Source organism: Conger conger, chromosome 12 (assembly GCF_963514075.1).
Source record: "Conger conger chromosome 12, fConCon1.1, whole genome shotgun sequence".
NCBI lineage: Eukaryota > Metazoa > Chordata > Actinopteri > Anguilliformes > Congridae > Conger > Conger conger.
Genome location: NC_083771.1, coordinates 7022404 through 7157403, shown reverse-complemented (window position 1 = coordinate 7157403; position 135000 = coordinate 7022404). Strand labels below are relative to the sequence as shown.

The window sequence follows — 135000 nt, the reverse complement described above, 5'->3', positions numbered from 1 at the left end:
AACCAATCAAAATGACTTGTTTTGAGCCCCTATTAAAACCGTACTATTTTTTTTTTCTTTTTCTTTTCTTTTTTCACTTTCTCAATTTTCTCAACCAAAGCCAAAACCCTATTGCGCTTGGGACCGAAAGGGTTAAAGACGAGTCGAAACGCAAGTTTAGCGGCACTAGATTCCGTGATCTGACATACGCGAGTTACAGATCTTTCAAAGGAATTATTTGAACGTCAAATGTGGAGGGGGATGTCAATTCAGGATGCACGCTGCTGTGTGAAAAGGATATTGACTGGAGGGAAATTGGCAGACATTTGATCGACATACATGTACACATACATGTCAAATCTCATAAAATATTGTTTTTATGAGTGGATTAAAAGAAACTTTGTTCTGGAAATACAATTGCAATGTTATCATTTGTTTGGTATATATATTTTATGACATGTTTGTATGGTTATGAAGAATTAGTTTCAGGTTCAGTTTCAGTTTGATTTCAGCTTGTCTTTAAATCTTAATAATCCATTATAATAAAACTATGTGTCGGTTTGGGTATGACATGGATAATTAAAACAATTAATCATGTACAAGTAAATAGGATAATAACACATTTGTGTTGACAGGCATTGTGGCGTTAAGTTGTTAATTACGATGTCGTTGTGGCCCTTGCGTGCTAAAATGTTCCACGTTAATTTATTAATGTGTCCAAGAACGTACTCTGTCTGTGAACATTATTTACTCTGCCAGAGTAAAATTAGCACAAAAATAAACATTCTTCACTGTATAATGAACTGTGAGGCTACGTCTACAGAGTGCTGGTGAGAAAGCCATCCTCATCTCCTAAAGTTAATGAGATGGGCGCTTCCATGTGACTCGCCAATATGGTGTGTAAATGTCTCAAACACGCGACGGCTGTTTTTAATGCACGTGTGACATGCATCAGGAATGGAGCTTTTATTGCCCTGCGCTTGGCATGCAAATCAGGCCTGAATGAAAGGAATTTATTATCATCAGAATAGATGCATTAGTCAGAACGCAGAATCTCATGATTAAAGAGCTAGAGAGTGGCAGATTAGATCCTCTGTGTTTATTTTGGGGACTGTGGGGAGGGGGGTTGTACGTCGAGCCTTTGCACTGGTGGGGGGGTGTAAAGAAGTAATGATTTTACCCAGGTCCTGTGATCCAGGGGCTGTGATTTAGGACTCTCTCTAAATCACCAGCTGTCACCTTCTACAGAGCAATTAACGGAATGAACACACACACACACACACACACGCACAGACACACGCATGCACACACGGACACATAAACACAAGCACATCCGTCATACCTTCATGCTACTTACGCTCAGATTGGTCTTAGGTATCATCCTGAGCCTGATATAACCCTACTATTATTGTGTTATTAACATGCTCCATTTGGTACCCTCTTGAGCCTGATATAACCCTACTATTATTGTGTTATTAACATGCTCCATTTGGTACCCTCCTGAGCCTGATATAACCCAGTTATTATTGTGTTATTAACATGCTCCATTAGGTACCCTCCTGAGTTATTACCATGTTATTAACCCAATCGGCAAGTGCAGAAAGTCACGTACACACATACACACGCACACCCCACACACACAAATATACACTCAGTGAGTACTTTATTCGGTATTAAAAACTTTTTTAGACTTATTAAGTCTTATGTTGCTGCAGCCTATCCACTATCCACCAATCCACTAACGCGCTGTGTGTTCAGAGATGCTCTTCTGCATACCACCGCAGTAATGCATGCTTATTTCCATTACTGTCATCTTCCTGTCAGCTTCGACCCGTCTGGCCATTCTCCTCTGACCTCTCTCATGAACAACGAGTTTCTACCTGCAGAACTACTGCTCACTGGATGTTTTTGGCTTTTCACACCATTCTCTGCAAACTCTAGAGACTGTTGTGCATGAAAATCCCAGGAGATCAGCAGTTTCTGAGATACTCAAAACATCCTGTCTGGCACCAACAATCATTCCACGGTCAAAGTCACTTAGCTCACGTTTCTTCCCAATTCTGACATTAGGTCTGAAAAACAGCTGAACCTCTTGACCACGTCTGCATGCTTTTATGCATTTAGTTGCTGCCATATGATTGGCTGATGAAATAGTTGCATTAACAAGCCGGTGTACGGGTCTACCTAATGAAGCGCTCGGTGAGTGTATTACATGTGGCAGGTGGGGCTCACCTGTGACGGTGGGTTCAGGTGTGACCCCCAGCAGTAGTCTCAGCCTCTTAGCGTGGATCTTGCCCTGATAGTGCGACTCCGCAACCACCGCAGAGGTGAAGGACATGTTGCACAGAGTGCAGCACTTATTCCTGTCCACATCTGTGTCTTCACTGGCCTGCAACACGCACACAAACATACACACACACACGCAGCCAGACGCACGCACGCACACACACACAAGCACACATACGCACACACACAAACACACATCAACTAAGGACAATGGCCACAAAGCGCCCTTATAATGTCAAATTAAAGTCCTCATTAACCTAGGCAGTCAGGTAAATATTATATAAACCTTTATCCGACTAGGAAGTCACATTGAGAACAAACCTCTTTTACAAATGAGACCTAGGCCATATTATTATATTATATTATGCTCAGATTTCGCTGTAAGATCAGGCAGAAATGTTTTCCAATGAAAAATAAAAGAGATATTGAATTACCCCCCTCTGGACCTGACCCCCTCCCCTCGCAGGACATCACATCAAAAGGCCATACATCAATAATGGAGCAAAATCTGGTGTGACGGCACGCGCGTCGAAGCGCAACATTCACGCGGTTTCATGGTTCTGTCATTCAACACATGAAACTGTGTTTCTCTGAGCGACACACCTGCTGTGTACTCACCGCACCAGTAAAACCGCTCACCTTTAAGGTTTACTGAATATTTAATGAGAGCCAGTCAGAATAATGAGTGTAATTCCTAGTAGGGGGTCAGGATGAACACGCAGTTCTGTTGTCACTTGTTCAGACCTGGGTCAAATACGTAACTGTTTTGGATTCAGGTACTTTTCTACACTTCACTGAGCTTGGCTGGTGTATTGGAACCTTAGAAAACAGTGCAAGCCCCACCTGGTAATCTTGGTTGGCTCAATTGCACCAGGCAAGGCCAGTCAAGCACAGAAAAGTATTAGAATCCCAAACTACTATGCATATGATACAGGTCTGCCCTTGTTGAAAAGTTACTGAATTTTTTTTGTGTGGTGTTCACTGTTATCCTCAGATATTGACTTGACACCAGTTCTCCTCTGATTGTGGAATCTTTGTTGGTAATTCTGTGACATTACGTGTAAGAGTGTTGCACGTACCTAGCCGGATCTAGCATGTATTGTGGCTGCATGCATATTTCATATAGGGATTAACACGCCAGGGTAGCAGCAGCAGTTACCCAGAGGCGAGAGATGAGGTTTGCTTACACCTTCTGTGCACAGTTTCTTGGCAGGGCAGCCACCATCTTTGGGATGCAGCATGTTGTATAGCCGCACTTTGTTAGCATGTTTCCGGCTCTGATAGGAGGGAAAGAACACAGATATCAAACAACACATTTCTGGGGGGTATTTTACAAAGCAGTATCAGTTAGCTGGATAACTACTCTAAGTAAAACCTGGAACATGAACTGAAGTAAAAATCAGCTGTTCCGGGTAATTATTATTATTATAGTAATCCTGCTTTGTAAAACACTCCCCTGGACTTTGGGCATGTTCTTAGAGGTTTGTCAGTAAGAAAATAAGACCCTTTGGATAACGAACAGCTGCCCCTTACTTGAGCTGTTGAACTAACTCTTAGTGTTTAATATTTCTAGTTTTTACTATTTACAGCTTAAAACAAGATAGCAGTGGCCTGCCACACATATAAAAACAGAGACACTCACTCACATGCATACACACATGCACACACACTCACACACACGTTCATGATATTATTACATTATATTAAATTATATTTTTATGACTGTCATCTGCTATCCCTCTATGAATTAAACATTCATATTAATTATTTTCACAGCTGATGACTGCGTTTCATGGGTGACAGGTTCTGTGAGTTACTACATATATGAGTGGTAGATGAGAACTGCACAATGCATTAGCCCCAAGTGTTCAGAGATATTATGGAAACATAAATCTCACAAGCGCACACATACACGTAGACTCACACACATACTCAAGACTCACACATGCCCTCGACGCATATCCACACCTTTGATGAAGATGAGCAAAAAAGTATTTAATAAAGAATCAGTCATGAGCTCAAAAAAGAAAGAAAAAAATGTATACACTGGTAGAAGATTCTGTTTAAACAGAATATTTTTTGTTTCACAAACAAGGATCTTTTCAAACAGATGTGTGCCAAAATTATTTACATAAATTACTTTGAATAAAAACCCAACAGAAATAAATCAGGTCCAACAGAAACAATACAGTCCTTGGCAGCAGGCATTGACTTCTGTAGAGGAACAGTACCTGTTTGAAAACCTCCTTAAAAACAGATGTTCCTGTAAACCAAGCACCCCTGGCCTGGTTCAACCTTTACTACAACAGTACATGTGCTACTGCATAGTAATTAGCTGTCAGTTACAAATATTTTATTAAATGGGTAATATAGACATTGCAAGCAAGGGAGTGGTAAACAGCTTGTAAGCTTTCCATTGTATTCTGTAAAACTGACAAATCGCTCAGACAAGACATGTAAGACATGCTGTGATTGGTCACATATTCAAAAATGGATGAAATGTTCTGATTGGCTTGACAGCTACACACTGAGGCCAATCTATGTATGATCATCCAGCTGGCCTGAATAAGAACAGGGTGTAGTTGGTCAGACAGGCCTGAATGGAAGCCTACTTCTGAATGGTGGTTGGACGGGCTAAATGGGGGACAGGATCTGATTGGTGGTGCAGGATGTCTGACCTGGTAGTGGGCGAATCTCTGGGACTGTGAGATGAGCTGAGCGCTGCAGACTCGGCAGTAGCTGTCCGTGAAAAGGCCCCGCTGCCCCTCACTGGCCTTCATCTGCGCGAGACAGAGCACACGCTTCAGCTAAACAAGAGAGGGTGTGACAGGGGGAAGAGAGAGAACGGCACAGATAGGAAAAGAGATAGAAGTGAAAAAAGAGCGAGAAGGAAAGAGACAGGTGTGTAGACGGATAAATGTTGGCACTTATGTACACCTTTATCCAATGCACTGTACAATTGATGCTTCTCATTCACTCATTCACACACATACTCACACACCAATGGCAATTGGCTGCCATGCAAGGCATCAACCAGCTCGTCAGGTGCATTTGGGGGTTAGGTGTCTTGCTCAGGGACACTTCAACACACCAATCGAACCAGCAACCCTCCGAGTACCAGGCAACTGTCTGTCACTTTGATCAAGTATGAAGAGCTGCCCTGCATTTCAGTTTTGCTGTGTTAAGATGTGAAAGCTTTGAAGCTCAATATCTCAAAACTACTCAGACCTCAGATCGAACCTTCTAATTCCAATGTCATGGTGTGGTGAGTATTCTGGCGTAAAATGGCTGCCGTTGCATCACCCAGGTGGGTGCTGCACAGTGGTGGTGGTTGAGGCAAGTTTTCCCATCACTGTAAAGCACTGAGTGTGAGAAAAGTGTACAGTGGGAGCAATAATTAAAATTCAATTAAAAAATTCAGATTAAAATTCTACACAGTTCCATTCTTTGTAAGTGGGCAAACCTACAAAATCAGCAAGGGATCAAATAATTATTGCTCCCACTGTATGTATGACATTTTTATTAATATAATTAATATAATAAAATTCTAAATTCTAAAAGGCTCCTCTGTGTCTCCATTATTGGAAATTAGATATTTGTCACTTTTCACACCTACCATAGGGTTCCATGAAGAAATAAGAAGGGTTCTCGTGGAGACAAGCCAAAGAACCCTTTTTTCTGAAAGTGTAGGGGGAGAGAAAGAGAACGGGATAGTGAAAGATGGGTAAATTCACAGAGGGACAAAGGGAGACTTAATAATTTATCAGCAAACACTCTTCCACCTCCAGTAGAAATAAAATAACTAGAGGTCATAAAGGTATGTTCTGAGTATTAATAGCACTAAAGGAGGCCATGAATGTGGGAGAAAAGCTAGCCCAGGTACACTGGCACACTGGCAGTGTGATGTCATCGCTAGACCTGGCAGATTGGGTCCACTGCCCAGGCAACGCTCAGAACTCAGAACACCAGTTAACGTGCCTGGCCAATTTATATTGTTATAACATACTTTATTTAAACTCGATAACATCATAGGTTAAGACATTAAAAGGAAAGCCCTCTTTTCGTGATGGTCGAGTATGGTCGGTGGTCGTAATGAATCGATGACAAGCCATACAGAAAGTCAGCACCCCAAAAAAGACTGCTCTGTGTGTGTGTGTGTGTGTGTGTGTATGCAATGCATAGGTCAGACTATGCACTGCAAATCCTTTCTTACCCATTCAATTTTGATAATAGCAGTGACACTATTTGGTTGGAATACCAAGCACTCACATGTTTACCTCCACGTAGAGGGACTTACTAAACAGATGGTAATTTTCTATTACACAAATGTCCTGATGATTTCTTTCCTGGATTAAATGAGCGGTAAAACGCACACAAAACCTAAAGCCGTGACAGCCACCACTGGGCTCTTTTTCCTGTTTCTTAAAACCTCGAAAACCCCTTGATTGTGGTGTGTTCTTCTTAATGTCTGGCATTTAGCAATTTATAGCTGTTTTGTAACGATAATTAAATGTTAGGAGTACAAACCTAGTTAACTATTATCAGTTATATATCTTTTTTATTCTACTGCAGTTCTCACTTTAACCTTTACAATAGGTCAAGTCTGAAAAATGTGTTACAATGTGTCTAAGGAAAAATATAATACTGAAAAAAATGATTCTATTCCATTTGCTATTCCCCCTTTTCTGTTGCGCTCAATAAATGAACATGTAATGCATATTACAATTCAACGTGTGTTCAATGTGACTTAGGTGCTTGTCTCTTGACTTAGGTGCTTGTCTCAATGAAAATGTAAAAATGCATTATAACATTTATTAGCTTAGCAGACTCCATAATCCACAGAGTCTCCCCAGCCTTATTACATTTAACTTATTTTACCTACATGAGAGGTGTACATTTCTTTTAATATTTTACAATACTGCAATGTTCCCAAGAGCTGTAATTTGAAAAGAAAAGTGCCTCACTTTCCTCAGGCTCATTATTATAACCTCCATCTCTTTGTTAGGCCTGAAGTCCCTAACACAGTTCATGCAGGACTATTAATAACGCTAATGAACTATCCTCCAATTCACACTGGTTCCCCACACCGCCCTTTATAAATATTGATGAGACATATGAATTTTACATTAAACTAATGCCTTTGAATATTAATCCAAGAAATCAATCTTCATGCTGCAGTTTCCCAATGCCTAGTCTCTGACAAATATTGTAATGATATTTCACCCGCATTTATACTACTGACATTGCCATCATCATTGTTTCTGGAAAAGCATTTTAGGAAGGTTTGTAAGTGGGACAATCAGCCCAGCAATGTCGCCTTTTCCTACCACTAAAGTGTACCTACTGCTTAGTTCACATTCATTCATTCATCATTCATTCATTATCCTAGCCCGCTTATGCTGAACAGGGTCGCAGGGGGGCTGGAGCCTATCCCAGCAGACATTGGGCGAAAGGCAGGAACACACCCTGGACAGGTCGCCAGTCCATCACAGGGCACACACACCATTCACTTACACACTCATACCCATGGGCAATTTAGACTCTCCAATCAGCCTAACCTGCATGTCTTTGGACTGTGGGAGGAAACAGGACACGGGGAGAACATGCAAACTCCGTACAGAGAGGCCCCGGCCGACGGGGATTAGAACCCAGGACTTCCTTGCTGTGAGGCGGCAGTACGAATGAATGAATGAATGAATGTTATAACTACATAAATAATAAATAAAACAGGTTTGTGTGGCACCCAGACCAGGGATAAACATGTCAGACCTAAGGCTTCCTAAGATGACCCCCGCCTCTGTGGTTTTTACACATTCCTCACTCTATAAAGAGCTCTCTCTATATGAATGTCCTCATTTTTTATGTGACATTATATCACATGTAATACTTAACTTTTTACTGTATTTCATGAGAATACAGTACATCCCATTACATTATTGTAATCTCTGTCTCTCTCTCTCTCTCTCTCTCTCTAAATATTTGATATGACGCATTGCTTATCTTAAAACTTAATCTGCCATTTAATGTGCCCCTATCCTTCCCATCCTAGAGGTCTGCGTGGGAGGAGCCAGAACAGCAGAAATCAATAATCAATTACAGCTGACCCAGCTGACCCCCAGGGACAGACACATACCCTGCATTAAGTATATGGGTCAAACAAACATGATCAGAAGGAGACCAGCCAAAGCCCAGTCACTTTACAGCCTCCACAATCCAGACCTTACAATCCTTACAGAGTCTACAACCCAGACACTACAATCCTTCCAGCCTTCACAATCCACACTAGACACTAGAATCCCATGAAGCAACAGCACAATCAGTGCAGCTAATGTATCCTCCAACAGCATCTGTCCTGAAAAACAAACAGGGCTTAATTATGTACATGCATTTCAGCACCAAATTCAGAAATGCCGATTGGAAAATGAACTCTTATGTTGCTACATATTGTAAGCCACTTATCAGTTCAGCATTGGGCAATTTCATTTGAATGATCTCATCATTAAATCGTGTATTTGAGTGTGCAAATGCATGCGGAGGTTGAATAAGGGAGTTTGTTTAGAGACCAGGCAACTCTGTTGTGTATTCTCTGTAACAAACTAGCACTAACCCCAAGGTTAACGCACTGGTGGCCGCTAAAAAATGTTTTCAAGGAATCAATATTGAACAGGATTATATGTGGAATCATTTGTGGGCAGTTCATGGAGGGAGAGAGCTGTGGGGGGAGGGGATGTTTATCAGACAACCTCCCGCCAATAAAAGATAATTGAGTTGTAAGAAAGAAGGAAGATATGCGCACACGACCAGTTCGTCTCCGTGCCTTAATAAGATCAGACAGTCTGTAGGCTGACTATCTCAGGAAAAAAGGGTGGTCGTGCGCAGAGAGCAAATCTGGTACAGACAGGAGCACCTATCCCTGCTTTGTGATGGAGCCCATTTTCAGCTCGGCTTTTGGACACAGCAGAGCGGGGAACAGGGCTTTGTGCGAACCAGCCACTTGCTTTATGGCCCTTTGCTGTATAATATTAGAGAAGATGCACAATAATAATAATAATAGTAATAGTAAATATAGCTGAAAGCAACAACAATGGGTGAACTCTACCATTATGCCACACTATGGCACAAGAGCTCGCACTCAATAGAATTCAGAAAACTACTTCCCTTTTAGAGTGAGGGCTTCGCTTCCAGAGTTCAGTCTCTCGACCATATTCATTTCACTTTTTCAACATTCTTTTGATAATTCTAGAGATTCGGTCTTCACAGAATCCGACATAGGAAGTAAAATTGGACAAAAACTCATCAACAAGTTGTGTGATGAACTGCCATTGCTAAGTTTGTCACATGCCCATTGACAACTGATTGGCTGATTGCAGAAATATTTCTTTAGATACTGCAATTGGAGATAATTGTTATGTTCCTGTGTTCTGTGTGTTAGTGTATCATTGTTTAGTATTATTTATTCTTGTAATTTATTATTTTTCATATTTCATGTCTGGTTCTGTTTATATTCGTTAGTCTTTGCACTCGTCTTCCCCTGTGATGTCTGAGTCTGAATGTTTTCTAGCCCAGTCACTACCCTGTCTGCGTGCCCCACTATTCGGGTGTTTACGGTAGTTCCGGGGTTCAGTCTTCCTTCCAATCTTACATTACTTACTTCCTGCTTTCTCTCCATTTCATGTTTGTACTAATATACTAATCCCAACTAACATAGAATTTGTACAGTACTAATTATACTAACACACTAATATGTTTGTCAAACTAACATTCGCTAGTTTTGGGTATTTGTAATTTAAAGCACTTAACTAACTTACTAATGCATCTCCAGTTTCAATTCTGTTCTGTAACTCCACCTCCCTATTCTATCACTGATTACTTGCTTAGTTTCAGCGAAGTATTCGCACCTGTCTCTCTGTATCTCTGCATCTCCTGATTCTCTGCAAATTGTCTACTCCCTAGTCCGGAGCCGTTTGTATTACATGTGTGTCTTTGTGATTCCAGTCCGCGTTTTTTTTCCCCCCTCGTTATTGTCCCATTACCCTTTCATGTGTCTCACCTGATGTTTATTTGTTAGACCGCCCTCACTCCCATGCCCCGCCTAGTTTGTCTCATTCCCCTGTGTATTTATACCTGTCCTTTTCAGTTGCACGCTGCTAGTTCGTCTTGTCCTGTTTCTGTTCCCGAGCTCTTGATTCCGTCACCCAGTTCTAGCCTCCTTGTTGCCTTGTTGCCTTGTTGCCTTGTTGCCTTGTTGCCTTGTTGCCTTGTTGCCTTGCCCTTGTTCCTGAGTCCTTGCCCTAGTTAATTTGGTTTTCTGGTTTTGACCCCTGCCTGCTTCCCTGAACTCTTCTTTGCCTTTTGGATTTTTGTACCTCTGCCTTTTTGGACGGACCCCCTGGTTTTGACCCTGGCATGTTTTTCAACTCTGCTCTGTCTGCCCCTTTTGATATTAAAACCTGCCATTTTTCTGCACCCCTGTCTGCTACTGGTTCCTCTGTTCCACCGGCATAACAATAATTCAATTGGAGACTGACACAGAGACATAGCAAGGTTTCAACATAATTGGATGAATGATTGAAAGGAGAGGTACTGTATTTACACTGTTTTACTTCTCACAATGCCACCTATTGGCAGATAAATAATTGTAAAAAAAACATGTGTGCGCTCACACAGATTAAAAACAAAAGAGAATTATTCTTTATTATTGTGTGGCGCTCTCTCCTGTTTTGTTTGTGTTTGTGTTATATATATATATATATCGCTCTCTCTCTCTCACACACACACACACACACACACACACACTTATTTGCTCCATAGTGGAAGACTGGACTGCTGTCACAGATATTCTCCAATGAAAACCAATTTCTGTACATCCTTTGTACTGTTCAAACAATCCTAGAACACAATAACAATAACTGAATTCAACACTGGACCACTTTTAGCTTGTCAAATACATTAACTGGTAGCCTCTATGCCTTTTCCAATAATGTGACCAGATATTCACTGGAGATCATCATAACCCAGATTCTTGTACATGGACATTGACATGTAAATAATGACTAATATTTGTAATCTAACGATCACAATGTAAAAACAATGCGCACTTAAAGGGCACTACATTCCTGCGTCGCCGTTGTTTGTAGAGTAGTACACTAAATTGTTGGTTCTGATGGACCGTGATATAAATTATTTCACATTTGCAAACCAAAGCCTGCAATCAGTGCGGCAAGCTAAGATGTATCATACCACGCAAAGTTTACATGGAAAGCAATGGCAACAATAACAAGTGACTCGATTACAATAGCGTAATGAATCTATTTTAATAGCCTGTCAGTTCTGTCATATTTTCTAGGTTAAACTTCTTGGCGCAGCTTGTAGTCGTGTCTTTACTTCTGCGATAAATGATGATCAAAAAACGAGCATGTGCGCGAGGAACTATGAAATACACATAAAAAACAAAACACTTGACACTTTGCGACCACTTGATACTCTGTAAAATGCCATACAACTGTGACAGTGCTCGAGAGGTGTTAGTCACAATAAATTCAATCAACAGGATAATGATCACGACCACGTATTTAAACGTGTTCAGTCACTCTGCTCCTTTGGAAAGCCTATGCCGACTTGCGCGCAACACAACCCGTTTCTTTATAAACTTAACGGCTGAAGGCTCAGCGTGGGTTTCTAGAATCAATGACCTCTCATTGCTGCAGGTAAGTTCGAGCTTTACAGGTGATGTAACTTCGGTTTACAGCATCGTCAAAACTGCTGCAAATGTCAAGCATGCCACGCCATGATCTGCCATGCCAACTGATGGCTTGTTAAACGTACCTGCAATTCTTCCGTGTGCGTGGGGAATACCGTTAGCTGTTGTTGAACTTGGAAAGACACGCTGTATTCCATTGATGGTGCTGGGTGTAATGAATGCGAGGCGCTGCCACACACCCCCGCGGTACGTTGTTCCCCACCCCGCTTCCAGCGCGCATTGGCTGTCGGATTGTACAGTAGTAGCCGTAGTAGTAGGCGGGAGCCTACCAGCTGGTTCAACCCATGTGCGTCGTGGACAAAGGATCCCAAGAGCCGTTCCATAGTAACCATCGTGATTATTTTGTATAGTCTGGTAAAACAGGTATTTCATCAGAAATACCTAAAAACACATGGTTTTAATTTGTTTCTTCAGATTTATCATATGTATACTATTCTTCATCCAGGTTAACAATAAAAACATATACTTAATTTTTCACTTTTTGGACGAAAGACGAGCTTACGTATTCTTTCAATTTATTTTTGGGCAAAACAGGTTTTTTATCTGAATTATCTGAAAACACAAATATTTTTCCCTGTATTTCTTCATATTTATCGAATATGTCTTATACTTTGTCCATGTCAACAATAAAAACACACCTTTTCCCGCTTTGTTACATCCCAGTGTTTCCTGCTTGTGTATTATGGGACTTTGTGTGCTGCTGCGCTTGTTTCTGTCTTCCCTGCAGATGGAGAAGATGACGTCATGGCCCCGTTCGGGAGTTCTAAGGTTGTTAGGGCAATAAAAATGGTAAATGGCAGGCATTTACAAGGCAAATGATGCTTCTCCATTCACCCATTCACACACCAACAGCATTTGGCTGCCATGCAAGGCCCCGACCAGCTCGTCAGGAGCATTTGGGGGTTAGGTGTCTTGCTCAGGGACACTTCAACACAGCCCGTACGGGGGATCGAACCGGCAACCCTCCGACTGCCGGACGACTGCTCTTACTGCCTGAGCCATGTCACCCCCAATTCCAACATGGGCCATCTACTAGGCATTGGAGGCGGGCTTTTAAACCAAGGGCCATTTCAATCTCTCCTTTCCATCTCACAATGATTACCTGCTGAGACGCTGAAACCTGTGCTGACCTTGTACATATGCTTAGACAGCTTATAACATTGACTTCTAAAACTAACTGCTTTCGTTTTTTAATACATCACTTTTGGCTCAACTGGGTGTTCTGTCGGTTTGTGGTTATTGTGTTACGGTCACTAGTATACACCTTGTTACTGTTGAGTCATAACTTTTTGGACAAAAGACTTGTGTATTTTTCACCAGTAGTATCTCAAAATACAATTTATTGAATCTTTATTTCTACGGGTTCCTGGTCTCTGCCGCCTACTGTGGAAGGAAGCACACCTTATAAACTCCTGGACTGATTCATAACGTAGTCCAGGTGTGTGTCTGTCTACTTAACCAGTAGGCGTGGTCCTCAGATTGCGCTGCTTCCTTCCCACACACCGAGCCACACTAACCACAATACTTATTTCACACTCACATACGTATTTTATTCACTTTTTGGACAAAACACCCTTTTTGGATAATTTCATGTATTTTTTCTGGTTTCTGGTAAAATAGGTTTTTCATCATAAATATCTCAAAACACAGTATTTAATTTATTTCTTTGTATTTGCCATATGTCTCCTATTCGGCATCCATTTCAACAATAAAAACATACTTCATCGGATAGAAATCTATTCTGTATATATTTCGTATATGATAAATAGATATGAGAAGAAATCAATGGAAAACCATGTCTTTTGAGATATTTATGATGAAAAAATCGATATACCAAAAATTGTCTTTTGTCCAGAAAGTGCAAAAAAAAGAAGAAATTCTTGTTGAAATGGACAAAGAAATACATTGAAAACCATGTGTTTTGGGATTTCTATGATGAAAAACCTCTTGGTTGTTTACTTCTACCAACTATGATGAGGGCAAGGTGGGTGGTTCGACCCTCAGTGTAGCCACAATAAGATCCGCACAGCCGTTGAACCCTTGAGCAAGGCCCTTAACCCTGCATTGCTCCAGGGGAGGATTGTCGCTTGCTTAGTCTAATCAACTGTACGTCACTCTGGATAAGAGGGTCTGCCAAATGGCAATAATGTAATGTAATGTAATAATGAATAAGCTACAACCCTGCTGAAAAAAACAGCTCAAGCTTGGTTTTGAAACAGCTAGTAGCAGGTATTTCAAGCTGGTCATAGCTGGATTTTACACCAGGGAAGTTAAGTGCATTTCATGGCAATCCTCATGTTAATGGAAATAAATGTGGAAAAGTATTTCAGTATAATTGTCAATGCCATTGTTCTTTATAGTACTCAATACTAATACAAATTGACAGTTGAATCAACCTGCCTCTTACACAATATAACAGTATTTTCACACCTGAGGATACCACTTGTGTGAAAGCAGCTGGTATTGCTTTTTGTGCTACGAGGTGTATTGATTTTTACATAACTCGACACCCATTTTACTGCTTTGCTGTGTCATTTATATTCTTTGTATTGTAATTTATGTTGGATGCAGTCTAGTCGTACATCTCTAGTCTGTACTCCATTGCAAAAAAAATTTAATAATTTCAGTAAAACCTTTTGCTGAAATGACGGTTAACTAAATATCATTGCAAAAGGTACTTTTCTGCAAGAAACCTAAGAATCTTAATCCTGAATGATCTCATGTCATAAAAGAGGCAGAATGTGCCAGTCTTTTTCAACAGGGAAAATTAATTTGACCACAACCTGAGTGACAGCCCATATTAAACAAGCAAAATGGTAAACGTTGTACAAGTAGGCTACATTGCTACAACACTTTGCGCGCCCCAAAATAGCCATATCGCCGCTGCTGGGAGATCCCACCCTCTAGTGGACATTTATTGCAATTACAACAAAGGGAGCATTACAGAACTACTGCGTTGATACGCTATGGTTATTTTTGATTGCCAACAGTTACACGAAAACCCACGATATTTAAAGATAAGAAAGAAAACTGTGTCAAACAGGTTGCAGACACTTTGATTCTGGTAAGCTGCGCTCACTCTTTCTGTGTATGTAAATATCTAAGAAATGTTAAAATACAGAAGTAAACAGAAGGGATCTGATTTAATGAGTAACAGTGCTTAACGTTGATGTAATACAATTCCAACTTACACTGTTTATCCAGCACAAACTGTCCAGCCCAAACATGAATGTAAAAAAAAAAAAAAGCGAAAGTTTGCAGCTTCAGCCAAGTGAAATCTTGCTGATTCAGTGTTTTGGTCCTGAAATCTGATGAAAATGTACATTATGTGCTGACCTGTGATTTACACATAAGTTGTGTCAATGGCAAGAGTTCATTGACTGTCCTATTAGCTATTAACTATATGGTAGATATGTTATTCTGTGCGATATGAGATACGATTTAATGCTCTTCATTTCGTAATATCTGTATAGTTGATGCTTGTTGCACAGTTAATTAATACATCAGTATAAAACAACAAACATAAAATCAAAACTGAATGAATGAAAGAAAACCAGGTTCTCCCTGTTTTTTGAAAGACCATTGTTTCTATCATAACAAACTGAAAAGTGGTTACACATTGAGTAAAAGCTGATAAATGATCTTTATAGAAAGAAAAGAACGATAAAACAGCAGCGAAAGGCTGCTGACTGGTTCGCTGACCTCAGGAGCTGTTGGTCTGGATCTGTCAGTTACAAGTGCTTTGTTTTCTTCACAAAGGTAGTATTCCAAGTTTATCAATCAACATTACTGAAAAACAACGTGCATTGGAAAAACTCTTGGAAAAAAGTTACGTCAAATTTGATTGAATGTGAGCCATTTCAATAGTTCAAACCAAACCCATATAAAAACATATACATGAATATTTCATAATAATAATTAATAGTAACCATGAAATCAATTCTTACACATTTTTCATACTGCTCACACTTAGGTTGTTGCGCTTACTCATATACCCATAAAACACATCTTCTCTCTCTATATTTTGTCAATTTATTTAGTAAAACATAACATGTGCAGAGACAGGTATGCATACGTTTGTTTAGATAGGACCAGAGAAGCGCCTACTCCCATTGGTCACAGGTCTGTCCAATGGCTGGCCTGCACTGTTAAAGATTCTGACACTATTGGTGGGACCAGTCCAGTGTGCAACCCACCTGCAAAACACCTCACAACAGAAACCATCAAAGAATGTGCAACTTAGGACGGACACAACATGACCAATCACACAGAGGTGGAAAAAAGAGGGCAAAAATGCACTGCCACCGTGCAACCTGCTCATTTCATACCTTTATGTGTGTTTACTTTTTTATTCTTTCTTTATCATTTTTTTAAATGCAGCCTGTAGCCTAGTGGCTAAAAAGGTACATGACAGGGACAAGGTTAGCGGTTCAAGCCCAGGTGTAGCCACAATAAGATCCGCACAGCTGTTGGGCCCTTGAGCAAGGCTCTTCATTGCTCCAAGGGGGATTGTCCCCGGCTTTTCTAATCAACTATAACTGGCTTTGGCTATAAGCGTCAGCTAAATAACGAATGTCCTGTAATGGCGGTGCTGGGTGAGATGATTTTGTGTGAGTCCTTGCGAGGCCCGGGCGGTTATTTGGAGCCGGTTTGGGACGGGGGGCACTGGTTACGGCGGTAAGCCCTCAGGGCCCTCCTGAACGGTGCGCTGGTCCTGTCCCAGGCGTGGATGCCGGTGAGCAGGGGCTGCTGGCCCCCCCGGACCCCCGTGAGCAGGTAGGGCAGGCCCAGGCGCTCCAGCTGGGGGCAGGGGCAGTGGGCCCCCTCCTGCAGGAGCAGCTCCAGCCTCTTCAGGTCCCGCTTCCTCAGGCTGCCCTTCCTCAGCAGCCTCCTCCTCTTCTCCAGGAGCACCCTGAGGCCCGAGCCCTCCCTCCTCACCTCCTTCACCTGGGCCTTCAGAGCTGCGGGGAGAGGGAGAGAGAGGGGGAGAGAGGGAGGGAGGGAGAGAAGGGGGGAGGGGGTGAGGAAGAGAGAGAGGGAGAGAAGGAGGGAGGGAGAGAAAGGGGGAGGGGAGAGGAAGAGAGAGAGGGAGAGAAGGAGAGAGGGAGTGAGAGAGGGAGAGAGACAGGCAGAGAGGGAGGGAAAGAGAGGGAGAGGGGGAGAGGGAGGGAGAGAGAGGAAGGGAGAGGGGGTGTGAGAGAGGGAGAGAGAGGGAGAGAGAGGGAGCGAGACACATAAATATATGATCTGGAGTTAATGGATTAATAGCCTAAAGAGAGTGATATACACTCTAAACTATAGAATATATACTCTAATGCAGGATGTATAAATTCATTACACAAGTTATGCTACTTACAGTTTCTAGACAAGCTCTGCTGAAAGCATGATACAAGTTATGTAGTCCCAAACAGGACACATGGGCAAATTAAGCATGCTTTATAAAACTGCAAAATTTGTAAGCATATTGGCTCTGGCTTCAATATCCAAAATTGCCCATACACTTTACAGAGCACTACCCTACGAGTATGAATTAAACTTTGAGAGAAAGTTTGAATGTTAAGCAATTTGCCCAATGGTGAGTACATCTTATTTGTAGCCCAGTAGACATACTGAGCTGTAGCATGTTGTCAGAGGTCTGTGCAGATACCGTGATGGGGAGCAGGCTGATGTTTGCACTGGGCCTGATCGGTTTAATTTCCTGTCTTTTGAGCCTTTTGGCAAACATTTCTCTGAAAATGTGTGTTTTTTTGTGATTAGTTGTTATATTTCTGTGAAACCATGCCTCCATTTCCCCTTACATGATTAGAAATTCCCAAAAACATTACAAATAATCAATCAACGCTGGTGAAGTGAAATGAAATGATAGCTGGAAGGCCCAAGTTCCTCTCGGACACATTTCCTTGAGTCCTGCCAGGATAAAACAGGATGAAATATCTGCTTTTTTATCTGCAGCCAACAAACACATCAAAAACAGCACAGCTGAACCCAGAGCTGAAAAAGCTATAAGGTTTGCCTGACTTAAGCCTAGCACATTCTTGTGTAATTAAAGCCAGATAGCTGTACTCTGACAATCACATTCTACTGACCAGTAGAAGACACCCCAACCAAAAAACTGGATCTTTCTTGTTGGATTATGATAAAGCCTACTGTCCACCTGTGGAGACCATGTTGTTGCGTGACCCGGGACGTGGATACTTACAGTATGTGCTAAATCCCAACCACAACTGATGCCAAACCACATAGTCAGTACGCTACATATATCTGTGTCCAATTGCTTTGGATTTAAATACTTTTCGATGCTCGATTGATCTTGTCTGGTGCAATTGAGCCAAGTAAGAGGACCAGAAGGTGGGGTTCTGAGAGTATTTCATAGGTTCCAGTGCACCAGAAAAGCTTGGTAAAGTGTAGAAAAATATTTTAATCCAAAATGATTACGTATTTGACCCAGGTCAGATCTGTGTGAGGATCATTTCAGAAACACTGTCAAGCTGTCCCCAGTGTGGGTAAGGGGAACAGGTCGGATGGGTGAAGTTGAAAAACCTCAAAACATGTAGGTATTTCAGAATGTACAACCTTGACACCCTCAGTCTGGGGATTTCCCACAGTAAAGAAACTTTAGTCATCCATGAAGGAATGAACCCAACATGGTGCAAATTTAGGAAACACCTACCGAAATCGCTGGCACACAAGTGCTCCAGAATCACCTCCATTTTGTTTTCAGTGTCACAGGAGGGACAGATAGGGGAGGGGCCTGCAGGGGAAAGAGGAGGAAGCAGATACAGTAGAAGTCTAATTCACTTCTAGGTCCCTCCATTTCCACAAGACAGTGGTGTATACATAACATTTTAAAGGTCCCATATTGTACACCTTTCCAGTGTCCTGATGTCCATACCAAGATGATTGTGTGGTTTAAAGTACCAAAAACAATCTCTATCCAGTTTTACATTTCCATTCTTCCATCTTCCATTCTCTCATGCGCTTTACCAAGAACAGGCTGTTTTAGTGACTGTGTCTTTAAGGCTCAGTGCAGTGATGTCAATGAACCTCTGTTCTGATTGGCTGGCTGGCTCCAACTAACTGAACGCTGTCTGTGCCAAGGGCTTGGATTTGTTCCAAAAACAAGGGGGCTGCACTGAAGCAAATGAGCATATCGTTATGTTGTCATAGTTTCACTGAAGTCCAAATGGCTCATTTGAATACACATTCTTATCCAGCTGTGTATACATTACCCTCAAACATGAACACTACTACATTTCCCACAATGCACAATATATGTGCAAGGTAAATAAATCATGCAATGCAATAATGTACATGTGGGTAAATAGTGCATTAGTAGCAGCTGTAGTATAAGTAGCCCCCCTGGTCAGACCAACCTAGGGAAAAACAAAAAAGTTAATAAATGAATAATACTGAATGACAAACAGAAGAAAAACCTCTACATACATACATACAGTAAGCATCAATCAGGGGTGGTGGTGGTGCGTGTGGTGCATTGCACTGCATAGTAAAAATCATACTTTTCTTTTCATAGAGATTCATTTTTTAAATTTCCCTGGTAAATCTTAAAAGTATATGAAAAACAAAAATCCTAACATGCACCGTTGTTTCACCACTGAGTTATCCCTGTGAATAATGTGTGGCTTGTGCGTCCTGGCCTCATTAAAGCCAGTTGTTCTTCATCAGCGGAGTCGGCCCGTATTGGTGCTGAAGTGGTTGTGTGTTGGAAGCGGTGTGGAAATTACACAAGAGAAGAGAAAGAACATGTACGAGTTGAAAGGCTGCAGTTTCCAAACATGCATATTTTCAGGCTGAAACAAACTACCACATTTCAGCAGGATTCACTTCACACAGAAACTGGATCCTAATGGCGTATCCCCTGAGTTCTGATTGGCTGGCTTCGTGTGTGAAGGGTCTTCTGCACCGGCTGTAAAAGTTTCTGCATCTCTCAAAGGACACAACACTGCACGTTAAACCCTGAGGTGCATAGAGAGACATTCTGTGCTGATCTCTGAGTCTGCTGAATGTGTGATACTATTTACAGTGCAGGGTTTATTCAAATCCCATCTTTCTGGATGATATTCTTACATTATTGGAATTTGGCAGATGCTCTTATCCAGAGTGACGCACAGCAAAGTGCATACCCATAAACAGGAACAAGTGCTCTGAAAGACCCTAGAGGGAAGTACAGTTTCAAGTGAATGAAAGTGCCTGGTAAAGGAAGGTGATGGAAGGCAAGGCTGGAGAGAGATTTCTCCACATCCATATCACGGAGACTGCACTCTCAAAAATAAGGGTACAAAAAGTGTAATATCCTGTATTCTGTCTGTTAGTTTATTCTGTGTTTTTGTAACTTTATTATTTTTCATATTTCATGTCCGGTTTCCATTTACTTTCATTGTTCATTGCACTCATCTTCCCCTGTGATGTCTGTGTCTTTATGTAGTTCTGAGCCCGAGTCACTACCCTGTCTGCGTGATTCACTATTCGGGTGCTTTCGGAATTTTCCGGTTTCCCATGATACCTTCTCCGTTTCACTTTACTTGCTACCCGCTTTCTCTCCATTCATGTTTGTAGAAAGCAGTAATCTACTAATAACTACTAACATAGAATTTGTACAGTACTAATTATATTAACAGACTAATATGTTCATCTAATTAACTAACATTCACTATTTTTAGGTATTTATAGTTTAATCACGTAACTGACATATTAACATTCTCCCTATTTCTGCACTTCTCTGTAGCTCCTCCTCCCTGTTCTATCTCTAAATTTCCTGCCTTAATTCCGTGAGGTGTTCGCACCTGTTCTCTAACTATCACTGCATTGCTTAAGTCTGTGCAATTGTCTACTCCCTAATCCGGAGCCGTTTGTATTACATGTTAGTCTATGTGAATCCAGTCCTGCGTCTTCATTCCTCCCACAATTATTGTATGATTGCCCTTTCATGTGTCTCACCTGATGTCTATTTGTTAGACCGCCCTCACTCCCATGCCCCACCTAGGTTGTCTCACTCCCCTGTGTATATAAGCCCCAGTCTGAGTCTCTACATTTGTCAGAACGTTGGTCATAAGTTCAGAGCCGATTTTGTGTAAGCCTGTAATTTTTGAGATTGCTGAGACACCCTTTTGCCTGACATCGAGTTTTGCTTATTGCCTTCTGTTTTGGTTGCCTGTGATTTTTGGTTTTTGATCCTCACTTTGTTTACGACTCTGTACCTCTGCCTTTCTGATCTCCTGGATTTTGACCTATGGACTGTTTTTGTGATTTCCCTTCTGCTTCTCGATTTGGCACTGGGTCTATCTGATTACCTGGCTTTGACCCTTGGACTGAATGAAGACAAAGTTTTTTGGAATACTCTGGTCTGCGTTTGGGTTGCTGGCCACAAGTGTTACAAAATGTGCCTAAAAAGGTACAAATTCTTGCCACTGGCACCTAAAATGTACCCCTAGCCCTAGCCAGCGATTTATAATTAATTTGTACCTTTTTTACCGTTTTTCTGGGTCTTTTTTACCCAGAGAAAACATAACTGTACTTTTAATGTGATCATTGAAGAATGAAAATGTACCTCCACTGTCACTTTATTTCTGAGAGTGTGGGGGAGAGGAGGAAGAGGGGGGGGAAGTGAAGGATGAGGAGGATGAGGAGGAAGAGCTCACCGGTGAAGCTGGTCTGGGTGCCGTTGCCTGTGGTGTTGAGGATGCAGACGTCGTCCTGGGGGAACTTGTCGCAGGCGAGCATGTCGGGCCAGGGGTACCCGAAGCCCTCCAGCACGGGCAGGCATCCGTCCCTCACGGCCTCGCACAGCCAGCGGCAGGGCGGCACGGGCCTCTCCAGGCACACAGGGGCGAACAGGGAGCACAGCAGGACCTGGGTGCCCGGGTGGCAGCCCTTCAGCACCAGGGGCACCCAGCTGCCCGCCTGCAGCCGCACCTCTGCCAGGCTCTCCTGCTCCAGCAGGTTGGGCAGCAGCATCTGGCTGTAGCCCACGCCCTGGCACAGCTGCAGGTCCTTCGGGATGTCCACGCACTCCAGGGGCCTGGCGTAGTCGCGCCCGCTGCTGTACCCGTCCAGTTTCCAGCCCGGGGTCCCGTACCCCGAAGCCTGGCTGTGCGCGGTGACCAGAGACAAGACCAAAGCCAGGGATTCGAGCCTCCACATGCGCAGCAGGGGAAAACGCTTCATTTCTGCAGAAGGAGAGAGATCGCCTGGCGCAAAATCACAAAAAAAAGCGGAGCAGTCCGCAGAGAACGAACAGGAATGCCGGTTGAGTCGGTATCAGCGCCCTGGGCTGAGCCTGCGGCAGTTTTTCTGGGTAAATGCGCAGGTTTCTCCGGGGTTATTCACACAGCGACCCCGTCCCACTCCGCTGGCTCCAATAAACTTGCAACTTCGCGCACACGAAGAGCTGCGTGAAGGAGAGAAGGCTGCAGCCAATCAGAGAGAGCGTCTACTCGTATGTCAATCATTTATTCAGTCGGTTAAAATATCTTCGTTCACTTGCCACTTCAAATATTGTTATACACATTTTTAATAATGTTTGAATAATATAGTGGTTTCTACATTTATTTTGTGCGAATAAGTATTACCATAGTTGTGGTAAAACAGAACTTTCGTCTTGTAAGCGGGTTGGAATACCTAATACGCTTCGCCTATTTTCATCTTAACAGAAATAACGGGTTCTTCGCTTGAAAGAAGTGACCTGCTGTTGCGCAAAAAACACTGTACTGTACATCCTAGAACGTCATTCGACAGATATATAATAATAATATATCAAAATAAACAAGCTACATATATCGTTACCCAAAATTCGAATTTCATCTTTAAATTGCGTCAAGCATAAAGAAAATAGTAGGCTACTGACAAATGAAAGTTGCGGAAAATAATTAATGGACGGTTCATTCGTTTTTCTTTTTATTCATATTGGGATATGTCTCCTGTGCTGGCAATGAAGACCACTCCAACCAGAACACCTTCTCTAGCTTAATTAATTTTCTTTGTGCACTAAACTCGCAAATCATTAAAGTTTCATGGCGTGGAGTCTCCGGCACGAAACAGACACATCTATACGGAACTTTACAGCGGGCGATCCCGTCTCGCCTTAACTTCAAGTCCAGATCTCAACCCTCTGCCTGGATCTCCGGGACCTTTCCCTGGCCAGAAGCGTTGGTTTGATTACTCAAGGAGAAAAAAACTGTATTCAAACAGTACACAGAATACTAATGCAAATATAGGCTACTAAAAAGCCATTGCAGGTTTTTTATAGTCACCCATGCCACCCAATAATTATATATTATATACCTACAGAAGTATCTGATGACCATCAACAATTACAGCCACTGGTATAGGGGCATGCACTCAGGGAAAATCTAGCCAATGCAAATCTATCCAATGCAACAGTGAGGCATTCCTGTGACATTCCACCAGTTCATCATAATCTGACAGTCCCCCAAACACCTCAAATCTACAAAAACCCCCCCAAAAAAACAGCCAATTCCAGGAATGAGGTGAGCTGGGGCGAGCTATGCTGTGCTCTTAGAAATTTTCCTTTTGTTCAAGGATCAAATTTCCGAAATATACCCTGAATGTACAGTAATGTTCTCTTTGCATACAAATGAGTGTGCTTTCAGAACAAAAAAAAATACAAATTAATGATATATTTCTGGCTTGGGGTACAATTTTATGTACCTATGGTACCGCCCCAGCAACAAGCATTTGTACCGTTTTAGGCACTTTTTATTTCTGATAATCCATGATAATGGACATAAGGATAAGGACAGATTCTTCATAATAAATAATGTCATGTTTTTTTAAAAGGAATAAAACATTGTGTTGCATTCATAAAAATGTTGATTTCAATATTGAGAAGCTTTCATTGGATTTCCCTAGACAATAACAGGACAGATTTGCTGTAGCCTTGACAATGGAACAAATATTTTAAAGATTTTCCTAGTTTTTCTCTGAATTGTCTTGATTCTGACAGGACATTGTGTATCACCTGATTATCTGAAGTTACGTATCCAAAGGAATATGATAAAATGTGCACTGCACAATTTAAAGTTAATTGTCTGTGTAAAAAAAAAAGAAAAAAAAGAAATAAAAAGTACTTTTCTGAGTCTAACCACAGAAACAGAAAAACAATCCCAGAGTCCAGTGCATTCCACAAGTACTTGGAAGTGGTTCTCAGCCAGCAGAGATGTTTTGAATTTTGGAATGGTTTGATTTGTGGTGGTTTGGAGGAGAATAAACAGATTTCCACCGTGTGGTTTGAGCAGGACTTTGATATTAACGGCAATTCAAGATGTTTCTTCTCAGGTGTGAGATTTCAGCACAGGAAGCAGAGAGAGAAATGAGGAGTGTGTGTGTGTGTGTGTGTGTGTGTGTGTGTGTGTGTGTGTGTGTGTGAGGAGGTCCTGTTGATTAAACACACACACTGTGGGGTGCATAGCAGGAGGAAGCACTGAGGTAACCCTCTATGTCCAGGAATGCAAAAGATGAAAAAGCAAAAAATCCTATGAAAATCTTTGTACAATATTTGATCCATTGTCAAGGCTACAGCAAAACTGCTCTGTTATTGTCTAGGAAATCCCACGAAAGCTTCTTCGATATTGAAAGCAACATTTTTTTAATGAATACAACACATTGTTATAGTGACTCATGGCATTGACTGTAGGGGAACCTGTCTGCCAGAGAATGCACTGGGTGACCCCATTACCCCCCACCCCCCCTCCCAAAGAATGATGACTCATGAACCTCACTGCATGCTTTTTGGGGCTCAGGTGTGGTTCTTGCTCAATTCTCCTTCTGTTACTCTGTAAAGCGTGTTTGTGACAGATCTCTGTAAAAAGCACGGTGCACTCTTAGAAAAAAGGTTCTGAAAGGGCTTTTCGGCTTGATTCCATAGGGGAACCCTCTGACATAGGCGTGAATTGTGAAAAACCCATTTTGCCCAACAAAGAACCCTTTAACTAGGGACGCTTCTTCTATGGAATCGCAGGCTTTTTATTGGAATATACAAATTAAATTGATTTGATTTAATAAATGTATATTTATTCATCATATATGCCAAATACATCACAAGTCCGCACTCAGAGCCTTCCGAGGTGTTGTCAACAAAATTTGTATCATTTTGTCCTTAAATTCAGGGCCTACCTTTAGTTGTAATCCTCATTACACCCTTAACTACATCAAACTTTAAAAAAATACATCCTCAAGACTTCTTGTCTTGTATGGAAAAAAACCCTTTCAGCATTTAGGGTAGGATTCAGGACATCAGATCGATTCAGGATTTCAAATCGATCCGATGAGTTTTTGCCTTGAAAATCGGACTAATCTGAGGTTCTGAATTTACATCAACTTACATTTTGTTACCTCGGCAGTGATTGGTGTTCTTTCAAGTCAAAACACCTGAGCAATAATGGTTGAATAGATACAATCCCTCTTGGCAAGTAACACATTTTTCTGGACAATGTCCTCATAGCTGAGTAGATAAATAAACACCAGAGTAGTGAAGAAGGTGCAGGGGCCCACAAAAAGAATTTAAAGGCCCGCAGAGGGGACAAAAGGGTCTGATGCCCCCCACCCCTTGAGAACTTGTTGCACCTGCTATGCACTGGTGACTGGCTGGGGGGTGTCGGGTTTAGGGTACAATCATGAGACTCCAGCACTGCTAAAGCACTGAAAAGCAAAAAATTACAAAACTGATTAAAGGCATTCTGAAGGGGAAATTAAACCACTAATTAAAAAGGAATAAAACAAAGAACACTTTGGGGTACAAAATACGCCTCCTTAAATCACTGCCAGGACTTGCCCTGTGTAGACAGTGGGTGTTCGAGTTTTCAAAGTGGTTTTCTCTGAAGGCACGCAGGAACAACGTTTGATATGTAGTCCTTCACAGTCAGGAGCAGACACGCCTTAATCTGAGGTTAGTGAGCAGCCAGGTTCGGCATTCCCAAGCATTCTCAGACTTTTGCCCTGACCACAGACGCTTTGGCTGAGGCCGGCACTGACGATTCCCACAATAACACTCCTAGTCACATTTCATATACAGCTTTCATTATCTCTGCTTTTCCCACTGCATTTCCCAGCAGAGATGACAGAGCCTGTCAGCGCAGGGAGTGAGGGAGAGGAAGACGGACCCGTTTACGCCACATTGTTTTGGTGCCTGCCATTTTGAGCTGGAAACTCAGAGCCAAGTGAAGACCAAACATTGTGTGTGTGGCGGGTGTAAGAGAGCTCACAGCTTAGACCCCAAGCACATTAAAATGGCGGCTTGTGCTCAATGTATTGCTTTACGCCTCAATATTTAGGGTGAGCATGATGCTGCCATTGTTTCTGCCTTAACCCCACGTCCCGGTAGCTACGCCCCACACACCTGGTTTGAAAGGCCCTCAACCCTGGCATCACTGCCACACCCTCATTGTGTCATAGTCCCACATTCTACGTTTCAGAGATATCCGCCATAACAGAGATATCCGCCATAATAATCTACCCAGGCTCTTCCGTTTCAGGTTTTTAACAAGGCTGTTACACAGAGGGGAAACGGCGGTCGAAAACGTGAAATTCCACAGCGGCTGCTTGCCGGCTGGCGCCTCTCCCCGTTTTCTTGGGAGAAGCGTGCAGGACGGGAAAGCAGGACCACAAGTGTTTAAGTGAAGCCAGGCTACATTCACAGTCGGGCAGTTGAGTTCACGGGTTGATAGATACATTAACAGAAAAACAAGCTGCCAAAAATGAGATGTACTGTACAATGTACCACTCAGAGCAGCCACGTTATGTTCCGTCTCTGAGCTCAACGTGTGGAGTCCAGATGGATCCCAACATGCTCCTGCTCCTGCTATGATTCGCTCTCCCTCCAACGCCCTGTTCGTGGGACCAGCTATGGGAAAATCACAGGTGTGTCGCAGTATCTGCAGTCCCCACTGACTGCCGTTTCCCCTCCCTGTAAGAGCCTAGTACATTTCCAGTACATTTAGGAAATGTACCCTGAAAGCGCAGTATAGTGTTTGAGTATGTTTCCCAAGCAAAAAAGGTACAAATTATATGCTGCTGGCTAGGGGTACCATTTTATTTATCTATAGGGTACTGCCCCAGCGACAAGCATTTGTATCCTTTTAGGCACTTTTCATAGCTATATTTCTGAGAGTGTAGCTGCTTAATTATTAATTTATTACACACCTGCTGTTGTCCAGAGATACATATGCGCCTCACATTTTGCATAATTATAAGGCTGAGTATTCATATATTATACATTTATACAGCTGTTTCTAAAGCAATTCACTTTCTAGTAACAGTGACATATTAGATAATAACGGGGGTGTGGCACTTGCTAAATAAAAAAATGAAACAAAAGGAAAAATCTAAAACATTGTGAGTGAAGTGAGACAGAAATGATCAATATGACAAGTGAATGCAGAAGAAAAACAGCTATTTATAAACTTTGTCAAATGATGCACATAAAAATGTATCTTCCACACAGATTTTTGGTGAGGTAAAGAGATTAAGAGCTTTGGCCAGCCCCAGGGTATGGGACTGATGGAGCAGATCTCAGTGAGACGTGCCTCTCAGACAATTTGACCAGACTTGCAGGTCACTGGCAGGAACCATCGTGGTTACACAAATACCTTTATTTTTCCTGGTATTTGCATTTTAGTTCCTTTGTTGGAAAAATGCTGACCCCAGGGGGCTACTAAAGAACACCATTTGGATTTCTCATCCACATGCAATGTTGGTTAGCCAAGGCCTTCATCCTTTCTGAACAAAGCCAATATCCTAATAATACTACCCACCTTTAATGGAAATTATGCATAAATTTACACCAGGATGAACCCAGCTGCAATGCAGAGGGAAGCTGGATGAGTCAACCTTTAATTTTTTGGATGAGCTCACTTTGTTCCTGGGATATGTATGACGACGTTGGATGCGTGACAAAATTCCGGGTAAAGTGCTTTAGCGTGTTACCATGGTTTGGTTTCTGAACTTGTACAGTTGATTTATGTGCGCTACACTTTCTTTCAACACTATAGCATGCCAATCCAGCGTGTCTGCACGTAGCCTATTTCATTCTTCCGTGGAACAACTTCATAATAGTCGTAGTTTCATAGGGACATCCTATGCGTGCTGCACTATCCAAGGCGGAAGCAGGAAGGGACTTCAACATGGCGGAGGTAATTGAAGATTTATCGTAAACAGAACATTAAATTATCATCCACCAGAAGAAGTTGACGATTCTTAGGATTGAACAAGCTGTTAATATAGCTAGTGGATTTATACGTGTGTTCTTTACAAATTTCACACTATGTTCGCGCAGATGTCCCGTAACGTTATTTGGAATCAGCTCAGCCTTCTACGGGGTGGTGGCTATTATTTATTTAACACGTTAACATTACCTTACTAACTAACTAACTAGCTGCCGTTTGTAAATTTTGTCATTTCATAAACTATTTTTTTTATAATTTCACAGATTCGACATGTTTAAAGGCTTAACTATGTTGATGAAATGTCTTGGCAGCTAGCTCGGATTCGTCCATATTTTTGTATCTGGATTGGTAGTAACCAATGATCGGTGTAAACTAACATCTCCAATGGATTTGTTACGCAATCCCAGAATTTTATCAAGCTGTTATTTTATTTTTTATTTTATAATTGTTTTTCATAATTTCCTCATTTTTCATTTAGCATGAGGGATCATTAACCCTCTTATGGTTTTAAGTAATATGAAAATAGCAAATTATGACATGTTACTTAGGCTACATTACATTACATTTAGCAAACGCTCTTATCCAGAGCGAGGTACAATGAAGTGCAGATCAAACATAGTACAAGTGTGAAGAGGACCCGAGAGGACAGTATGGTTCCGAGTCCTAGCGTGACCATACAGATACAATCGGAACCCTTGAAGAATACATCAACTTACAAACTAGCATACCACGGTTGGCAGCTAGAATACCCCGAGTACAGCAATACAATAGCTCATACAAAACACAACAATATCTATATATAACAATATAAGTGCCATTATAGTCTATGGTGCCATAACATACTTAAGACATCAAAGTTATATTTTTCAAAACCATCATCATGACTTTCTTTCTCCCAGAAAAAATCCTATGAATGACACGGTCTTTTAAACCAGGGTCACGAGAATACTATGGCAGGCAGTGCTTTAGTTAGTGTACAAATAGCTGCTTCTTCAGTTTTCAGTGCTAGTGTCAAATACCGATGCTAATGTCTTGTTAAGAATTTCCCTACAACAGTACACCAGATAAATGTCCCTTTATTGCCTATGAATGATTTCATGTAGTGTCTGTAGTTACAGTATAATTAAAATCAGAGAGGTCTGTTGCAGTTGGGGCCTTTTCCACATTGTGGTCACTGTAGTTATAGTTGTGGCTTGCTGACCCCACACGCGCCCCTCTCCCTCCCCCTCCTCCCCCCTCCTCAGACCCACAGTCTGCAGGACATGCGGCAGCAGGCAGCCATCGCCTCCAAAGTGTTCATCCAGAGAGACTACTCCACCGGCACCGTCTGCCAGTTCCAGACCAAGTTCCCGTCGGAGCTGGAGAGCCGGGTACACTCGGGCTCATTGGATATGTTGTCATTTAATAATAATGATTTCTTATTTGTCTGACACTTTTATCCAAAGCGACTTACAGTTGATTAGACGAAGCAGGGGACAATCCCACCTGGAGCACTGTGAGGTTAAGGGCTTTCTTCAAGGAAGGATCTTATTTTAGCTATACTGGGGCTTGAACCACCAACCTTCCGGGTCCCAGTTGTGTACCTTAGCCACTGTCCTCGTGGGATGGGTATAGATGTGGCCTATACACCAGTCCTAGCATTGACCTCTTTGATGAACTCATTTGACCGGGCGAACTGTGCGGTTACATATAGACTTGTGTAGCATGTGTCTCAACCGGTGGTGGTGGTCTCTGAGATCTGCGAAAGGCACTGAATGGCTTGGGCTTCATTGCGCCTTTTGTTTTCGTTACAGAGCTGAGGTTGCATGGCTCGTTGGAGCCCAGCTCGCTGGTGTCTCATGTGCTTTTCAGTTCTGCTTTGTTTTTCCAGCTCCCACTGGCTACACAGCACTAGCTTTCTGGGTTTTGTTCTTGTTTAGTTTTTTTGGTAGAAAGCTGATTTTTAAAAATGTATTTATTGAGAAATGCTTTGCTCTGGGAATGTGTGTGTGAGCGTGTGTGCACGTGTGTGTGTGTGAGCATGGGCGTGTGCGTGTGTGTGTGACCTCTTTGCAGTTTCATTTTTTTTTTGTGAGGACAGGCGTAAATCTCCCTGGAGCCTCAGTAGTGAGTTCTCCGGTTTTAAAGTGTGTGGTGTGGAGTTCAGCCAGAGCGGAGCTTCAGCGGTCCTCCGCGGACATTCCCACAATCCCCAGCGCCCACGTCTCCTCTATGCGCCAGCAGGAGGGTCTGTTAGGCTCATATTATCGGCCTTGACTTTCCAAACTGTCTCCGCATTCAACAGGAAGTCGTTTGTGCTAAGTATCTTCTACATCCAACTATGCCGTTTCTGTATCCTTCAGAATGATAACTTGTGGCTTAATGGCATCTTTTGGAATTTGTGAAAAATTTGGCATCTACAAACATAACAATGTACTCAAATTGGACAGAATTCTTCCATTTTTTTTTAAGAACTGGTGCTGTTTGTGTCCACATCTGTTAGTTACACTGTACGTTCTATTTTTCTAATGTACTAAATCACATTTGAATCAAGTCAATATCTCAGAAAGTTATATTTTTGCTCAGTCTTTTGATCAGTCTGCTTCTCTGTAGTTTCTGCTGCTACAATGAGCCTTGATGTGCTATGGGTCAGTTGGGCCTGCATCTCAGCTACAGCACGCAGCACTACATGATCTGTACAGTAGCTGTTTGTTGTGGACCGTGACTGAGGGCTGACCTTTAAGGCTCCATCTCTTCACCCTGCAAATGTTGTCCTATAGCAGTGCCGGCTGTGGTTGTGTAGTATACAGTACTGTGCAAAGGTTTTAGGCAAGTGTGGGGAAAAAATTCTGTAAAGTAAGAATGCTTTAAAAAATAGAAATGTTAATAGTTTATTTTTATCAATTAACAAAATGCACATGAGTGAACGGAAGAAAAATCTAAATCAAATCAATATTTGGTGTGACCACCCTTTGCCTTCAAACAAGCATCAATTCTTCTAGGTACGCTTGCATAAAGTCAGGGATTTAGTAGGCATATAGTCAAGTGTGTGATTAACCAATTATACCAAACAGGAGCTAGCTAATGATCATCAATTTAATATGTAGGTTGAACATAATCATTAACTGAAACAGAAACAGCTGTGTTGGAGGGTTAAAACTGGGTGATGAACAGCCAAACTCTGCTTCCAAGGTGATGTTGCTGAAGACAGTTTAATGTCAGAAGTCATACACCATGGCAAGACTGAGCACAGTAACAAGACACAAGGTAGTTATGCTGCATCAGCAAGGTCTCTCCCAGGCAGAAATTTCAAGGCAGACAGGGGTTTCCAGATGTGCTGTCCAAGCTCTGTTGAAGAAGCACAAAGAAACGGGTTGAGGACCGTAGACGCAGTGGTCGGCCAAGGAAACTGCCTTTCAGGCATCACTGAGGCAGATGAAAGACACATCATGCTTACTTGCCTTCACAATCGGAAGATGTCCAGCAGTGCCATCAGCTCAGAACTGGCAGAAACCAGTGGGACCCAGGTACACCCATCTACTGTGCGGAGAAGTGGTTTTCATGGAATAATTGCGGCCAAAATGCCATACCTCCGACGTGGAAACAAGGCCAAGTGACTCAACTATGCACAAAAACACAGGAACTGGGGTACAGAAAAATGGCAGCAGGTTCTTTGGACTGATGAGTCAAAATGTGAAATATTTGGCTGAAGCAGAAGGCAGTTTGTTCACCAAAGGGCTGGAGAGTGGTACAAGAATCAGTGTCTGCAGGCAACAGTAAAGCATGGTGGAGGTTCCTTGCAAGTTTGGGGATGAAGTTGGGGATTTGGTCCAAATTAATGGTCACCTCAATGCTGAGAAGTACAGGCAGATACTCATCCATCATGCAATACCATCAGGGAGGCATCTGATTGGCCACAAATTTATTCTGCAGCAGGACAAGGACCCCAAACATACAGCCAATGTCATTAAGAACTATCTTCAGCGTAAAGAAGAACAAGGAGTCTTGGAAGTGATGGTATGGCCCCCACGGAGCCCTGATCTCAACATCATCGAGTCTGTCTGGGATTACATGAAGAGACCAAAGCATTTGAGGCTGCCTAAATCCACAGAAGAACTGTGGCTAGTTCTCCAAGATGTTTGGAACAACCTACCTGCCGAGTTCCTTCAAAAACTGTGTGCAAGTATACCTAGAAGAATTGATGCTGTTTTAAAGGCAAAGGGTGGTCACACCGAGTATTGATTTGATTTCGATTTTTCTTCTGTTCATTCACTTCTTCTGTTCACGCATTTTGTTAATTGATAAAAATAAACTATTAACATTTCTATTATTATTTTACTGCATTTTTTCACACCTGCCTAAAACGTTTGCACAGTACTGTACATCGTAGTGCACTGGCCTACATGAGCTAGTTATTGTAAACAATAATAATTACATATTAACCTCATATTGATGGAATAGCATACAAACTCATAATTCTTTTGAAGTTGGAAATCAACCCCATATTTTACCTTCTTCCATGAGTTATCCTGGATAGAAGCATCTGGTAACTTTGTTTCTTAACCCTTTTAAGGTGTAAGAAATAATTCTTAACTGAACATTTTAGATGCTGATGTTACGGGTATCTGGAAGCAATGACGTTCTAGAACACTGACTTAGAATTTTCAAAAGAAACCTACATTTTGGTCAAACATAATTATAATTGTAAGAGTAACAGGAATAATCAGGTTCACGTTGGTGAGAATAAAACTGCGCTTCAGATTGACAGGCAGCAGTTTGAGGAGACGATCCGGTCCCTGAACATGCTGTACGCGGAGGCGGAGAAGCTCGGGGGGAAGTCGTATCTGGAGGGCTGCTTGGCCTGCCTCACGGCCTACACCGTCTTCCTCTGCATGGAGACGCACTACGAGAAGGTAGAGCCCCGGTCCTCTCCCTGCCCCCGCGCCCTCTCCCTGCCCCGTCACAATCTTCAATAAACAACAAAGATTGAGACTCCTGCTGGGTTTCTATGAGCCAGGCTCATTGCAAATAACATTACACATTGCCTTATGTTACATTTAATTACATGACATTACGTTACATTACATATTACATTACATTACACGACATTATGTTGCATTTCATTATGTTACATTATGTTACAGACACTCTTATCCAGAGCCCTATTCCCCCTATATTTATAGGGGGAGGCAGAGTAATGTACCTCACTACCAGAGAACGTCTGTAATTTTAGTCCCGTCTGGATACACCATCTCAGTCATTTTTACCTACTTGTGCGTGCCCATGCTGGGAAATTCTGGCCTCTTTTACCTGCTGTATTTTGCCCATGAAGAACAATCCCTAAAAAAATAAATTTTGTTGACATTTTGTTTTGTTTAAGTCCCTGCGTCCGTTACGAAACGTTCTTTACATTTAGTTACATTGCGGGTGTATCCCGAGCTTCTTAAGCAGCTTTGCATTTAAATTTCTTTGTACACATTATTCATTCATATAGCACGATATTATACTGAAGCAATGCAGGTTAACACCTGAAGGCCGCAGGTTTTCATTTTTATTATTATTTTTTTTTTTATGTTTTACTTCCTCCACCGGGAACTAGTCCTGCCATAAACTATGTGAAACAGCAGGAATTACCAGCACCGTTGGTTTAGATAACTCCTCCCCCTCGTCCTGCCAGGTTCTGAAGAGGATTGGCCAGTTCATCCAGGAACAGAACGACAAGGTGTACGCCCCTCGAGGCCTGCTCCTGACGGACCCCATCGAAAGAGGCCTGCGGGTCGTATCCTTTTCCCCAAACCTCAGACCCCTTCCCGTCAGTACCTGCTGGGCCTTGCCTGTCCCACCCAGGCCCTGTTCTCTCTAGGGGTAGAGCCCCATGCTCCAGAAACCTTCCTTAACTCCTCCTCCTCCAGGTGGAAATTGCCGTTTTCGAGGACCGAAGCTCTTGAGCTGGAAGGCAGAGGCCCAAGCCCAAGGTGAGCATCAGTAAATGCACACGCACACGCACATACACGCATGCGCACACACACACACACACACACCTGTGTTTTCATGCTCCAATACGCGCGCACTTACATGCACTCCCACACACACTTTCACACACACTTTCTTGTATGCATACACACTCCACCACATGCACACTCACTGTCGTTATGATATATACCAGGTCTGTAGAAGTAAAGTATTTGGTTGGTTGTTTCGTAGAAGTAAAGAGCTTGGTTGTTTCATTTTTGCTCTTTCAAAAGCAGATGTTCTCAGGTGTGGTTATGGGATTTCATGGGGGTTTCATGGCTCTGCCCACACCTCACAGTTCTGGCTGATTGACCAGCATGCTCTGCTATGGCCTGGTTTAGTATCCCATCAGGCACTGCAGCAACAGACTCATCCTTCAGCCATTCTGAAATGGACACACACACACACTTTAAAAAGGGGAACAGTTGACCGCAATGTCCTTTTCTCTGCACATTCATTGGGCGTAGCGAAATGTGATACTGAGACATTTTCCATTTTCTTCTCGTTCTTTTTTCAGTTTCTCTTGTTCTGTCGGTGATGTCATCAACAGGGGACCTGACTTCCTGTAGCCTTGCAGTCTGGCCCAAGGTACTTTCCTTCCCTCAGTGAAGCCTGGAAGGTGGCAGCTTGTAGAACTAGAAAACTAATCCCGATGGGTTTAGCTCGCTAGCTAGCTCAGTAACATTATACAGATAGCTTTGATAATACATTAAAGAAAAGCTGCCTGTGAAGTAGTATGTACACATCATCTGTGGTTGGCTGAGCTGAACCTGCTGCCTTTCAGGCATCACTGAGGCTAGGAAAATATTATGGGCCTCTCTGCCCTTGCCATCCTGCAGTGTGAATAATGTGTGTGTTCCTTTTCTCCATCTCCTCTTCTTCATGGGTTTTATGCCGCAGGTAGAGGGTGGGAGGATATGACCTTTCAGTGGGCTGACCAAAGGCCCCTATTTATCATTTCCCTGCTTGTTGAACATTAAAGTACATATACAATTTATTACTTTGTCACTTAAATCAAGATCTTATTTCTGTCTGTAAATTTACACTGTACCATGTTATTTTAAAATAATTGTTATTCTATTTAATCGCGCCTTTTTTTATGTAAATGTCTTTTTGTATATAAATGCTTCTCTGGAAGTGAACGGTCAGACCGTCCTGCGGTTTGCGTGTGCTGTTGTCTGTTGGGTGGGATTCTGTATCCTGTGGACACGGATAGTCATGGAAGGAGAACGACGAGCATTTCCTGCATTCTGTCAATCACGGCCGCTTGTGATGTCATTCCCATCACAAACTCAGGTGACCCGGGCGAAAGGTTTTCACATATCACAGCCGCAGGGGAGAGCCTGGGCTGGAAGCATGTTTTTATACCAATTCCTCCTCGATTATTGAGTATGTCAAACATTTTATGACGCCAGTTGTGTTTTCAGTGTGCCATACAATGGCAAAAACCGGAAAGTAAAGGTTGGAAATGACTTGTCTGAAGTTATAACTCTAAGCTGTGCGTATGTGTGATTTGTAAATATGAATGATTTGCATCCAGGGGTTCTTGAATAACAGTAATATTATGTAACATTAATAAATTGACTTCCAAAGAAACCAGAATGCACCCTTGGGATTTAGTGTCTTGGCTTTCTGTTCATTTTCAATGTGATGTAATGGATATGATGTTATTTTCAGTTTTTCAGATGTACAATCTTTGTTGAAATTGTTTACTGTACCAAAATTAAACTGGTCTTTTCTTGGAGAATTTTGTTGCTGCCTCCATTTTGTTCACCTTCAGGATCTAAGCATAACTGAGAGGTCAGGCTACCCGCACTGACATTTTACTTTTAAGCCATAGTTTCCCAACATTGTGGTTGGGACCCCCACATGGGGTCACTTGACAAGAAAATAGCTAAAAAGAGAAATATATACTGTATATATTTAAATTAGTTTTGGTTTAGTGCAAGAGGGGATTACCCAGAAGTGGCACTATGTACTTAAAAACCTTTGCTTCCTTTCACAAGCACTTATTTGTGCGAAGCTGGATTTAGTGCTCTTGTTGAAATCAAATTAACGGTCCACGCTAGACATGAAAGAGGAAATGAGATGCACACCTATCTACTACACCCCCCTCACAACCATCCCATTAGGCATGGTGATTTCAAATGAACAATGTCAACATAAAGTGCTTTGATCGATTCTTAAGTGGCAGTAGTGATCCATCCATCCATCCATCCATTATCTGAACCCGCTTATCCTGAACAGGGTCGCAGGGGGGCTGGAGCCTATTCCAGCATACATTGGGCGAAAGGCAGGAATACACCCTGGACAGGTCGCCAGTCCATCGCAGTGCTACCCACTGCACCATCCGTGCCGCCTACAGTAGTGATTGTAAACTAAAATGTTCTAAAAATGTAATGTGGTGTACTAAAATGTCGCGAAGATTTTCAGACCTTAAACTGGGGTCCTGAGCCAAAAAAGATTGGGAACCCCTGTGTTCTGTGTGTAGCTATGCTGATACTGACCACTGACCAGGGTCTGTACATTCACACACAAAAATAATCCATCCGCCTGTACACTAGTCGGCGCTGCATAGCACCAAAAAAACAATTCTGAAACGAACTGCTGTTCATGGTTTTAGCCTGGTGGTAGTTTTGAAGCGTCCCATTTCTGTATTCTTCCAAACTGCTAGGTTGGTAGTTGAGTAACATTTTTAAACATTTAATTTAATATCAACGCATTATTTTCTTCCTTCGAACAATCAGGTAAGGTTTAAATTAGGTATTTTGAGCGTATTTGATTAGGAAAAGCACGTGGTAAATGCAACAAATTGCTAGCAACAGCTTGCTAGCTAACGCTAAGTGCATCTTTGTGTTCAGGTTTGAATGCTGGTATTTGACACATCTCCGATGACGTTACAGGGCGAGGGTGTTCATATCGATTGTTTATTTTGGTTCATAGCTATATTAGATTATTTGTATTTACGTGCAGCTCGCATCTTGATTGCGCAATAGTTGCACGACAAACAATAAGTTACATTTATTTTTCTTGAGGACTGTTAACCGGGCATCCCGCTTGTTACCTGCTGAATATCGGGGACCAACTGCCAAAATAATCGCCTGCCGTATACCGTTTGTTTTAATCGGTGAATAACATTAAAATCTCACTTGCAGACTGTAGTTAGCAATAACTGCTAGTTTCGCTCTTTTTAGAGCTAAGCATACGTGTTCGTTTGTTTACACTACATTGTCAATTAAAATAATTACATTTCTGAAGTGGATAACCAAGTCAAACTTTCCTTTCTCTTCCTGTGTCTGTTCCTACTTTCAATCGATCTGTTCGCATGCAGATTTTATGTCGATTGTAGTTTTGAACTTCGTTGAATTCTATAATCACATGTATTATGTCAGTATTGTGAATTGAGAGCATGTCATTGACCCCCTCTTGTTAAACCATTACGTTAAACTGAGGCTGTGACCTTTGACCCTGGCAGGGCAAGCCGAGGCCTGTGCGGTCACCCTGGCGTTTCCTTGCGTTGATGGCTGTTACCTCCCCAAGCAAGAGAATGATTTTGTTCAGACAGTCGTTGAGGAGCTGGAAGCTTTCATACAGAGAGACCAACAGAGAAGGTGAGTCTACCTGCAGCTGTCTGCAGGCCGAGTTTAGAAGTACTTTTCTACTTCTGCTTATTATTGTTATCCTATCCCATCTTGTAAGTTCTATTTTATTTGTTTGATTATTGTGTATTGAGAGCGATACAAATGGGAACAACAAATCTCACTGCCACGTCCATCATGTGTAGGTGGTCAATTAAACGATCGATTGACCGATGAAGCAACTGCATTTTATTGTGGACAGCATGACATATTACAGAAGACTGCACTTTCCTGGAGATGCCAAAAATGTCACAGGAATATGTCATAGGTCTCAGAATTCCGAGATAAAGAGGCTTACTCCCAGTTACAAAAAATACAGTTTTTCTTTTATATATCCTGAGCTGCTCATTAATATCTGTAAAGTGATAAAACATAATATATGCATGTCAGTACCATGAGATAAAAGCTCATTGTCTGGACATTTGTGTCATATTCATGTTTCTGAAATCTGAAAGGAATATTTCACTTTCGTATAACACACTTTATTTTCAGAACACTTTTTGCACACTTTATTTATATAACGCTACCCTATTTTATTTGCAGAGTGAATACAAGCATCATCAGCTATCCTTGCTAACCGAAATCTTTCCCCGTGATTCCCAGCATTCTGCTGTTCCCTCCTCTGCCCAGCCGACTCCGGTACCTGACTCACAGAACCGCGGAGAGCCACCCCTGCCTCAGCACCTTCTCTGTGGGGCGGACCGGGTGGAGCCGCAGGGTGGTGGTGTGCTTCTCCCACCTCAGGTACAGAATAAACACCCCCCCTAACCACAACACCAACCTCCCCTTACCCTTACCCTTACCCTTACCCTTACCCTTACCCTTACCCTAACTCTAAATCTAACCCTAACCTGAGCCCTAACCCCAACCCCCCACAGGACGACTTAACCCTCTGGTTTTTTTGCAATGTCTTTTTTTTTTTTAAGGTACTAAGTCACTGTTCTAGAAAGCCGTTGCTTTCAATTACCAGTACTGATCGTTACATCAGCATTAGTAGGTTCAGTTGAGAACATTCTAATAGCATATTTCATGGTGGGGTGTGAGACTGCGTTGGAGAAAAAAAATGAAATTTTAAAAACCAGGCTTGATATGGTGCTAGATACTATTTAGCTTTTAGGCAAAGTAAGCCGTAGGTTCAATTTAGGTGTTAGAAAAGGTGAGCATTGCTGAGCTCACCATTATGTTATGTTTTATATTATATTCTTTGAGAGAACTAGTTTTCAGTGCAGACACCCTAAATGGTTACATGTATGAGGGCTTTTTGAAGCAGTTGTCCAGTGACTTCCAGCTGACCCTGATGTGCGTTCAGACATTAGTTAACGGTTGGCAACATATTCAGACTTTTTTCTGTTCACCACGATGTAAGCTAACAGTTAGAAAAGGTAGTGCGCTGCGAACAAAAATGGCTGCCGATGGAAATATTTGTGGTAACATCACCTTTAAAAATAAACCACAGATAAATCAGTGAGACGGAGTGACTGTGCTTCGGGCCGGAGTGTGAGTTACGCTCCGTCCCCCCCAGGTTAGCCCCGGAGGACGGCAGTGATGCGGAGGGCGGGGTTTGCGAGCGGTCCCGGGTTCGAGGCGGAGGGATGGAGAGTGTTGAGGTCGAGCGAACGTCCGAGAGCAGGCAGACTCGCTGCCGCAGCCACCGGCGCCCCGACAAGGCCATCTACATCCCGCGGGCCATGAGGGAGAGAGCCCCGCTCCCAACACAGGCCCTGCCCGCCACGCCCGCTCCCACCCAGCCGACTCCACCCTCAACTGCCTTGCCCAGCCAGTTAGCCACACCCACCCAACCTACTCCACCCCCAACTGCCTTGCCCAGCCAGTTAGCCACACCCACCCAACCTACTCCACCCCCAACTGCCTTGCCCAGCCAGGTAGCCACGCCCACCCAACCGACTCCACCCCCAACTGCCTTGCCCAGCCAGTTAGCCACACCCACCCAACCTACTCCACCCCCAACTGCCTTGCCCAGCCAGGTAGCCACGCCCACCCAACCGACTCCACCCCCAACTGCCTTGTCCAGCCAGTTAGCCACGCCCACAACAGTCTCGCCCACCCAATTGGGCCCCTCCCACCCCAGCCTCGGTGTCTCTGAGGAGTCCTGTCCAGCCCCCTTGGCCAATCATCAGCCAGCGTCCGACGCGTTGCTAGGCGACCCTGCGGACTCGGCCATCCCAGCCCACTCCGACCTCGGCCCCTGGGAGCAGACCATGTCCTACTTCGTCGCCATGACGCTGGACGACGAATCGGACAATGCCGGTGGGAGCTTTGGCTCCGCCCAACCCGAAGCGCAGCTGCAGACAGAGGGAGCTAAGGATTCTGGGGATTATCTTCAAGAGGTGTGGGGGAGTGCCTTTAGTGAAGCTGGCCTTTTACATTACATTACATTTTACATTTTATTTAGCAACTGCAGCCATGAACATTAAGGACACATGGCAAATGGGCCTCAGTAAGGAATTAGTAACTACAGGATGAATAAAGATGCAAATACAATACATAGACAACTGCAACAGTCCTAGATTAGACAACAAAGTACTGCGAGGGCTAAAAATTCAGACAGGTCAAACAAGTGGCAATAGATCTCGCCTTCTGTTGTTATATGGCATGGGGTAGCTCGCTCATTAATTCATTTTCCTCAGTTGAATGATGCCAGTAAAATATATCAAAATCACCGTAAAACACAATTGCACAGGTAGAGTATCTGTGCCAATAACACAATAATACGCAAAGGTAAAGACCTCGTATGACTTCATTTTGATCAGACCTGGGTGAAATATGTAATTCAAATATTTTGTACAGTTTACTGAGCTTTTCTGATGTATTGGAACCTGTGAAATACTCTCAAGAACTGCAGGCACAGAAAAGTATTTGAATCCAAAACAATAACGTATATGACCCAGGTCTGATCAAAATCAGTGTATTATTGTGTTATTGGCACAGATACTCCACTCCAGACCGTGCGATTATGTTACGGTCAGTGACAGTGCTGTTGAACAGGACCGTGCGGTTGAGCCCTGTTCAGCATGTTCCCCTCACCTCCCGCCAGATCTCGGGGCAGCTGACGGAGGCGGACTTCACCATCGAGAATGTCCACAGCGACTACTCCGGGTACGAGACCCTGTGGATCAGCCCCGGAGAGTTCGCCCACGTCATCGAGATCTACGACTTCCCCGCCGCCTTCAAAACCGACGACCTGCTCGACGCCTTCACCCAATTCAGGTGACCTGAGGCGCCACCGCTAACCAACCCCCCCCCCCCCCCCCCCCCCAATTTTTGCTTGCCTTTTCCTTCACCACTAAAGTGTACCTACTGCTTAGTTTGACTAAAACTAGTTTCTAGCCATTCCACACATTGACCACTCTCTGTGAGAAAATATGCTTCCTAATATCTGCGGAATTTATCCTGTACCAATTTCCATTCATGCCCTTTACTGGCTATAACTCCCTCCCTCACAGTGAGGGCGGTCTGAAGATCAAGTGGGTGGACAACACTCATGCCCTGGGAGTGTTCTCCAGTGAGTCTGCAGGTATGACCTCTGACCTTTAACGTGGGGGTTGTGAGGGAACTAATTCCTCATTCAGTTTGGCCATGGGAAACTTCAAAGGGCCAGCTTGCAGTGGTCTGCAGATAAGAACAGGAGCAGGAACTGGGGGTGTTAACGTGTGTGTGTGTGTGTGTGTGTGTGTGTGTGTGTGTGTGTTTCTCTCAATGGGAGTGGACTAGCAAACATTTCTCAGGGCTGTTGTGGGTTGTTGTTTATTTTGGGCTGCAGTGATTCTCAGGGCTGTTTTGGGTTGTTGTTTAGTTTGGGGTGCAGTGATTCTCAGGGCTGTTGTGGTTTGTTGTTTAGTTTGGGATGCAGTCATTCTTGGGGATGTTGTTGGTTAGTTTGGGATGCAGTGATTCTCAGGGCTGTTGTGTTTTGTTCCTGCAGCACTCCAGGCTCTCTGTATGCAGCACCCCCTGGTGAAAGTGCGCTCTCTCTATGAGGCCAGCAAGAAGTCAAAAGGGAAAGCACTCCGGCGGGCAGGTACATAGAATTATGCACTTACTACTCACATGGACGCATGTACTTAATACTCACTGCTAGTACTGTACTGTGGAAGTATGAATTTAATAATCACTTATAGTGCTGTAGTGTGGAGGTACAAATGTAATACTCAGATATAGCGCTGTAGTGTGGAATTACACACTTAATACTCACTTATAGCACTGTATTATGAAAATACATACTTCATACTCACTTATAGCACTGAATTGTGAAAGTACATACTTACTACTGTCCTATATTTTGATGTTTGTTGTAGAGTTTCTCCAGCCAGTGAAGGAGCGGCCGCGCACAGATACGGCGGTTGCTAGGCGAATGGTGACCCGGGCGCTGGGCCTGCCAAAGCCTGTCCTGCGTGGTAAACGGTGCTGACCAAAAAAACTACTGCTCAGACCTCTGCCCTACTGCAGGTGAGTCTAATAACACCTCTGTACTGCTGACCACTGCTCAGACCTCTGCCCTACTGCAGGTGAATCTAACACCTCTCTACTGCTCAGACCTCTGCTCTACTACAGGTGAGTCTAATAACACCTCTGTACTGCTGACCACTGCTCAGACCTCTGCCCTACTGCAGGTGAATCTAACACCTCTCTACTGCTCAGACCTCTGCACTACTACAGGTGAGTCTAACACCTCTACTGCTCGGATCTCTGCCCTACTGCAGGTGAGTCTAACACCTCTCCACTGCTTCAATCTCTGCCCTACTGCAGGTGAGTCTAACACCTCTACTGCTCAGAACCCTGCCTTACTACAGGTGAGTCTTAACACCTCTCTACTGCTCAGATCTCTGCCCTACTTACTGCAGGTGAGTCTAAAACCACTCTACTGCTCAGACCTCTGCCCTACTGCAGGTGAGTCTAACACCCATCTCATTATACTGAAGTGCAATAACCGTGATAAGCAAAGAGATTTTTATCGTTCAAAATGGTAAAAAGATGTGCATGGGGGGCCTGCATTTGTGACGCAATATACGCAGATTATGTGGAAGGCTTTAGTTTAGAATTAGAGAATCTTTCAGAAATGTGGAGTGGATTCGGCTAGGCTCATCACCAACTGAACTTTCACATCATCTCCAAAGGCACGCAATTCTGCTCACAGATAACTATTCAGTCAAAAGATGAATTTTATTATTTTAATGTCTGCTGCCCGACAATGTTCTTTTTTCCCTTGAATCCAAAGCCGACTTGATGATAGCTACACAAAAGCTACACATTTCAGCTCAGCTGAATTCGGGACAAGAAAGAAAGAAAAGCCCAGGGTCTGCTTGATTGCATACTTTAATTACAGCAAACAGGCTTCCAAAGCACACTGTGGGTATTACTGTCAGCCTCCCCAGTCAAGTACAGGCATCCCAGAGTGCCGTTGGGCCTGCAGAGTGCACCCTCAAATAAACAGAGAGTAGCAGCAAGGTAGCACCATGACACAAACACAAAGTACGACATCTCTCATTCACAGACGGGAGAACGAGATAAAAAAAATATATATATATATAAAAAAAAAAAACTGCCCTCCCTGACATTCAATAAGTTACATATGCAAAAATGGAGAAAGCTGGAGAAAATGAAACCATTTACAAAAGGTTTTTTTTTTTTAAAGAATAAAAAAAAAAGCAAAGAAGCGGTCGCACATTTCTACACACTTGGGGAGTTCCCCTTGTTTGCAGTCTCACAGTAAGGCTTTGTGGATTTCAGCGTTTACGCGCGTGTTTAAACTGCTTAATGTTTAACAAGCTTTTCCGCTGTCGTGCGCTTTCACTCTACTTACCCGCTGCACGTTTTTTAAACATTCGAAGCTGAATACAGGCAAAAGTAAAGCGCGGTAAAGTTTCTCAGAGTGGGTTCCGTAGCTATTTTCTCGTGAATTTGCTGTGAGGGGAAAAAGGGAGGTGAGACTTCACATCGGGCTACATAAGTCGGTCTCTCTGTTTCTCATTTCTTTGCATAATGGGTAAAAATGTAGCAAAAAAAGTAGTGTAAGAAAAGAATGAAAGATAGGGTTGCGATGCCTGCCTATTCCGATGTGTTGGGGTGGCTGTCCTGCACATTGAACAGTACAAATGGATGAGTATGATGATGAATTATTATAATTATGAAGCTGAGCAGTGGCCTTTCCCAGTATTAGCCCTCTGGAAACCTGTCACTATGAGGTATGTGCATGTGTCCCTGATATGAAAAGGGTTCGCATACTGTAGTATGAGAATATTTAAGCCACACTGTAGTAAGTGAATATTTAAGCCATACTGAATATTTAAGACGTCCCAAAGTACATCATTTCAGCAGGGACAGAGTTTTTCTGTTCCAGGAACAGCGAGTCTGCTTCTACTGTTAAAGTTCAGATTTCTTTGGGAAAAACAGAATTCAGGTGCTAACAACACTTCCAGGAGTACCATCCAGAGACGATCTCAACGTTATCAGAAGCAGGAAAACCGTATCTGTATCTCCGCCCAGCAAGGTCTGAATGTGGTGTAATTGCATTGTGTGAGTTTGTGTTCGTGTGTATGTATATATATTTAATGTCTGTGTGTGTGTGTGTGTGTGTGTGTGTGTGTGTGTGTGTGTGTATATATATATGTATGTTCAATGTGTGGGTGTGTGTGTAGAGGTCCAATTCACTTGACTTGAGCTAAGCGTGGAGCTCAAACCCACTCTTAACTTAAAGTGCATTCAGAGTTCCCTTTTTCCGATTGAAGATAACAGGTAGTATTCTCCTTGAGCATCTCAGCTTGAAGGCAGGAGCCGTTACCCTGCTCGGCCACTATGGGGCGCTGTAGAACAGCATCAGTCTTTCACACCGGAGTGCTGGTGTCGCTGCAGGCCTCTGGAAGGACAGGGCGGGGTGTGGGGGCAGGGTTTTGGGCAGGGGGGCGGGGCTAGTGGAGCAGGTGGGTGGTCCTGAGACTGAGTGCTGGAAGGAGGAGTCCAGCAGCACTCAGGAAAGGGGGATGAGGAGAGGGGGAGAGAGAGAGAGAGAAAGAGAGAGAATGTGAAAGAGAGAGACGCTCTAGTGGTCGGTGGTTCTGGGGACTCCAGGGGCCTGTTGGTCGGGTTGAGCCGCGCATTCCAGAACCTTCTCCCAGTCGGTCTTCCTGTCTGCCTCGGGCCGTTTTACCTGAAGGTCACCTGGTTGGTCACGAGGCCGGGGAACGTGTCCTCGGCCTCCGAGCTCAAGGACCCTCCTGAACATGAGAGAGGGGAAAAAAAGAGGGAGAAAACATTTTAAAAATCCTGTTACCTTTCAGTGGGTTTTGGCTTTGGTTGAGAAAATTGAGAATTTAGTTTTTATAGGGGCTCAATAGTAAAATAATTAGCATAGCAGTCATTCTGATTGGTTGAAAAGGTATGGCACTGTTGGGATTTCATCGTAGTTATGCTCGTGTGATATGGCACTCTTGGTATCATTTCAGATAATGCAAATGGTATTTTAACCGATTTATCTGTTCATGCCCTCCTATCATCTTTCCATTCCTCTGTCTCTAGCTAAATCTTCCTTCTTTCACTTGAAAATTAACGCGGCCGCCTCTAATCCCTGCAAACTGTTTTCAACCTTCTCTCTTCTGGCCCCCCCTCCCCCCCTCCCCCCCACCTCCCTCATCACTCACACCTGATGACTTTGTCTCCCTCTTTGAAAAGGTTGACGCCATTCGCAATTCCTTTTCCCAACCCTCTCCCCCTGCTGACCCTCCTACCTTCCCCAACTCCCTAGCCTCCTTTTCTCCCCTCTCTGACTCCGACACTTTCAAACTCCTTACATCCCACCGCCCGACCACCTGTCCTCTTGATCCCATCCCCTCTCCCCTTCTACAATCTATCTCTAATGACATTCTCCCTTTTCTCTCTTCTCTAATCAACACCTCCCTCTCTTCTGGCACCAGAGTCACTCCCCTGCTCAAAAAACCTACTCTTGACCCCTCTGCTCTGAACAACTACCGGCCCGTCTCTCTTCTTCCCTTTCTATCTAAAACTGTGGAATGGGGGGTCGGCTCCCAACTGTCCACTTATCTTCTTCACAACAATCTCCATGATCCCAACCAGTCCGGCGTCAAGAGTGGCCACTCCACTGAGACTGCCCTGCTTGCGGTCACTGAGGCACTCCACTCTGCTAAAGCCAAATCCCTCTCCTCTGTCCTCATCTTCCTCGACCTGTCGGCCGCCTTCGATACAGTCATCCATGAGATTCTGCTCTCATCGCTGTCTGGGATGGGTGTCACAGGGTCTGAACTTGCTTGGTTTTCCTCCTACCTCTCTGGTCGTTCCTGCCAGGTGACTTGGAGGGGCTCAGTCTCTGACCCTCACCCCCTACAAACTGAGTCCAGCAGGGCTCAGTTCTTGGTCCTCTCCTCTTCTCGCTATACACCATGTCTCTTGGTTCTGTTATCTCTTACCATGGCTTTTCTTACCACTCTTACGCCGATGACACCCAACTCTTTATTTCCTTCCCCCCCGATACCCAGGTCACCACACAGATCTCTGCCTGCTTAGCTGATATCTCTGCGTGGATGACTTCCCACCACCTGAAGCTTAACCTTGCCAAAACTGAGCTTCTCTACATCCCTGCTAAGTCCTCTCCGTCAATCGACCTCTCACTCACTGTTGAGGACTTTGTAGTTTCCTCCTCCCGTACGGCAAAGAATCTTGGGGTGACTCTTGATAACTGCCTCACCCTGGCTCCACAAGTATCCTCCACTGCCAGAACCTGCAGGTTCTTTCTCTACAATATACGCCGTATCCGTCATCTCCTGACAGAGAAAGCCACCCAGCTCCTAGTCCAGGCGCTCGTCATTTCCCGCCTGGATTACTGCAACTCCCTCCTAGCCGGTCTCCCAGCTTGTGCCATCAAGCCCCTCCAGCTGGTCCAGAATGCTGCAGCCCGCCTGATCACCGGTCAGCCTAGGTCGGCTCATGTCACCCCGCTCCTCATTGGCCTCCACTGGCTTCCTATTGCCGCACGCATCCGATTCAAGGCCCTAGTATTGGCATTTCAGGCTGCTAAGGGAACTGCCCCACCTTATATACAATCCTTAATCACTCCCTACTGCCCAGCTAGACCACTCCGGTCTGCTAGCTCTGGTCGCCTTATGGTTCCCTCTCTACGTGCACCTGGCGGTCGAGCTGCACGTTCACGCCTGTTTTCCGCTCTGGTTCCTCAGTGGTGGAATGACTTGCTTACCACTGTCAGGACAGCAGAATCCCTCCCCCTATTTCGACGCAAACTAAAAACACACCTTTTCAAACTATACCTTAGTCCTCCCTCCTGATTTCCCCCGACCCCCTTTCTGATATCCCTATCCCTCTTGTCTAACCCCCCCCGAAAAAAAAAAATTGTACTTATGATGACTATATGTTTAGAACAACACTTCATGTGTATTTTACGAGCTATGGATGTGATGCTTTAACTTGTGGAAGAACCTATGCACTTGTAAGTCGCTTTGGATTAAAAGCGTCTGCTAAATGACAAAAATGTAAATGTAAAATCTGAACTGAAAGATGTGTCCTGTATCCTCTTCAGGGAGAGCGCAGGACCGGCTGGATGTGGAGTGTGCTTCCCCCATTTCCGCCTGACCGCAGCCTGCCGCCCTGCGTGGTCAGCCAGGCAAGCCACCTCCCCTCCCTACCCCACTGCCCGCTCGTTTCAGCATTCAGCCAATCAAGCAAGGGAACCGACTGAGTGACGGATGTGGAGGCGGGGCTATGAAAGGGGCGGAGCGAGTGGGTGTGGCTAACAAACAGGAAGAACATGGATGTGTCATTTTCTCCCTGTTTCCGCAGTTCGGGGTCGGGGGGGGGGGGGGGGGGGGGGGGCGGGGGGTCTGTTCTATAGAGGTCAGTGTGGAGTGAGGGGGATAGGTGTGATGGGGCGGGGCAGGTAGGCAGTGGGGTATTATGGGGTACATTCCCAATCTCCACTTCTACGGCATTGAGACAGCAGTGTAAAAATGTGTACATCACTGCGGACTGCTGTGTGCATAGCTCTTCAAATGTATAAATGTGCAGTCACTTATTTCCCACTGTTACCTACCATTTGGAAAGTGGGATTGTTTCTCAATGCCTAACACTGGTTCAGTGCACCAGTTTTAATGCCTAACACTGGTTCAGTGCACTCTCCAGATGAAATGATTTCATATCCATGCCAACACTTTTTGAGTTGCACATCATACGATGCAACATTCTGTTTTCTCCTGTCAGTTAGCTACCAGTATACGTCTGAGAATAAAAATCTGACAAATACTGAGCGGGGAAGAAGTACGCTTCTCTTTTATTGATGACATTTAAGTGCTGTTTTTAAAGCAAGGTTCAAGACTGTGTGGATGAAGAATCGGAATTGTAGATTCACCTGCAGTGTGACAAGGTCACGTTTTAGTCCTAAAGCCTTCATGACACAGGAAGTGTTGTCAGAGGGTTGACTAGATGTCAAGTGATATTGTGCGTACAGACCAGTTTCAGAAGAGCATTTGTATTAAGTGTGAAATTGACGTTGGGACGTGTCACCGAAGGCAATCTGCGGACTTCAAGAAGATGCACGTTGTCTAAAGTTCTAACTGGAGAAGCTGAACAGTGGTATTTACAGGTCAATGATGTTTAGGAATTACTGTACATTCAAAAGTGGGTTTTTAAGCCATTCTTTTTTTTTTTTCTAAATTAAACCAACATTTTATTTTAATTGCAGAATAAGTATTTTGTATGTACAGTGTATTCAAATTATGTGTGGTTCTTGAGTATTGCTTGTTTCTGGGGATTGTATTTCCCCAGTATGTTAAAGTCAGTCTTCCTGTAGAAGCGTTCCTGTTCCTAGGAGAGAATTGAGTGTGATTTGTGTTCTAGAATGTTGTTGCCAGGAGACATGTACAGTATTGATGCAGGCTATAATGCTGATTCCAATAACCTCTGTCCAGAATTTAGTGTTCAGTCAATAAATATGTTATTTGGAATGTGTTATCAATTGTGCTGAGTATGTCGGTTGTATTTTTGGTATATTTTTTCTAAGCCCATTCACCTTAAAATGGCATTTTCTGCTATTCACACACTATTCGCTATTATGAATATACTTTTTAAAATCATTTACATATTTTCAAACGATTTTAGGTTAGTCAATATCTTAGTCAGTTAGGTTAGTCAATATCTTGATCCTACTGAATTTCTTTACCCCTAATTTGTGTTATTCTCATGACATAATTTGACTTTGCAAAACAAAAAATGTCATCATATAAACTGTAAATTTTGAAACTATGTAATCCAACTTCATGCAGATTTCATGTCTTTGTGCAGATTAAGTAAAATGTGAGCAGTATGTTAGAGGGTGATTGTCTCACCTATATGGCAGTTATACGACCACACACGGTAGCCATCATATCGACACCGGCACTTCATGACATTGTTGGAGTAATCCGACTCTGCCACCTCGTAATTTGGGTTGATGACGACCTGTATGAGAAGGGAGGGGAGATTTTTGGAGTTTAGGACCAAATAGCTCTCCGGACAGTGCATAGAAGCTACCCCAAAACTAAACGTTTAGTTCCATCTGCTCATGTGCTGCTGATGCCCAATCACAGTGCAGTACTGGCAGAGTGATGTTTCAGGTGCCCCAAAGTGGGTGGAGCTATGATGCCCTGACTGGATCACAGTGTTGCGCTGTGGAAAGCAAAGGCCAGATTGGTTGGTGGAAAAGTCGGTCATTGGCTACATATGAGAGTCCACTGTAGAATTAATATTGTAAATTCTCACAGAAATTTTGTGAATTTGTAATTCTCACAAAAGAATGCATTATTACAATTTTTACATAAAACAACAAGCGAGCAAGACACTTGTGTTCAGACCTGGGTCAAATATGTGTTTTGGATTCAAATACTTTTCTGCATTTTACTGATCCTGCCTGGTGCTATGAAATACTCTCAAAAAGTCAAACCTCGCCTTCTGGTTCTCTTGCTTGCTCAGTTGCACAGAAAACTATTTGAATTCAATGCGATTACTTATTTGATCCAAGTCTGCTTGTGTTACTGCCACTGAAGATCACAGACATAACCACAGTTTATACATGAACCAAAACCGTTAGAAGAGACCTGAAGGATGTAGTCTCCGGGCTTGACGTCCGTGACATCGATCCACTGACAGTCGATGTCATGTCTGTAGGTATCCCAGCATCCCACAGTGACGCCTTGTGGGCCGAAGTTGGCGCAGGCGTACCTCTTGTAGATGCCTGTTGGGCCAAGGGAAACGGAACACTGTGAGCACCTTTCCGGGAACGAAAGAGCCGTGTCCATTTAGGGTGGGTTAGGAGTTTAACGGTTTGGATTGGATTAGCATTAGGTTATGGTCAGATTAACTCCAGGCTAACGCTGTGTACTGTTGGTGGTTGGTGTTAGCGCCATGTTAGCAGTGTCCCCAGGTCCATCTGCGTACCTTCGTCACACTGCGAGTCCTCCAGGCAGAAGCTGGCCTTGTGTCCCTCGGCAACCTTGGAGCCATTGAGACTCAGCAGGTCATAGTGAGTGAACACCTCCATGCTGTGGTAGTGCCTGGAGAGGGGAAATCACCGTTAATACTGCCATATCACTGCCCTGCACATTTAAACAAACCTCACGTTCCCCTGTTCAATTTGTTGGGTCTATAGAATTGGGGGGTATCATTAGGATGCTATATCTCAACATGTGTCAGTGTGAGTGATATCATAATTAGGTGCCACTGGTTGAGGCTGGGCGGCACGGATGGTGCAGTGGGTAGCACTGCCGCCTCACAGCAAGGAGGTCCTGGGTTCTAATCCCCGTCGGCCAGGGCCTCTCTGTGCGGAGTTTGCATGTTCTCCCCGTGTCTGCGTGGGTTTCCTCCGGGTACTCCGGTTTCCTCCCACAGTCCAAAGACATGCAGGTTAGGCTGATTGGAGAGTCTAAATTGCCCATAGGTATGTGTGTGTGTATGTTTGTGTGTATGTTTGTGTGTGTGTGTGTGTGTGTGATTGAGGCTGTCAGTGACGTCATAATTAGGCGCCACTGGTTGAGGCTGTCAGTGACGTCATAATTAGGCGCCACTGGTTGAGGCTGTCAGTGACATCATAATTAGGCACCACTTGCCTGTGGCACTCGTGCCAGACCCAGCCATCCTGCCCGACCTTGGGGCGGAAGTCGGCTTTGCCGTTGTTGTGGATCTGGGAGGAGAATCGGAGCAGCCGTCTGTAGGAGTCAGTGCGTGTGGGGTCGGCCGAGCTGGAGAGGCAGTTCTCCTCGTGGGCGCACAGCAGCATGAACATGGGCCGGTCCTCCAGATACGTGGTGGCCTCTACTATCTGGGGGTTCAGGACCAAGTCCGGGGCAGCTGCAGGGTGGGAACGAATATCAGGAATATGAATATCAGGTTTGAGGTTGGTCCGGTGTGAGAGTGAGCGTTGGTTTGAGGTTGTTCCAGTGGGGGGGTCTCACCGTGGGTGCAGGACACCCCCGCAGCGTATCGACCGCCCCCCTTGGGACAGTCCAGATGCTGGCCGTGGTGCAGACAGTGGGCCAGCGACATCTCCGTCCCTGAACACCGCACTCCACTCATCACCACGTCGTCCGCTGACACGTCCCCCGACCAGTAGTACGTCTCCTATAGGGGGTGCCAGAGAGAGCAACACAAATAGATCACTAAAGTTCCTCTCCCTACCAGCACCATGTCTCCTCCAGGGGGCGCCAGAGCGAACATTGGAACCTAAGAAATACTCTCAAAATTGCTAACCCTGCCTGTGGGTCCTGTTGGTCTAGCTCAAATGTACCAGGCAAGATCAAGTACAGAAAAGTATTTGAATCCAATACAATTACGTATTTGAACCAGGTCTGGATTCAATCATAGGAGGGACATTTTCTTCTTAATACAGTACATTAATTAATTTAGTTAAACTATCATTCATCTCTCCACATGTTTTAAAGAATAATCAATTTCTGCTTAATCTGCCAAGCACTGATCAAACACATTATCCAATGAACTAGAAGCATGTAAGTCTGCTGCCAGGTGCCACTACTGCTAGTTCCATAATTCTACCACAAGACGGTGCAATCCCAAAGCATACACTGGAAGGGCTACAGTGGTTTTGTTGAAAACATACTTGGGGTGCCAGATCATCTCTCTTTATGAAGGCTTAGAGATGTGGTTTTACCATTGTACAGCACTGTGTGTCCTTGAGTGTGTGTGCTTGTGTGTGAGTGTGTGTATGCATGCCTGGTGTCTGTGTGTGTGTGTGTGTGTGTGTGTGTGTGTGTGTGTGTGTGTATAATGTGGGAGATTAGGAAAGAGACAATGGCAAGCCATTGTTTCACAGCTAATAGTGTGCTTGTGTTTACCCATCTCAGGATCATAATAAAAAGTAGGATCCAGGTCTGAAAAGCAGAAATAACAACATAATTGGCATATTCTCGAAGGGACGCAGTGTGAATGGGACTGCCATGTGCTGCTGTGGTTAACCGTGTTTAATGGGCCCATTATCCAGCGGCCCTGCCCAATTACCCCGTTAGCATCTCTGTTTCCATGTTTTAGCACTCTCTCAGTGACCTCAGATGACTGAAATCATTCCTTCCGCTCAGTCTTTCCCTGGGACTTTCCAGCCCTGCAGGGCTGAAGGGCTCTGCAGTTAAGCCACACCCCCAAAATCATCTTTTTTTTATCAAATGAAAACACTGATGAATAAGGCTATGTGAATATCCAGCATGTAATTGCTGGCATATGTATACACTCACATGCACAAACAAAACTTGTGTTCATATTTAGCATAAAAAGCAACTTCAAGAGTGAAAACCAGACCTGGGTCAAATACATATTTGCTTTGGATTCAAATACTTCACTGGGCTTGGCTGGTGAATCGGCGTGGTTAGCGTAGCCCAGGTGTAAGGTTAACTCACCTGGAAGGCGTGGTTAGCGTAGCCCAGGTGTAAGGTTAACTCACCTGGAAGGCATGGTTAGCATAGCCCAGGTGTAAGGTTAACTCCCCTGGAAGGCGTGGTTAGCGTAGCCCAGGTATAAGGTCAACTCACCTGGAAGGCGTGGTTAGCGTAGCCCAGGTGTAAGGTCAACTCACCTGGAAGGCGTGGTTAGCATAGGCCAGGTGTAAGGTCAACTCACCTGGAAGGCGTGGTTAGCGTAGCCCAGGTGTAAGGTCAACTCACCTGGAAGGCGTGGTTAGCATAGCCCAGGTGTAAGGTCAACTCACCTGGAAGGCGTGGTTAGCATAGGCCAGGTGTAAGGTCAACTCACCTGGAAGGCATGGTTAGCGTAGCCCAGGTGTAAGGTCAACTCACCTGGAAGGCGTGGTTAGCGTAGCCCAGGTGTAAGGTCAACTCACCTGGAAGGCGTGGTTAGCGTAGCCCAGGCCCAGCTGCCTGCACACCACCATGGCCTCTGTGGTTCCCCAGCTGTCGCTGCACACCGTGCCCCAGACTAGGGACCCGTTCCTCTCCGCCAGCACCTCCACCCGCCCCTCGGACGGGGTCCGGCCTCCGCTCAACCGCAGCTGTAGACCCACACGTTACACAGTGCAGTTATTTAGCTGACACTTTTATCCAAAGCCACTTGATTAGACTAAGCAGGGGACAATCCCCCTGGAGCAATTAAGGGCGTTAAGGGCTTTGCTCAAGGACCCAACAGCGGTGTGGATCTTATCATGGCTACAATGAGGATTGAACCACCAATCTTCCGGGTCCCAATCATGTACCTTAGCCACTAAGTGTGTGTGTGCGTGTGTCTGTGTGTGTGTGTGTGTGTGTGTGTGTGTGTGTGTGCAGCCGCTCACATGGAGCTTGGACCCAGCAACAGGGGCTTATTACCCACTGTGTCGGTTTTGGGTCTCATTAAAATGAAGCAGCTTGTTCTCGTTCATCTTAATTAGGTCCAGTTTGGCAGCACGGCGGCCATAATCTCTGCAAACGTTTTAATTGCAGTTTGAGAGAAGACTTCCATGAAGCCAAGGCAAAAATAATCTTTCTGTTGAAGTCAAGACGGGATTCAATCAGTTCATCATCATCACGGGATTTGAAAGACAGCTGTAGGCCAACACTGAATACAAGCAAGTAACAGATGTTTACATACAAAGATGCACCAATATGGGAATAGATAACTCAAGAGATGGGAATGTGTTGATTAACTCAGTGATGGGAATGTGTAGATTAACTCTGGGATAGGAATGTGAAGATTAATTCAGTGATGGTTAAATGTAGATTAACCCAGGGATGGGACAGTGTAGATCAGTGGTCTCCAACCCTGGTCCTGGAGAGCTACTGCTGGTTTTCGTTCTTACCCTGCAATTAACTATAATCAACTGCTCTAATTTAATTAATGAACTCACCTCACCTGGTTACCTGGGTCTCAACAGCTGCTGATTTTAGTAGCTCTCCAGGACCAGGGTTGGAGACCCCTGGTGTAGATTAACTCAGCAATGAGAACATGTAGACTAACTCAGCGATGGGAACGTGAAGATTAAGATGGGAAATCTTATTGGCGGGGAAGTGCCGCAGGGCTGCTGAAATCAGACTGATGCAAGAAGCAGACGTGATGTTTCCCTGTCTGTGGTTTAAATAAATGGAGCAGCTGGCAGCTGGCCTCTGTAAAAACACGCCGCTGTTTTTGGGAAACCTTACAGCGGGATTCACCGCTCCACGTGCGTTCACGGGTGAGCAGAACTACAAACCGCAAAGTCAACAGATTGAGCTCTGCTCTGACTCATAAAACCACCGCCCTTACACTGCCGTGCCAATAGAAGAGCACATTTAGCTCCAGGGAATGTAACTGGTCCCTTGCTGGACATCCTGGCGGTGGATATAGGGTGAAATGGTTATTCCATGGCAAAGAGGGCACTGCATGGTAGTGTGGTAACTGGTGTAACGGTCACAATAAGATGAAGCAATCTGTGTACGGAAGGGATGAGCAACACCCAGTCCTTGAGGGCTGAGAACTGCTGGTTGTGCACCCTCCCTTTACCTGGGAGTCAAGTGTGCAGACAATCTGGCCAATCAGTAGCACTAATTAACAAAGAGAAAAGAAAACCAGAGCTGGATGTGGATTCGGGGGCCAGAGTTGATTATCCCTGATGTAAGGCTGAGTAGTCTGTGTGTAGCAAGCATGTAGTGATCTTTTGGGTGGTCTGTAGGGCAGGGCTGCCCAACCCTGTTCCTGGAGATTAGGAGAATCAGAATTTGGAACAAAAACAGGAACAGGGTTGAGCAGCCCAGCTTTAGCTGTTGAATGAGGTGTGCTTCGTTAAGGTTGGAGCAAAGACCTTCAGGACAGTAGATCTCCAGGAACAGGGTTGAGCTGCCCTGCTCTAGCTGTTGAATGAGGTGTGCTTTGTTAAGCTTGAAGTAAAGACCTATATGACTGTAGATCACCAGGGCAGCCCAGTTGTAGGGTGTAGCAGTCTGTTGCGTGGCACAGTCGCCATGGCTACCGCAGCGCTCTCTCACCCGCTCGTGGAAGCCCATGGCGGGGACGTTGCACTTGACGCCCGCGTCCTCTTCGTGGCTGCAGCCCACAGATTCCCTGTTGAAGAAGCACTCGGTGAGCGACTTCTCGAACCCGGAGCACTCCACCTCGTTCATGTGGACCGGGCCCATACCTGCAGGGGGAACAGGAAGAGCATGTATCAACCACGTCGTACGAAGTCAGTCCTCTCTACACGACATTGTCCTGCCATGGGTCTGATTATTTGGAGCAGAACTGGTGGTGTGGGTGACTGCTGGAGCAAATGCATGCACGCAAGCAAATACATGCATTTGCTCTCCTGCTTGCACTTTCATGCTCAGTGCATGCACTGTGATTAGTTTTTAATGACTATATAAATTGGATGTTCTTTACTTTGTTTACCCTGACTCAATGTTGTCCATCCATCTGTTCAATTTATAAACACAGCAGGTGGGCAGGTTTATCTTATTTTTGTATTACTGCCTTTACAAAGTCAATCACAAATGAAAAGACACCACTGCAGTTTGGTTTGATAATTATACATTTTACTAGCTTAAATGAAGGAAGAGACTTGAAGCAGTAACAACAGTTTGCAATTATGTGTAAGGATGATACTAGCTCGAAGGAATGTGAAAGTGCAAGTGTGCTTGGTGCTGCTGAGATGCCCTGTGTTTCTGTTTCCCACAGGATGGCACGCAGTTCAGCATAGGTGAACCAGGGGTTTAAATCCACATTAAGGGTGACAAAGGCGTTCACATCCACAGCAAAGGAGTTCAGACTGTCGGGGTTCAGACTGTCAAACACTCAAGACCGTGGCTGCTGTGCGTGTTGAAGGTTCTCCTGGCACGGACACTGAGACGTAAACGGAGAACAGCTGCGTGGGCCTCACAGGAAGAGCTTTAACAGCCTGTTCTCCCAGTACGTGTTCCTCTGGAAGCTCTGACGGCTGCGCAATTCACATGCTTTCCGAGTTCATTTGGGGTTTCAGTACAGGGAGCACTCTGTTTGTGAGGATAAACATGTTGTTTTTCTCACTCGGGTTTGGAGTTTATCCTTCTGTAATGTCTGAGGAGATCTGAAAGGTCTGAGCAAAGGCCTACAAGGTCAAATCAAAATGGATTAAGTGGCTGATTGATTGATTGACTGATTGAAAGATTAACGAGGGGAATAATGTAACTGCTACCAACCCTGTACTAGTGTGTGTTCTCAGATATCATAGACTGCAACATCAAAAAGGAGCATGATGTATCGTATATGCCAAAAAGACAATATGGGGGATTCATTGTAAAGAGAGACTACACCAAGGCCACTGTTGAGTCTGCTGTAACAAGCCTGAAAGGAGCTGTCAGTCACAGTGTACTTTCACCCACAGACAGGGAGACCAGGCAGCTGCACTGAAATGGAAGCGTGCTGCAAAGGACGCCTCGGGGAAAGGTGTGGGATGGAGGAGGGGATCTGACAGTGAATAAAGGAGCGCACACACACACACACACACACACAGATGCACTCACAGAGATGCACACACACACATACACACACATGGATGCACTCACAGAGATGCACACACACACACAGACACAGACACACACACGCACATGCACACACACACAGATGCACACACACACACACAGACACACACAAATGTACACACACACAGATGCACACACACACACACACAGACACACGCACACACACATACTCACTCACCCATCACAGTCAGACCCACAGCTTCATGCTCAGTATCCTGCGGCCCATGCTAGCCTGTGCTAGCCCACACAGCTCACAGGTGCTGCTCATATGGCTTGCAGGTGTGGCTTGGCCTCTCCAGGAGGCTGCTGGCTCACTGAGGCCAGAATGTATACTCTATTCTCCCTCCCTGACTGACTGACAGGGCATAAATGCAGGGACTGCTGCTAAGTGATGCATAACAACTGATATCAGGATGCTGTCTATTCTGACCACAGAACCCCAGCACCACTGAACTTCACACCCACAGAACCCCGCAACCATTCAACCCCATACCCACAGAACCCCAGTACTACAGAAGCCGTGGCCTGGCCCCTCCCACCACAGCGCCTCTGCTCCTGGTCTGCACATCATTATAATCATGGTCTAAATGTCACTGTTCTTTTCTCACTGTTCACACAAAGTTTTTAATAGGGGCATAAAACAATAAGCAGTCATTTTTATTGGATGAAAATGTGTAAGTTTGAGAGTGCCGAATGGCACTCCTGGGACTGAAAGGGTTAATTAATTAAACTCTTCCAGCCTGCACTCCCAAGAGGGACATGTCAGAGCAGGTGGAGGGGTGATAAGAGAGGGGGAGGGGGGGGGTATTACCTTGTCCGAGCCGGCCCCCAGTCAGCGCCTCCTGGGCCGTCCCGAAGCCCAGCTCCCTGCACACCACGGTGGCGGCCTGCAGCCCCCAGTTGTCGTCGCAGACCGTGCCCCACTCGCCGTTCTTCAGCACCTCCACGCGCCCCTCCCCCACCAGGGCCCCTCCCTTCAGACGCACCAGCGGTTGCTGTGGAAACCCAAGGAACAAGAGCGACGGGGTTAGGTCTGCTGCACGCTATACGCCAGCAGTCTTCAGAGTTACAAAGTCTGCTGGTTTCACCTTAAACTCAGCACCCATTTGGGACCAAAGTAACCAGGTGAACTGTAATGAACTGCTTTCATTGAACAATTAAGTGCTGCGTAACAGCAAAAACCAGCACACCCTGTAGCTCTCCAGGACCAGGGATGGGGACCCCAGCACACCCTGTAGCTCTCCAGGACCAGGGTTGGGGACCCCAGCACACCCTGTAGCTCTCCAGGACCAGGGTTGGAGACTACTTATCTACACCAGGGATACTCAATCTTTCCCATGAATGGTGCAGGCTTTTTTTGTGTATGTGGGTGTATGTTTGTGCCGACCTAGCAGTTACACACCCGATTCTGCTAATCAACCACAAGAGCCTGTGCCAAGGACCTTGATTAGTAGAATGAGAGTGTAACTGATTGGTCGGCCCAAAAGCCTGCACCTACACTGGCCATTTGTGGGTAAGATTGAGTATCCCTACTCTATCCAAGTGCAACCACAGTCTTGGGACATACCAAGCTCTTTGCTTTATATACCGTACATGAGTTTACCTGCTTCTTTCAGCTCTATCTGAGGTTATATACTGCCAATCCACAAGGTGGCAGCCCAAGCTAATCTGGTTGGAGTGAGTAACCTTGGAGCGGAAAGGATTACTTCTTCATTTGTAGTTGTTTACATCCTGTTTACATTTAGCGCCTCTAATGGAAAGGCGTGGAACTGCAGCACACGTTTGTTATCGCGTGACAGAATTTGTACTGCACGTTTTGCTACGCGGGGTTTTACATTTACATTTAGTCAGTATCAATGCCTTTTGCATTTAAAAAGGGGGGGGGGGGGGGGGTCTCAGTAGGAGTCAGAAATGTGAGGTTGGACACCTTAGGGGGGGGGGGGGTTGGAAACCCTTGTCCTGGAGAGCCGCAGGTCGTGCTGGTTTTAGTCTTCACCTTTAAATCAGCAACTGATTTAGATCCAAGAAACAAGCTGAGTCAAGTTAATTAAACAGTTAACTGCTTTCATTGATCAAATAAGTGCTGAGTAACAATGAAAGCTAGCACATGCTGCGGCTCTCCAAGATCTGACCCCCTGCCATAAGTGGAGTTAATGTGTTCCAAGTTTATGGGAATTCTGAATGTAAGCACGGTGTTATGAGGTGTTTTAAAGGCCAGTCGTACTTGTGAAAGATGAGCGGATGTGGGCGATTAGGAATGAGGTGAGCTCATGGTGAACACATCAGAAATGTTTCCACTGTGGTCATCATCACCAACGCACACATAGTTTGAGTCTGTTGCCATGACCGTTCTTAGGGCTATTCATTTTGTTCAAATATTTAGTTGTGACTTATATAAACATTTATTTATACTTAGCAGACACTCTTATCCACAGCAGCTTACATAAACGCTTACATCAGTGGTGTACAGTCTTATCCGAAATGGGGCCGGGTTGGGGTAGGTTTTTGTTTTAGCCCAGCACTAAAACACCTGATTTAACTATTTAACTAATCAATCAAGACCTTGATAAACAGAATCGGGTCACCATCGTGTTGGACTACAACAAAAACCTGCACCCACCGGCCATTTCCAGATATGACTGGACACCCCCAACATACATAATGGTTTGGCCAAGGAGTAGAACTGATTAGTAGCTCAGAATTACAACTGAAAGTAGTAGTAAAAACATAATTTTACAACATACAGTTAAGTTCCTAGAGGGAAATTCAGCATGTAACACTTTAAGTAGCGAATGGCTTTTATATGGCTTTCATATGGGCACAGTGTAGCACAGGCAAGGCTGTGCAAAACAAAACTCTTTTGTCTGTGAATGGACCAATGGACCAGTCACAGAGCATGAATGAATGAGGAGGGGTGGACAGTAAAAACTATGGCCTTTGACCTCTGAGGCTTTCTGAGGTCACGGCAGTTGCAGCTTTGGCATCCATTACCAAATCACTGGAATGCTTTTAACTGTTCGAGGTACAGATATGCTACCAATTCACCGGATTGCTTATAACTGTTAGAGAGAGCTTACCAAGAGACACGCTTTATGGATGAATGCTACCGATCAATGTATTTTACACTCACTATGTTTCACCCATCAGTTTATCAGCTGGCCAAAGGTAACCTCCAAATGAATCCTTCAAATTTACATGTGATGCTCATACTGTATGTTTACAAACACAAGGTAAGGTGTATAGTACATTTTACACCTCAGCACATTAAACGGTAAACCACTGATGAGTGTCAAATGTGGCCAATTCTAAAAATAAGGTAAGGCCATGTTTCTAACAATAAATTTGAATGTGAACTAAACAATCTAACAGCTCTGAATATTGAGTATATATGCAGTCCTATCCTCCCTTCTGCTATAATGAGAGTAAGAGGTGGTGAAATCTCTCTGTGCAGGGAACAGATCTGGGAGAATGGCACGGGATGGCCATCAGACCTGGGTCAAATTCACAATACTAGTATTCAAAGTATTCAAATACTTTTCTTCTTGCCTGATGCAATTGAGACAAACATGAGGACTAGAAGATAGGGTTTGTACTTGTAGAAAGGTATTTGAATCCAAAACAATTTCATATTTAACCCAGGCCTGCTGGTCACCTGACTGGAGTTGTGGAATATCAGAAACCAAACATTTCATCACAGTAAATGTGTAATAGAATGTAGATTATAATGTGTAAATATTCATCAGTCACTAAAATCTCATGCAAATCTTTTGGGACAGGTGTTAAAAGGAAATAAGCAGTTCTGGTTTACCTTGCTTTATTTTTAAAATGTTCACTGTCATGGTTTTGGGTTAACTGCAAGTACCAGTTAATGCAAAGGACCAGTTATTGAAGGCTCTATAGTGCTTCCATTTTAGGAGCACTAAAAATTGATGTGTGGAAAAACAATTTAAGGGAACATCTACCAAATGTTTTCAGCTTAGGCGCACGTGCACTCCTCAGAGTCCTGGGAGGGGTTAGGCAACACTGTGTGGTGCACACTGTTTTGGTCTTTCTTCCAAAATAGGCTTTTAAGCCAACACAAGTTGGCTTCAGAAGAGCATTATTGCAAGGGAAACTGCTTGGCCAGACTGAGCACCAAGAATATATAAATCTGCCTGGATTTTAAGAGCCACTGACTTGGCCTGCAAATCATCCACCTTACACTGAACACATCGTGTTTCAAATATTTGTTCCCAAAAAACCTGGAGCTCCAACTGAAAGCTGAGAGGTCACCCAAAGAGACATTAAAATGGTGTTAGCACTCTAGTTTTGAAGAGAGCATGCAGAAGATTGCATTCCTAGGGCAAACTTAAGGGAAACCCCATTCCCCTTCTGGTCTGGGGGGTATATCAAGAAGAGTTAGCTGAGGTATATCATGAATGAAACCTGGAAACAGCCATTTTTACTTCACACTGTAAATAATGACTGTCTTAAGGGTTTTAGTCTGACTTCACTTGAGATCACTCAAGTCGAAGATAATAGTGTAATAGATAACTCTTTGACTGACAAACCAATTGGCAAATCTTGAAATGAGCCAAATCGTCTTACCTCATTGCATTGCCAATATTTCTGTCTTATTAGCAAAAAAGTAAGTAAGAAAAAAATAAGTTCTAAGTCTCAACATAACACCAAAATACTTGTTCAGATGGACTCATTTTTTGTTTTTTGCAGTGCAGCCAATGTTCAGTTTTGCAAGGGTTCCAGGTGCTAGCTCCATAATCCTGCACCATGATATAACCCCCTGGAGAGATGTACATGTCTGCCACACAAAGCCACCAGACCCCAGAGCAGTAAATCAGTGTAGAGTCTACCCTGCGAGGGATTTCACCATTCTACATTCTGTATTATTCCGGCTTCTTAAAAAAAAAAAGCAGATTCTTTTGGATTGTTCTGGAATTGTTCTGTAATAATAAGGATCGTTTCAAATTGTTAGGGAATTTCAGAGCAGTCTAAGTACTATGTTTTGGCTCAGTACTCCAGCACATCAGATTTGACATATAAGAATGAATATGAGGTTAGTGCAGACTGTCACAGATTAAATTTTAGGGTATTTACGAGACATAGCTGGCCAAGAAACAGCTGAGCGCCCAATAGTCCAATTACTTTAGGTTTCCTAAAATGGGAGGATTATGTAAAAAAAGGGCTGCAATTCCTGGTTCTCCCTATATGTATGTAAATACCCACAAATTAAAGATGAGTCTGTATATCATATTGTTTCATTTTAAACTGAAAGTGCTGGACTACAGAACTGAAACAACTATACTTGCGTCACAGTCCAAGTATGAACAGATTGTACTGTATATGGATTGGTCCTGATTGATCTGATCTGATTGTGATTGCTGGATATCTTCACTTTATTATCCATGAATATGTTAGACGAATATTTGTTCATGTTAAGTACACTGCTAAAAATTAACAAGTATCTTGGTCTTATATTTAGACTTACAATCTTATTTCTATTACTGCCAATGGGGTCAGAAAGTTTGACTCATTTCAAGATTTGCCAATGGGGTGAGAATTTCACTTGTCAAGCAAACAAGTGAACTTAAAACAAGGTAATATTTTCTACTTGAGAGGAAAAACTAACATCCCAAGTCTTATTACAAGACTAAAAACGCTTGTTTAAGACAGCCATTTTTTTGCAGTGTAAATACATTCATTAAGCAGTCATATTACATTAGTGAGTCGGTGAAAAAGACTTCCTCTATTAAAGGCACATCAGCCAGAAGAAGCTGCGATTGGCTACTTGTGTAAACAGTAATGGTGGAAATTACGTCAGTGGTGAATTCCTTAGCTCCGAGTCTCCTTAAAATGTTTACATGAACAGAAAACAGCATGAGTCTCCCTCAGGGTAGAGAGGCAATTCATCCTGCGAGAGTAAACTCTACATATCAGCAGCTGGGCTGGAGACGGAGAATTAATGACAGCGATACACAAATCATAACTTCAACAAGAACTCTATCAACATATGTGCAACCAAATGGGATATTTACAAAAGCTGATTGAGCAGGCATTTGATATGCAGAGAGGTTTTTATTCCTGAGTGAAGGGTAGGAATGCTTAAATAATGCACATGGAAAAATCTGGGATCAAAATGTTCAGATAATCCAGGAGGAACATATGTTCTCCTCCCTGTTCCCACTGGCGAGAGAATCCTGAGCCATATAAATCACATGACTTTCAGTGTGTGTGTGTGTGTGAGAGTGAGTGTGTGCGTGTGTGCATGTTAGAGAGAGAGTATGTGAGATTATGTGCATGTGAGAGTGAGTGTGTGTGTGTCTGCATGTGCTTAGGTTGATAGGCGTGTGTAAATGTGTGGGTTCTTGCATGCATTTTAGTAAGTGTATGCCTGTGTTTGAGTGTGTATTGTGAATGTATTGCTGTGTTTGAGTGTGTACACGTGTGTGTGCGTGTCTGTGTGTGAGTGTGTGTGTATTTATGTGAGTATGTGTTTGTATGAGTATAGTGTATGTGTGCGTGTATGTGAGTGTGTGTTTGCATGTGTATAGTGTGTGTGTGTGTGAGAGTGTGTGTTTGCATGTGTATAATGTGTGTGTGTGTGTGATAGAGAGTGTGTGTTTGCATGTGTGTGTGTATGTGTGTGTTAGAGTGTGTGTTTGCATGTGTATAGTGTGTGTGTGTATAGTGTGAGTGTGTGTATTAGTGTGAGTGAGTGTGTGAGTGAGCGAGTGTGTGTGCGTGTGGCTGTGTGTGAGTGTGTGTGTGTGAGTGAGTGTGTGTGTGAGTGTGTGTGTGAGTGTGAGTGAGTGTGTGAGTGAGTGAGTGTGTGTGTGAGTGAGTGTGTGAGTGAGTGTGTGTGTGAGTGTGTGTGAGTGTGTGTGTGAGTGTGAGTGAGTGTGTGAGTGAGTGAGTGTGTGTGAGTATGTGTGTGAGTGTGAGTGAGTGAGTGAGTGAGTGAGTGAGCGAGTGTGTGTGCGAGTGTGAGTGTGAGTGTGTGTGAGTGTGAGTGAGTGAGTGAGTGAGTGAGTGAGCGAGTGTGAGTGTGAGTGTGTGTGTGAGTGTGAGTGAGTGAGTGAGTGAGTGAGTGAGTGAGCGAGTGTGTGTGCGAGTGTGAGTGTGAGTGTGTGTGAGTGTGAGTGAGTGAGTGAGTGAGTGAGTGAGTGAGTGAGCGAGTGTGTGAGTGAGTGAGTGTGAGTGTGAGTGTGTGTGAGTGAGTGAGTGAGTGAGTGAGTGAGTGAGTGAGTGAGTGTGTGTGTGAGTGTGTGTGAGTGAGTGAGTGAGTGAGTGAGTGAGTGAGTGAGTGAGTGTGTGTGTGAGTGTGTGTGAGTGTGTGTGTGTGAGTGTGTGTGTGTGTGTGAGTGTGTGTGTGAGTGTGAGTGAGTGTGAGTGTGAGTGAGTGAGTGAGTGAGTGAGTGAGTGAGTGAGTGAGTGAGTGAGTGAGTGTGTGTGCGAGTGTGAGTGTGCATACCTCTGGCCTGTATGCCTTCCTGAAGCCGGTCATGGGTGTGGGGGCGAAGGCCCTCCCTGGCACACAGCTGGCCACCACCGGAGTCCCAGTGCAGGAGCTGTTCCCCTTCAGAGTGAGCGGGGCCCCCAGCCTACATATAGAGAGGTGCGACTCGTTCCCCGTGCAGTTCACCGAGTGACCCCAGTAACTGATCTTCCTGCGGCGCGCGTACACCCTGAAACACACACACACACACACTGCGTCACAGCAGCTCTCTCTCAGTATGTCTGTCCATATAACTGCCTATAGACTGGAAACATGGGCTTAGGTGTGGATGAGAGGGCACAGTGCATTTGGTTGGTTGATGTTTTTGTCCTTACAGTTCGTGTTGCTAATCTTAGTGCCATTGTTCAGGGGCCTGTTCCACAAAGCAGGGTTATCGAGTTAGCCGGATAACTGCACTGAGGAAAACCCGGACCCCGCCCAAAATCTGGAACGTGGACTGAAGTCGTTTAGCAGACGGTTTTAATGTGACTTACAAGTGCAATTGAACTGAACTGAACTGAATTGAAAAATCTGGCTGTACCCACACAATTACTCCGGAGTTATAATTTGAGGGATGCACTGTAGCTGCCTGACCCCGCTATACCAACAAACCAGCCTTCAGTCTGTTACGATAAACATCAGTTTACAAGAGAGCGGTTTTTCCTGGCCAGGAAGATGAACGGCTGTACGGGATTGGCTGTACAGGACACAAAACTAAGTTTGCTTGCAGCATTTGCTAAAAAAACGTAAAATAATAAAAACATATTTATTCTGGAATTCAGCGTGGGGTTACATAGCAGTGTTTTCACGGTTGATGTGAAACGAGAAAGAAGAGCACGTCGTGCCCCGTTGATTTAGACAGCAGCTGCTTCTCTCAGAAAGCGTTTGATGGGAAGCAGGCCTCTCTGGATCGAGCGCTGGAAAGTGAGCTTGGCTCCACTGAACTCGGACAGAACAGGATAACGCAGGGAATCCGGCTCGATTCTTCACAGATAGGACTCTGTCATGAGAGAGAAGCATTGTCTTCTTTTCTGGAGGCAGAAGGCAAGCGACCCACATGCTTTTGTACTCATTTTGAGTTGTGGACCGAAGAAGGCTTTTCTTTTTGCGGGAGCTTTTTTTCTTTTTTTGCTGCTGATTATTTTGAGGCCTGAGAATTATACAGTTCTAAGTAACATGAGTTGGTGCCATAAATATGTCGTTTATAGGGCAATCTGATTTTGATATCATACATTCAGAATACTTTTAGGGTGTCTGTTATTTTGATCTATGAAGAACTGCCCTGCCTTTCAGTTTTGCTATGTTAGGATGTGAAAGATTTGAAGATCAATATCTCAAAACCACCCAGAAAACCATTAAACTCATTGAAACTAATTGAGGACAGAAATGGCTGGTGCTCAGATTGAACAGAGCACAGTGTTTCTCAGGCCAGAGTGACAACTTCCCCTGTGTCTCAGCCTAAAAAGCCACCCCTCACACAGAAACCGGCTTTAGCGGCAAACACTGAGCGTTTCACTTTTGACAAGGTGTTTTAAAACCCACCCGCTTCTATATCTGTACCGGCTGTCGCAGATTGTACCTGCTCGTATGCGTCTCTGTGACCGAAACGGCTGTGTTTGAACTGCGTTTGCTCATACCCTTTTTATAGAACTGTACCAGGCCTGTTTTAAAATTGTATTTACCCATAAACAACTTGTGAGCCTAAGAAAACTCCATTAGAAGCAGGGATTGGGGAGAACTTGTACAAAAAACTAAAGAGGGGGACAGGCCATAATACATTTCAGGCCCCTGTGAGACGCATTCACTTCACTCTCTACAGTCTCTTTCATGGGTCTGTGGGGCGGCCATTTTGATTCCATCTCTCCTGAATCTGAACATATGCGGCCAGTCATAAGAGATCTAAACTCTGGACAGTTTCCCGAGGAGCTGAATGCTCCAGCATGACGACTGCCTTGTGGAATGCGGGGGCTCGAAGCCTGAAAACACACGGCTAGAGACCCAGGCTCTCATTAAGCCCAGGAATAGATACCATAAATACGATCAAAGATCAGCGCTTATTAAAAAGTGACTGTCCAAGGGACGACAGGGAGAGCTTGGAGCCATGCATGCGCATGGATCATTTTCTAACTTGGTGTAAAACATTTATAATCTCAGTTGTCATCTTTTGCAGATAAGTGGCTTGAAAGCATTGTGGACAATTCACAAAAAAAAAAAAAAAATCTTTCATGTATTAGTTGTGTTGTACCCTTACAGTGGGGTACAATGAATCTGTATGTGATCAAAAGCAAACCTAAAGTCTAAATGGAGTTAAACATGAGACCTTTCTGCAAAATAAAATAAAAATAAAAGGTTTGGGAACCCTTTTGGGTTATTCCCTTTTCTGGTTATTACTTTTTAAAAAGATTATTACTAAGGCCCAGACCCAGGTGATTTACTTGTTAGGGCTTCATTGAGTCAGGTGAGTATAATTCCAGGGCTGACCTTTTTATTCTTCTTCTAAAGTATCCAACTGCAGAGGCTGTTCTGTCTGGTGCTAACAACCATGGGTTGACCTCTAAACAGTAAAAGGAAGAATGAAGATGGTCCATTTCCACCAAGAAGGAGAAGGCTACAAAAACTCTCAATGTTTCATACTACCTGGAGTGACAGTGGTGCACAGCTGAAGTAATGGACCTTGATGCTGGTATCAGTTCCTTACGGTTGCACACCGAAAACTGCGGTTGGCCGGCACACGTGGAGTGGCATAACTGGCTCGCTCCGAGGGTGGGGGGAGGGACTCGGCAGGGGTTAGTAGGGGTTAGTAGGATTGCCGCATAGACCAAAAGTCTTGTTAAATTAAACGTTTTTAAGTATTTAAATATTTGCTATAAAGAGTTAAAAACTAAATAAATATTATATTTTTGTGACCACCCTTCACCTTTAAAACGGCATCAGTTCTCTTTACATTGTCCCGCAGTTTTATGAGAAAATGAGCTGGTTGGTTGTTCCAAACATATTGCAGAACTTTCCACAGTTTGCAGACTTTGGCTGTCTCGCTTGCTTCTGGCTCTCCAGATAATCCCAGACAGTTTTGATCAAGTGTTTAACCAAAAAGTGACCTTTTACTTAAAATGATACATTAACATTTGTTATTTATCTGTAATATTTTTGGAAATCTTAAATTTGCACTGACGTGGTGATAAAAAAACTAAAAAAAACTGAAATCAATTATATTTCAAAAATAAATCTAGGGTGACTTCTGCACAGTACTGTACAAGCTTTCAGTGGCACAGTTTAAGTGGCCTAATCCTGGCCAGCAAGAAAAGAAATGAGGGTCAGAGCCCTGACTTCTTAAATGGCAAGACTGCAGTATTTTGTCTGTAACCAAGGTCACGAATAGTTACGAATCTTCCTTTGAAAGAGTGCAGTTCATGACTGGTGAACAACAGAGCACAGGAATGCTTCATTATCATCCATCTGGGTGGTCCATTAACAGGGCCTTGCATGCTCAGTTAAACCTACCCTGTATGAATAAAGCCTGATAAATGAATACATTTTCTCCTCTTTTTCTCTCCGTGACGTCAACACTCACTTGTAGGCGCGGGGGTTGTGCCTCTTCTCGCCCGGGAAGCCGAACATGCCGCAGATGACCCGGCTGTTCATCAGGGTCCAGCTCTCGTCGCAGAGCTGCTTCCACTTCCCCCCGACCTTCACCTCCACGTAGCCCTCCGTCACCGGGATGCGCTTCCGCTGCCCCCCCAGGATGGCCCGGAGACGCACGTCCTCCACCTGCACGTTCGCCGTCTGCCGGGAGGCACATATTCAGGTTAAATCCTTTTTTTATTTTAATGTCACATTTTCTTATTAAAATAGTGCTGCGTCATACTGCCATCCTGCCTCACTAAGAGGCCTTTTGGTGAAGACATCCTGCCTCACGAAGAGGTCTTTTCGTGATGTGGTGATAATATCACCAGGGCTCACCTCCGACCAGACCTGGGTCAAATTCTTTGGAGATTCAAATGCTTTTCTGTGCTCGATTGATCTTGCCTGGTGCAACTGAGCCAACCAAGAGGACCAGAAGGCAGACGAGCTCAGTAAAATTTAGAAAAGAATCCCAAACAATGGCACATTTGAACAAGAGCTGGTGTACAACTGTAGTCATACACCCTCATTTTCACACCATTCCCACTGGCATTAGCAGCGCACCCCAAGAGTAACGCTACCCTGGATAATGCAGATGAAGCACCAGGTCACGACCTACAGGGGGAATGTCACGCCCTCTCACTTTGGGTCGAGGGTCAGAGCTTTGGGATGATCAGGCACTGCATGGGTTCTAGGAATTCGGACCCGCCCAAGTCATGAGAGGTCTGAACAGGTGAAGGTCCTATCTTACTGAAGACAGCAGTCCATTGGGATGTTTGTTCCAAAACAATACATGACAGTCGTAGATATTAGCTCCTTATTGTTTTTCCAAATTGGGTGATTTATTCCATTTTCAGACTTACACAAATCATAAATAACATGTTTCCTGAAGGATTTGGGGTAAATGTGTAACACTAATTAGCACCCCCTGCCCCCCACCACACGCACTCACGCCCACACACACACACCCACCCCACACCCACGTGCAGCCCCCACCTTCCCAAACCACTACACCTCTCTGTGAACTCAAAACAAAGGGATTGCTCATAGCTCCCCAGCCTTTCGGGGGCTGTTCCTGAATTCCTGGAGCCCCAGGTTAGCTCTCAAAGGCCTGCTTTAAAGGGCCCTGGGTACTGAAGCTCTATCAGGAGTGAGGAGTCAGGTTTGAGTGGGCTCCGCTCATTAATCACAGTCTAATGAAAGGAACAAAGGGGAAGACATTCTCAGAATGCAACACACAAATGTCTATGTGTAGATAACCTTTCCCACCCCTGCAGTGTCCCTCAGTTACACTGCCATCTGCATAACTTTGAGGATTTGAGTTTCCCAGGAAACACAAGCTCCAGATAGGTTTGGCAGTCCTGGCATCGCTCAGCCTAAATCTATTTCCGATGTTTGCATGCAAACAGATTAGTGGCAGATTTTAAAATGGTGCTCCACGTGCTTTGAAAAAAATATCTTGTTTCACAGCACTGATGGTGATTTGTGCAACAAGCATTCCCACTAAATAAAGATGTGAGATACAAACAGTGACCCCAGAGTCTGGGATACTGTAGTTCCAACTAAGAGGTCAGTTCATTCATGGGAACAGTACACCATAACTAAAAGGAACATGAGAGTCTGATATGAGGTCTAATCATATTAAGAGCTTTCTTGTAGCTCCAGTTATAAAAACAGGAACAACAACCCGAGAAGTCCTATTCCTGGCCCCACCCCACAGCGCCAAACAATGGCTGCAGTTAAATAAGGACCCAGTCATCCCGAGGTCAGAGGTCACAGTGTTCCTCCACGTGATTAAAACCATAGACATCCCTCGAGCTACGCTGGAGTTAGCAGCTGGCTCAGCTAGCCTGTCCTTAGAGAAACCCCCCCTCCGCACTGTCCGGCCCTGCCAGGATTCAATGGAGAAACCCCCCCCCCCCCATTAACCAGTTACTTCCCTGTCACACTTCCATCTCGAACCCAAAACCAACAGTCCCGCAGTACCGGCCATGAAAAACCACGACCGTCGAAAAGGCAGCAGTACTGAACTTCCCTCTTCCACTGAAAGAAAAAAATCAGCCACTAACTCATCAAGAAAGGATAGATGATATCAGCTCCCAGGAATCATGCTGGTTTGACGCCACCGAGCCAAAACGCAGCACGACTCCCTCCACTATTAATTTCTCTTATTTCAAACTGCCTTGCGGCCCCAAGCTGGGGAGGCCAGCAACTGCCATTAAAACAGAGGGATGTGGTGGGAGATGGAGGGAGGGTAGCCCAATGTAGCTCAGTGTTTTTAAAAATAGCATTGTCACAAAGCAGCTTTACAGAGACAGAAGAGCTTGTTTAAGAGCAGCACTAGGGTGACCATGATCGGGAGAACAGGAAGAACAGAACCTGACTATCTGCCACTAGGAGGTAGAGAGGAAGGAATGTGGGTGTGAGAGTGGAGGAGACGCAAGGCAGGACTCTTTAATATAAATAAGGAAAGGACAGGGAGTTTGAGTTCGGGGGGGGGGGGGGGGGGGTTGCCACACATTGTTTGGATTGGCTGCGGACTTGCGGAGAAACTGCCAAACCATCTGAATTCTCAGAATCTCGGAGAGTGAGAGGGTGTTGTGAAGCTCACAGCTGTAATCGTCATGCATTGCATCCTTTACGCTCTGACCACCGTAGAACTACATCAACACACACCACACACACACACACACACACACACACACAAATCTGTCCCTGTTTACTTTTCACCGTAAGGAATCACATCTACAGGCCCAATCCTGCAAATATCTCACATAATTAATACAAAACAGCCTGAATTAGAATTGAAATGAATGCTGATTACCGCTGAGGAAATATGTCCAACTGAAAAGCCTAACCAACGGCTCAGGTTGAATATCAGTCCTCTGACTGCAGAAAGCTGGCGCCCGACCTCTGACCTCCAACCCTGTGAGATATGGTGAACCCTCACTAAACCCGAGGATGGGTGGGCACAAACACAGAGGAAGCTGATGAGTATGACGGTTTTTCGCTTATTCAAAGGGAGGGGGCAGAACTGGACAGCCTTGCCAGTGCCAGCATCACCATAGCTCTATGTGACTCCCAACGGTCCCACATCAGCACACTACAGCAGGGATCAGCAAACCACCATCCTCAAGGGCTGAGAACTGCTGCTTTTACACACTCCCTATATCAGGGAGTCAGGTGTGTAGACAGGCTGGTCAATCAGTGGCACCCAGGAGAAAAGAAAAGCAGGGCTGGATTTGGTTTTGAGGGCTTCAATTTCATGCTAGGAATGGAGTCACCTAATCCAGAGTCTGATTGGCTAATTGTATGTTTCCTCTAAAAAATGGGCTGTTTTAAAATGGAGTATGAGAACTATAACTGGAGTTAATTATCAGCAGTGGAGTTCAGTAGAAATCTCCAAACCTACAGGACACCGGCATTCATTTTGAATCTCCTCTCAGGGAAATGCGAAAGGAACAGCTGAATTCTGGGACATCTGAGGAAACCCAGTTTTTATTTCTGTTTGAACAGAATATAGTCAGACTGAGATCTCACTCATATACAAACAGAATAAACCCAGACAACAATTTTGCTGGCATACAGACAAAACAAACTCGGATGAGTCTTTCACTCATGTAAAGAGAACCCAGAAAACTCGTACTTGTGTGTACACAGAATGTTTTTTACTTGGAACAGGTGGCGGTTAGTTATGTCTCCATCATTTCGAACCTTCCACCAGGAATGCATTCATAGGGTGGCAAAAATGCAGGGTCGTACTCTAGAGGGTGTTGATTTTCCGAAAATAAAATCCCACCAAAGTTAAAACAGGAAATGGAGGAAAGACCAGCTTTACTCAGGGGAGAAGACAGAGAGCGAGGGAGGGAAGGAGTGAGGGAAGGAGTGAGGGAGAGAGACAGAATGGGAAGGAAGAAGGGAGAGAGACTTTAACTTCTTATTTTGACCTTTTCACCCTAACTGAATGAAATACTATGGTATAATGTACGATTTAAAACCCTTCAGTTAATGCCACTGTTGAAGAATAACAATCTAACACGCAATACACTGTTCACTTCTTTGCTCAGGATTTGGACAAAAGCCGCAACACCGGCTAGAATCTTACGCCATTTTAGAGAACATTAAAAACATATGCTGCAGTGAATTCCCTCTACAATGGCCTTCAGGTTTTGAATAAATTTACAATATTTTATTTATTTATGCGCTTTGAAATGCCGAGACTGAAAAAAAACTGTAACCAGATTGTAAAAAAATCATAATAATAATAATAAAAATAAATAAAAAACTCCCATGGGGATCATTTTATCAAATGCCAAGATCGCTCTTCCGTAACCAGCGGAAATCAAGTTCCCAGGTAAACAACACAAGGTTCGATCAAAGGGAAGGGAATGCAACACTCCTTGACCCACAATCCCCCTGGGGGCTGGCAACCCACTTAGCTTATTTTGATAATGAAAATAATTTTAGACATTGATTTTACAGGAGCCAGCAAAAGACAAAATATTTTTTTCTGAATATACACTCAGTGAGCTCAGTGAGGTATTTATTAGACTTATTTTCAAGACTTCTACTGCTGTAGCCTATCCACTTAGAGTTATGTTGTGTGTTCATAGATGCTCTTCTGCATACCACTGTTGTAATGTGTGGTTATTTGCGTTACTGTCACCTTCCTTTCAGCTTTGACCAGTCTGGCCATTCTCCTCTGACGTCTCTCATTAACAAGGCGTTTCTGTCTGCAGAACTGCTGCTGACTGTTTTTTTTGTTTTTTTTTGATGGGAATATTATCTGAAGCTCCTGACCCTTATCTACATGATTGTATGCAATGCACTGATTGATTGATTAATTGCATGAATAAGGTGTAATAATGTAAAAATGTTCTTAATAAAGTGCTCGATGAGCGTATATTTTTTAATACTTAATGAGCCGGTGATTGGTGTGTGTGTGTCCGCGGGCGTGAGAGAGTGTTTCAGGGAGCCACTGACTCATGCATTACCCGCTTCTTTTTTTTTTTTTTTTTTTTACTGGCCAGTACTTTCCTTTCCTTCATGTTCCTGTTTGACAGAGGGAGCATGGAGGGAAGGGGGGGGGGGTCACGTTTGGCTAACACGTGCCTGTTTGGGAGCTGGGGAGAAATGAGTGGCCGGCCTTTCTCTGGGGAGGCACACAGAGAAGAGATGTCTCTAACATCTGCACCATCACCCGCCCCCCCCTCTCACAGGCTCAGACAGTGGGGGATAGGGGTAAGGGTGGGGGTGGGTAGTTTTGGGACAGTACGCCTTATGGAAACCACTTTTACGAGGGGGCAGAGGAAACTTCCAAAAATCTCTCCGACAGGACATCTGGTGAACCGCTAGACGCCCGTGACGGATACCGCAACTCAACCTCCCCGCCGCTCAGCCTCTCCCTCCACCGTCCCCCGCAGTCCGGCTGGAGCATCAGCGGAAAAGTCACGCAGCCACAAAAGCAGTTATAATTAACGCTGGGGTAACAGCCTCAAGTTTATCAGTTGTCAGGCAGTCCTCAGGCTCGGAGGTAAACATGCAAACCCCGTCGTCAGAAGGTCAACTCTCACGCAGTCATCAAACAGAGACTCATACCAAACTGTCACTTCAACACACAGAAAACAATCTCATCGCAGGGCAAAGCACCAATAAACTAGTTACATCAAACTGTCCTACAACACACACAGACTACAGTCATATCAAACTACAACACACGCAGAATACAGTCATATCAAACTACAACACACACAGACTACAGTCATATCAAACTACAACATACACAGACTACAGTCATAACAGAATCTCACCACACAGCAAAGCACAAATAAGCTACAGTCACATCCAGCTGTCCCACAGAGTAATACGGCTGTACTCTCTAAGTCTGTGCAGGAGCCCAAGCACTGATTCTAATTCACTCTTCAGTTTCCCCAGACATGTGTTCTGAATGAGTCTTTGGGTTCATTAAACAGCTGTGTGTGTGTGTGTACATGTGTGTTTGTGTGCTTGTGTTTCTTGTCCTCATATGATCCCTGCCCTCTCATCTGCCTCTCAACTAGAACACAATGGAATCATGGGAAATGTAGTTTAATGACAGGATGGTAATGCTAGGCCTAAGCAAATGCATAAAAGCATCCAGACGTGGTCAAGAGGTTCAACTGTTGTTCAGACCAAATGTCAGAATGGAGAAGAAATCTAAATCTAAATCTAAATGACAGAAACTGCTGATCTCTTGTGGTTTTCATGCACAGCAGTCTCTAGAATGCTGCAAAAAAACTAAAACCTTCAGAGAGCAGCAGTTCTGTGGGCAGAAACGTGTTGGGACAGACTGGTCGAAGCTGACAGGAAGGTGACAGTAGCGCCTTGTTTCCTTTCATTAATCAGCTAGTACATCCTGTCTTCACCACCTCACCGCATAAGTGTAGCCCTTCTGTCCCGGCCCTCACCCTGTTAGCTGAGCTTTGTGTGGGGCGATTGTTCTGAGGAGCCGGTGTGTGGAACAGGGAGGGGGGGGGGGTCTTCTTTCTGCCTTTTTTATTCTGGGGTATGTGCGGAATCCACAGAGGAAATATGAATCTCTCAGCCGGTGAGAATGTTCAACCTTTGACCCTATACAGCAGAATATAGAGACGGCTAGGCATTCTGCTGTCAGCAGGCCCGCCTGAACACGCACACATGGTGCTCGCCTTGCTTTATCCACAACTTTTTTTAGCTGGAGGGAAAAGATGGCCATTCCAAAGTGTTCACCAACCGGCAGCAGCTGCCTCTGAAGCAACCGCACATGGTTTCTGTTCAATCTCTTACACAAACACTGCTCTCTTCACTGGATTCCCATTCCCAAATCAGACAATACTATTGTTTGTATGGCTAAATTGTGTCAAAGCTACAATTAAGCCATTAACTGATGCAGTAATTGTAATGTGTATGGGGTTTTGGATTTTTAATTGTCATGCATTTGGGCTGATGTTAGGAGTGTAATATTTGGAGTGTGTGATGTTTGGTCATTGTGATGTAAGGTGTGTGATGTTTGGTGATTGTGATGTAAGGTGAGTGATGTTTGGTCATTGTGGTGTGAGGTGAGTGATATTTTGCTATTGTGATGTAAGGCTTGTGAGATAAAAATATAATTATGTTCCACATCCCACAAAGTCTGCCAATATTTTTCAGTGCCATGTGTAGACTTTGCACGTGCAGTACAATGTTATGGGGTTTAGCCAGCAGTGAGTCATACCATCATCCCGTAATCATACCAACATACAGACTTTTCTTTTTCCAACCTCACTGTTTATGTCAGCAGAAAACATGCCATTTATTTGATCATCCCTGTAATGATAATTCCAGAGGTCTCCCCCCCCCTCCTCTCTCTCTCTCTCTCTCTCTCTCTCTCTCTCTCTCTCTCTCTCTCATCCTTCAGGCCTTCATTAAAAACAAACAGAAAACAGCTGATGTGAAGGAGGCGAGGTTGAGAGACGCAGGACTCACTCAGGCTCATGAGGCTTTCCCGGCGTAAGACTACATGGGCACGCACCCCATGGCCTGATAACTGCAGCATTTACACACACTTTCAAAAGTTGCTTATTTGTTCAGAAGTGTATTTGCAGTGAGGGTGTGCCGAGACTGGGAAGTCTTTCATGTGCAGCTGAATTAAGCTCTGATTAAATGCTCCATCCTGCCAGCCCTCGAATGGAGAAAAGTCTCACAGACATTCCCTTTCCTTTTCCTGAGCCTGTTCCATTCACCTCGGCAAAAAAAACTAAGCTTTAACTCCAGCTGTGTAAAGACCTACGTGATAAATAACCAGACCTGGGTCAAATAGCTACGTAATTTTTGGGATTCAAATGGTTTTCTAAGCATTACTGAGCTTGTCTGGTGTAATGGAACCTATGAAATACAGTAGAACCGAAAAAAGCGAGAAGAAGTCCAGTTAACGAAACAGGGTATGGAATCGCAAGTAGAACATTAATATAAATGGACAAATGAAATGCAAAATGCAAATGGTTAACAGTATTAATTGAGAAAAAACTTTAAATTATATTTAAAAAATGGAGTGAACTGCTAAAGGGTAGTCTACAAGGAAAGTACCGCAAAATCCAATATCAAACTTTGCAATTGGATGGAAGCCAGAAGCAGTTGAATAATTTGTAATCCAGCAAAGATTGTTGCTATGCCATGCCAACATTACTGTTCCTCAGCAGTAATTTAAACATTCATTAATTCAGTCACTATTTCTAGTCTCACCTTCAATACTAAATATTAGCCTACTTGCATGTGGATAAAGTAGCCTAATTAATCCAATTAAAAATGGTATCTACCGCTCTCAATCCTTTTCGCATCCCAAATAAACGAATAGTTGAGACAGCCATCAGTCATAACATCCTGAAGGAAAGTGAGAAAAGAAAACGCAATTAGAATGACTTTTTCGGGGGGCAACAGTCAGATGACGTAGGCTTCTGTAACTGTAGGATGGAACCTCTCATTACAGAATCATTGGGATCTTTTCGCACATTGCAACAGCTGGAAGATGGGATGTTGCCGGGGCGACATCACACAGTGTGACACGTAACAAAAGTAAAAGAGCCAAAGTCGCACAGTCTACACCTAGCTTAAACTGAACTGAAATAAATATTTAATTTAATAAAATCGGTGTATTTCAACATCACTTCCAGATCAATTGAGCACAGAACAACTTTCCAAAACCAAATGCGTATTTGACCCAGGTCTGGAAATAACCGCAGTTCCAAGCTGAGAATGACATGGCTGGTAGGGCAGTATAATGTGCGGGGTCATTTGTCAGCATCAATCAAGTGGGACTCAACCAATAAAAGGCAATATGGTGCAGCCATAATTATGATTAAGAGGGTCAAAGGGTAAGAAGGTAATAAAAGGGGCCTTTTTGAAGGGGTTAAAAAAACGTCCCCTCAGGACGAAAGCAGTAAATGTGAATGAGGGACGAGTTTCACATAGAGAAGTGAAGAAGGACCCACAGTTGACATTTCTGGGAGGGAGAAGGACAGAGGCAGAACACACTCGAGCACAGGTAGACCTTAACACAGGTACAGCACAGCACAACCGGACACAGGTACAGCACAGAACACCAAAATATGGCGCAATGCACTTTGAAGGCAGGATTAGGTAATAGGAAAGTAACGTGATTACTAGCACGTTAGCTGGCTAGTTTGTAGAAAGCCCACAGAAGCTTGCAGCTGCAAGCTTGGACCAGCACTAATGAGGGGGGAGGTCCACCATCATCTCGCCTCTGAGTTGGCCCCTCCCCCAGGGGCATGGCTAATCCATCATGCTGACACGAGACTGCTTCGCAGAAGGGTCCGGCACACCTGCGTAGGCCGCTATGCGTTTCAAGTTTGGCTGGTACCCTGGCGTTACCTGCAGACAAACCTGGGCGACTGCGACATCTGGGGTGCGTCCCAATAGTCAAAAAATGTATCCTCCTTTCCACCACTCCCCGGGCAAAGAACAGGGCAAACTCCACACAGGAAGGCCCCAGCTGTAGTCAATCCGAGGCCCTTCTCGCTGTGAGGCGACAGTGCTCTGCACTGCACCAGCACTGCACCAGCGTGCCGGCCAGCACTGAGTTTCTTGGCCAGTCACCCCAGTGGTGGGTTTGGCATCCGATGAAGGACGCTCGTGTTGAAAAACATGTCAGTCCCGCAGTGAAATACGGAGGCAGATCTTTGATCTTTGATGCTATGAGGTTGCTGTTGTCTCTACTGTTCCTGGGGCTCTTGTTAAGGTAAAAAATCTAGTAACCTCCCCCCAGTACGTTCATGCTTGCCCGCGAATGGAACTTTCGGCAGGACAATGATCCCAAGCATACCGCAAATTCAACCTGTAACTGACCATGAAATTACTGTTTTGCTAAATGACATGAACCAAAATCAAAATGTTGTGGTTTGAATTGAAGAAGGCAGTCCACAAGAGAAAAAAACATTAAAGACTCTGTATGAAGAAATGATGAAGCTCATGCAAAGTTTTCCCCGATCACATCAAAAGATGAATCTGTATTTCTATCCTGCTAAAGAGAGGGTCCAAAATGTACTGAAAACAGTGCCAATAATTTTGACACATACCTTTCTAGGAAATAAAATTATTACCCGTTTCCCTCTAAGCAACTGTATTAGTGCGTATGACTAGAGTTTACCTACTTTTTTGAGCATACCATATAGCTCATCCCCTCTGTTGTGGGCTTTTTGCTCATCTTTATCATGGGTGCCAATCATTTTGTAATCGGTAGTAAGTGTTTGGGCCATTCCATTGTAACTGATGTCACAAATGCCGGATATTTGTGTGATAAAGTTCTATACAGCAACATATGTATTGTTTTGGCACTGTACTCCAGCACATTGGATTTGAAATGAAACAATATGAGGTTAAACTGCAGACCGTTTTATTTACAAACTGCACCTTAAGTATAACCTGACGTACACAGCCAGGGTACTGCGTCAGGAGCTGTGCCTTTTACCTCGCAGGTCTGCCGGGGTCTAGAGGCCTGAGGGTTTGAGATGAAGTGGAATCTGCAGGAAGCCGATACTCCCGAGATACTTGGGGGTGAGAGGGTGTGTGCTGCAGGATGCGGCCTGCTGCACTGCTTCAGAGAGGGGAGAGGTCAGAGCATCGCCGACCCACGCTGGAACAACTGAGAGAGTGTCTGAGAGGAACCGTAACCAGAAACTAACCCGCACACGAGAGACGAACACACCCACCCATGTGCACACACACGCACACACACACACACACATACACACACACACATGCACACACACATGCACACACACACACACACATACACACACACACACACACAAACACACAAACATGTCACGACGACGTGCTGTATGCCGTATTATCGTAACCCAGCTCCCAGCCCCTGAATTCTGGGGCCTTAAACTCCCACTAACAGACCCATAGAGGATGTCCAGACAGGTCTTCATGTTCTGTTTTACTGTTAGCTTATTTTAAAATATTTCCCCTGCTGAAAAAAAAACACTCAAGCTAGGTGTTGAAACAGCTGGCAGCTGGTTGACTCGTTCAGACCAGCTCGCAGCTTGACATGGTTTGAAACAGCTCAGACAAGCTGCCAGCACTAGCTGGTTGACCAGCTCATTCCCAGCTAGATCAGCTTCATGACCAGCTTGGCCACGCTGGTCGACCAGCTCATACCCAGCTAGACCAGCTTATGACTAACCGATTTTCAAGCTGATCAAGCCGGCATTAACTGGATTTTACAGCAGGGTCACTTTAAATGAATACGAGTTCACGCCCTCCCCAATCCCACCGAAAAAGGAGGAATGTTCTTTCAAGGTGATATTAACCACAAAGTAAACATGGACCATTTCCTTTTTACATACTTTTAAACAAAAACAAGCTGTTTTTTAGTGGGGTTTTGAAAATCAACAGAAATGTCTGAGAAGTGGAGAGAATGTTGAGTCACCGTGATCAGCCCACACTCACACACGCCCTTACACAGTTGGGTGTTACCTGGTCTGTGGAATGCTCCAGCTATTTCGCTAATTAAGAGAAGACAGGCCCAGCTGTTCATTTCCAAAGAGCGTCACTGCGACCAGGGATGTGCAAGGGAGGTCGCTGGTCACAGGGACATTTGGTTTATACTCTGGGCGACTGGAGTGCGTTTACATAGGACAACGACCACAGTCTATGTTGGCCAAAAACAGAACTTTCACGAACGTTCTGCATATAATCTGGCTTTAACACTTAACACTCACACAGCAGCTACACTTTTTACTCCATCCTTACAACGCAGTTACTCCACATCACAACACATTTACTCCTAACAAACAGCTGTTACCCAGCTGAAATACACCATATCCGAAACATGAATGCCGTCACAAATAAACAGGAAGACGGAGGTCTGTGGAAACGCAGCATAGCCGACAACCATGTACAACAAACACATAATATTTACTCAGTGTTCACACAATGCCATCCAAGATATATTCTGTTGAAAAGTCTGATGTGAAAGAGAAACTAATGTTCTGGAATGGTCATCTCACAACAATTTCCTCTCTCCAATAAGAAAACAATTATGTAAACTGTCAAATGAGAAAAATGTTATTTTAAATTGAAACCTATGGCTTCTGTTTTAGCAGAAAGAAAACGCTACACATACAATATACAGGCCCCTTAAGTCCTTGCAGTCAGTAGAGTGTGTGAGCATGTCAAAGCTGTTAAGGGGGAAAATGGTGTACAGGGTTGTAGATTATCTACCCACAGCGCAATCTACAGTACATTAATTAATAAATCTCGTGAGTTTCCAGAAACGTGTCAGTTCAGATCTGGGACCCCCCCAGCCCCTTCCCAAATTTATAGGGGATAACAGACTGGTGGACAAAGTGTTCCCACATGCTGCCCCTACCCCGGCCCCCCTCCCCGACCATGTCTACACACCCGGCAGCACGTTTCCCAGGCAGGGGGTGGGGGTCAGGGGGGGTCAACTGTGGGTTCCAAAAGCAGACTGTCGTCATCTATTCCATACAGGGGGTGTGTGTGACTCACCTCGGGGGGGGAGGGTCTGTTAAACTCGTAATGCACAGTCACGAGTGCCGTGAGTAAAGGGGAAAGCTCAGCTTGGTTTGGTGGGGGCAGTGGCTGGAGACATTTGAGTCCAAGAATGTCTGCCCCCCCCCTCCCCCTCCCCCTCCCCCCCATCTACAATACATCCGGCATCACTGTAAGTAGACAGTAGAGACCTAACGTGCGTTCAAGATGTTAGCTAACGTTTGCCAACATATTCAAACATTTTTCTGTTTGCCACGAATGTTCGCCAACGTTAGCTAACAGTTTGAAAAGGTAGTGCGTGGAGAACAAAAATGGCTGCTGATGGGGAAAATGCTGAGTGATTTACAAAGATTGACAATTATTTGGCTGCTATAATATACCTTACACAGGTAAGCAACGAATCAGCTAGCTGGCATTGTTAGACCTAAGTTAGACCTTCATTTGTATTAAAAAGGCATTGGTGGCTGTACCAAAGTTTGGCTGACCATGTGTCCACTAGGGATATAGGCTATTGGGGGGGTGATGTGTGTATAATGCCTTTGAATCCAGTCATCTATGAATGACACTCGAACAGTCAAATGTGGGGGGTTGTGTGTGGAGGGAGGGTTTCCCCAAATGCCTGGGGCATGAGATGGTCTCAAACACTGAAGACCTGCTGGGAAGATTATTATAATGAACCAGTACAGACCTCAGCCAATGGAAGCACTGAAACACTACAACTCTCAGCCAATGGAAGCAGTGAAACACTACAGCTCTCAGCCAATGGGAGCACTAAACCACGACAGTCCTGAGAGTTAGCAGCGTTCTGCATCCCACAAGGATTCCCATAAAGTACTAGAAATGTACTGCAACCAGAAGACCATTAGGAGCAGATTTAAACCCCAGAACAGAGGGGCATTCTCAGAGCACTTTACTCTCACTGGAAACACCAACTGACAAGCTGCCACCCTAGTATGTATCTCACCCCCAGTGGAGCAGTTACTGCAGCAAACACATGCAGTAGGAACCCTACACAGAGGAGGCTAACACTGCAAAGCCTACACACTGTAGAGAACACACGCTACTGTTTCCGTAACACCAGTCTGCTTAGCAGATCCAACACAAGCCATCAAAACTACAGCTATAAAAGAAGCAATATACATCTATTTTATCTCTCTATTATGAGATCTGTGAGATCATAATAGCAAACCAAATGGGATAAGACAGCACCTGTTGTCTTAAAAAATGTTGTTTTTTTTCATAATAACATACATTTTAAATAGGTTTAGATATTAAGAATACTCCCACACCTATACAAAAGCTCTGAAAATCATTTAATCAACCCAAATAATGTAGCATAGTGGTTAAGGTGCATGACTGGGACCCACAAGGTTGGTGGTTCCATCCCTGGTCTAGCCACAATAAGATCCACTCAGCCGTTGGGCCTTGAGCAAGGCCCTTATCCCCGCATTGCTCCAGGGGAGACAATTCTCCCTGCTTAGTCTAATCAACTGTATGTCGCTCTGGATAAGAGCGTCTGCCAAATGCCTATAGTGTAATGTAATGTAATGCTGTTGCAGACAAAATGAGAAAAAGAGATGTGCTACAGCCATCAATATCCAAAGACCACGTTCAGTACCACGGGTGAGAGATTAAGAGCCAAAGGCTCTGGATTTAACACAAAATCAGTTATTCAGCTTTTATTGTGCCATTTTGCTGCAGTTAGGAGCAGTATGCACGAGGCAGAGGTAATTAGGTTCAGAGGAGGATACGAAGGGGCAGTTAGGGGTAGTATGCGATAGGCTTAGGTTGAGGGCAGACCACGCAAGAGCAGGGAAGGGCATTATGGGATAGGCAGGGGTAATTAGTAGTATAGGCAGGGGCAGTTAGGAGCATTATGGGATAGGCAGTTAGGGGCATTATGGGGTAGGCAGGGGCAGTATGAAACAGGCAAGGGTAATTAGGTTAAGAGAGGAAAAAGCAGGGGTAGTTAGGGGCATTATGGGATAGGCAGGGGGTAATTACCGCCACATTGTTGCTTGCAGAGTTGAGGAAGTTGAACCCTGGGATCCTCTTTTCACTGCAGACCACACCCACGTCTTCCGTGTGCTTGCAGTCGGACACCCCAAATCCGTTATGGGGGCAGAGGGCTAGGGATGACTCATGTCCATTGCAGTGGACATTGTCCATCCAGATCCGGCCTGCCAAATAAAGAACAACCAATCAGAGAACAAGATACTGCTCAGGGTAGTTTCTGCTCTGCAAATCAGAAACCAAGACACTGCTCACTGTGGAATCGGACCCTGGCTGTGTCTCAAAGTGAACACTCGTGTATCTGTGCACTCGACATGTGGGGCGACATGGCTCAGGCAGTAAGAGCAGTCGTCTGGCAGTCGGAGGGTTGCCGGTTCGATCCCCCGCCCGGGCTGTGTCGAAGTGTCCCTGAGCAAGACACCTAACCCCCAAATGCTCCTGACAGGATGGTTGGTGCCTTGCATGGGAGCCAATCGCCGTCGGTGTGTGAGTGTGTGTATGAATGGGTGAATGAGAAGCATCAATTGTACAGCGCTTTGGATAAAGGCGCTATATAAATGCCAACCATTTATGAGCTTAACTCACAAGTGCACCAGTAAGTCAACCACTTAGAAATCAAGAACATAAAAAAATCTGTTAATTTGAGATAACATCATTACTCTTCTGACTGTAATGTGAAATACATCCCACTAGCAGCAGCGATTGACTGAAGTGACAGTGACAGTGAAGTTATAGCTGAAAAACTTATTTCTTATATGCATTTGAGGTGAACATAAATTGGTACGTTTTTATTCATGAATTAAAAAGCGGAAAATGGTTAGCAGTTTGTAATATTTAGGTTAAGATGAGATATTCGTGGCTAACGTTAGTCATCTCCAGTCAGTGAGCATATGTCGTTTTATGACCTCAGATAGCTTACATTCTTTTATAGTTGATTGCATATTTAAAATTCCAATGTCTGCTTTGCTGTGGGCTCTGAAAACGCAATGACTACTGGGAACGGAAAGCATGCTCTGAAGCTGACTTTAATTTACAACCAAATTTGCACTGGTTTAGTCCATGAAATACATCAAGTGAGTCATTTGTCTTTCACTAAAAGTTTCATACAAGTTAATTTGATCCAAACTGAACACAAGGGTTAAGAAAATTATGGAGCAATGTTCTTTCTTTCAAGTAAGACTTGGGACAGGGCTTTGTCACGAAACCCTGTGCAGCCCGACATCTGTGTCATCCACTCGGAAAATTATTTATTGACCATTAACATCAAGATATTTCTGCAGATGTGATGAAATATTGTTTCCCAATAGGAATAGGAATAGGAAGAGCTGAGCCAACACAGTAGGCAGATGAGCCATCTTGTATCTTTTATAAACCTAAGGCACACAACCCCTGAATTAAGATAAAACACACAACTCCTGAATAAAAGTAAAATACACAACCACCGAAGAAAGAGAGAACACAAAACCCTTGAATAAAGTCAAAACGCACAACCACGAATAAAGGCAGAACACACAATCACGGAATAAAGGTAAAACACACAACCCCTGACTAAATGTAAAACACGCAACTCCTGAATAAAGGTAAAACACGCAACTCCTGAATAAATATGAAACACGTGACCACAGAATAAAGATAAAACACACAACCCCTGAAAAGGTAAAACACACAACCCTGAACACTACATACACATCATAGCTCAGTTCGCTAACAGTCATACTACACAGCCACCACACACATTAAAACTTGATTTTGAAGCATTACAGGACATCAAGTGTGCAGGTGTCATTGTTTCCCTGTTTCTACTCTTTACGACTCCTTCTGCTAATATGCTGCTGTGCACACATCTCGCAAGAAAAGTTCCCAGTTAAATTACTGGGAAAGTAGCAAAGGTTTTTTGTAGAGGTCTGCCAGATCTCTTATTTTGTGGCCCAGCTGAGCTATGCACGTTTTTCCTTGAAAAGGCGGGGGCCAGATTGGGGCTCGGTCCTGAGTGCTGGGACACGCGGGTTACATTAGGATCCATTCCCACAGACCGGCTGCACACACTGCTGCACACTGGATTAACCAAACCGGCCGACTCATCAACTCATACAACATTCGCCTTATATTTATAATACTCCTGCCATATTTGCACAAGCCTCCTTAAAGCCAGCTTTTAGACCATGTCTCCATGCCTGGTCTCTCATTACATCTGAATTTCCATTCCGTTTCCCACTGGCCATTTGATGGTGGGCGAATGGCATTCCGTTATGCATTCCGTTATTTGCTGATAGGCCACTTTGCCAGACGGAGAGACGCACAGCAGAACACGTGCGCTTTGCACTTTCTGACCCGGGACCTACCAGAGAGCATAGGGAGAATAACTTACTGCAGGCCCAACTGCTCGATTATTTATCGTGATGTGCGTCACCGGGGGGAAACTGCCTGTTGTAACTAGGATGCTTTGTAACAAGCTTTACGTTTCCCCACTCGGGATTCATGGAAGACATTATTACAGAAGATTTTGTTATTTTTCAGCGTGTAGCATGTGTTCTTATTTTATTGGGTTTCTGTTTAGCTGCTAACAACTGGGATTAATCATAGCTCACTGATTATATTCAATTTAAATCAAACAAAGGTTTGAAATGAAATAAAAAACAATGAAGCAATAAAAACAATTTTTCTTTATATATTTTACATTTTATTTTCTTAGATTTGCTGCCAAACATTGGGCTAAGATGTCCAATAAAATGTCCGATTCCCTCCCTCTGTCAGGTGCAGGGACCGAAGAACCAATCGCAAACTCAGGAATGAAGTGAAACGGCAGGCTTTAATCAAGGTCGAAAGAACAAGGCAATACGGGTAACCAGTGTTCGTGGTCAAGTCCAGGCAATGGGTAACTGACTGGCTGGTTGACTCACTGTGACTGACTGGCTGGTTGACTCGCAGTGACTGACTGGCTGGTTGACTCGCAGTGACTGGCTGGCTGGTTGACTCACAGTGACTGACTGGCTGGTTGACTCACAGTGACTGACTGGCTGGTTGACTCGCTGTGACTGACAGGCTGGTTGACTCGCTGTGACTGACTGGCTGGTTGACTGGCTGTGACTGACTGGCTGGTTGACTGGCTGTGACTGACAGGCTGGCTGACTCGCTGTGACTGTTGACTGCAGCAGTGTCTGGTGGTGAGGCCCTACCTTCTCCTCGGCCGTACTTCGAGGAGGGCGACCAGGCCTTGGCCTCCATGTATCCCAGCTGCCTGCAGACCACGTGGGCGGCGTAGATGGAGAAGTCGTCGTCACAGACCGTGCCCCACTCGCCGCTGTAGTAGAGTTCCACGCGTCCCTCGTTGTGCTTGCGTTTGTTCCCCGCCAAACGCAGCTGAATGACAGGCTTGTCCGCCGGTTCCTCGGCAACCGTCAAGCACAGCACCAACGAACACGCCAGGAAGCTCAGCAGAGAGAAGGGGGCCATCGCTGAACCGACCAATCAAAGCTGACCTAATGGGGGAGCTGAGGGGACAAGAAAGCATAAAGAAATGTCTGAGCAACACGCAATGAGTGTGTAGAGCAGACCTGGGTCAAAAAGGTACAGTGCAGTCAAAGTATTTGAATAGGGATGCAATACCAACATGGATCACCCAATATGTAATACCTTCAAATTAAAGGTGACAGTCTGCACCTCAACCGCATATTCATCGTTTCATTTCAATTCCAATGTGCTGGAGATCCAACAGAACATACATTGTACCACTGTCCAAATACTTACGGACTGCACTGTAATTCTTTTGGATTCAAGTGCTTTTCTAGTAGTGCTTTTGCTTGCCTAGTAGAACTGAGTTAACCAAGACGACCAGAAGGCAGGGCTTGCCCTTTTTGAGAGTATTACATAGGTTCCAATACACCCATGCAAGTGTAGAAAGGTACTTGAATCCAAAACAATGACGTATTGGACCCATGTCTGGTGTAGAGCACTTATAATAGCCCATAGAATCTCAGGAAGGGATGCTGTAGATAGGAGTATGACCAAGCTGTTTCACCAACACTGCTTCGAAAGCAACATACCACAATGCAATCCAACCCAGCTCTATAAACAACAGGACATTGTCAGCCCATCTTGATAAATACATTTCCTCTGCCCGGGGGAAATTGGTTAAGCTTAAGTCTTATCAGAGATCACAATTTTCCCTATTGTGTGGAGCATGTCCGTCACCCAGTGAGTAAGTCCCTGAATCTCCCTGGGCAGCCACACTCATGTTAGGGTGTCATACTGATGAGAGGAATTCTGACTGAGGTTGGAGGTAGGACTACTCTGTGACATTTTAAGTCTCTGATCTCAACCATAGTTACAATGGTGTGTAATTGTTTTTAGAATGAGTATTTTCTCTTTTTAAAATAATTGTCCTTGTGATCTTTTATTATTTACGGTACATGTTTTATTTGTATTAATATTAGTTTTTATCACTTATTCTAATATTATTTTGAATTTTGGATCTTATTTTAAAATTATTTTAAGTATTAAATATACACTTAATTATTGCTCTTTTAAAAGTATGTTGTAATCTCAGCGCCATTGTAAATGAGGGTTCAATCCCACTTTGATAATTAAATAAAGTTTATTTTTGTTTGTTTTGTTTGTTTGATTGATTGAGTGATACTAGCCAGGCACCCCTGTTTCTGCTGCTCTAAGGGCTGTTTGTGCAGCAATGGAAGCTCCAGCAGGATCACTCTCCCCACCAGCATTAAGTAAGACAGTTTACTGACACTCCATACACATTCATTTTTCAGCTTTAAAAAGCCAGAAGAGACACCGGAGCCATAATGAGATGCTTCTGCTGCGGATTTGACCAGTCACACTGTTCCCAGCAAACTAGTGCATGCTTCTTGGCTTGGCTCTCAGTTCAAGATTGACCTTGTTTGTCAGCTTTGAATGCATCGCCCCAGCGGGTTTAATTTCAGTGCCAATAGAGGAGGGGCCTCAGGCATCAGGCCCTAGTCCACTCGCACTGGAGGGAGAAAAGACAGACGTCATGTCCTGTTACGTCACTGCAAATCTCAGTGGACTCCAGTTTAAACAGAAACAGTTTGTTTTTGTTAGGTATACATTTGTCAATTTGTTTGGAATTATACGGTTCTATCTGTGTTTCTAGTAGCTTTGAGATATTAAGCTTCAAAGCTTTCACATACCAACACACTTCGTAGATCAAAATGACAGACAATGTACAATATCAAATAGCCCAATAAATATAATTAATTAATAATATAATTATAAGGTCTTCAATATAAATTTTGTTTAGATTTTTCTCCATGGGAAGTCTGATTGGTCCATCCATAAAAAAGGGAGGGTATAGAAGGAGAGATGGGACAAACTTCACCTCCTATCCCTCATGGCCTCACTGATGACACCTATCGACTGACAACCTATGATGGTACAGCAACGCCAAAGAAAAAGCGACAGTTTTCTAGCCAACTAGGACATAACTAGGCTATATCCGGGTGAAACCAGTGCTATGTTAATAAATGAATGTTAAAGATAACAGTATGCAGAATGGTCAAACTAAGGTTAAAGATAACAGTGCAGAATGGTCAATTTAATGTTAAATATAACTGACTGCAGAATGGTCCCCTGTGTAGAACGCTTAGACCAAATGGTCCAAACGTTGCATGAAGCAAGCAGAAAACAAGAGAGCTCCTAAAAGATTTATTAAAACCGAAATGGTTGCGTGAATGGATTCTTGCTCCTTGCTGCCGTGAATTGAACGGTGAACTGTGGGCACATGGAAATCTGAAACAGTCAGCTGTGAAAACAGAGGGGAAAGGCCTGAGGATAATAAAGCTTCCTGAAACAGACGCTAGTCTGGACTTCACTCTGTTCAGATCACAGACAGGGGTTACCAGCTCTCACAGCAAAATAAAATCTGTCTGTCTCCCAGCTGTGTGTGCCAGCTCTTTTTACTTATCGTTCTCCTTTGTCTGCACTCTTCTCCCCCCTTTCTGCCTCACTATTTCTCTCCCCATCTCTCTGTCTCTCTCTCTCTCTCTCCCCCCGCTCTCTCTTTCTCTCCGCCCTCTGCCTCTCTCTTTCTCTCCCCATCTGTCTCTCTCTGTCTCTCCCCCTCTCTCTCTTTCTCTCCCCATCTCTCTGTCTCTCTCTTTCGCTTCCCCTCTCTCTGCCTCTCTCTTTCCCCATCTCCCTGTCTCTCAATCTCATGCTCACTCTCTCTCTCTCTCTCTCTCTCTCTCTCTCTCTCTCTCTCTCTGTGGGCAACTTCAGACAGAAAGATGGGGCCACAGTTTATAGGAAAGTATATCACAACTTAAGACTGGGGAGCATGTCAGAACACACACACAAACACATATAGAAGCTAAATACCTTTGAGATAAACTCAGAGTGATTATATATCACAAGTTCCGTCAAAAAGAAAGCGTACATTGGAAAGAACAGGGATTGTTTGATGGATGAATTTATGGTGTCAGCTGCAGAAGATTTAGCCAAAATCTCAGTGTGATGTAAGCTTTGACATATGGTGGTGCTTAAATCTTTTCTCTCTTTCTTCCCCCCCTTCCTTCTTTCTTTAAATAAACAGGGCTACTGAGCACTTAACTGTTTCAGTGACAGAATGACACACCCACAGTTATGGCAGATCAAACCAGGGATGTGAAAACACAGCCACACAAACCAAAAATGGGTGGAGCTATCGTAGGCTGAAATCGACTCAAATATATAAACCAATCGCTGCACTTTGTTGTGGCAAGCAAGGTCTCCTGATTGTTCTAACATGTCTACAGCTGATGAAAGCATCATCAAACAACATTTTCGGAAACATCACTTTTCCATTGCAAACCCTCCATCAGACCCATATCAGAACATTATGGGCCAGCTTCGTAGCCTAGTCCTTGTCCTCCGATGTTTTATTTTGAGTGGAGAGTCACCATACAATACTCAATTTAGTCCAGAACTAAGCTCAATCTGTGTTCGTAACCGCATACTAGCATACTACCCGTACAAAACTTCAGGCTGATTTTCTTTGAAGTGTAGTACGAGCAGTATGCCAAGCATGCGTCTGTGAAACAGGCCCTGTATGTCCCAGAATGCAGTTGTGGCTGAATGATGGAGGGTGACTGGGACTTGTTTTTCTCCGCTCCCGCCACACGCTGGCTCTGCACAGCACACGAGGCGGCTCTGTGTTTCTGCCCACACGAGCAATGGCTGCTTATCAGCCCCAGCGGGGCGGCAGGCGGTGCGCAAGTGCTCTCTCCCGCTGAACCCCGTTACCCGTCTCCCCGTTTCACCCGGCCCTCCCGGGGGCCCGGGTGGCTGCGGAGAGGCGCTTGGGCAAAAGACGAGTTCTGTTCAGTCACGCCGAGAGCCTGCCTGCAGCTGAGAGATCGGGGAGGTCTTCGGCTTTTAGTACTGCACTGAGCACGCACCCCTTTCCGAGGGAGGGAGGGAGGGGGGGAACCAGTCTACCGGGAGATGTTTTTCTGTGTTTTCATAACTGGGGGGGGGGGGGGGGGGGGGTGGCTTTTTTTTTTTTTTTTTACCCTCACATCAGGAAAAAAAAGAGGGGCTAAGCCCTGCCCTTGGACTGACTCCAATTCCATAAATCAGAAACATGAGAAAGAGAGAAAAAGAGAAGAAAAAAAAAACCTGAACAAAGAACGTGCACTGAGATGTACAGTGCCTCAACCACTGTTACAATTAAATAACCCAAACAGAAAAAAACCCGCTCTGAATACTTCTGGAGGATCAACAGGGCGGTACGCAATGTGCAATATGGAGAAAGGGGATTAGGGAATGTCTCTGCTCCTGTTGTACCCTGGACACCTCTGGCTTCTTCATCACCCAGAAACATTTGTGGCCTAAATGAAATACACGTGACCATACCCTCAGTCTATGTATACATAGCTTACGATTGCATATTGGGTCTGCCCCATTCATCTCCCTATTTAAACTCACCTCTTTGGCCTAGCATTTTTTAAATGTATAGTGTTGTATTATTTGTCATGCGTGTTCCATAGTTTTCATATGTATACTTCACACGTATATAATATGTACAACACTTTGGTACAATTGATTGTTTTAAATGTGCTTAATGAATAAAATGTATGTTCAAAGACGAATCCGCAGGGTTCTGAACCTGCAGACCAAATATTTCCTCCTTAATATTATGCTGCTGGTGTGGCATAGTTATACATAGTTATATAGTTATATATTATGCTGCTGGTGTGGCACAGTTATAATTAAAAGCACATAATTAAGGATAGAGTGCATTGGTCCATAGACTCCACCAGCAACTGGACCAAGCATAATAATGGTATGCATTTAGGAAATTTCTGGGACCATTAAAGATGATCAACCCTCTGTTATTCACTTAAGTTATTATGAACCCAAGACAACTGCTATTATCCAACAGAATACACTAGTATAATATTGATCAAATGACCATGGCAAGGAACCCTATTTTGTCAGATCAATAAATGAGAATGGAAAAAACATTTTCCCTCATAAAACAGGGTACTATACATAGTAGCATCCGAGATCTCGAAGCGCAGATATCAACGTTCAGACAGTCTCCTAGCAACAGCAACAGCCAACCAAACAGCAATAGCAGGCTGGCAATACTATGCAGCGCGCACTGACTCCACTGGCGTGGCACGCCTGTTCTGTACAACTCGGCGCATAAGATGGTTTACTGTAGAGCTATATTCTGCAGATGTTGTTAAATTAACGTCACAAAAAGGAGCGCGCGCGCGTGTGTGTGTGTGTGTGTGTGTGTGTGTGTGTGCTTGTGTGTGTGTCTGTCTCTGTGTGTGTCTGTGTGCGTGCGCCTGTGCACATACACACGCACAGCGAGACCAATGCCAATTAAGCAAACTACATGAAATTCTCTTCAGGCACTTATATTTAGTCAGGGCTGAATCACATTAGCCTACATCATTTCCTATTTGGCTACATATATTACCATCAATATAATTATTTCAATGTGAAACTAAAACTTTGCATTTGTTAACACACATGCAGCTCTAAAACGTCTCATTTTGCTTTAATCCAGCACTGGTAGTGCAACATCATAAATTGAGAATAAAATGGAAGGCATATTCAAATATGCTGTTAGGCTACTAAAAAAAGAACTTTACATTTTGTGAGTATAGTTCACTTATAGACAAATAACATGAATATACATGTAGCAATTAAACCCGCATCATACACATTTTCAAACCTAACAAATGGTTCCGTGTAAATACCGGTTTACCTACTGAAGATGCTCAACATCGCTTTAGCAAATAGCAGGCTAGTATCTTGCTTTGGCTTACCTTGAAATTTGGTTCCCAAAAGTAAATGCTCTTGGAACGCTCCCGCTAAACTACTGGAGTGGAATAGTGCAATTGTGAAGCTCAGCCCTCTTTCAAACTTTTGCTCTCACTCTCTCCGGACTTTCACCACCTCCCGATTACCACGGGGGTCCAGACCAATCACACGCCGCTGAAAAGATCCCTCACGCCCACGCAGGGTCAGGGAGACCGGCAGGCGGAACCAGCGCTCTGTGATGTTTCGACACCGCTCCAAAAACTATAAGTGCCAACATTTGTAATAAGATGTACATTACGTATTTATATGGGCTACTTTCTGCTATGTTCGCGCATTTGAACTACACGACTTACAGCGACATTTCAGGTATCTATGGGTTTACAAAAAACGTTTTTTCGACGTCCGGATTTTCGATGAACAACTAATTTACTTGACGTGTAGGCCTGTCTTGTCAGAAGGACTATTCGTGGATAAAAAATGTTTTTCTGGTTATATATCGCCACCATGTGCCCATTCAAACATGCACACCACATGCAGTGCAGCAATGTTATCTTATCGGCAAATGGTAAATTCTACCCTTCTGTAGGTTTTCATTTCAACCCTAATTTGACACATCTGACTACTAATTAGAATGAAAATCTACAGTACGGTAGACCTCCGGTAACAGGATTGGTAACCACAGTCGTATACAATTATATTCTTACAGCGTTTAAGTTAACTGAATTGATATTAAGAAAACAACGTAATTAGGTAACGAATTTATGGGGGAAAGACAGAAACAACGATTTTTTTTGCCTAGGACGCCTGATAAAATTGCCAACAGCATTTCTAAAATTAAATAATAGGACAGTAAATTTTACTGTAGCCTACTAAAGAAATTTACAAATGCGATTGCAAGATCTACCAACAATTAGTCCACATATAGGCCACACTAATTTGTATTAGACCAGACTCAAGCTATGTGCACACCCAACATGAAAAAGTTTAATCGCAGCGATTTGGATATCTGGGGACTATCTGTTTGACCCTGGTTTAGTACAAATGTACTGTATGTGTGGACTAATTATTGGTAAATATTGCAATTAAATTTGTAACAGTACAGTAAAATATGTTAACATCTTTATGAAATCTTCAAGGTGGCACGACAAATCTTCTCAGCCGTCTTGGACAATCTTTACCAGACTAGCACCATACACAGTGTAGCTGCGCACACAAATTTGACCGGCAGTTTTTTAATTAATTCCAAAATGACTTTTTTCATTCAGGGCTTATAGTTTCCAGTTGAGCGCTCAGTAAATTAGGAACTACATTGACATAACATTACATTTTATTTAGCAAATGCTTTTATCCAAAGCGACATACAAAACAGTGCATGTTAACATAAGTGAACATAAGTCCAGTAAACAAGGTAGTCTGTAACTACCTTACCAAGCTATCTACAATTTCAGGAACTACAATACCGAGACAAATACAAATTTAAAAGTCCCATGTACCATTATGGTACCATTAAGGTACATTTAATGTAAGATGTACTGCTCCAGTTCGCAATCAACCGCTACACAGTAAAATGCACAGTGTTCTTTCAACTCTTACAGGGTACATAGTCCAATTGGGACCATACATACTCTGTAAGAGTTGACTTTTTTACTGTGTGGTTTAAGAGGAATGTGTCGCCACAAAACTGAGTTGCACCCCTTTAATTCAAATCTATTTTATTTGTAAGCGATAGCACATTTTACACACACTGACACAAAGATTCTTTACAGGAGAAATAGAAAATTTGAACAAAACAACAAAAGCAGACCTGAAGCCCCAGGGAAGAAAATAGAAAATAGGGAGAAGATTAGGCACTTTGTAATTATGAGATTAATACTAACTGCTGCAGATGCAGAGGCCTTCATGTAATATGGAAAAACCCCATAGCCTGTATTGACGTAAAAGCTATTTTGTGTATGATGGATAAATTGTTCCTATATAGAACGGGGCTTCGAGTGCCATCCCTAGGCACTCTGCTGGTAAATGCCACCGTCTGCAAGTTGTTGGGGCTCTGCCTGTTGGTGATGGGTGGTTGGTGATTGGATGATTGGGGGTTGGTTAGTTGAAGCTCAGACGGACTGCAAGGGCCAACTGCTGTGCCAGATTCTGGGGGCCACAGGAGACTTTCAGACCTGGGGATCCTGGGGTATCTGTGCAGGGGGGCAGGAATCAGATTTTCACCAGGATATCACAACTCCGCCTGCTATTATATCCATGAACGACGGTTCATCTTTCAGCAGGACAACGACCAAGATATCAAAGGAATGGCTTCATATTCAAAAAGACTTGAGGCTGTAATTGCTGCCAAAGGTGCATCAACAAAGTATTGAGCAAAGGCTGTGAATACTTATGTACCTGTGATTTCTTAGTTTTTTATTTTTAATAGATTTGCAACAATTAAAAAAAAAAAACTTCTTTCATGTTGTCATTAGGGGGTGTTGTGTGTAGAATTTTGAGGAAAAAAATGAATTTATTCCATTTTGGAATATGGCTGTAACATAACAAAATGTGGGAAAAGTGAAGCGCTGTGAATACTTTCTGGATGCACTGTATAGCAAGTCCAAATAATGTAATTACACATGTCTGTATATTAATTCTGCTATGTAATTGCAGCAATATTCCTAAACTGTCCGTCGCCTGAATATGACACATTATATTTTGTGGTAAAGGGTAGGAAACCCTGTACAAGACACTTGACATGTTTTACATTAGTTCAGTACTGAAATGACCAATATTTACAATATTATTGCATTTACACAACAATAAGAAATAGTTCAAGATGGCATTTCTTTAGGTATTGTCCCTGCAAACATAGTTCTCTCGAAAATGGCTGAAAACAGTCGTAGCTTCATAACCAGGTGGAATATTTGGTTCCATAAATATGTCTGTATCGAATAATTTGCAAAACAAACTTTCTTTCTACCAAAATATGTCTGCCAGATGTGTTTTTTTTTGTTCTTATATTGGAACATGTTTTTTTGACGTAGAAAAATGGTATCAAGGATTGTTAGAATATGCCTTTTATTGTCTGAGTCTGTGGAACCAAACTGCTGTTCTTGCAGTTTTATCAATCTGCCATTGCCATTTTGCGGTTTTATTATGTCACAGTTTTTTGTATGATATAAATATTAACTTTCCTATATGATACAAATATAAAAAGATTAACTGTTGCTAGAAATGTTCAGCGGAATACAGAGATGATGTCATTGAATATGATGTCTCATTTTACCTCATTGTCATCCAAGTCATTTTGAACCTGAAATTTCAAAAAGATTGAGAATTATTGCACTTTGTGTTAAAATTAGCCACATGTCAGCTGAATGGAAGAGTTGGATTTATAGTGTGATTGGACAAACAGAACCCTGACACACCAATCAGAAGGGTTGGATTCATCCCATTTCAGATATCAATGGGCCTCATTCAAGAACCACATGTGCGTACAGATCTGTTTTTAAATCGCTTGTACAAGAGATTTGGTGCATTCACAATTTGGTGCATGCAATTTTGTCACGAGTGGTCCTGAGTCCCAACCCATCATATGAATCATGTACACATAGCTTTTGTTTATCAATCTCAGAAAGCAGGACTTTAAAGCACTTTAAAGCTCCAAACTCATTCAGTTATTTTTCTTATTTTCATGTTTTTTTTAAAGAACTTTTTTTTAATGTGAAGTCACACATAGTGTTACATGGCATTTTTGGGCCATCAATTATGGTAATTCACAATTCTCACAAACACGCGCTGATGACGTAACGTAATTTTTTATTGTTTTAATGAATATTTACAGTAAGAAAACCAAAATGTTCTTGCATGATGCCCATTTCTCTTCATGCTCAGTAGCAGAAAAGCAGAGGCAACAGATGAACACAGCAGGATTGGATTTGACATGGATACATAAGATGTTGTGAGGCTTGATTGGTGAGAATTAACATAGTTTTGATAGCCATGCAAGCAAACAAACAATCTTCTGTCCACTAACCTCAAAATCGCTGCAATCAGTCAGGTTGTCGTCTGGGCCTGTAATATCAAATATCACAAATGAGCGACAGCCCCCTGCTGAAAAAAAACAGCTGAAGCTAGGTTTTGAAACACCTGGTAGCTGGTTGACACAAAAGAGGTCATTTGATCGGCTATGATTGAATCCAGCTGCAACACACTGATAATAAACTCGTCACTTTCACTTTCCGACTTTCACAACCAAGAAGTACAAACATGAAAATGAAGAATTCAATATCCAATAAGCGTAGAGGTAGGGCATGGCTAAGTCATTGGACCTTGATGCAGGCATTAGTCCGATGCAGTTGCACACAGAGACTGGGGTTTGTGCCCCAATCCTGCCAAGGCCGAGTACGCCCAGCGCACACCTATATACCGTCAATTCGACAAACCTTTCTACTTCATGGTTACTGTCAGTGATTGCTTGGGAGTAGCGAAGTCACTGTGCATGTGCCAGACAATATATATAATAGGCAATGTATATACAGTATACAGTTTATACTTTATCTCCCCAAACCTCTACTAAATCCTAGCTTCGCCCCTGTAAAGCAGTTGGGAAGTTTTCGGTTTGTAAAGAGTATTTTTCAATGGCTATTAATTGTTTCTCAATTCTCAAAGTGTCTGGTTGTGTGTATGTGTTTGTGTTTTGTCTCGTCTAGGGGAGTACTTGCATCTTCTCCTCCAGGGTGTGAGGTCAAAGGCAGGAATTTTGTTGCAGTTGATGGGGCTGATGCTCAGGAAGGGGTCGCGGGGAACGTGTGTGATGCCTGTATTGTCACAGATAATGCGGGCCAAAGAGACTTTGGCCAGAGAAGCCCTCTGTCTCTTCTTGAACACGCCTGGATTCTCCCACCAAAACCTGAAATGGGCATCAGGAACACTTCACTGTCCCTGCTGATAATCCTGTGAACGGCAATGACTCATAACAAGGGTCCAGCCAACAGAGACGTCCCCAGAAGAGAGGATTGCTGTAGTTACTGACGCAAAGTCAGAGTGATAGCAGAATCGTTGCCCCATAGCAGACAGCTGCCACCCCACAACCAAACTCCCAACTCACCTGTCTCCCTTGCGGATCTTCTGAAACTGTTTGCCAATGAGGCAGGCAAAGAGGGGCCCCACACGTCCCCCTTGGACAAAGGGCTCCGCGACCCCCCCCAACCACACGTCGATGTTGGCAGGGGTGCCGTATACCTTCAGCAACCGCTGCGCCAAACCGTAGTTTCCCAAAACCCTAGACAGTTGTGGCAAGTTCCGTGGCTGAAACAGGCCACAGAATCTACGCCATGCATTGTATCCTGGAGTGAGTACAGGAACAGGCAAGAGATTAACACAGTGTGAAACTGTACAGGGAGATGAACAGAATGTGAAACTGGACAGATACTCTGGGCACAGAGTCAGAAAATGTACATAGATGGGACAAAAAAAACCCAACAAGAGTCCCAACATTTCACAGACTTTCAGACTTTGGCAGTGCACAGAGGGGAGCTGGATAAGGCACTGGGGTTGATGGGGGGCTATAGATTTGCTGTTGGGACTGGGGTGAAACTACCTAGAGGGGAACCGCTTCCTCACCAGGGATGCCGTGGTCCCGACTGCGCTGCATGTTCAGAGAAGCCAGGTCCTGCGCCAGGCGACTGCTAAACTGGAACAGCCCATCACGGAGTGCATCTGGCATCATGTGATCCTGCGTGTTGAGCTTGGCGGGACGGCCCACCAGTCCCCGAATCACGGAGTCAATCCCACCTGAATGGAGAGGGGGAACTGAGTTTACTGGGTGTGTACGGGTGACGCCCCCTCAAAATGTGTCCCTTGGTGCTTTCCCATCAATGTACTATTTTTCTGCAGTGCATGTTTAACTGTCATTTTAATAACCACTTATTCTCTATTGGTGCACATATCACTGGTATGCGGTGTTCTCCGTCTACAGTGAGACCTCTCTAAACATTACAGTTTACATTATTGGCATTTTGGCAGATGCTCTTATCCAGAGCGACGTACAGTTGATTAGACTAAGCAGGAGACAATCCTCCCCTGGGGCAATGCAGGGTTAAGGGCCTTGCTCAAGGGCCCAACAGCTGTGTGGATCTTATTGTGGCTACACTGGGATTCGAACCACCAACCTTGCCAGTCCCAGTCATTTACCTTAGCCACTATGCTACAGGCTACAGTCTAAAGACAGGGAGCTCTCCTGCACCTTCGAACACCACCCTCCAGGGTGCGAAGAAAGCCTTCTGCAGTGGCACAGTGGGGAACTGAGGGTTTTCCTTGTAGTTCTCGTTCAGTCGGAATATCATGGGCTGGATGGCAAGGTGGGCAAAGCGGTAGGCAGCTGTGGCGAAAACGTTGGCAATGCTGGGGTCCACGTTGGCACTGTATCCACGGTATTTGCCAAGAAATGTACTAAAGGCATTGGGTCCGATGATGGCTTTCAAGTCGTCCCGAAATATGATCACCTGAAAGGGTTTTGGGGGATGGGGAGGATCAAGGAGGACAGTTATTAATTAAGAAACTGCAAAGCCAGAGCCAATATGCAGCACTACTAGTTAAAAACTTAGAGAGTTGCTATAGTTACTGAAGCAAAGTCAGAATGTTTGAGTAGAAATCTCAGGTGAATAGACGAGCCTCAAGCCATGAGCTAATATTGCTGAGACTGCTGGGCTCCTCTCAACGGAGGCCAACTCCTTTGGTGCCCCCTGGTGGTACTGTTACCTGCTGGTAGGCTCCCAAGATCTTGCGGGCTTCCTGGAAGATCGTCTCGCTGCTCCAGCGGGGATTGAGCTTCTTCAGGGCCCGCGCCAGGCGGTTATGTTCTCGCAGGAACAGAGTGTGCAAAGAGGTAAGGGCGATGTTCTCATCCACACGGCTGTCACCTGTAAGAGAGCACTAAAGCATTATATCACCATGTGTAGAGGGTGGCAGAGTCATAAAGACTATTGAATAGCTCTTGTATCCCAAATGTTGAAAGTTTGATTCCCAGGGGCCACTGCTTTTGTATCCTTGAACCATTTAAATCTGTGGTCATGGTCCTCTCTCAGGAAAATATGGCTAGTCTGCTTCAAGTGATGCGGAAGAACTGCTCCAGTTGGAGGAGCTCAAGTATCTCTCTTTCTCAAGGGAAAAAGGCAACTAGAGATCAATCATTGTGTAGGTACAGCGGCCGCAATAATGCGGGCTTTGTATTGGACAGTGGTGGGGAAGGAGGAGCTGTCCTGCTTCATCCGTTGCCACTGGGACCCTGACCTGGCTTAAATGGCTAGAAAACGGACAGGCTGACGGATAAATTCTGTAAGTCACTCCGGATGAGTGCATCTGATAAATACAAGTACTGTGATGCAATGTAATTTCATATTTGAACCTCTTGTTACAAACGTTGTCCACCGCCACCACAGACAAGTAGCCGGTCCTCACCCGCGATAAAGCAGGGCACCTCTGGCAGTCTAGGGTTGTTGGTGATCCTCCGGCGAGTGGCACACATGCTGGGGTCCATGGTGGAGAAGGGGAGGAGCTCCCTCCCTCGGTCGCTGAACCTCTGGTTGACACGCAGTAGCCCACATCTGCTGGTGAGGTTACGCAGCTCGCGCGCCAGCATGTTCTCCGAGCCATACACCTGCCCCGCATCCAGGAAGGCCGTCAGGGAGTTTATCTGCTCCCGCACATTGCTCCTCCACCTGCAGGCCGGGGCGGAGCGGAAGAATGGGAAGCATCGGGAATTTCGGCCGAAGCGGGGGTCCCCCTTCGGGATCTGACGGGAAGACGGAAAGGGAGAGGAACGGGAGCTAAAGTCACACTCCTCAATCACGTGCATTTGATGGAGATTTCTGCGCCCATCGGGCGGGACAGGGAACATACAGTCCAATTAAAATAACAAGTTTAAATGGGAGACGGAAGATGACGGAGACTGGGAAGAAAAAGCTGGAGCACTGACCTCAATGGGGAAGCAGGGATTAACCTTCCTGCAGGTCTCTTCGCAGTTGACGCCGTCACTGAAGGAGCGCATGCTGGGCGAGTGGGGGGTGAAGGTCACGTCGTGGTCAATCCACTGGCCAAAGATGGTCAGCAGGTGGGTGTATTTCTGGTCATTATCTACCTTAGATGTGGCCAGAATCTGGTTGGAGACCTGCCTGACCTTGAGAAGGAAAGAAAAACAGAGAGGAGGAAGATAAAACACGGGGAGTGTTACTGTAGCACCTCCTATTGGTTGATTATCACCATGAGTTGTTTATGTACAGGCATACCATTTGTATCTTTCAAGGTGTGTGGACCTCAGGAAGTCTCTCTAATGGGTGCTATAATTAGATTGGCTGATGGCGGTCATGTTTTTTTAAGGGTCATATATGGCCTGTCTCAATCTTTGGTCAAGATATAGCGCACAATGTGGCCATTTGGTTCACAAGTTATGGCCATTCTCCCCTGGAATAGCACCTATTGATCAAATATATGACCTTGGGTTGACATGATAATCCAAAGTTATTAGCATTTTTGTGATAAGTGTGATATTTGTGATATTTATTTGTGTGTTATTCATCCATATTGTGCAAGTAGGTACATTTTTATAGGAGAAGAAGCATTTTAAGTGTTTTTTACAAATTTGCAAATTTGTTATGTTCCAGGGAATCTGAGGCAATTTGACAATAGGCCAAGAGGTTCCAAAAATGTCTAAATTCACTTTCTCCCTGTAGCACCACCATCAAGTTAATCTGGGTAGTGGGTGGAAATGGAAACAGCGGCCAAATTTGGTTGCACTATGATGGACAGTTTTTGCTATGCTATGCGGCGATGATTGGACCCCTAATAAATACCAGGGGGAGTAAGAATCCATGGTAAGGTCTTCTAGGGTTCCATCCTTTGGGCTGGGAGATCCCATCCTCATATTCAGCACGCAGCCAACGGGTGAAGGGAGTGTTGGATGCTCCACGCCGTGGCATTCTCCTGGAAAATAAATTAATACAATTTCTTTTCCCCATTAATACAACCCCTATGTCTAGTTAAGGACAACACATTTGCCTTTAGATAGGATGTTAAATATTTGTTGTTAATGATATCATTGATAATAATCCATCCATCCATCATCTGAACCCGCTTATCCTGATCAGGGTCGCAGGGGGGCTGGAGCCTATCCCAGCATACATTGGGCGAAAGGCAGGAATACACCCTGGACAGGTCGCCAGTCCATCGCAGGGCACACACACCATTCACTCACACACTCATGCCTACGGGCAATTTAGACTCTCCAATCAGCCTAACCTGCATGTCTTTGGACTGTGGGAGGAAACCGGAGTACCCGGAGGAAACCCACGCAGACACAGGGAGAACATGCAAACTCCACACAGAGAGGCCCCGGCCGACGGGGATTCGAACCCAGGACCTCCTTGCTGTGAGGCGGCAGTGCTACCCACTGCACCATCCGTGCCGCCACTCATTGATAATAATTACAAAATTAAATCAAACAAATGTATTTTATTTGTTGGATAAGTGAGAAGTTTTAACTTTTAAGTGCCGAATGTTAAATGAGGGTGCTTGCTGGTAAACTGAACATAAACATATTTCACTCAATCCTCACTTCCCAGGCAGTTTATTAGAAATTCCTGTTTCTGCTTTACTACAGGCTGCAGCTCTAGATATAGTCAACCAAATCGGGTCTTGGTTTCCCTGAAGGGGTGAGAAAGGGGATGTGTCACTCACAGATTGTTGCAGATGCTAGTGGCAGTTCGGTACTTGTTGACGTTTGGGATGGAGCAGCAGCGTGGGGACTGGACCCGAGCTGAACAGCCGGTCAGACGGGCGATGGTGTCCATTTCATCAGGAGTAAGCAGATCTGAGAGAGATAGATAGAGAGAGAGAGAGAGAGAGAGAGAGAGAGAGAGAGAGAGAGATTATAGGGCAGAGAAGACGTTCTGTATCTGTGTGGGTGTTTGGATGTGGATGTGTATATGCGCGCATGTGTGTGTTTCTGGATGCAATGTACAGTCTGTAAGTATTTGGACAGTGGTACAATTTCCATTCTTTTGGCTCTGTACGCCAGCACACTGGATTGGAACTGAAACAATGAATATTAGGCTGAAGTGCACACTGTCACCTTTAATTTGAGGGTATTTACATCTATATTGTGTGTTCCATGTTGCACTTTTATACATAGTCCCTTCATTTTAGCGAACCAAAAGTAATCGGCAGTTGGCTTCAGAGCCATTCCTGATTAGTCAGGTGTATTCAATCTTTTCCTTAGCCTCAGACCTGTAGCATTGAGAGAGCGCTTGTGCAGTTGGTGAGCTCTCTGTTGGATCCCTTGGCCCTGTTATCTCTGCTCATGGCATCTCATATCATCGTTATGCCAGTGACACCCAACTCTTTCTCTCCATCCCCCCCTATCTCCGCCTGCCTGAGAGACATCCAGAACTAGATGGGCAACCACCATCTAAAGCTCAACCCGGGTAAAACGGAGGTAATCTTCATCCCTGCTCTAACCTCTCCCTTCTCCAATTTTTCCATCTCACTAGGGGATACCACAGTGACCTCATCCCCCAGTGCAAGAAACCTTGGAGTGGTGATGGACAACAGGCTGTCGCAACGGTGACCCGGGCATGCAGGTTCTTCCTGTACAACATCCGGAAAATCCGACCCTTCCTCACCACCTACTCCACTCAGCTCCTTATTCAAGCAATGGTCCTGTCCTATTGCAATTCACTTCACAGTATGTCGCTCTGGAAAAGAGCATCTGCTAAATGCCTTGTAATGTAATGTACAGTAAATCCTCAAATTGTGTCCGGGGTTCTATTTGAAGCCGGGCCTGGGATAATAGCCGGGGGCGTGGTCGATTCGGACAAATAAAGGCCGGCCCCCAAATATAAGCCGGGGTAATATTGCCTACCAGTAGGGCTATCAGTCCATGAGCACTAGAAGACATTGTTTCGATTTAACTCAATGAAATAAAAGAGCTCTTCTTAATATTTTATATTGTTGGTTGGTTTAATACTGTTGTCAATGAAAAGTCGTTGTCCTACACCATGGGTCTCCAATACGTTGCTCTCAAGCTACCAGTCGCTTGCCGCCCCCTTCTAAGTAGCTTGCCAAAGGCTGAAGCAGTATACATTTAAACACAATTGTTGCCGCGAGGCATTCCAGCCTACGAATTTAATAAAAAGTTAATCAGGCAAAATTAAAAATGAACTCAATTTAGGCTACTTGGCTTACGCAAGGTTTCCATGTATTTACAGCACAGCGCACGTTCAATTAATGAATGAAAGGCTGCCTTGGCTCGCAATACACAGACGGGTGGAAATCCCGACACTCTTTCAACTACATAAAACTTAAAAGTGAACCATCAAATACCCCCCAGATTTCAGTGCTCATCAGTCCCAACATTTAGCAATAGAATCAAACAGTCCAAAAGTAAATTAAATCCCAAACCAAAGCGAAAATCTTTTGATAGCCTACCGGTATGTTGCTCAAAACGAAACGCATGTCTCACAATAAAACGCACTTTAGGAAAAAAAGATCCTTAACTTGCTGTTATCTACGCTAATTTGTTATTGTTCATGAAGGCGTGTCTGGCAAGTTGTTATTTTATGGATCCTGGACTTGCTTGTGATTTATTGTGTTTGAGAATATTTGCAATAAACTAAGTCTGTTAAGACTGACACTATGACTTACCAAACGGTGTTTCCTGATTAGCCTATACTAATTGATTTCTGAACGGTTCCAGGAAGTGTTGAACAGTGTTGGCCCACTTTAAGTGTAGCCTTTTACTTTATGTCTAAGAATACAATTCTACAACAGAAACCTAATAAGAAATAAAGGCCTGCCTCAAATACAAGCCTGCCCCAAATAAAGGCCTGTACTTTGTGCAGCCTAAGTAAATAAAAGACCCCGGACACAATTTGAGGATTTACGGTAATGTAATGGATCAGGCTCAGAGTGTGTGTGTGTGTGCGTCTCAGACTTGTAGCATTGAGAGAGCGCTTGTGCAGGTGGTGAGCTCTCTGTTGGATCAAGCTCAGAGTGTGTTTGTGTGTGTGTGTGTGTGAGAGTGTGTGTTCTTCAGACCTGTAGCATTGAGAGAGTGCTTGTGCAGGTGGTGAACTCTCTGTTGGATCAGGCTCAGAGTGTGTGTGTGTGTGTGTGTGTGAGAGTGTGTGTGAGAGTGTGTGTTCCTCAGACCTGTAGCGTTGAGAGAGCGCTTGTGCAGGTGGTGAGCTCTCTGTTGGATCAGGCTCAGAGTGTGTGTGTGAGTGTGTGTGTGTGTGTGAGTGAGTGTGTGTGTGAGAGTGTGTGTTCCTCAGACCTGTAGCATTGAGAGAGCGCTTGTGCAGGTGGTGAACCCTCTGTTGGATCAGGCTCAGGGTGTGTGTGTGTGTGTGAGTGTGTGAGTGTGTTTGTGTGTGTGTGAGTGTGTTTGTGTGTGTGTGAGTGTGTTTGTGTGTGTGTGTGTGTGTGTGTGTGTCTCAGACCTGTAGCATTGAGAGAGCGCTTGTGCAGGTGGTGAACCCTCTGTTGGATCAGGCTCAGGGTGTGTGTGTGTGTGTGTGAGTGTGTTTGTGTGTGTGTGAGTGTGTGTGTGTGTGTGTGTGTCTCAGACCTGTAGCATTGAGAGAGCGCTTGTGCAGGTGGTGAACCCTCTGTTGGATGAGGCTCAGGGTGTGTGTGTGTGTGTGTGTGTGTGTGTGTGTGTGTGAGTGTGTGAGTGTGTTTGTGTGTGTGTGAGTGTGTGTGTGTGTGTGTGTGTGTGTGTGTGTGTCTCAGACCTGTAGCATTGAGAGAGTGCTTGTGCAGGTGGTGAACCCTCTGTTGGATCAGGCTCAGGGTGTGTGTGTGTGTGTGTGTGAGTGTGTGAGTGTGTTTGTGTGTGTGTGAGTGTGTTTGTGTGTGTGTGAGTGTGTGTGTGTGTGTGTGTGTCTCAGACCTGTAGCATTGAGAGAGCGCTTGTGCAGGTGGTGAACCCTCTGTTGGATCAGGCTCAGGGTGTAGTCCATGTAGTCTGCAGCCCGCACGGCTGAGCGAGTGTCCCGGGCCGGCTGCCTCAGCAGGCGCAGGACATCTGCAGGGCTGGCTGAGCTCTTCTGCACACGGGACAGACTTCTGCCAAGGACACACAGAGAGAGGGACAGAGTTGTTGACAGCAAGATACCTGGCTCTTCACTGGGAGGGAGAACACCGCCCAGGGTGTGTCAAAGTGTCCCTGAGCAAGACACCTAACCCCCAAAATGCTCCTGACGAGCTGGTTGGTGCCTTGCATGGCAGGCAAATGCCGTTGGTGTGTGAGTGTGTATGAATGGGTGAATAAGTATCAATTGTACAGCGCTTTGGATAAAGGCACTATATAAATGCAGACCATTTACCATTTACAACATGTGAAATAAAGCGTCTTACTCTTTTCGTGAGTATTTGTAGGCCTCATCAACGGTCCTCTTTGCATCCTCCAAAGCACTCAGCATGAATGGTCCCCCCAGACTGTCTTCTGCAAACAGCACACACGCACTCAGTTATGACAGCATTTCCTTAATTGTATATAAGCAATGTACGTTAATACTGCGTAAAGCTCCTGCATTTACAGTACATGCAAACCTGCATTTCATGCTAATTTCACGTCTAAATTGGTGTTCTCTTCTTCGTGTCTTAGTTTGCCGCTGGAGCACATAATCCTTGTGAGGGCACACTCACCTGCTGAAAGTTGGTTGGAGAAAGCCAGGCACAAGCCCAACACCAGGAAGCACAGAGCACAAGTCATCTCTGAAAGGCCATGGAGAGCCTGTCTGTTAGTTACTTGACATTGCAATATATTATTAATGTATGCCATTAAAAAGGCCATTTATGCTTCATTTAATTATGCTATTTATGCTTTCCTGAGGCAAAGGAAAAGAATGGGTGGTCAGGAGAAGAGATGAAAGTTTTACCTGAACAATCAAGCAATCATTCTTCTGTGCAGCCTTCTTGTGGAAAAGTTCAGATGAGTTGCACCATCTGTATCATCTTGTGCTTTATTTATAGCTAATGCCAAGCCCCCCTTCAGCATCCCTGTACCATCACAGCTGACGTAAAGCTCAGTTAAAAACTCCTCCCTCCTACTCAAACACTACCCTATACTCACTCAGTATTCATGCTTGTAAGGTGCATCTCACAGCTTATGCACACCACTTCCCCATAAATTAATCTTTAGCGAAGTATGTTCATACGAGTCGTCCAATCTCTGAAAGTAAGAATAAAACCAGTTTAAAGAATAAAAATATAGAATTATTTGAGAGCTATGGCTTACCATCTGCCACCTACATGTACCACTTCAGAACATTAATCACTTCCCCCCCCCTCCCTATTCTAGGCCCAATACCTGCTGGTTCTCCACCACCCCCCCACCCCCCTTTACCTGGGAGTCAGGTGTGAAGACAGGCTGGCCAATCAGTAGCACTAATTTCCCAGGAGAAAGGAAAACCAGGGCTGGATCTGGATTCGAGGGCCAGAGATTGCCTGCAAGCCACTCACGCAATTCAGACAATTCAGCAGAATTCCCTCATTGCAGCAGAACTTCTGCAATTAGCCTGTTCATATCAACCTTGTATAGCACAACCTGTTGATCCATCTCGTGGTTCTTCAGAGAGAAAGTTCTCATCGTCCACACCCTTGCCTTTCTGTTGAAGCCATCTTGCGGCTTTTAAGCAGAACTGTTTCTGTGGTCTGCACCCTCATCTGGTCTCTATTCTTCTCCTTTTAACCATAAACAGTCACTTCTGTATGTCACTGGTCCAAAGTCAGCCCAGCCTCAATATGTTTATAAAAGACATAAAACACATTAGTTATTTTCATTTGGATCGGTGGTGGACTGGGAGGGCTCCCATTCTTCGGATTGGCACTGCACTGTTGGGTTGAAGTGGATTTGCATGATAAAAATGATAAAGAATCCAGCATACTATATCATACATCTTTCAGTCAAATTAAGTACTGCACAATGAAAATCAAGGGTATTGATCCAGGGACCCCAATCCAGGCTCAAAGTATATATTTCTATAGATTTTTTAAAAGATTTTATTTCACAAAGACCCAGAAAACTTTTGTTACTTTCATGTATGATTGTTTTGTGCCCAGCCCGAATATTGTATGTCATTCTGAGCTATGTGAATCAACCCTAAACAGATGGCTTTGTGGAGAATACAGAGTTTCTTTTTTTTATGTTTTTATTCATTTTGAGACCGTCCTTTTGCTGTTCCAGTGAGATCCACACAGAAATATAAACCAAACCCAGTACAGGCCTGCTCTGGGCCACACAGGAGCCCGGGAGGAACGGAGTGGCGAGCCACTGATAAGAAACTGCACCTTCTTATCACCGTGCAAAAACACACCTAGGCCAGGAAACGGCTGTAGTGGCCTGGGATGGGAAGGGACATCGAACAGACGGTTCAAGCAAGGGCCAAGTGCCACACGTCCCTTCCGACAGGAGCCCCTTTGGCTTCAGACCTCACGACTTACCAGTCTCTCCTGGTGGCATTCTCTTCCGCTGTCACTGCCGCCAAAGCAAAATACTATCAAACACAAATTCAGAACTCTGTTTCTAACCCCCGGAAACTTTTCTCTATTTTCTCCTCTCTCCTCATCGCACCGCCTCCTCCTCCTCAGTCCTCCTTTGCTGCTGATGACTTTGCTGATTTCTTCGATGAGAAGGTCACAGTCATCCGCAGATCCTTTACCACCACTGCCCCCCTCACTGTGCCCTTCCCCCCCTCTAGGCCCATCCCTTCGTTTTCCACTTTCTCCCCCGTTACAGACTCTGATGTTTCTCAACTCCTGCTCTCCCACCGCCCTACAACCTGTGCCCTTGACCCTATCCCCTCTTCTCTTCTCCAAACTATCACACCTGACATTCTCCCATTTGTCACCTCCCTTGTCAACTCCTCCCTGTCTTCCGGCTGTTTTCCGGCATCCTCCAAGAGGGCCCACATCACTCTGCTGCTAAAAAAGCCTACTCTGGATCCCTCCATCATCCAGAACTACCGCCTGGTATTTCTTCTTCCTTTCCTTTCTAAAACTATAGAACGAGCTGCTTCTACTCAACTTTCTTCTTTCTTTTCTAACAACAACCTGCTAGACCCCCATCAGTCTGGCTTCAGATCGGGCCACTCGACAGAGACTGCGCTCCTCTCCGTCAGTGAGTCACGAGCAGCCTCCCTCTCCTCTGTCCTCATTCTTCTAGATCTCTCTGCTGCCTTCGACACTGTGGATCACTCCATCCTCCTGTCTGCCCTGCCAGCAATACCTCTCCTCATCTGGATCTCTCCATTTCCCTCGGGGATACCGCACTCACGCCATCACCCAGTGCAAGAAACCTCGGCGTGGTGATGGACAGCAGACTGTCCCTTTCCGATAACATTGCGGCGGTGACCCGGTCTTGCAGGTTCTTCCTATACAACATACAGAGAATCTGCCCCTTTCTCACCCCCTACTCGACCCAGCTCCTGGTCCAAGCGATGGTTCTATCCCGCCTGGACTACTGCAATTCCCTCTTGGCTGGCCTCCCAGCGTCCGCCATCAGACCCCTCCAACTCATCCAGAATGCAGCAGCTCGTCTGGTCTTCAACCTTCCCAAATACTCACACGTCACCCCCCTGCTTACTTCCCTCCATTGGCTGCCTGTCATGGCCCGCATCAAATTCAAAACATTGGTGCTAGCCTTCCACGCAGTTCAGGGGTCTTCCCCAGCTTACCTACAAAAAATCATCAGACCCTACACCCCTGCCAGACCTCTTCGTTCAGCCTCCACAGGCCGCTTGGTACCTCCCCCTCTCCGAACCTCCACCTCACACTCACGACTACTGTCTGTTCTGGCTCCACGGTGGTGGAACGAACTCCCCGTTGAGGTCAGAACTGAAGAATCTCTCCCCACCTTCAAGCGCAAGCTGAAGACACACCTCTTCAAGCAGCACCTCTCCCCATCCCTCCCTACCTCCCTGTGAACCTTAATTGTTGTCTCTGTGACTTGCTTTGTGTTTGGATAGTGAACTTTGGTCACTTTTGCTCTGTTGGTTGTTTCTTTGTTCAAAAAAAAAATAAAAAAAATAAAAATAAAATTGGCCCTCGTCCTTATCTTTGTTGTACAGGTAGCAGTTGAAATTGTACTTCCCTCTAGGGTCTTTCAGCGAACTTATCCCCGGTTATGGGTATGGACTTTGTTGTACGTCGCTCTGGATAAGAGCGTCTGCCAAATGCCAATAATGTAATGTAATGTTATGTACATAATCTCATAAACTGTATGTGAACAAAACACATGTGAAGGTTTGTTTTCTTTAAAAAAATATAAATCAGAAAATCAAAAAAAAAAAGACTGATCATTCATATGTGAGGCGGTTATGGATTTGGAGAGATTTGGGGACACTTGAGGACAAGTTGTATACAAGTTGACATCAAGTTTGTGCACAAATATAAAGTAGTATTTTAAGAAACCAAAAAAATATATATAGATATATATTCATTCATTCATTCATTATCCTAACCCGCTTATCCTGAACAGGGTCGCAGGGGGGCTGGAGCCTATCCCAGCATACATTGGGCGAAAGGCAGGAATACACCCTGGACAGGTCGCCAGTCCATCGCAGGGCACACACACCATTCACTCACACACTCATACCTATGGGCAATTTAGACTCTCCAATCAGCCTAACCTGCATATCTTTGGACTGTGGGAGGAAACCAGAGTACCTGGAGGAAACCCACGCAGACAAGGGGAGAACATGCAAACTCCACACAGAGAGGCCCCGGCCGATGGGGATTCGAACCCAGGACCTCCTTGCTGTGAGGCGGCAGTGCTACCCACTGCACCATCCGTTGCACCCGATATATATATATTTATTTTTTACTCCCTTGCATTACCTGATTATTGATCTAGTGGCCATCTCTTTGTATATCTTTTATCAGTATGCCTTTTCAATTTTTTTAATTTAATATTATATTATATTTAATAGCTTATTTTATTTATCTTATTCTATATTGTTTTTATTGCGTTTGTGTTCTTGTTTTATCCTGTTTGTTGATGTTTGGGCTTCTTTTAGTATTTCATTGTGAAGCACTTTGTGACCATTGGTTTAGAAAGGTGCTATATAAATACATTTGTATTACTAAAATAAAGTATTACTTACTCATGATGCAATGTCACACAGCTGGCTAAAATTACCTTTGGCCCCCTAAAATATATATATAAATATTAATGCCCTAAATTAAAGCTGACTGTATTAATTTTAGCCTCACATTCAGCGTTTCATTTAAAATCCAATTTGCTGGAGTACAGAGCCAAAACAGCCCAAAAAATGTGTTACTGACTAAATACTTACAGACCACACTGTGTATAGTTCAAGAGACACAGACATGCAAAAGTAATACCCAAAGCATACAATTAAGACTAATCCTCTTAGTCTATACCAGTAATAGACTTTCCTTTGTACTATTGCAAGGTTTTAACCTCAAGTTTTTGCTTCCCTTTTCTAACCATCTGTATACTGTTCACCACTACTTCCCTAAATATCTTTCTTTACTCTTACTAAAGAGATTGAAGCTTCCTCTTCGTAAATGGACCTATTTATATAGTGGTTTACAATGTTTCATCCATTTACACACACATTAACAGCGAAAGACTGCCATGCATGGCACGACCAGCTTGTCATGAGCTATTGGGGGTAAGGAGTCTTACTCATGGACACTGCAAAATGACCACCCTTACCTCCTGCACTAATGTAGCCCATTCTTCTTCATTGGTTTTGCTGGAGGTCCTTCCCAGAGTGATCATCTTCTCCTGGGTGGTGCTGAAGAGATAAATAGATTAGGCCTACTCCAGGTCCTCTAAGCATTTATGTCATGCTTTTCATTTCCTTTATTTCTCCTTCTGGTTTTCGTACTCAAACACACAGCATCTTCCTGAACTTTTACTTTTGTACAACCCGGTCTAGGCTCAGACAGTTACAGGAAAAAGTATAGGGAAATGTAGTGTGGAATGGGGAATGAGAAGGAAACTGCAGACTGACAAGTAACTCCAGTCCTATCAGCCTCATCAAAACTAAATAAATGTCACTCGTCTTCGAAGGTTTACCAGCAACGAAGCAGCATGTAGCCTACCCCAAATGGAGATCAAGGTCCTATTTCATATATGTCGCTTGAACAATCTAGGATAACAAATATTGTTCTAATGGAAGGACGTAATCCAGCTGAAAACACTCAAAATGGTAAAAGGTTTTGAGTGGTGGCCTGTAGCGTAGTGGTTAAGGTATGTGACTGGGACACGCAAGGTCGGTGGCTTCTTCAAGGCGTCTCGTCTCACAAGTCACGCCGTCTCGCCACCCCCCCCCCCCACCCCACAGTATTTCTACATCCACAACTGCGTCTTGGGTTTCCTGCTGACCCGATCTTGTGGCTTTTCTGTGGAAGCGTTCAAGTGGTCTGTGCCCTTGTCTGCACCCTCTTCCCCACTGCACCATTCTTGCAAACGCTACCTTCAGTGCAGCAATGCCATTTTAATGATGAGTGTAGACTTCCAAAAATACTAAATGCTTAAGTAAATACAATTAAGATATCATCAAGATACACAAGTACACTCTGAGTGGCATCTTTCCTTTGGATCCCCCCCCCCCCCACCTCCCTCATCACTCACACCTGATGACTTTGTCTCCTTCTTTGAAAAGAAGGTCGATGCCATTCGCAATTCCTTCTCACAACCATCTCCCCCTGCTGACCCTCCTACCTTCCCCAACTCCCTAGCCTCCTTTTCTCCCCTCTCTGACGTCGACACATTGAAACTCCTTACATCCCACTGCCCGACCACCTGTCCTCTGGACCCCATCCCCTCTCCCCTCCTACAATCTATATCCAATGACATCCTCCCTTTTCTCTCCTCTCTAATCAACACCTCCCTCTCTTCCGGCACCATGCCCTCTTCCCTGAAGAGGGCCAGAGTCACTCCCCTGCTCAAAAAACCTACTCTTGACCCCTCTGCCCTGAACAACTCCCGGCCTGTCTCTCTTCTTCCCTTTCTCGCTAAAACTCTGGAACGGGCGGTCTGCTCCCAACTGTCCACTTATCTTCTTCACAACAATCTCCATGACCCCAACCAGTCTGGCTTCAAGAGTGGCCACTCCACTGAGACCGCCCTGCTCGCGGTCACTGAGGCACTCCACTCTGCTAAAGCCAAATCCCTCTCCTCTGTCCTCATCTTCCTCGACCTGTCGGCCGCCTTCGATACAGTCAACCATGAGATTCTGCTCTCATCGCTGTCTGGGATGGGTGTCACAGGGTCTGCACTCACTTGGTTTTCCTCCTACCTCTCTGGTCGCTCCTACCAGGTGACTTGGAGGGGCTCAGTCTCTGACCCTCACCCCTTACAAACTGGAGTCCAGCAGGGCTCAGTTCTTGGGCCTCTCCTCTTCTCGCTATACACCATGTCTCTTGGTTCTGTTATCTCTTCCCATGGCTTTTCTTATCATTCTTACGCTGATGACACCCAACTTGTTATTTCCTTCCCCCCCCGATACCCAAGTCACCACACAGATCTCTGCCTGCTTGGCTGATATCTCTGCGTGGATGACTTCCCACCACCTGAAGCTCAACCTTGCCAAAACTGAGCTTCTTTACATCCCTGCTAAGTCCTCTCCGTCAATCGACCTCTCACTCACTGTTGAGGACTTTGTAGTTTCCTCCTCCCGTACGGCAAAGAATCTTGGGGTGACTCTTGATAACTGCCTCACCCTGGCTCCACAAGTATCCTCCACTGCCAGAACCTGCAGGTTCTTTCTGTATAATATACGCCGTATCTGTCATCTCTTGACAGAGAAAGCCACCCAGCTCCTAGTCCAGGCGCTCGTCATTTCCCGCCTGGATTACTGCAACCACCTTACATACAATCCCTGATCACTCCCTACTCCCCAGCTAGACCACTCCGGTCTGCCAGCTCTGGTCGCCTTATGGTTCCCTCTCTACGTGCACCTGGCGGTCGAGCTGCACGTTCACGCCTGTTTTCCGTTCTGGTTCCTCAGTGGTGGAATGACTTGCCTACCACTGTTAGGACCGCAGAATCCCTCCCCCTATTTCGACAGACTCAAAACACACCTTTTCAAACTCTACCTTAGTCCTCCCTCCTGATTTCCCCCGCCCCTCCTTTCTGATATCCCTATCCTTGTCTAACCCCCCCCCCCCCCCCCTGAAAAAAAAAAAAGATTTGGCACTTATGATGACTATATGTTTAGAACAGCATTCCATGTGTATTTTTCCTAGTTCTGGATGTGATGCTTTGACTTGTGGTAGAACCTATGCACTTGTAAGTCGCTTTGGATTAAAAGCGTCTGCCAAATGACAAAAATGTAAATGTAAAAAATTTTAGTGATCAGTTCCCAGTAGCAGGTATTAGAGACATGGAAGCTTCAAAATCACCACCATGTTTTATTACTAAAATAAATGTTTTACATTTCTGTGAACAGGGCTTCCTGCACGATATATTTTGGAGTGATTTAAGCTTTTCTGGTTGTATTCCTGACCCAGACCTAGCATTGTCTCACTTTACTACTGTATTTAATTGTGCTGTGGATAAGCATGCTCCAGTTAAGAGACTAGAAGCAATCCCTGGTTTTCGAGTTTTCGAGAACCACACTACAGATGAAGAATGGGTGAAAGCAAGGGAAACCCAGGCGCAATCTGACTGGCAGGTTTTAAAAAAACTAAGAAATAATTGCTGCTCATTGATTAAAAAAAGGCAAAATCCGAATATTTCATCTCGTTGTTGGCCAAGAGTCAGGGTAAAGAGTCCCTGAATTCCAGTCCTTCGTCATCAAGATCTGTGATTGTTTTAATCAACATTTTATAGCGGCTGGAAATCTTTTTAAAAATTTGAAAACTCCGTCCACTACAGGAGACACATCATTTAAGGAATTTACAGTGAAAATTCTGATTGCACAATCGGTAACTAATATTTTTCATTTGTCATTATCAACCGGGACTATTCCCAGTGCATGGAAAGCTGCTCATGTTCTTCCATTATTCAAGGTTAGTGATGCCAGTTCAGTAAACAGCTATCGGCCCATCTCAAAATTGTCTTGCCTGGCTAAGATCTTGGAATCACTTAAGTTTATATGGGCGGCTTGTAGCGTAGTGGTTAAGGTAAATGACAGGGACGGGCAAGGTTGGTTGTTCAAATCCCTGTGTAGCCACAATAAGATCCGCACAGCCGTTGGGCCCTTGAGCAAGGCCCTTAACCCTGCATTCCTCCAGGGGAGGACTGTCTCCTGCTTAGTTTAATCAACTGTATGTTGCTCTGGATAAGATGTAATAATGTAATGTTAAGCAACAACAGCATTGGATAATAAACAAAAATGTGCAGCCCTTTTTAACGATCTAGCAAAGGTTTTTGATACAGTAGACCATACAATCTTAATAAAAAACCTCCATCGGACTTGATAGCTTAGGCTGTTCATGGTTCCAGGATTACCTTTCAAATAGAACTCAAGCCATTATGGTTGGGGATGTGAAGTCAAAGCATTTTTTTAAAGTTAAGAAAGGAGTACCCCAAGTTTCCATACTTATACCAATTTTATTTACAGTCTATATAAATTATATTGCCAGCAAGATAACAAATTGTAAGTTTCATTTTTATGCTGATGACACAGTACTCCTCAGCACCAACGGGCACCCAGGCCCTTACATCAGCTTTTAATGTTATACAGCATGCTCTAGCTGGTCTTAAACTTGTTTTGAATACTGAAAAAACTGAGTACATGATCTAACTTTTCTATAAGGAATACAACTATGCCAAATATTGCCATATCCTCATTGACTGATGCTCAAATTGAGCAAGTTCAGTACTACAAATATTTAGGTATCTGGCTGGATCATGATTTTTTCTTTTAAAACTCAGGTGGCCAACTTGTCCAAAAAAATTGAGACCAAAATCGGGGTTCTTTGCAGAAATAGATCCTGTTTTTCATTGGTCACCAGGAAGAGGATTGCGCAGGTGACAATCTTGCCGTTATTTGACTATGGAGATTGTTACGGGTCTAGTTAGATCGATGCCATCGGCAATCGACTAGTTTTGTTGTTTTCCGCTCAGGGACGGTCACCGGCACTTTCTATATTACATGGCTGAACTGCAAACGCGTGTCTGTCATCATTCATGTACTACAGTCCCAGCATACAGGAACTGAGATGTCCTGTACAGGCATGCCTCTAACAGTACTCTAAGGCCCTTGGACGTAATTTATCATAGCGCATTGCGCTTCATTACAGGAGATGGTTTCCAAACACATCACTGTGCTTTATATAGTTTAGTATATACTCTTCATAATAGAAGGAAGCAAAATAGCATTATATTTATAACAATACTTGTTTAGGGAAGCCATATATTTAACCCCTATTTCTATTATAGAAATACAACGGATATTCTATTTTTAATATAGGACGGACATTCTATTTCTAACATAGAACGGACATTCTGTGTTTCACAATAGAACGTTCTATTTTTAAAATAAGAGTTTCTATTTAAAAAAGATCACGAGAAATGTTACTCTGGACCTCAAGTAAGGCAAGTAAAACTGTAGCCTACCGCTGCCTACGTGATGACGCTATTCGATTGCAAAAGTCAACGTTTGCTGTCCGAATTCAATCTTTATTTAGTAAACTATATAGCGCACTATATGGACATTCACTAGTTAGGGCTTAGTAATTAATGAAGTAAGCCATTGCGGACACAGCCTCCGAGTTCAATTAAGCGCCTGTCCGCTGCGTGCTGTCCTCATCTCAGTCACCATCAGCTGAACATGCTTGAAAGATTCATCCCACACTGAAAGAATCTTCAAACAAAAAAAACCAAAAGTATTAAAAGCAACTCAGGGCATCTGAGAGCAAAAGGTAAAATCTGAAGAAAAATAAACAAGGAGCGCCCCCATCTTCAAATTCAAATACTTCCGGGTTTCCCCGTGCATTGCTAGTAATTGCCACCAGAGGTCAGGCGTCTCATTCCGTTCACAAGGGCTCTCCAGCTAGAAAAGGGGCGACAGGGAAACGGTCAAAAAGGCAGTGCATGCACGGAAGAGCCTTATTTTCAAACAGGCTATGGGAAGAACATAATTCACATACAATTAATATACTTTAACTAAATGGTTTTTACTTTACACTATAAAGTGGCGGCTGAGTTTTCAAGGCATAACGGTATGCAAGCACACCTGAACCATGACCAAGGTTTAGCAAAGCACTAAAAAGCGGAGGAAGACCAGTGTTTGCTCAAAACAAATGTGGAAAGCAACATTCCCTCTTTGACCACTGTAGCCTACAGAATGCATGGGTAAACAGAGTATCCTATTACCCACTGAGCCAATTCATTTAACCAATAGTGTGGTTATGACATTTTATCTTATCAGTTAACCGCACTGTTGATTAAATTAATTGCCCAGGTAGGTAGGGATGTAGTGCCTACATGGATCACCGGATATGGATGTAAATACTCTCAAATTAAAGAGTAGCGTTTTGTGTTAAGGTTTTGTGTCTGCATTATTGCAGTGATGGGGCTTGAGCTTCTGAGTAACATGTAAATGGTTGGCATTTATATAGCGCCTTTATCCAAAGCACTGTACAATTGATGCTTCTTATTCACCCATTCATACACACACAGCCCGGGCAGGGGATCGAACCGGCAACCCTCCGAAAGTAGTTTTAGATCATGGAGAAGCCAATTTCATTACAGCTGAACATACAATCCACTGACATTAAATGTAAATATTTAGGTGTAATTTGCCGCATTACAATTGCCAATATGCAGACGCACTATATAAGTAGAATATAAAGAGTGTTTAGATTGACATTTATTATTTACAAGTCAAAATATATATAACAACATCTACAAGGTAAGAATAAAGATGTATTACATATATGGAAACTGTAATTAAAATAAAAATTACAAGTTGAATTATGGAATTTGACTAATGAAGACAAGACAAAGACGTGTAGGAAAGTCCTGAAGCCAGAAACTCATCAATATATTACATATTTTCTAATTACAATACAATTTAAAATGGAATAAATTCTAAAACAAATGACAATAAAAATTCAGGTTGTATGTTTCTAGATGGTCTACTGCAGGAATTAATTGTATAGAAGCATGACAACTCCTGTTATCCTCAATTTAATTTTTAAATATTCCATTTAAAAAAATATTTGAAATCACAGTAAATAATCCAGATAATCACAAAATGGAATATCTCCACTGCTTTCAAAGCTGTCCCTTGCAATGTCAGTCCGTCTTCTTATCCGAAACTGTAGTTGGTCCATTGGTGGTAGAACTATTAACATTCCCATTGCATTCAGTCTGAAAAAAAAAAAGATTTTTCACATGAGCAAAGAATTCAAGTTTATTAAGAGTATTTTGCAATGAATAGAGCAAGACAATGTCCATTTAAACCAACCCTATAGTGAATTACCACAGGTAATGATGGGGTGTAACATTGTTCAGTTTGAAGCTGTAAAGGCCCTGACACACCCAGCCAACTTCAAAAACTAACGGCAACCAAGGCTGATCACGGTCAGATCGCTGAGCCGCCTCACGCCGCCCGTATGAAGTTGTGCTTGAACACACCGCAAAGACGACATCTGATGGCCAACATGCATGCATGCTCTGTGCCTGTGAGAAGAAATAACTCTACATACCAGGAGGTGGCGATAGTGTTCAGCAAAGGCTGAAAATAACATTTGAGAAATGACAAAATATAATTCAAATGAAGGCAAAAAAAATGCTTTCATTTGCATTTTTAACATTTTATTTTGTTCTGAACTGGAATCCGTTATTTGTCACAGACCCACGTACAACTTAAGTCCCTGAAACACCAAGCCGCCAACTGAATGTTGGATTGGCTGTAGAATTACCAAATTAGCGCACGAGGAGTGAGCAAATCAACAAACACCATAACCGGATTGTTTTTTTTCCTCCCCCATTTATGAGTGATTCCGTGTTTTCGTTTGGAATGACATTGGTATATTTAAAAATCAGGTGGTATTAAAAAGGTCTTAAAATGAATGTTGTTGACACCTGCGGAAACCAGAGTGGACAGACACAGACCATTGAACTGCAATATAGCAGTTCAATGTGACAGACACCCGCTAATTTCTAAATCTGTTTACCTTCCCACAACCCTAGGTCTTCCAGTTCTTTTTTTGACTGTCGCCAGCTCCTGGTATGGAGAGTCAGTTCCTCTCACGCAGATGCAGAGCGTATGTGCATGCTGGCTGTCAGCTGTAGCCTTCGTGGCGTGTTCGAGCGCAACTTCATACGGGCAACATGAGGCGAATCAAAGCAATCTGACAGTCAGCATTGGTAGCTGCTAGTTCTTTGGTGCCCATGTGTTCTCATGATAAATGTAGCAATCAACATCAGCATTTCAATGTAATGTAAAACTAAAAAATTCAATTTTAGAGTTAGGTACGTATTTATTTACTTGTAATTTGTTTTTGTATGCAACATTGTTTACCTTGCATGTCCCGTTGCAGTTCTCCTTAGCTGTTGCATCACCTGTTCCACTCTCCTGGACTGCTTTTTTTGTCCAGAATCGGTTTATGATTGGGGAGATGAAGGGGTAAATGATGGGTTCGAGAAATCTCTTATAAACCCAGAGCAGTACAGGAATGACAATGCAAGGAATGCACACCATGGCTGCGGCCCAAACCCAAAGTTCAAGCCTGAAAAAGAAAATTCAACAAAATGTTCATTAAAAAAAGCATACAATTTGACTGTTTGTTTGGGATGTGCTGATTGGCTGGAAAGTATTGCCCTGGCCAACAACGATTCCTAGTGAATCAACAATGAAAATGTCTTATTGGAAAGTAGAAATAATACAAACCTTTCAAAAAATACTCAAATACTTAAGCATTTCAACTGAAATCAAATGGTAACTTATGATAAACTGGGAGCTTGAAGCTGGCCAATGCCTCAGACCAAGACCCCCAAACACACTGCTGAAGCAACCAAGGAGATTTTCAACTAAATCACCTGACCTGAATCCCACTGAATATGCATTTCACTTGGGTGAAGACAAGCATGAAGGTAACAATCCCAAAAGAAACAGCAACTAATGATGACTAAGCATGATGATGGCACTAATGACAAAAAGTACAGCAAGTTATTCCCACAAGACCAATTTGGAACTCCAGAGATGTGGATGTAAATGCCCTTAAATTAAGCCTGTCGGCACTTTAACCTAATATCAATCCTTTAGTTTTAAATACAATGTGCGGGAGTAAAATAAAACCACAAAAACTGTCACCATCTAAAGACTAACAGCAGTGTGTGTGTCCCCCTTTAACAAAGAAAGACTGAGTGCATGGTTTTTCTGATTATTATTAAATGCAAAAAGATTTTCTTATACATCGACTCAATCACAACAAACATGACTCAATTCTTATTTTGCAGTAAAATAGTATATTTACAAGTGAATCAAAGATATACCGGCCACTTAATAATACGAGGATACAATCCACATAGATCTGGGAACATCCAAATGGGTAATGTGGTGGGAACTACTTTTATGATTCATATATTTGTACTTCATTATCCTTAGTGCCACTACCATGCTTACGTCTACAAAAGCCCAGTGGAATTATACCAGTGAAGCAGCAATTCGTAGGTAAAGCCGATCAAAACAGCCCAAACAAGCTAACCCACGAGAAGCAGTCTAGCTAACTACAAGCCACTGGGATAGCGAAGTTGCTAATCAAGCTAGTAGATACTAGTATTGTTTTCCGTTTGGATGCTAGTTAACGTTAGCTAACTTTTATCCTAAACAGGTCACTTCCACAATTAACGAAATAAATAGAAGTTACACTTCACTTTTTCCAAAACATCAGCTACACCCGCAAATCTAACCAAAGAAACTTACCGATTTTAAACAGTCACTGTTGACAACAGTGTTGTAATTAACTAGCCACTTTCTTGTTCGCAGTAACACTATTCTCGAAAGCACGACGGAAATGGAAGCAGGAGATATCTTGATACCTTTTCCGGTCTACTGAGGAAGTTGGGATCAAGTATAACTGCACAACGGACCAATGGTTGTCCATAAACCTAATCGCGCAGTGATCCACGCCCTGCCCCCAGATCATGGACATGTATCAAAATGTACTCCTATGTCTCACTGTGATCTCACTAATGTTGGGCAGTTTTTCATTGTTTTCATAATTGAAACGTATAGACATCATTAAAGCATATACATTTTCTCACTAACACTACCTTGCTAGCTAAAACAAAAAAGGTAACATTTAAGTTGCATAGCAACCGCCTGGTATCTAATGTCTTATAGTGACATAAAAAAAACAAAACGTTTTTAATTGGATTGCATCTCTAACGTCCCTTAGGTGTACAATTGCAATATACCACTGCTGTTTATTGCACTTTATTATTTCCCAGTCTAAAGATTCGGGTAAAGGTAAGTAGAGCTAACTAGGCATATAGCTAACTATCTCCGTGGTGTTGCTAGTACACGATAAGTGTATTTGCACAGGGTGAACTTTAATGTACAAATACTCATTTACGATATATTCACATATTGAGACGTTAGGTGCCCGACTGATTACAGCGCTTAAACACACCGTTCTCCGTTGACTTGTAAACAAACTAACATTTCCATCTTGTCATGTCCTCCACCATCTTTGCTTTAACGGCCTACACTGTGAAGAATCCAACCAGTATTTTTGTTACTTGCATGCCGTCCAATAGGGCACCATGTTATTGAATTAGTTTCCTCTGTTGCCGCACCCCAGTCAAAGGGTATGAGAGGGGCGGAGCGACGTTAGACAACTAGCCAAAGCAGACCTTTTGAAAACAGAGGGGTAGTGGATAAAAATAGTGAAAATTTCGAGCTAGATCCAATCGAAGAGGAGCTGCCCATTAGTTATTTCCATCGTAACCTGGGTAAGATCTACGTGCTACAGTAGTTATTTTATTTACATTTAATTTGTGCACCTACCTTATTGTTGTAAATCATTGGGATGTATTATCCTTGCTTTCTTTGGTTGCAACCTGTGTAGCTAGCTATCTAGCTAGCTGGTTAGCGACATTTCGTACGATCTAGTAACTGCGATTTCACTATAGCTACAAAGGGGCGTGTGTAGTTACGGCCATTTATTTTGTTTTTCTTTGTGGATATTTCAGAGCTACCCTTTTCATCTATCCACACGAATGTAATGATAAAAAATAAAGTCTCGATTCGTGCAGGAACTGTTGTGTATAGCAGAATCACCGAGGCCACTATCTGGTGTTTCAATCGTGTGTTGTTGGAACTGCGGTAGCTGGCTAACTACATTCTTCCTGCTGTAACTGGACGCTTCATCGCTATTACGGATGATAAATATAATTTGATGCAATGCACGGAGTGTTGGCCCGGAAATAGCTTGTTTGTTTTTGTAGGTGTATCTACTTGGTCCCAATTAAACGGTTTCTGCTTTGTATATGATCGTTTTCTTTTTAAGAATGAGCTATCATCCCAAGACACACGCTTGGACAAAAATCATGGTCTTATTAAAGTTTTGATGGATTAGTTCAACCAGAGTGTTTCATAAAGATTAAGTCTCGCGTAACGCGTTGCCTCTTTCGGAGATATACTTGAAAAAAAATAAAAAAAATAACATAAACTAGAAAATACATTTTATAAAGTCCAACTGTAATGTATTGCATAATTGCTTGAAGGTAAAGTATTGTACGAAACGTTATGGCACTGTATTTTCGTTCGCTGCTAATGTATAATGCATTTGCCATTTCTTTCTTTTTTAAGTGCATTTAGAATTGCATTTAAAAGCGAAGTAGCTTCTAAATAGATGTGCAAAATGAAGACTACGGCTATGCGTGCTAGTTAGGCGCTATATGAAGGTAGGCGCAGCACTCCTTGCTGCTTTGTAGCAGTTTACATGACATGATTTTACAGTCGTAAGCAGATGCCTATTTAGCCAGCTATGCAACCTTAGAACTAAATCTAAGCTATTCTATTTCAAACACATAACACACAATATGATCAATAACAGATATTTTTCGTATTGTAGGTCTTTGAGCTATCCCCTCGGGATGATTTGAGCTTGTGGGCGGTAGTAAAGCATTTCCGACGTGTGAACATACAGAGATTGCAACATTTCTGTTCTGTAAAATCATTCTTCCTTGATATTGTATTGACGCACTACATCTACTCTGTGCTTTTGAATAAGAACCAAACGCTGGTCCAAACCTTCCACCACACCTTTAAAATGCTGCTATGATCACCCTGCAGTTGATTGTACATTTGAATTCCTTGGGAAACAAATGTTTGCTCTTTAGCATTCTGACATTACACTGTTTAAAGAATGTATTAAATCGGATGTACTAACAGACTGCAAGATAGATTATATATCATGCATCACTAGAACCATTTTACTTTTTTGCTTGCAAGATATTACATTATCGGCATTTGGCAGACGCTCTTATCCAGAGCGACGCACAGTTGATTAGACTAAGCAGGAGATAATCCTCCCCTGGAGCAATGCAGGGTTAAGGGCCTTGCTCAAGGCCCCCAACAGCTGGGCGGATCTTATTGTGGCTACACCGGGGATCGAACCACCAACCTTGTGTGTCCCAGTCATGTGCCTTAACCACTACGCTGCAGGCCGCCCCATATATGATATGCAGGGCATGGGTGCCATACCAGTTTTTTGAAAACTGGTTTTGTATTGAATAACAAAACATTAAACACATTATACTTAATGTGTTTGGCCACTATACATAAAGTGCCCAGTCCACTTAGAAAAATATTGACTAGGAAAGTGTGTAAAGCCTGCCATGAAATGCATTTGCTTGTTCTGTTTGCTCACACAGCTCAGTATGTAGCATGTTTTATGCCACAGGTTGTGTCACAGTGCATGTCATTGCTGCATGATAGTGCTTGTGTTTTTGTGATGCTGGTAAATATAGCAAAACTACTATCTTCATGTTTTATTTAAAACTATTCAGTATTTAAAGTTGGAGTGCAATTCTCACGTGACTGCAACATCACGGTCCATTATCTCTTGTCTTACTGGTTTGCAGTCCACGTTTAGGGATTGGTTATGTTATGCATTTCAAATCAATTTTAATAAATCAATAAAACATTGATATTACATCTGATATTTGTTTAATTCAGAAGAATATTAAAATAGACAACATGAGTTGGTAAGTTCAGTCTGCCTTATCCTTATTAACAATGACAATCTTCTGATTTTGAAAATACCTATGTTGTGGTCTACTGTCATGATGACATCCCAGTTCCTGTGTGAATTGTCACATTTGGCCACAATCCATGTTTATTTTTAAACCTTTAGGCTGCATTCTTTGGATGTTTAAAATTAATGGGAATGGTATGGGATTCATGCACATGTTTATTCATCAATTTGCACTGACAGCCCAAGATGCGTCCAATCTCTGCTCAGAATGTAAGAAGTGATGCTAATATCAAATAATAATAATAATAATAATAATAATGATGATTTGATTGATACTGTAATTATGTACTCTATATGTATAATGTTGTTCAACAATGGATGGAAAAAGGTACTATGATATTTTAAATGCCACACTAACTAACTTGTTTGCAGTGCAGTTTGTGACAATTGGCTGTTGAAAGTTAGCATGCATCAGCACCATTGCACTGGCCCACATAAATGAAAACGTCTATGTACAAAATATGATTTTGCCCGTCCCATTTGTTTCCAAAATGTTGTGTATGTTGTAGGCCTTTGTCCATATTGGGAACAGACCTGCATATATTTAAAAATAACTTTTCAATATACATTTGGAATTATTATCAAACAATATTATTTTTTGAAAAATAGATCTACATTTTTACATTTCCTCCTGTATTTATATTTGTGACACACATTAAATAGATTTAATTCCATATGTAAACTTGTGCTTCGTGCTGAATCCTCAAGAATAACTGAAAAAATTTATTGACTATCTCCCATTTGCCCTGCTATTATCCTGTGATATTTTGGCCAAATAGAGCTCAGTTGGAGCTGAAAAAAACATTTTCTATATTAAGTTTGAGCTGCCTTTTAGAAAGTGAATTAAATCCATTGCATCCACTAAGGTAGACTGCCTTTACAAAGCAGACCTATTAAAGCTTGGTTCATTCAAGCACTTTTTTCATTGGGATAATTTCTTCCAGCATTAACTATGGTGCTGTTGATATGCCCTCAGTTTATTTCTCTTCACACTGACAGCTCAGCTGAAACATGGCGCGACAGGTCTGTGGAGGCAGTCGGAACTGTACCTTTTTGTACAGGTGTGAGTAGGGTACTTCTGTGAAAATTATCCTCCAGAGTGTTGCTGGTGGAATATAAACATACGCCATTTCCACTCGTTTTCTTGCATTGAATTCATGCGATTGATTTATGATTTGCAAGGATGATTTTACATTACACTTCCTTGTTTGCTTTTACTGGTCAATGCAATTGTGGAAATAGTTTGAAATATTAGCTGAGGGAATGCATGCTGCTGTGTTTTTTAGGAATTATTTGATTGAATATCCAGAGCTGGAATATGATTCTGAAATATTTTGGGGTTCACTGTACGGATGTACAGTGTAGCAGTAACCATAAGAGCATTGAGCTCAGGATTGTGCAATAGCCATTTCAAGTACAATATGAAAACAAATCATTTTTAATATTTGAGAGAGCTTCAAAGTACAGCTTTCTGACATATGTTGCCTTTTGGCTCACGTTTTTTGGCCTTATTCTTGGTTTAAGATGCTGTTAGAAAATGGGGAAACTTACTCCTACCTCCTGCGATGCATAGTAAAGTGATATGCATTTTATTTAGCTTCAATCGCTATGTCATCTTAGATCTAAGGCCTTGGTATTTTATGCCTTAGTTCTAAGAAACTGTTATTTCTCTGGCCCTAGCCTTCTCTCGCATTGTTGAAGCACAGCTCTTTTGAATGTAGCCTACATTTACCCACATGCCTCTTGCCTCATTCAGTAATGTGATCCCTGTGCTGGGTTGGAGGGCTGCCAGGGCTTTAGCGTGGGGGACGTGTTGTCGTCTCTCTCTGCCTCCCCTCCTCAGGCTGTTTCCTGCATGGTCCTGGCTCCCTATAGAGACCTTCAATTTGCAGCCCTGCAGTGTTCGACTAACTTGATCTAACGCAGCCTCCAAACCTAACTTCACTTTATTGGTGACAGATTAATATCGCTCCACAATTCTGCACTGTAATGTACACTCACTGAGCACTTTATTAGGAACACTATACCAGTACTGGGTAGGGCCTCCCCTTGCTCTCAAAATGGCCTCAATTCTTCATACCATGGATTCCACAAGATGTTGAAAACATTCCTTTGAGTTTCTGTTCCATGTTCACATGGAATCACGCACTTTCTGCAGATTTGTCAGCTGCACATTCATGCTGCAGATCTCCCGTTCTACCACATCTCAAAGGTGTTTTATTGGATTCAGATCCGGTGCCTGGGAAGGCCACTAAAAAACATTGAACTCATTGTCATGTTCATGAAACCAGTTTCAGACGACTTTTGCTTTGTGACATGGTGCATTATCATGCTGGAAGTAGCCATTAGAAGGTGGATACATTGTGGCCATGAAGGGATGCACATGGTCAGTAACAATATTCAAATGGGTTGTGACATTCAACAGATGAATGATTGGTATTAATGGGCCCCTAGTGTGCCAAGAAAACATTCCCCACACCATTACACGCACAGCATTACACCGCCACCAGTCTGGCTGGTGCCGTCCTTGGATTCTCGCTGTTGGCGCCAAATTCTCATTCTACCTCGCTCAGTATGCCTCAGTCAGGATTCATCATCGAATCGAGATTCATCAGACCAGGCGTCGTTCTTCCAGCCTGTGCCCACTGCAGCCTCAGCTTTCTGTTCTTGGCTGACAGAAGTGGAACCTAACATGGTCATCCGCCTCAAGGTTCAATGTGCTGTGCATTCTGAGATACTTTTCTGCTCACCACGAGTGTACAGAGTGGTGATCTGGGTTACCATAGCCTTTCTGTCAGCTCAAACCAGTCTGACCATTCTCTGTTGACCTGCACACTCCACACTCACTGGATGTGTTTTTTCCCCCCGCACCATTCTGAGTAAACTCTAGAGACTGTTGTGCGTAAAAATTCCCAGAGATCAGCAGCTACAGAAATACTCAAATCAGCCCATCTGGCACCAACAATCATGGCACAGACAAAATTACTGAGATCACATTTCCCCCTCATTCTGATGGTTGATCTGAACATTAACTGAAGTTCTTCATGATTTTATGCGTTGCACTGCTGCCACACGATTGTCAGATTAGATCATTGTATGAATTATTAGGTGTACAGGTGTACCTAATAAAGTGCTCTGAGTATATATGCCAGAGCAATGCAGCAGAGAGGAGTTTGGAGAGGTTCCATTGGTTGATCCCTGACTACAGATGGATTTCTGTCACTTGGGTCCAAATTTCCAAGTAACAAAAATCCAAGCTGGGATATACAAAAGAGAATGCATTTATAGCCCGGGCAGTGTAGAAACAGTGAATCAGGCATTTAAGGTTTTAATGTTTAATGTTAATGGATTTTCCAGTCTAAAACTGGAAACTGGCCTCAAAATGTAAGAAACTGAATAATATTGCAATGACATTTCAAATTTGTTTTAAGTCTTTTTACATACTTTTTTATCATTCTGAAAGCATCAGAGCCCCTGTCACTCAAAAAGCCTGTGTAGAGGAAATGAACACCAATTTCAGCATTTTCTACAGAAAAAAAGTAGATTAAAATAATTGATTAGAATAACGAGTGTGCTGGCAGCTCTATGGGTCTTTTTCCTGGCCATTGCTTTAACCGGGATATTGATAATGTAGCCTAGAGGCTCCAGTGGAATAAACTGCATCTGTATTGTACTGGATGAACCCATTTTCTTTGCTGCAGTGTCCACTGTGTAGGTCTCGGTGGGAAGCGTCAGACAGTGACAGCTGTAAAAGACATAAGAGCATTATAGTCAGATGGTGAAGGCCGTGTCTGTGCTGTCCTAATGCACGCCTTTAGCTCTAGCTGCAGATTTGTGTTGACCTGGGTCGCTGTGTTGCTGTGTGTTGATCTCACATCACCGATGGACTCCAGGTCCTCTGTACACCAGGGCAGTTCCATTTCTTTCTTTTTTTTCCCTTCCCCTTCCTTGCTATGAGGATTACGCAGGCTAAAAGTACGCAATGATAACAGAGTGGGGGTAACTCCCTGGATTTCGTGATTCTTTAGGAATGAGACCAACACCCACTGGACACATCGCATTTCCACCCTGAGTGTGAGCTTTTAAACATTTACTCTCACTCTGCTCCAGCTCTCAGTGTGTGTTTCTGTTCCTACACAGCCCACGCCCACACCCTTGACCTCCCAGAACTCAAGATGAAAATGTGTTTCTCATTTTGAGGTTTTTTTTTTTTTTTTTTTTTTTCTTCCTTTCACCCATTGTGTAGGCAGTGTTTTTAGATGGAAAGGTTGGTCATTAAATACCAAACAATGCAAGGTTTACGCCTATGGAGATGGTTTGGGAACACATTCTGTTTTCTAGATGTAGGCAACATGGTGAACATTGTACAGAGACAGAATTGGCAGCGCTGTCCGTCAATTGAATTGAACTGCCTGTAACATGAGTATGAGTGTTTTGCATTCATTTGCATGTTTTGTCTTAAACATGTATACTAATCTGAGAAAGTTTCAAAGAATGCACTTCATGAAATGTCTTGGCATGAGACTGTGAGTTTCACTAACGGGGCAATTGAGTGATAGGAGGCTCTGCAAAATTCTTTAGGCTAATTGACTCCGTGTGTACACTGAAAGACCAGTACACAGTGATTTGTTATAGGACTACGCACATCACTTTATAAATATACAGATATCCAAGATGCATAACATGTACAAGCAATGGATGGAAATGGAGGGATGGGGATCTCAAAGAGGATGACTCTGTTGCTCTTGCATGGGGTGTCGCTTGTCAGGCAGATATGACTGTATCTCCTGCAGCTTTTAAGTGTGATAAAGGCAGATAAAGACATCTCTGTGAGTCCTGACCCCTCCTACAGCCCAGCATGAGAGCTCTGCGACACTCACTGGAGACCAACCTCACAGGGTCCTTAAATACACACGCCCCGAGTTTGTACCTAAGTGGTAGTTGTCATGTTTATCTTTGCAGGCCTAGAACCGGTTAAAAAGTTATGTGAACGTTGCAATTTAAAGGTTATTACATGCTCTATGTAGGGAATAATTCCACATGGTATATTTTTTGCTTTACTTTTGAATCTTCTTGTAAACATTGGTTTCCATCAGTCGTCCAGTGTTCTTATCATTGCCACCAGGAGCCTGACTTTCCTGTGTGCGACAGTTGTTTTTGCTGTATGGAGGCTGAAATGTTGTTTTTCATTGTCTGTGTTATCTCAGTGATGGGTAAGCTGGTTTTGTTTTGTTAAAAAACTTAACAACAGGAATATAGCCGCCAATGACCATGATAACAGTGAGCGCCTAGGTTCTCTCCATTTTCTGTTTGTGTCGCAAGATTGTGCAGTAGGCTACAACCTTTGTGGAACGTATCATACTGATTGATAGCTATTTAGATTTACTCTTGTCTAGAATGGGCGACTGTGTGCCATTTTATTTTTGAATTAGAGATGTTTGCTGATTAGGTTATTTAAGTCACCAGTCTCAATCTGCTGTTTGGGAAGTGCAGAAGGAAATTATACTTTGTCCTCAGTGAACCCCAGATGTTACACAAAGCCCGTTATTACTCAAAAATGTTCTGTGCATCTTAATTGTGCACGTACATTTGTCCATGCATTAAAATGACATTACTGGAAAACTCTTTCAGTTGAAGTTGCCTCTCCAGTGTCTTCCCAGAAAGGCACTACATTCCAGCTTAAACTATGGCATTAACCCTGTGCCCTATGACCCTGGGGCGACATTGGTTCAGGAGGTAAGAGTCGTCGTCTGGCAGTCAGAGGGTTGTCCTAGGTGTGTCAAAGTGTCCTTGAGCAAGACACCAAACCCCCAAATGTTCCTGACGAGCTGGTTGGTACCTTGCATGCCAGCCAGTCGCCGTTGGTGTGCGAGTGTATAATGAATGGGTGAATGCTAAGCATCAATTGTACAGCACTGTGGATAAAGGCGCTATATAAATACCAACCATTTACGATTTGCCCTATGGGTAAAAGAGGCTTGTGGGGCTTGCTTAGCAGATTGTCAGAGCCGGCTGCTCTTCCTGTGTGCTACTGACCTGACGGTACACATCCTTCTCCCCTGACTGCTGCAGGATCCTGCAGCCAGTTCTTCACAGCTCCCCTAGAGTAAATGTTTGATGGGGAAGCTGGGAACCAGCACAAGCAGACTTTTTCCCTCTAGCCCTTTCGTATACTAAACTGGCTTGAATGAATGTAGAAGGCCATTTTAATTGGAATCCCTTATCCGATAGCTACCTCGTGTGCATTATAAATGCTGTTTAATCAGGAATCTGGTCTCGAGCATGACATTTTGCAAAACCTTAATCACAATTTTGTCAGATGTTTTCAACGTTGTCAAGATAAGACATTATGTAAAGGTACACTCAGTGGGCACTTTATTACGTATTTATGAGACTTATTTATTAGTCTTATTGGTGTTCTCCTGCTGTAGCCTCTCCACTTAAGAGGTTTAATGCTTTGTGTGTTCAGAGATGCTCTTCTACCAATGTTGTAATGTGTGGTTATTTGTGTTACTGTCACCTTCTTTGAGCAGCCTGACCTCTCTCATTAACAACATGATTTTGCCTGCAGAACTTCTGCTCACTGGATGTTTTATGTTTTTCACGCCATTCTCTACAAAATATAAAGACTATTGTTTGTGAAAATCCCTCGAGATCAGCAGTTTCTGAGATATTCAAACAACCCTGTCTGTCACCAATAATCATTCCACAGTCAAAGTTACCTCAATCACATTTCTTCCCCGTTCTGGCATTTGGTCTGAAAAACAGATGATTGGCTGATTAAATATCTGCATTAACAAGCTGGTGTACAGGTCTACCTAATAAAGAGTATATGTCTCGTGTTCAAATTCAGAATTTACTTTGGACTTTGAGAGGTTTGCATCTAATGAACCTTTGGTAGACATCACTCCTCAGTCATATGCTAACACTAATTAGGTTTTGGAGCACAGAAAAAGTTCTTGTGGAAATTGCTTTTCTACTGGTTTAACAGTAATCTGTCTAATGACCCAAATATTGGTATGTCCTTATTAACAATGGATTTCTTTGCTTCAGAGGGACCTTATTTTTACATTATGTAATGTGCTTTGGCTGCTCCCAGGTTGCCATGGAATGTGCTTGGTTTCCATAGTGACAGAGCTGCAAATCTACCAGTCTGAACAATTGCCCACTTGAAACTTGAATGTGCAATGTGTGAAGGGGGGTTTGGACTCTTTACAGTGTGATAATAAACCAGTGATGGAAACTAAAATCAGGGCCGAGCCTTGACTAGGCTGATTCACTAACCCTGTTGCTTGCATGATATCTGTGGAAATGTAGCTCTGGTATTTTTAAGTGAACAGAATTTTTGCAAAGTTTCATTTATTTGCAATGGAGGAGAGTTGTTGTATTAGAGAGGAAAGCCACTGTTGCGTATCTGCACGAGTTGTCATTTTGGGAAATGGCATGGCCCAGGTGAATGAAACACCACGTTTGGAATTTCATAATGAACCCATTAATATAGCACGGTGCATTCAGGTTAGCAGAGTTTAGTTGAAAACTACTTAAGGAATACTGAGAGATTTGAATGCTCTTTCCTACTATTTAGAAATGAGTAGGCTATGTGTCACTGTCGAGACATGGTAATCGGTAAACAGAACTGTAGAGATTGAAATTATGACTCGCATATAATTTCATAATGCATAGTGCATTCAGTGACTTAATGAAAGCACATAATGCATATTTTAGTGTAAATATGTTTATTTCTGTATGAGTCCATCTGAAATGACTGATCCTTTAAGAAGGTCCTTCCCGCAGTGAGATTGCACAGAGCATTGGGACAGGGCTGGGCGTGTATACTGTCTGGTTGCACTGAGCGTGCAGGGACTGTCATCTCCCCAGTCAGAGACAGAAGACTCATTCCAATCGCTTATTTTTCTCCTTTTTTTTGGTTTTTTTTGTTTTTGTCCTTGCTCCTGACCCAGAAATCGATTGAGGTCCGCCATCTTTAAGGACATTCCAAAATGCTAAATTTTCTTTTGAGAAGTTAGAAGTAGAAGGTAGGAACTCCCAAACGTTCCTTCCTCGTGAGGAAACGCAAGCGCATTTGTGGATATGTATATGTAAATATAAGTATTTCTTCTCAAAGCGTCGTCTGCCAGGTCTGTTACTGACGTGACCCCATCTTCACATCTTCTAGCCCCTTCCAATGGGCGGAGGAATGAGGCCAGAGTGAGGTAATGGGATAATCGATAGTGATGGAAAATGGGTCTCTCTCTCTCTCTCTCTCTCTCTCTCTCTCTCTCTCTCTCTCTCTCTCTCTCTCTCTCTCTCTCTCTCTCTCTCTCTCTCTCTCTCTCTCTCTCTCTCTCTCTCTCTCTCTCTCTCTCTCTCTCTCTCTCTCTCTCTGTGCGTGGGTGGTGCCTTCATGCATTTCTCACTGTTCACATTAATTTCAAGTGTACAGACTTTTATTACTAGTGTGTAGAAGTGCATGTTGAAAAATGGAAACGAACGCACATTTGTTCGATGATAAATGCTGGAAGCTTTAAGTAAGGCAAGGTCTTATAAAGGTGATGATTAAAAAATGCAGAACCGTGCCTATAGACAATAGATAAACACTCAACCTTATCCACTGGGCGTGCCTCCATGAGTCTGTCAGAAATCACTGATGCAGTAGATGCCCGAGTGTGGCTTTCCGTCCTTCATCGGTGATGCGTGTCCATTTACTTCAGCTGTACGTTTTACAGAGGCGCGTGGGCGATGGCGGCATTTGAGTGAGGTGTGGTCTGAGCCGTGTGATTGACAGTGTGTGTACGTGTCATATATCTGTGTTTGTGTCCCTGTATTCATGAGAGTGTGGGTGTGCGTGAAGGCTGCTAGCAGGTGAACAGCATAGCTTACAGACTGCCTCACAGGCCCCGGTGAACGGTATAACTTGGCTATAAATAGCATTCATAGTAAAATAATTCAGATGTATATTTAAACAGATGCCTAGTTAAAAGGGGAATATTGAGGAGTGCCACGGGGAAAGGGCTTCTTTAGATGGGTGAAATTGATGGCCCTGTTTGCCAGTCCGGTCACGGTCGATCTCCGGCACAGGCCATGGTAACAGTGCAGGCTTTGGAGGGGTCCCCCTCCCTTTAGTTCTGACTCAGCGGAGCATACGCGCATCTCTTTATGTCGCGCCAAAGGAAATCCAAAATCTCCGTCGCTCAGTGGAGTCTGCTGTGGTGCACATTTTACAGAGCCAGTGATGGATATCAGCTGCGGTACAGGCATTTTTAATCGCATGAATGACCGCCTACACCGTATTCCCGTTTTACAGATCCGAGCGTTTCAGGTTGTAAGCAACTCCCTATGACAATAATTTATCTTACAATGAATAAAGAGGCCTGTTCTTTGGCTGGGAGTGACTGAATGGATGGAAGGAGGAAGGAGGGACGATATTGTGGTTTCTCCTCTCTTCCTTCATAGAACTGAACTCATTAGTCTAAAACAGAGGTGCATAACAAGAACGAGTCCACTTCAGGATTTTGTGCCAGCTCCTGGTCTTAAGTATTCCATCAGCTCAATCATATGTTTATCTGGCACTTCTGTATACAGCAGGTACACTGGCACAGACTGCCTGTGCATCGTAAAGATTTTACTGTGCTCAGGTTCAGGAGCAGGCCTGTGTAGCTTCTAAAACTACAACTAAGGTCATTGGTTGGAACAAGAACCAGTACACAGACCAGGACTAAAGTTCTGTGCCCCTAGTCTAATACCCCAGATTTCAAAAACGTCTGTTGTTAATATATATATGGCTCCTTGGGTTTTTGGTTTAATAAGAACGCATTTTTGAGATTTATGTAACAATACATTTTGAAATTATTACTTTGGAAACTATGCTGCTAATTGGATTGTTCTCAATATCCTTATCTAGTTTGATTACATGTGCCATCAGGTGTTTGGTTTCCATAGCAACGGCCACGGCTGCACACTTTGATGCGAATGCGGAGTTTCTGGACTTTGGACTTGGTGTGTGAAAGTTTCCCGATTCAAAGTGTAGCACATTTTACTGTAATCCACCACAGGTCGGTTTCATGGACACAGACTAAGCTTAGTCCTGCCCCCTATTTCCATATTCAATAAAAAAAAGGCTGAAACGTATAGTAAACCTATTAAAAGCCTTCACACGCTACGAAATTGTGTTAGTGGAGTCTAGCTTTTCTCCAAAAAGCAGAAGAAGTGTGTGTGGTGCAGCTGTCTAAAGGGAGATACTATTACACAATGCTTCAGTTATTTCCTGGCCTTTTGTGTGGGGATAAGGGAGGTGGTCAGCATTGGATTTGGCTGTGGAAGTACTACAGCTTTTTATAAGAACTGGAATGAAGCAGCTAGCTTTTTAGGGTCTGTATCGTACATTTTGTGATTTGAAGACCCCCAGTAAGCGTCTTTCGCTGTGGAAGTAGCTGTCAGTCACTGTGCAGGGAGTCGTATTTCTCCTGTGTAGCCTCTCACCAGCAGCTTGACTTTAACAAAGGCAGTGACCCTCAGGAGTGCTGAGTCAGCGCCGCTGTGCTCCCAGAGTCATTAGGGCTGTTCAGCCCCCGGTCTCCACGCACTGCCATTGGACGCCTGCGCCCCCCGTCGGATAAAAGAACATGAGCGCGGTTTGGCACAGGCCGACATTACATGCCGTGGTGTGTGCGCTTTGAATCCTGGGGTGCTGTTGTATCCATTACCACGGAAGGAGGAGAGATTTCTTTTCCTAATGAGGAACCGGCATGCAAGCGTGGCTAATTGCTACAAATTCATCAAGATGTTCTTCTGTAATTAAACCCCTCCCACATAAAAAAACGCTCCCTTCAGGAAGAAAGCACTGTCTGTAGCCCCCAGCAGGTAACATAGCACACAATCAACACTGACATTTACCGTTTTGGTATTTGAATGAGAAGTTTTGCAATTATGTCTTTCGCTGTATAATGAATATTTTAGCTTGGTCGTATACATTGTTTTACCATTTAAACACCTGTTTCGGCACACTGGTGATGTGGCGTTTTCCCTCATTAAAATGTAATATGCATCTTAAAACCCCGTTAGCTCACTTTCAGTCTGACACTTTTTCTGTGATTAAATGTCGCTCCGTACCATTTTTGTCTCAGTGCTGGCTTTGGGTGTCTGGGCCTCTGCTGCGAGCCCTGGATAGTTTCAGCGCGCAGTGCGGTTGTTATAGCAGCAAGTGAGGAGACACTGCTCCGAAGACTAATGGTCTAGCAGAACGGAACCGCTCTGTGGCCCGGCTCACAGCTAATGGCGCCTTTGTCTCCAGAGTCGCCACTGCACAGTTAATGGACACTCTGAAAGCACATTATCTCTGCAAATGCACTTTCTAGCCCTGCGCATTAACAAACCGGCTTTTATCAGTCAGAAAATGCACAATGCTGTCTCGGCATTTACAATGGAGAGTTTTCTTTCAAACCGGACTTAGGTATGACTTGCAATATTTGTTTTGCGGAGGATATATACAACATATGCAACACTTGCTTAAGACATTTGGTTTGTGTCATGATGATACTACAGTAGTTAGTCGTGGTTTTTTACCCCTTTGTGATTTTAGCAGAACCGGCCTTTCTGCAGGCTTCAGTGCACACCTGCTGGCATTCTGGGGTGGGGGGGTTACAGCCAAGAAAACTTCCAACTTTAAACAAGAAGGCAGAAGCAATGACTAAAGCATGAATGCCACAGAAACAAACTGAGAATCAGCCCAAGAAATAACAATTGCAAGTAGAGTTTAACAAAAAACTCCCAAAAAGGGAAAGTGGACTAACAAACAGAGGAAAAGTAAAAATATGGGAAATTCATGCCTACTCACAACCTGAATTATTCCCAACTAAAACTCAAACCAAGAACAGAGAAAGGCCACTAAAACAGTGTTCCACAAAAGAAACTTAAAAGCTACTGGCATAAGCAGAGTACTTGTTTGGTTTATTGCAACCTATGAAATACT

The 135000-nt window shown here is 43.8% G+C and overlaps 8 protein-coding genes and 1 long non-coding RNA gene across 18 annotated transcripts in view; 4 read left to right on the top strand and 5 right to left on the bottom strand.

Annotated features, from left to right (window-relative positions):
• LOC133105577 (zinc finger matrin-type protein 4-like) overlaps positions 1-12162 on the bottom strand; it is a 16780-nt gene extending 4618 nt beyond the window's left edge. Inside the window, exons 1-4 of the mRNA XM_061215771.1 lie at positions 12091-12162; positions 4944-5045; positions 3453-3542; positions 2212-2368 (exon numbers count right to left, since the gene is read on the bottom strand). Coding sequence (XP_061071755.1) covers positions 2212-2368; positions 3453-3542; positions 4944-5045; positions 12091-12162 — 421 coding nt within the window. The remainder of the gene's footprint in view (positions 1-2211; positions 2369-3452; positions 3543-4943; positions 5046-12090) is intronic.
• Positions 12163-15149: 2987 nt separating this feature from the next.
• LOC133142452 (secreted frizzled-related protein 1-like) lies at positions 15150-22386 on the bottom strand. The gene is made up of 3 exons (XM_061263678.1): positions 21682-22386; positions 18696-18776; positions 15150-16986 (listed from the first exon to the last, which is right to left on the bottom strand). The coding sequence occupies exons 1-3, from the start codon at positions 22205-22207 to the stop codon at positions 16661-16663; spliced, it is 933 nt and encodes a 310-aa protein (XP_061119662.1). The 5' UTR covers positions 22208-22386; the 3' UTR covers positions 15150-16660.
• Positions 22387-28053: 5667 nt separating this feature from the next.
• Positions 28054-35959, top strand: LOC133105604 (golgin subfamily A member 7-like). The gene is made up of 6 exons (XM_061215807.1): positions 28054-28188; positions 29466-29591; positions 32961-33113; positions 33878-33979; positions 34113-34175; positions 34730-35959. The coding sequence occupies exons 1-5, from the start codon at positions 28135-28137 to the stop codon at positions 34146-34148; spliced, it is 471 nt and encodes a 156-aa protein (XP_061071791.1). The 5' UTR covers positions 28054-28134; the 3' UTR covers positions 34149-34175; positions 34730-35959.
• Positions 35960-37226: 1267 nt separating this feature from the next.
• r3hcc1 (R3H domain and coiled-coil containing 1) lies at positions 37227-47673 on the top strand. The gene is made up of 9 exons (XM_061262715.1): positions 37227-37339; positions 37688-37823; positions 38481-38594; positions 39373-40198; positions 40906-41078; positions 41315-41385; positions 41794-41889; positions 42167-42317; positions 47413-47673. The coding sequence occupies exons 4-8, from the start codon at positions 39443-39445 to the stop codon at positions 42277-42279; spliced, it is 1209 nt and encodes a 402-aa protein (XP_061118699.1). The 5' UTR covers positions 37227-37339; positions 37688-37823; positions 38481-38594; positions 39373-39442; the 3' UTR covers positions 42280-42317; positions 47413-47673.
• LOC133141894 (lysyl oxidase homolog 2B-like) lies at positions 43167-91903 on the bottom strand. 2 transcript variants are annotated; one of them, XM_061262713.1, is made up of 14 exons: positions 91802-91903; positions 85682-85996; positions 82497-82672; positions 67909-68120; positions 64314-64527; positions 57657-57840; positions 55319-55470; positions 53206-53373; positions 51314-51479; positions 50969-51209; positions 50301-50416; positions 49961-50097; positions 49214-49325; positions 43167-45082 (listed from the first exon to the last, which is right to left on the bottom strand). In XM_061262713.1, the coding sequence occupies exons 2-14, from the start codon at positions 85956-85958 to the stop codon at positions 45012-45014; spliced, it is 2226 nt and encodes a 741-aa protein (XP_061118697.1). In that variant the 5' UTR covers positions 85959-85996; positions 91802-91903; the 3' UTR covers positions 43167-45011. The 2 variants fall into 2 exon arrangements, with proteins under 2 accessions (XP_061118697.1, XP_061118698.1); XM_061262714.1 differs by lacking the exons at positions 53206-53373; positions 55319-55470; positions 57657-57840; ... (3 more) ...; positions 85682-85996; positions 91802-91903 and adding an exon at positions 52766-52783.
• LOC133141896 (uncharacterized) lies at positions 54265-57199 on the top strand. The gene is made up of 4 exons (XR_009710139.1): positions 54265-54528; positions 55383-55515; positions 56004-56234; positions 56689-57199. It is a non-coding gene; the product is annotated as an uncharacterized LOC133141896 (long non-coding RNA).
• A 3817-nt stretch (positions 91904-95720) lies between the features above and the next one.
• Positions 95721-105828, bottom strand: LOC133141867 (eosinophil peroxidase-like). The gene is made up of 14 exons (XM_061262662.1): positions 105716-105828; positions 105483-105551; positions 105192-105279; positions 104725-104900; positions 101511-101643; positions 100628-100757; positions 99754-99954; positions 99237-99570; positions 98538-98698; positions 98023-98281; positions 97401-97571; positions 96886-97123; positions 96500-96687; positions 95721-95849 (listed from the first exon to the last, which is right to left on the bottom strand). The coding sequence occupies exons 2-14, from the start codon at positions 105547-105549 to the stop codon at positions 95758-95760; spliced, it is 2238 nt and encodes a 745-aa protein (XP_061118646.1). The 5' UTR covers positions 105550-105551; positions 105716-105828; the 3' UTR covers positions 95721-95757.
• A 10779-nt stretch (positions 105829-116607) lies between these two features.
• LOC133141393 (UPF0729 protein C18orf32 homolog) lies at positions 116608-120527 on the bottom strand. Its single transcript, XM_061261921.1, has 3 exons — positions 120402-120527; positions 118289-118496; positions 116608-117132 (listed from the first exon to the last, which is right to left on the bottom strand). Exons 1-3 carry the CDS (start codon positions 120437-120439, stop codon positions 117058-117060), a joined length of 321 nt encoding a protein of 106 aa, XP_061117905.1. The 5' UTR covers positions 120440-120527; the 3' UTR covers positions 116608-117057.
• Positions 120528-120568: 41 nt separating this feature from the next.
• add1 (adducin 1 (alpha)) overlaps positions 120569-135000 on the top strand; it is a 43498-nt gene continuing 29066 nt past the window's right edge. For all 9 annotated transcript variants that reach the window (XM_061261918.1, XM_061261917.1, XM_061261915.1 and 6 more), the window contains exon 1: positions 120569-120723. The gene's annotated coding sequence lies outside the window, so the exon portion shown is untranslated. The remainder of the gene's footprint in view (positions 120724-135000) is intronic.

Excerpts from the sequence above, each read along its gene's own strand:
- LOC133142452 (XM_061263678.1), bottom strand. The coding sequence starts at position 22,207 with ATGAAGCGTTTTCCCCTGCTGCGCATGTGGAGGCTCGAATCCCTGGCT. Across the intron at positions 18,777-21,681 it reads CACCCAGACCAGCTTCACCG|GCCCCTCCCCTATCTGTCCC; the intron begins GTGAGCTCTTCC and ends TTTCCCCTGCAG. Across the intron at positions 16,987-18,695 it reads CTTGTGTGCCAGCGATTTCG|CTCTGAAGGCCCAGGTGAAG; the intron begins GTAGGTGTTTCC and ends CTCTCCCCGCAG.
- LOC133105604 (XM_061215807.1), top strand. The coding sequence starts at position 28,135 with ATGCGTGCTGCACTATCCAAGGCGGAAGCAGGAAGGGACTTCAACATG. Across the intron at positions 28,189-29,465 it reads GGGACTTCAACATGGCGGAG|ACCCACAGTCTGCAGGACAT; the intron begins GTAATTGAAGAT and ends CCCCCTCCTCAG. Across the intron at positions 29,592-32,960 it reads CGTCGGAGCTGGAGAGCCGG|ATTGACAGGCAGCAGTTTGA; the intron begins GTACACTCGGGC and ends ACTGCGCTTCAG.
- r3hcc1 (XM_061262715.1), top strand. The coding sequence starts at position 39,443 with ATGGAGAGTGTTGAGGTCGAGCGAACGTCCGAGAGCAGGCAGACTCGC. Across the intron at positions 41,386-41,793 it reads GTTCTCCAGTGAGTCTGCAG|CACTCCAGGCTCTCTGTATG; the intron begins GTATGACCTCTG and ends TTGTTCCTGCAG. Across the intron at positions 41,890-42,166 it reads GAAAGCACTCCGGCGGGCAG|AGTTTCTCCAGCCAGTGAAG; the intron begins GTACATAGAATT and ends TGTTTGTTGTAG.
- LOC133141894 (XM_061262713.1), bottom strand. The coding sequence starts at position 85,958 with ATGGCCCCCTTCTCTCTGCTGAGCTTCCTGGCGTGTTCGTTGGTGCTG. Across the intron at positions 68,121-82,496 it reads CTGCAAGCAACAATGTGGCG|ACGGCGAACGTGCAGGTGGA; the intron begins GTAATTACCCCC and ends GCCTCCCGGCAG. Across the intron at positions 53,374-55,318 it reads CCATGGGCTTCCACGAGCGG|CTGCGGTTGAGCGGAGGCCG; the intron begins GTGAGAGAGCGC and ends GTGGGTCTACAG.
- LOC133141867 (XM_061262662.1), bottom strand. The coding sequence starts at position 105,549 with ATGACTTGTGCTCTGTGCTTCCTGGTGTTGGGCTTGTGCCTGGCTTTC. Across the intron at positions 104,901-105,191 it reads TACAAATACTCACGAAAAGA|AAGTCTGTCCCGTGTGCAGA; the intron begins GTAAGACGCTTT and ends TGTCCTTGGCAG. Across the intron at positions 99,571-99,753 it reads ATCCCTGCTTCCCCATTGAG|ATCCCGAAGGGGGACCCCCG; the intron begins GTCAGTGCTCCA and ends TCTTCCCGTCAG.
- LOC133141393 (XM_061261921.1), bottom strand. The coding sequence starts at position 120,439 with ATGGAAATGTTAGTTTGTTTACAAGTCAACGGAGAACG. Across the intron at positions 118,497-120,401 it reads TTACAAGTCAACGGAGAACG|GCTTGAACTTTGGGTTTGGG; the intron begins GTGTGTTTAAGC and ends TTTCTTTTTCAG. Across the intron at positions 117,133-118,288 it reads ACTGCAACGGGACATGCAAG|ACTGAATGCAATGGGAATGT; the intron begins GTAAACAATGTT and ends TTTTTTTTTCAG.